This window comes from Lygodium microphyllum, chromosome 13, assembly GCF_053477565.2.
Source record: "Lygodium microphyllum isolate KBCC chromosome 13, Lygodium_microphyllum_v1.1.10, whole genome shotgun sequence".
Taxonomy (NCBI): Eukaryota; Viridiplantae; Streptophyta; class Polypodiopsida; order Schizaeales; family Lygodiaceae; genus Lygodium; species Lygodium microphyllum.
In genome coordinates, this window is record NC_141147.1 from 108,014,646 (window position 1) to 108,158,824 (window position 144,179).

The 144,179-nt window shown below is 40.1% G+C and overlaps 1 protein-coding gene and 2 pseudogenes across 2 annotated transcripts; all 3 read left to right on the top strand.

The window, feature by feature from the left end:
• The first annotated feature begins 39,738 nt into the window (after positions 1–39,738).
• Positions 39,739–46,558, top strand: LOC148027016 (DExH-box ATP-dependent RNA helicase DExH10 pseudogene; annotated as a pseudogene).
• Positions 46,559–46,686: 128 nt separating this feature from the next.
• Positions 46,687–89,555, top strand: LOC148027017 (DExH-box ATP-dependent RNA helicase DExH10-like; annotated as a pseudogene).
• Positions 89,556–134,913: 45,358 nt separating this feature from the next.
• LOC148027018 (uncharacterized) lies at positions 134,914–136,597 on the top strand. 2 transcript variants are annotated; one of them, XM_087690559.1, is made up of 3 exons: positions 134,914–135,521; positions 135,893–136,001; positions 136,111–136,597. In XM_087690559.1, the coding sequence occupies exons 1-3, from the start codon at positions 135,429–135,431 to the stop codon at positions 136,143–136,145; spliced, it is 237 nt and encodes a 78-aa protein (XP_087546685.1). In that variant the 5' UTR covers positions 134,914–135,428; the 3' UTR covers positions 136,146–136,597. The 2 variants fall into 2 exon arrangements, with proteins under 2 accessions (XP_087546685.1, XP_087546684.1); XM_087690558.1 differs by having other exon boundaries at positions 134,941–135,521; positions 135,893–136,570.
• Positions 136,598–144,179: the final 7,582 nt, after the last annotated feature.

Genomic DNA, 144,179 nt, shown 5'->3' on the forward strand with positions numbered 1-144,179 from the left:
AATGGGGGAAGGGGAGAGGGGGGGGGGTTGCTTATATAGTATCTAGGGAAAATTTCACTTTCAAGTAAGGGGATAAGATTTGACCATGTGTCCAAATATTAATCACATTAGGAAGTTTTAACTTTATAAAAAATTTCAATTTTTTAAAAATATAGTTTTAAGCATTGGTTCCTACATAAGGCTTAAACTACACACCCAAAAGATATGTCCACCTTACGTGATTCTAAGAGGAAGTTCACATGGAAAGAATAAAAGCCTATATTGGGATTTGTAAAAGAGATGAAGCAAGAGCAAGAGGCCTTTCTCGAGGAGGTGTAACTTGTTATTGGCATGGTCTAGGTTAGGCATTTCTTGTTGTTCTTCTTGTATAATGGAAAAAGTACATTCCATATTCCTTTTCACCACAACTGTAGAAAATATATTCCCTTGTTGGTATCTTGGAGCTTGATCATTTCCACCATCAGCTACAATTGAAGGATGTTGTTGTGGAACCCCTTGCATCAAATTGATTTAAAGATTAACTAGTTATCCTTTCCAATAGTAGGTAGTAGGTAGTAGTAATGGTTGGACAATCATGGGTTCGAAAAGTATAGGTTGTGATTTCAAGTCCTCCACCTTTGACACTTAGGCTTGGAATATCAATTTTCAATCATTAGTTGTTGCCACTTCCATTGCCTCTTCAAATGTACCATAAATTTTTCTTTTGACCTTCCCTTGGAGAAGAGGGAGAAGACCTACTACTACAAATCTAAAGGAAATCAAGAGCTCTCTCTCGATTAGGTAGGGCACTGGATCATCAGGGACCATCTTGCCCAAATGTTCACATAATAAGATTCAAAATTAGCATAATCTTCAAGAGAATGTTGGTGTAGTTCTAAGAGCTATTTCCACAAACCTTGCAGAGTATCATCTTTGTCATATAGGAGAAAAAATGTATTTTTTTAAGGGCCTCCCATGTGGCTTTAGTTTCATCACCTAGGCACAATACCAAACCCTTTATCTTCTTTAAAAACCAATGGTAGGCTACAAAGATTTGTGATCTCATCATCCCTTCTTGAGACAAGGGAGGCCATTTTCAAGCTATCCATAAAATCCGCAACTTCCTTGGGGGAGCAAAGAAACTTGGAAATGACATAGTTACAGGATTATTATTGTTCAAAGTAGAAAATGATGAAGAATTTAGATAAATATTATATTATCACAAAGTGATCTATTGCAAGATGAGGATCATAACATTTTTTTAAAAAATGGTAGTTGATGATGGGAAGGATAAATGGCTCCATTGAAGCATTAACCTCAACTACTCTTTGTGACTTGAACATAAGAGCTATACATTATTGAAAATTGATTTTCCTACTAAAGACAATGTGAACTAATTGAAAACGAGAAGACACAAATGGCATCTTCTCTCTAAATGATTGATTTCTTATATTACCTCTCAAAAGAGAAACTGAAGGTTTCTTGTAGAATTTCCTTGTTGGGGGAAACCAAGTAATGAGAGAGAGAATGAGCACTTGTTATTTCTATACAAATGGTACCAATCTCTTCATATCAATAGATGTGAAAGGGGCACAACCTAGCCAAATTAGAGGTTGATTAGGACACTTTATGCACATGAGTAGAGAGATGATTATGTAAAAGAGAAAGAGAGTAGAAGGTATGGTGCAATATGAAGCAAATAATTGAAAACACTAATATTTAGGGTTAGAAATAGTGCATTCCAACTCAAAATGGTTGGGCTATTAAAGATAATATGAACTGATTGAAAAAAAGAAGGCACAAATGGCATCTTCTCTCGAAATGGTTGATTTCTTATATCACCTCTCAAAGAGAAACTAAAGGTTTCTTGTAGAATTTCCTTAGTGGAGGGAAGCAATTAATGAGAGATAATGAGTACTTATGACCTCTATACAAATGGGATCAATCTCCTCACATTAAGCAATGTGGAAAGGGTACCACCTAGCCAAATTAGAGGTAGACCAGGACACTTTTTACACACATGAGTAGAGAAATGATGATGTAAAAGAGAAAGAGAGGAGAATGTATGGTGTAATATGAAGTAAATAATTAATAATGCTAATATTTAGGGTTACAACTAGTGCATCCCAACCCAAAATGGTGAGGGGAGGGACAAGCACATATAAGTAGAGGGATAATGGCGATAACAATATAGGAAGAGAAAGAGGAGGAGGATGTGGAGAGAATGATGGTGCGAATGGGGTTGGGGGTAGTGGATGGGGAGGGGGAGGGGGAGGGGGAGGGGGATAATAGAGAGATGGAGAATGAGAGAGGATGAGTGTAAGGGTAGAAGAGGGTTGGGGCATGATGAAATGTGAGACAAGGAGGAGGGTGACGGATTTGGAAGTTCGATTGGGAGAATGAGGGAGGCGGAGATGGTCTGTGTGATGAAGTGAGGATGAAAGGTATTGGAGTGGAGAGAAATGGGAGAATGACAAAGGAGTGGTGGATAATAGAGATAGTAAGAATGGTGGTAGAGTGAAGTATTATCTACTAACCACTTCATAGTCAAGCTTCCTAGAGAAAATAACAAGAAAAAGGGAAGGTAAATTATGAAGATTGCAAAATGTGAGGGAGAGTTGTTCATATATATTACTTGCATAATGTGAGGTTTTATAACATTGGATTTGTAGTTTTACAAGGGTTTTAGTACATAGAATTTGAAAATGTATACACACTTATTACAATACGTTTCATCCTCCAAAAGAAGATGAAGCTTACTTTGGAGAGAGATTCATAGAGAAAAAGACTTTGAATAATAAATGAGAAGAGTCTCAAATCTCCAACATTTTAGATGTGGCCTTTGTTATGAATCCCTTCATGCACCAATATATTATTACATTTTATTCTTTTGGTAGCCAAATTTTTTTCATACATACAACATTTATGAAGCTCCAAACATTAAAATCAAGAACATCATAATTAATAGGCTAAGAAAAGTGAGATACATGAAATGAGAAAAATATAAGTGAGAAGAAAAAGAGAATCACATGTATGCACCACATAGGAGAGTTATATAAGGAGTCTTGATTTGATTGTGTTTCTTGAAAGGAAGATTTTTAATGGAAAAATTGTCCCCAAGTGTGTTGTATTGTAATATGTTAAATAAATAAATGCTGTGTCGTGACGCCGCGAGAGGTACGGGGGATCCATAGGGAATAGGGAGGGGCAGCAAGCTCCTCGCTGGAGCTTGCTCAGGCCCCTCGCCATGCAAACTGACAGGCAAGGGGGGGAGGATTCCCTCCCCTCCCCTATATAAAGAGGAAGGGCCGTAGTTGCAAGACACGAAGAGAGGAGGCGAGGAAATTAATGCTGCTGCCGTTGACGTGCTGTGAGAAGAGGGGGAGGTCCGCCATATCGCCACCGCCGTTGAGGAGGAATCGCCATGCATCCAATCGACAGTCCGCAGTGCTGACTCCATCAACATTCGACGTCATCTCCCCATGCGGCTTCAGAGATTCCAGAGAAGCTCAAGAACCTTCTTGAAGCTTCTAAGGGGGACCACCCTCAAGACCCCTTCCTGTGCTTTTTCATCCCCCCTTCCCCAAGTTTTTTTAAACCCTCAAGCCCCCTTCCCGTGTTTTTTTTCCCTTTCACCCCCATATCCTTTTTTACACTAAAAACCCCCTCCCCGGTTTTCTTAGAACCCTTTTCAACCCCTCCCGATTTTTACCCCTTAAAAATCCTTTCACCCCGCCCAGTCTTAAATCCCTTAACCTTTTTCCATGGGCCATTAATCTTCCACATCCTTTGGCTTTGTACATCAGGGCCAAAAACGCTTCAAAAAATGCACTTTTGTTAATCACGGGATTAAGGAAAGGGCGAAAGAGAGTTCGCCACGTGTGCAAGAATATGGTATTCTTGTCTCCTCTTTTTTAGAGATAGTGGAGTCCATTTCGTGATTCTCTCTTCTTTTTTAGCCAAAACCCCTAAAGTCTGACATGTTTTGGAGTCCCAAAGACGTTATTTACTTACAAATCTGACAAAATACGTGACAGAGATGTGATGAAATTAAGAATGAGTTTTTTGAAAGTAGGGAGATCTTTCAATATTGTTTTTGCCGCCCAATACATACTCATTTGTGTTCTTTGCGCTACTTTTTAGTTCATTCACTCCTCTTTGAGCTTCTTTCTCTGCGCTTTCATTCTTTTCATGGCTTCCTCCAGGCGCCCTTCTTGTTTAATACACTCTTGCACAGTCTATAGCCAGGGAGCAGATGGAAATTTTGAGCCCAAAACCTTTGCTGTAAACGATTGGGTTACCATGCTGCCATCTTGCAAGGGCTCTCATAAGGTGAAAAGAAGAAAACGAGAAGATATAAAACATCACTGGAAGGGGCGTATCATTGCCTTCAAAATTATGCCCGAAGGCTGGTTTGTCAAGGTGCAACATGTTTACATGGCCAAGGATATGCACTTGCCTCCAAACGAACGTGTTCCCCAACAAACACATTGTAAGTTATAAGTTGAATAACGTATATAATTCTTTTCCATTTATGCAAGTTCTAACAAACGGTTCGTCATTGTAGATATCTTTCCATCAACAAGTATTGAATGGCAACCTGTGGAAAGCCTAAGTGGGACTTTGCATGCCATTCATAAGGTATTGGCAGACATTATTTATGCCGATCAAACTGTGTCTTTTTATAGTGAATGCAAGGTTTTTATATATCATGCACAGTATGTGGTTCCCTCTAAAGCGGATAGGTATGGGAATATCGAAGATTTGCCATTGCCAAGTCTTTCATCTCTAAACTGGGAGATTCCTGACAAGGTAACAGTGCAGAGTTTCAAATTCAAAATATCTTAGGATATTAAAAAGTCCATGACAGCTGGAAGGATCTCAAGAAGAATACGTTTATCATGGTTTATACCCCTCCATATCTTCGTGGCTTGCTTCAAAACAACAAATTTACAAAGAACGAAGGTATCCTGGCTAAGTAGAAACTTTTCGGAAGAGGATTTGGACAACGCTATAGGGACCCATTGGAAATCTAGAGAGTGCGATCATAAGGGTGATATCTTGAGGTGCAGTGCATGCCCTCAATCCTTGGCTTTGGCTTACAGTATCCCTCGCCAAACTCTTGCTTTGGGCTTTGATTACAGGAGATACAAACTAAGATTGGGTATTTGGGTTCCCTTGGATTCTGATACAGATTACACACCATATAAACTTGCGGTGCACGTTTTGCCGCATGAAGAAGTAAAGAAGGTGAATGTTACTTCCAATTGGAGTTTGAAAGATATGAGGGATACCTTGGAATTGCTAGACAATACATCCCCTAGATATAAGTTCAAAGTGAATGGTGTAACAATTGGTAAAAGAGCCGAGCTCTCTTTCTTTTGTACGAGTTGTTTGTCTCCCACAATTGTGAGTTTTGAGCCTTGAGAATGAAAACTTAGCAGGAATTTATCTTAATAGACTGTCCTTCAGATATTTTTTAATGGGAACTCATAAGGAAGAAAGATGCCTTTCGAATGTGTATAAATAAAATGTACATTACATTTGATTTACAAGTGAAAATTTTCATTACACAATGAGGTACAAAAATTGCATAAAAATGTACAAAGCCAAAATAATAAGACTCGTGTATGCTTATGTTTGCTATTTTCATTCTTTATCGATTTCTTCAAAGATATTTTTTCTCACAGGGCCTTTCTTTGATTGTTGAAAAAATTTCACCTTTACAGGTAGTCTCTTTTCTTGGGGCTTAAGAGGGGATGGATCAAATTTAAGAGGAGAGAGCATTGGCATTCCTTTTTTCTTAGACTCTGCAACAGTGGTCCCATTGCCTTTGCCCTTGCCTTTACCATTGCCATTGTCCTTACCCTTTCCCTTGACCTTTCCCTTGCTTGTGCCCTTGGCCATTGAAGTTTTGGGAGGAAGAGGGGAGTCAGGATCATACGGTGTGATTGCCCTGTCCAGAATCAGCTCGATGCATCTCTCCCTTATCCACCAAACATATGATTCGGGATAGTCCTTACACTGTAAGAATAAATATTAAAAGTTAGTGAAAAGAAATGATGATAAGGGTTGCACAAACATCAAATGAAATTAACTTACATTCACTCCTATTTGTAACAACTTTGAATCCACTGTTATGCAAATGTTTGAGATAACTCTCCATCCACAAGAATGCGCATCGCTTTGCAATGGAACTTCTTGTAGAAGAAAAGTATAGGGCCTTTGAGGATCAGCAAGATCCTCGTATGTTGTATCCAAAAATGTAGAAACGAGTCTACCAGCACTGCAAAAGGAAGCTTTGTAAGTTCAAAATATTCTTTATAAATAAAATCAAAGTAAGTAATTTTCTTTCAACATACATTCGTGCTTGACCATGAACACCGCTGAGAGAATTCATAAAGAATATTTCCCTTGAAAGACAATTAATGTAGATGAGACTCCAATGCCCTCTGCAAATTCATAAAAGAGGTGAGTAGAAGGGTGAAAGCAAATGAATATAATTTTTCCTCTACAGAAAAAGGAAAATACCTTTCTACATAAGGGAAAAAGATGTGGTAATTTGTCACACTATCGAAGCTACGAAAAAATGGTGAAATATTAGAACCAGATTTTGCAAAAAGTTCCACAGAGAGAAGTGGATCAACAATGTATATGGTTCTTCGGATATCGAGAGTGAGCGAGGAGACCAATGCCCTATAGACAATAACAAAAGCTATTCAATACAAATTTCATCCAAAATATACTTGAACCTAAAAGACTCAACTTACGCAAAAAAAAAAAAAAAAACCTTATCTTATGCAACAAAAAACCATGGAGTCAGATAGTTGGACATCCCTTTTTTCCAACATGGGCTTGTCCTCGGGAGATATACTAAGATATTCCTCCTCAGGTTCCGTAGAGACATTCACAAGAATCTGCCCATACACTTTGCCCATCCTCTCGCTGTTGACGGGAGGAAGTAATACGGCTTTCCTCTTGTAAACATTGTCTTCAGTTTCAAGCACCTCCTGATTTTTTTCACTCAAGAAAGCCTCCTGCTGGGTGGGACCCCTTGTAGGGTAAAGGTGAGTAACATCCTCAACATTTAGCTTTTTCTCTTTCCTAGACAATTTTGGGGGAATGTTAAGGATTTCAAAGGCTTTTTGATCATTGGAAGGCAAGGGCCTCAGCACTTTGTCAAACCTATACCTGACTCTGCTGATGATGTTGAAATCTTTATTCATAAGGGTGATCCTATGAGCATGGGCGGCAGCAATGTAAGCGTCGTTCATGAAATCAATAACAAAATCTTCTGCGGCCTCTTGCAGGGCAAGAATGGCTGAGAGTTGCCACTTCTTATTTAGACCAGAGACAGTTGTCACTTGAGACAATCTATCAGAGATCTCTTTAACGACCCTTATAAAAGCAGCTTTTGGAATGACATGCTGTGTAGCCCTCTGGGCTTTCCTTATCTCACTGAAACATCTCTGCATATAGAAGAACCTGGACTTCCTCTTTCTCTTTTGTGGCTTGGGAGGTTCAGTGGCTTCAGCAGATGTAGCCTCAGGTGCCATTGTAGGGAATGAGTCTTTCACAAGGCAAGAATCACCCTTTGCTTCCTCAACTTCAGGAGAAGAAACATTTATAGAAGATGCAAGGCCAACACCAGGTGTAGGGGGGTTTTCTGTTGTAAAATGCTCTGGGGCCTGTGATGGACCAACTACAGTAAACTTGGCAGAGGGCTCCTCCTCAGATTCATCAAATTTTAACTTTCTTTTTCCCCCACTGTCCTTCCCATCCAGATACACTCTTCTTGTAGTTTGCTTTGTCCTTGCCATCCAGAAATGCAAAAATAACAACCAGAAGGACAATTCCAGAAATAGTAAATCAAACAGGCTAATTGGCGCAAAAAGGGACGAAATGAGCAATTCCGATACGGCGCGATATGAACAAAACGAGCACAACGGAACAGCGCCCTCGCTCCGTATTGGATACCAGAATGCCGATACGGCGCGATATGGAGCAAACCAAGACTGCGTATGGACGCCCTCGCTCCATATTGGCAATGCCACAAGGGTGAGACGGAAATGCTGATACGACGCGATATGGAGCAAACGAACCCAGCGGATGGACGCCCTCGCTTCGTATTGGCCTGGTCCGTATTGGTGAGACGAAAGTGCTGATACAGCGCGATATGCAATAAACGAGAATAGCGTTCGGACGCCCTCGCTCCGTATCGGCACACCTCTTTTTTAAAAGTGAATAAGGAACGGAGCTGAAAGACCACTGATACAACGTGAGAGTTAAGAAACGGAGAAGACGCAAGTCTTGTATCGCACCGTATCGGCAAGCAAGGCGGGAAGAGCTCGAGAAATGAAAAGTGTACACGTAGGAAAGATCACCACTTATATACCCACGTCAATCATGATACGTGTCGGACACGTGTCCGACGCTGATTGTGCCACGTATCTGCATTTATGGTCCGTGTGCTATGTGTCAAGTAACGACTGGTCCACTTCTTTGCCACGTGGTTATCGGCCACGTGTTGGCCAACGGCTACTGCCACGTGTCGGAAACCAATGGATACTGCCAGGTGGCATAATTCCGCGCCTACATAAGGGTGTGTTCCTCATCCGTACGTTTTTTTTCAGTTTTTTGGGAGCTCTGTTTGTGTTGCTAATATGGCGCGATGGCGACTGTTTGCCTTCTTCGCTTTTCTCTCTTCGCGTCGTTTTGGAGGTTCTGCAAAGTCTTCTTTCGGCTCCCCTCTCAAGTTCATTCTGCCCAAGCTTGTGTGACCACCGTTGTGGCGTTCGCGCTTCTTACTGGAATCACCGATACGGCGCGAGGGGGCCTATTTGTCTGATTCGTTTCTCTCTTATCGCACCGTATCGGCAGAAGTTGCAAACATGTCTGAACCCATAGAATTCCTAGGATCCAAGGTTTCTCCAGGAACTGGTAAAAGAAGGAGGCTTTCAAAAGGCTGAAGGGCATCAACATGTGATTCTTTTTCCTCTCCATCCTCTGCCACCAGTGTGAGAAGGCCAAGTACATCTCCAGGGAAGCGAATGTCAGTAGTGAGAGGTCAAGGAGTATCAGAGCTCACTGATATCACTCCATCAGAGAGGCTACTTGATTTTATGCTTCAGAATGGAATGGATCTCTCATTCTATGGAGTTGTGAAAAATGTGTTTAATCCTGATTGGGAACTTGACAAAGTTCTGAAATCTTGTGAAAAATATATTGTGGAGGACTTTTTGGAGTTTGAAAATCTTGCAGGTCCTTCTGTTGAAGTTGGCACAATTGAATATGTCCATGTTCCCATTGGGTCAACAGGAAATGAAAAGTCAGTATTTACTAAAAAGTGCAGTGCCCACTCTCTGGAGAGGTTTTATTCAAGAGACATATTTTGCTGCACTCATCCAAAAACTGCAAGATGATGAGAAAATCTACTGCTTTTATTTTTTTCAGCCTTGTCAAATACCCTGTGAAAGCTGAGGAGCAACACTTCGAAGGAGCAAAATCTGCCAACTTTTGCATGTTAGATGATCTGGTAGATGAAAAGGAAACAGAGGAGGTTGTAGATACAGATTTTGAGGCTTCTATTGCTGAGAATTTGGATGTTGCTCACTTCAAAGCTGAGACTATCATTGAGGAGAGCCAAGGAGATACAAACCCTCAACCTGATGAGAGTTCTCACCATATTGTTCCTTCCCTACCATGTATACCTTTCAAGGACAAGGAGTACATTTTACTGTCAGATATTCAAAAACTTTTTAATCTCAGGGAAGATTATTGTCTTGCAATTATTGCAGAGGCTTTTGAAGCTGCACATGGGATAATTGACACAGAAAATGAATCAAAGGAAGAGATTCTGAAATTTGATAAAGAAACTCTAGATGATAAGTTTATTGATGCTGGTGAGGCCCTCTCTCTTTGTTTTGAAAAGGCCAAAGAAGCTGAGAAAGAGTTGAGTATTACTGATGAGGACTTCGATCGCATTCAAAGCGAACTCAGGATTTCCAATTTTGGAAGAGAGGAGCCTGAATATGTTAAAGAATTGACTAACACCAATGAGACAGCATCATCAATTAATTTATGGAATCCATTTAAATTGTACGATGAAAATCAAGTGGTAAGATAATTTTGAATTTGCTTTTACACATTGGTAGGTTTACATTTCATGCTCATTCAGTATGGGTTTTATTTGCAGTTGGAGATTGCTGATACAAATAACTTCTTGGGGCGTGGCAAAGGATCGAGAGCTGCTAGTAACACCACCAAAGACATTGCACTCGGCCACTACTTGGCTAGGATTGACCCTGATTCCTTTTTTGTACTTCATAGTAGTTTCTCAGAGGATGCAGCATGGCCGATTCTTTGTATTAAAGCTATTACAAGGCTTCTAGGTTTCTCAGGATTACAATATAATGCCCACAAAGTAATGTTTTTGGAAAAGAATGCAGCAATTAGGATTTTTGGCTACAGTCCAGGTTACTCTACTTCTAGAGCAGGATACTTTTTGGCGTTTTCATCCTACGCCTTAGCTGCAGACCGAACTGATGTAAAATCTATAGCTAGCTACAAGAGAAAAAAATTTCTATGATATAGAGGAAAGATTCCTGAGGAGGAAGAGAATGTGAGAGTTTTGGAAAACTAGCTTTGTATATATTCTTTCTTATATATAAAAGTGCGATTGCTCATGTGTCATTGTCGTCTTTTATTTGCATTCTTTGAAGTTGTCGTCGAAAAAACCAATTGAATAGCTCCTCCAAAGCATTGCTTTTTGTAACTCCTCCCCCATGCCTTGTGCTTCGAAAATAACTTGTGCGTGCTTGATAGTGGGATTTTTCCATGCCTTGGTTGCTATAAGTTGCTAAGGGGCCATGCTCCTCCACAAAGAAAGGTCCATGAATATGAAGAATATGCTGCAATACAAAGTAACACAAATTTTATACCAATCGAAAAACCTATCAAAATAAGCCCATATTAAATAATTATTACTTTACCAGATAAAAAGTGATATCTTTTTCTCCCCATGCCTCTTTTATCGCCTGAACAAGCTTTGTGATTGATCTTTTGAACTCTTCCGCATATGTATATGTTGTCTTATGTTGCCTGAGGAGTTTCAGAAAAACATCAAGGTGTATCCAGACCTCCATTCTAAGAAACGCAAGCCTCGGCATGCTTGCAACATTTGTTGTGATCTCACATAGCTCTCTTCAACACTCCCAAGCCGCATTCACCTGCCTTCCTGAATGGTTTCCTAAGAATCGTCTAGCTTTTGAGCCTCCCATAGAGACATTGGCCAAGATATCTCTTGTTTTTCCTAAAAGTATTGGATCCTTTCTCAAGTGAACTTGGCCCCCATGAAATACCATTTTCGATAGCAATGCCTCGCATTTATCAATACACTCATCTGATAAAGATAATGGCTTAATGGAATATGCGTAGTCAAGATGCAACCTGAGAAGCTTATCGATTATTCTAATCTCTGCATGCAAAGTACAAATATGAACATTCTTAAGAGAGATAGAAAGAATGGGATCCCAGATGTCTTCTATGTTTTTAAATTTACTCAAATCTATAGAGTCTCTATTTGGGGCTCTTCTTACTGGTCGCAAACTACTCCAATCTTTGGATCCAATACTTTCCATGCAATAAATGCAAGGATATTTTGCATTTGCACCATTACATATTCCAAGCATACATTTGATAGTTTTCAAATCAACACTCATATGCCATTCCACATTAAATTTACCAACCCCATCAACTACCAACATTTCGCCTTCACTTTGAGACTTAATGATATTTGGAATACCTGTATGGTTGAACAACCATTTCAACGTTTGATGATTTTCAATTAGTACCTGGGCTGCACCAATCCACCAAATCTCCATCTCGGATTGGATCTTATGCAATGGAGCTTTGCCCTCGCCATTGCCATCGTCCAATGGCATGTTCATGAGGCAAATGCTAATTCTTTCCATCTTCTGTCCCTTTTGAATCTGTGCTTCATCCAACTTCAAGGCAAACTTTAGAACACCATAACTTTCTTCTACTGTGATTTTAAACATGTGAACCATTGCAATTTGCACCTTTTTTAGATCAACCCATATATTGTTAAACTCATTGTAATAAAAAATTGCCTGTTTTTTTTGTTTTTCATAGGACATAGACCTTTCGATGTGAATGTAATCTCCAAAAACATGTGGAATCTTGCGATTCATGGAAATTCTTGTAGCCGAAACTGCAAGGGCTCGGGGCAATCCAAATATAGTTACCCTATTGCGTTTAAGATTTTTAAACCATAATCCAGAGATAGCACGATAACCTTTTTGACTTATACCCACAGTATCACATGTCTCTACGATTTCATTTGCTTTCACTGTGCCTTTTAAATCCTTCACTAACTCTCTCAGAGTTGGACCTCTCAAATCCACATTTTCTGGTGACTTAAGAATCCTCAAAATGTCTTTCTTATTCATGGTTTCCTTCAAAAGTTTGATTCTTTCCTCATTCTCTCGGATATTTATGCCTAGTATGTTAGAGACATATTTCTTTGTAAGATTTAGTCTCCTTTTCTTTGCTCTCTCACACAAGTTGGTTATATTTTTTAATGGTCTCTTCCTCTCTCTAAATCCTACTGGAGTTTCTCTCAAGCGTGTTAGCTTATCCTGCAATGAATTGTTAACATTTTTCAAAATATCAATTTGACTTGTCAACTCTAAAATATTTGTTTGTGTAGTTTCTAGTGCTTTTTTCATTTCGTGCACTTGAGCTATATATGTGTAAGATGCAGAGTATAACCTCATACAGTAGCCAAGCATTCCATTGTAACCTTCTCCAGCATATCTTATATAGTCATGGACATTCAAAAAAGGAGGTGGTTTACCTATAGAAGGATCCCTGGGATAGATATTTCCATCCACCCACAAATCTATATGCTTCATTCCTTGTGTTCGCAACCTGTTGGCTTCAATCTCATCTATCAATACTCGATGATGTATACTTCTCCAAGATGTGTAAGTCGGATCTAGCTGAATAGATAGCTTGTATTTACGTGTGCTTGCGCCTGTGTTATTTGAAGTAGTATTGCTAGACATTCTAGCAAATGAACCGAGCAAGAATCTCACAGTGGTAGGAAGCAAGTGCAACAAAAGGAATGGTAAAAGAGAATAGTGTATAGAAAGAAAACGCGGGAGCAAACAAATGCGAAGTTCGTATGAAAATCTCGAAAATACAAAATCTCTCGAGTTCCAAGACAATAAATGGCCGAAAAGGTGACCCCTGACCTGGATTAAAAGATGAGGGCAATTAATAGCCGACCTCTTCAATGAACCAAATATTCTCTCATTAATCACATCTGGACAACCAAATTTAGAGGTTTTATTCTTCCTAAACCTCAACTAATTAGCAACTTAATCACTTTCTTACAAGTGCCATTTTTGAAGCGTTTTTGGCCCTAATGAAACCGCAAATTTCCTTTTCCCCCGTACCTAAATCTATAAGTTCCCTCTTGTGAGCCCGTATTTCACCCAATATTCCTCTTAATACACCCCTAAGCCCTTTCTAACCCCGCGTTCCCTTTTTCCTCTCCTCCCTACTATAAACCTTTCCCTCTCCGAAGATGCTAAGAACCTAAAGGTCTTATTATCCCTTCTCGAGGTCAATCATTTAAATGGCTCCTTGCCTCGAAAGAGAGACGGTGGAAATCCGAAAAGGAGAGTAAAAGCCGCATTCACATCCGAAGGGTAACAATTGCGATGCCGCCTAAGAAAGTCCAAGGAGTAGCTGCGGGAGGGTCGTCTCCCGGTATCCATGTGGATATTTCACCCCAAAACCAGGTTTTTCCTTCTTGGTTTTTTTCGATTTTAAGTCAATCATGCAAAGGTGAATTGTTCAGGATAGGATATATTTTTCCGAGTTATTTACAATGAAGGAGGTTAGTTTAATTGAATAAATGATAATGTATAGGACATAGTTTCCTTCGAATAGCATCATGCATTTATAATGAATTATGAACAAGATTATCTACTTACTATAGTAGTATATTTCAATTTAAATTCTTGAAGGTATAAAAGATGCATCTTGCACCATTAACCCTATTCTTTTTGCAACAAGTCATGATGAAATTCATGAAAGGTTTTTTTTTTATGTTGTTCAAATTACTAGGAAATTATCATTGCTAATTGCATATCTTGGCAAGGAAAAGAATGTTAATTGGCATAAGTTTCGTTTGCAAGGAAAAAGGAAGATTAAATTGAATTTACCTACCATAAAGCAATAAAATTTAGGACTGAAAAAATCAATTGTCACAAGGATAACAAATCGTGCCGAGGTGATCAATATTTCCTTCCAAAAGATAGCCAAATCAATCTAAATTTAGAAATACCATGCTGCAAAATATGCCTTGGGAATGATTTAAAGACCAAAGAAACATTTATACCTTAAGCACTTGACTACCTTCCCTGATTGTAGGGTCAATTAATTTCTAAAGGTAAAAGAACTAGGGTTGTCCCTAAGGTTCTTAAAAAGAGACCCTCGGTCCGACATACGTCAGCTTAAAGAATCTAAAACGGATTATTTCATCGCAGGACTTGCGCAGCAAGTACGAAGTCATTTAGTCTTGTGATTTATTCACAAGGAGAAAGGGTAAATACCCTCAACAAGGATGGCAGATCCTTACGCAAGTTATCTTGCAAAAGGACATATTCTTGGATATCCTTCTAAATAAGGAAAGTTATAAACCGGAAACTAAAGTATCTAATGAACTTTAGGGTTGACCAAGTTGGGTTAATAAGGTACACATTAACCCGGAATATAAAGGATCTCGCAGGTTGATAGGCAGTTATGTAACAGATCCCTGTAACACCCATCCATCTCCATTCCACGTACACAGGTGATGGATTGTAAATGCGATCTAGGATGTTCATTATCTCAACCCTTTGTCGATAATCCGTGGAATGCATCGCGGTCATAAACATGACTCGGAACATTAAGAACCTGTTCCATGCTTCATAATTCTGCAAGACAGTATTCAAAGTAAGGAAATGTTTGGGACACAACATTTGCTTTACTTCTTCTTATTAAAATTCCCTAAAAACAAATCCTTTGTTGGTTCGCTCTGATACCAACTGTAACGTGTCCGCTAGAATCATTCCGGACACGTCTTAGCAGTCCATCGGGAAGGATGTCTAGAAAGCTCCGCCCGGCACTCCCATGGAATGTTACAGGACTTGCGATCTAGGTCTTCCCGCGTCTACCACGTAGCGGAAGTATCCTGGCCGTTCCCACTTAGGATCGACCTGAATTTGGGTTTTCCTGTTTGGTCATTAGCTAGCAACAACTAGCGTCAGACCCGAGCGAACTAGTTTACACAGAAACGCCCGGTCTGAAGCGGATTCATGCCGCACTTGGTTCAAGGAGAATGGGAAACGAGAGGGATGCAAGGCTCAACCTCTCTGCCAAAAGGCATAGTCCCATTCCGTTCCCCTAAAACAGCTTGAATCGGGTAATCGGTAATTCTAAGTCATCGTCCTCGTTACTTGTTTCGGTGATGTTGATCATCCTTCTGTTCGTCGAAGACTTTGAGAAAAGTTCCCGGCTAACCGGGACCACCCATCCATAGGACGGACCCATGGTCCATCCTCCGCACTTTCCTCGGTTTGTTTTAGTTATGTAATTACCTACCACATTAGTTTGACATATACAAACAGCTCCTTTGATTAACCCTGTTATGCACTAGTTCCTTCACGTAATCTTATCACAGGACATAAAGAAAACAGTGCCAAACAACTCCTTTATTATCATTTTATCCCTTTATCTTTGAAATACAAGGAGTTCCCGCCCGTAGGCGTATTCATAATCCGCCCGAAGGCTATCCAGTAATCCACCAGGGATCACTATCCAAGCTTCCGCCCGTAGACTAGTATGCGGGCCTCGAGATCCAATCCCGAGTCACGTTAGCCTCTTGTGCAGGGCCCGGAAGGCGAGGGATTTACAGCCAGAGCCCCCCCTGGCACCCAAGCGTCCTCCTGCTCCAAGCAGAACTCAACGGAGAGACCTCTCACGGCGGGTTCGGTCCACGTTCCCGGCGCGGTTAACAACGCCCTTGGTTAGGGTCAGGCAGGCAGTCGGGGGTAACTGAAGCTGCCTCTCCCTTCAGGCTTCAACCTGAAGTATTTAGATATATTTTCATCCTTTAGTTCATTGAGCAAACAATGCAAACAATCCTTTCTAAACTGTTACAAGCACAATCAATTTCAATGGTCGTTTAACTGGCAAACTGTTAAGGAGTGACTTCCTTTCCTCCGAATGCAACCCGCATTCGATCCGGAATCAATTGCAACTTGGCAAGATTCCTATCATTCTTGGGTTAGGGTCATACCCTACCCATACTTTAGGTTTGTTGTGGTAGGTTCCAGCGACCATGTCGCTTTAGTTTATTGTCTGGTCATTTGCAAATACCTAACTTTCCTTTCCCTTGGCAATTATTTCCTAAGGAAAGTGAGTAACAGGATGATTACTCATCCTCTTGTAAGTTAAATTCCTTCAATAACTTGCCAACCTCATTTCGAGAGATGACAAAAACTCTCTTGTGGACAAATCTCAAGTCTATACAATGTTGCAGCTTTTTGCACATGTATTGCATCTAATTTCACGGGATCATTCCACCCATTGCTTAGCGTTTTCCGGTCACGGAATTTACCTCCAGCCGAGTAGCAGGGTTTAGGGTATCCTCCAACCCATTCCTAATTATGTTGGCCCATGGTCTTATAAATAGGCAACTCCGTCGGGGTTCCATCATTTTGAACGAATGATCCTTAGGTTAAAACCTTAGATCATTTTATGCATAAGCACCCAATTGACTCGACATTCCGAATGTGTGTAAGATCTTAGGGTTTGCGGTTCTAACTTGGCAACAAATGTAAAACTAGGTCAATTCTTGCCGCATCAAACCGTAGTTAGCACTTGGGATACTTATCATATCGACTGAACCATGCCCAAATGAATCCCTTGTGGTTTATGTGATTTAGACAACACAATATACTTGTCATGCGACAAGGATGAGCCTTTTCCAAAGGTAATAAACTAGATCTAATGGAGAACAATAGTTACAACTACACCAATACGTGTAAACATGCGATTCACTGCTTCTACGCATCACATGGTTCACAATAACCCTATCCTTTCTTGGCAAAGTAAAAATGCCTGATAATCTGGACACTAACTTTCCTAGGTCCTACTAGGATTTATGTCAAATAATCATGCCACTTGCAAGTCCATAGATCATTTTCGTGCCTTCTATTCCTTTTCGAATAACATCTTATGGGTGTTAACTTATTACAAGGAAGATTTATCCAAAAACGGGACATGCCATTAATCTTTCCATGCCTATTAAAAAGGTGTACCTCAATAATTTCAACCTTGTAATGAGGCAACAGATGTCCTAGGTTCGTCACTTTTGAATGCACAAAAGGAACTTACTAATAAGGTCCTGCGAATGCATAGACACCTTATGCTCTTTTCATTAACTCCATTGAACGTACCAATGATCAATTTCCATATCTTAGGCTATCTCTAATAAATGTTCAAATAGCCAATTCATTTTCCAATTGCACTTAACTTGACTAGTTGAATTCGAGCATGCATGAGTGCTTCCTAATCCGTGAAGTTATCGTGATTAATTCAATACTTTTGTGTGGAATCCAAATAGATCAAACCTGGACTTGCGGACTCCGGGAAATATCCACGTATGCTCGGGGTGAACCTCCCGCATCGCACCTTGTGATCTTTCTAGAGACCATCGCGAATTTGATCTCCAGTTAGCCTTTGTGGATTTCGACTTTTGGCCTTGGCTTGCAGTCTTATGACCTTGGTCCGTCTCCCTTGTATGCGCAATTCTCTTTGACATATGGCTTCCTTGACCGAAGTTCCGACTTGCGGAATTTGCCTTGGGAAGGCCTTAGGGTTCTTATGAGGTCCCTTTGACAATGGAGATTTGAGAGCTTTAATCCACCTTGAAATTCCGGGTTTAGGAAGGATTTTGTGGGCCTTGCGGAAAAGGGAACTCTGAATCCCAAGCCCAAGGCCTTATGGGTGATTGGTGGGAAGGCCTTTTATGCTTAATTTCTTCAAAATCCCGGCCCAGGAATGACTGGTGAAAAGGGGTTTTGTAGCCCCTCTTCTTTAAGTCTCGAGATGGACTTATTGGTGATTGGTGAGAAGGCTCGTCGCCTCCTTCTCTTCAAAGCTCGGGAGGGTATGAATGGACTAGTGGGATCTCGTGGAAAAGGGGGCTTAAGAAGCCCCCTTAGAAGCTTCCTAGAGAAGCTTCTAAGAAGCTTCTCTCAGCACGTGGACGTTAGGGGGGGGAGTCGAATTCCAGGCGGCGGCGAACTGGGCAGTCAGGCGGGCGGCTGGCGTGGCGCTGGTGGCAAGTCAGGGGCGGCCCTCACGACCCTCCACGGCAGCCTCCTCATAGCCCTTTGTGGCCTCTCCTTCACGAGCCCCCCATCACGGTCGCCCTCCCCTCACGGCAGCCTGGTGACCATCCCCCCATCACGGCAGCCTGTCGCAGCCTCCCCTTACACAGCACGTCGCCCTCCTTCACGTCCGGCACACCCTCCTCAGCAGCCTTCTGCCGCCATGTCCCCCCATTGTCCTTCTTCCCCCCCTTCCTCCACGTCCGGTCTCATGGCGACCCTTCCCTCACACGGCCGGCCTCTGCCTCTCAACAGCCTTCTCCCGCCATGTCCTTCTCTCCACGGCCGTCTGTTTTCCTTTCCCCCCCCCCCCCCCAAGAGGGGGTTCTTATAGTCCAAGGGGGAGAGGGGTTCTGCCCACGTGTCCCTATGCATGGCCTCTCCCCCACGTCCTCATGCTCCCCTAGCCCATCCCTTTCCCCCAGCCACACATCGGCTGGGGAGAATAAAAAAATTTGCACTAAATCCACCTTTATCCCCTTATCCTCCTCCCAAGAGGGAGTTTTCCCGCGGCTATGCCGGTTTGAATCCCCGACCCTATTTTCGCAAGGTGGAGTGTCTCCATTTCCCGCGTATGGCTGCTGGCACTGGTGATAATCTTTGCACGAGTTTACGATGAGAGCGGGAAGTTAATATTTGCGGCACGCAGTGTGCGGAAATATTACATTCTCTCCCCCTTAGAAGAATCGAGATGTCCTCATCTCGAGATAAACTGGGGATATTGAAGATTGAGAGAGCTTTCATCCATCCAGTTGGCATCCTCCTTAGGATAATCTTTCCACTGGACGAGGCATTCTCTCAAAGTTCTGGATCTCAGTTGTCTCACCCTAGCATCTAAAATCTTGTCCGGCCTTAGTTCAAGGACTCCTTGACTAGGCATTGCAATATGTTGGTCATCAAGCACATGATTAGGGCTAGGTGCATACTTTATTCTTCAATAGACTGTTATGGAATACATTATGATCCTTTAGGTTTTCAGGGAATTGCAGTTTATAAACATTAGGTCTTAAGCACTTGAGGATCTTGTATGGTCCACAATACCTTGGACTTAGCTTCCTGCAATCTCCTAAGGATAGAGAATTCTTCCTTGGGCATACGTGAATGAAGACCATGTCTCCTTCCTCAAATATTCTATCTTGACACTTCAAATCCGTGTATGCCTTCTGTCTATCCTTCGCAGCTTTGATGTCCCCTGAAAGTGAAATCATGAGCTTCGCACAATATCTTCTATTTAAATAACTGGCTTGCTCGTATACATACTTTCGTCCTATAGTAGACAAGTCCACTACTGACAGAGAATTCACCATACTTAGCCTCTAGCTTTTGTTCCTGGTCCTTGATAGAGACTTCCCTTAGCATCCTTTGATAGGCTAGATCATGGCATCCTTCCTCTCTAGCTAGCTCAAGTATTAGGTCGTTTGGCATGGACACCTCTGTAGCTAGAGATCTAGCTATTGATAGATTTTGCAAGATTAATGAATTAAGGAATACCTTGCGATTGAATGCATCAACAACTACATTCTTCTTTCCAGGTCGGTACTTGATCTTAAAAATCATATTCCTCCAATACTTCAATCCGTCGACGTTGCCTCATGTTGAGCTCGTTCTGGGTAAAAATCCATTTGAGACTCTTATGATCTGTTACTAGAGTAAACTTGTTACCCAAAAGGTAGTGTCTCCAAAGCTTTAGAGCATGGATGACAACTAATAACTCCAGATCATGCATGGCATAATTCTTTTCGTGACTCTTCAATTTCCTTGAGGAATATGCTACTGGATGATTTTCCTACATGAGCACATATCTTTAAGGCAAGCATGCTAGTATCAGTTACTACCCCTACTCCTTACTGTGGTCTAGAAGTTTTAGGATCAGTGCTGATACCAAACTTTGCTTCAACCTATCGAAGCTAGTTTGTTCGGTAGTTGACCATGCAATGGGCGTTTGCTTCTTCAATAATTTTGTCAAAGGTGCTGCAATCAAGGCATAGTTTTTGATGAAGATCCTATACCATCCTATCAAGCCAAGAAACTACGTATCTCTTTGACAGATACTGGTATTGGCCATTCAAGCACATCTCTGACTTTGGCCGGATCCACTGATATTCCTTCTGATGATACTATGAATCCTAGATATTCAATCTGACGTTTGAAGAATGCACACTTCTTCATTTTTGCATACAGCTTATGAGACCTCATTGTCTCCAACACCATCCGTAGTTGGGCCTCATGATCTTCTTTCTGTTTAGAATAGACTAAAATGTCGTCGAAGAAGACAAGCACGAAATCATCAAGATATGGCCTAAAAATATCTTGCATTAACCTATTGAAAGTGGCAGGTGCATTTGTAAGTCCGAATGACATAACCAAGAATTCAAAGTGCCCATATCTTGTATTGAAGGCCGTTTTTGGAATGTCCTCATCCTTGATCCTGATTTGATAATAGTAGCCTGACCTGAGATCAATTTTGGAGAAGATCTTTGCACCTTGAAGGCGATCAAGAAGCTCATCTATTCTAGGGATAGGATACTTGTTCTTGGCTGTTGATTAATTCAACCCACGGTAATCAATACATAGTCGAAGTGTCCCATCTTTCTTTTTCTGGAATAGGACTGGAGCTCCCCATGGTGAACTGCTAGGCCGGATGTAGCCTTGGTTTAACGGTTGCTTGAGTTGCTCCTTCAACTCAATAGCCTTCAAAATGGACATTCTATAAGGACTCTTTGCAATTGGCGCAGCTCCTATTACTAGCTTGATCTCATGATCTACTTCTCTTTGAAGTGGGAGTTCTGTTAACTCTTCAGAACTACGTCCCCGTATTCCTTTAGCCAAGTGGCCAAATCACTTTATTTTTTTATCAATATTCATAGTCAAGACAATCGGGGAAAAGTTTTATTCCATTCATATCAACATAGCCCTTTCATGGTATAATTATTTCTTGGGCCGATGGAACAAGTTAATACATTAATTCGAGGAGAATAAGATGTTGTTGCATTCAGCTACAGGAACTGAGTAGTAGTACGGATTAGGGTCATCGATTTTCAGGAATCGATAGATCATTGGAAGATTAGGGTATCTTTTCCTTTGATATCCCTTCTTCACATGACGTCCCAAAACCTTAATTCGGTCGGCAGGGATTCTTTGAATCACTTCCCCGTACACATACTTATTCTGGTTAACCCTTCGACCTCCGACCCGTAGGGTCACGTTTGCGTGAGCCTCACTAAAGACGAACAGCTTTACGATCTTCAAATCCTCCATCCACTTGATTCTCTTCAAGTTAATTTGAAGGTACGTAGGTTGATAGGCAGTTATGTAATAGATCCCTGTAACACCCATCCATCTCCATTCCACGTACACAGGTGATGGATTGTAAATGCGATCTAGGATGTTCATTATCTCAACCCTTTGTCGATAATCCGTGGAATGCATCGCGGTCATAAACATGACTCGGAACACTAAGAACCTGTTCCATGCTTCATAATTCTGCAAGACAGTATTCAAAGTAAGGAAATGTTTGGGACACAACATTTGCTTTACTTCTTCTTATTAAAATTCCCTAAAAACAAATCCTTTGTTGGTTCGCTCTGATACCAACTGTAACGTGTCCGCTAGAATCATTCCGGACACGTCTTAGCAGTCCATCGGGAAGGATGTCTAGAAAGCTCCGCCCGGCACTCCCATGGAATGTTACGGGACTTGCGATCTAGGTCTTCCCGCGTCTGCCACGTAGCGGAAGTATCCTGGCCGTTCCCACTTAGGATCGACCTGAATTTGGGTTTTCCTGTTTGGTCATTAGCTAGCAACAACTAGCGTCAGACCCGAGCGAACTACTTTACGCAGAAACGCCCGGTCTGAAGCGGATTCATGCCGCACTTGGTTCAAGGAGAATGGGAAACGAGAGGGATGCAAGGCTCAACCTCTTTGCCAAAAGCCATAGTCCCATTCCGTTCCCCTAAAACAGCTTGAATCGGGTAATCGGTAATTCTAAGTCATCGTCCTCGTTACTTGTTTCGGTGATGTTGATCATCCTTCTCTTCGTCAAAGACTTTGAGAAAAGTTCCCGGCTAACCAGGACCACCCATCCATAGGACGGACCCATGGTCCATCCTCCGCACTTTCCTCGGTTTGTTTTAGTTATGTAATTACCTACCACATTAGTTTGACATATACAAACAGCTCCTTTGATTAACCTTGTTATGCACTGGTTCCTTCACGTAATCTTATCACAGGACATAAAGAAAATAGTGCCAAACAACTCCTTTATTATCATTTTATCCTTTTATCTTTGAAATACAAGGAGTTCCCGCCTGTAGGCGTATTCATAATCCGCCCGAAGGCTATCTAGTAATCCACCAGGGATCACTATCCAAGCTTACGCCCGTAGACTAGTATGCGGGCCTCGAGATCCAATCCCGAGTCACGTTAGCCTCTTGTGCAGGGCCCGAAAGGCGAGGGATTTACAGCCAGAGCCCCCCCTGGCACCCAAGCGTCCTCCTGCTCCAAGCAGAACTCAACGGAGAGACCTCTCACGGTGGGTTCGGTCCACGTTCCCGGCGCGGTTAACAACCCCCTTGGTTAGGGTCAGGCAAGCAGTCGGGGGTAACTGAAGCTGCCTCTCCCTTCAGGCTTCAACCTGAAGTATTTAGATATCTTTTCATCCTTTAGTTCATTGAGCAAACAATGCAAACAGTCCTTTCTAAACTGTTACAAGCACAATCAATTTCAATGGTCGTTTAACTGGCAAACTGTTAAGGAGTGACTTCCTTTCCTCCGAATGCAACCCGCATTCGATCCGAAATCAATTGCAACTTGGCAAGATTCCTATCATTCTTGGGTTAGGGTCATACCCTACCCATACTTTAGGTTTGTTGTTGTAGGTTCCAGCGACCATGTCGCTTTAGTTTATTGTCTAGTCATTTGCAAATACCTAACTTTCCTTTCCCTTGGCAATTATTTCCTAAGGAAAGTGAGTAACAGGATGATTACTCATCCTCTTGTAAGTTAAATTCCTTCAATAACTTGCCAACCTCATTTCGAGAGATGACAAAAACTCTCTTGTGGACAAATCTCAAGTCTATACAATGTTGCAGCTTTTTGCACATGTATTGCATCTAATTTCACGGGATCATTCCACCCATTGCTTAGCGTTTTCCGGTCACGGAATTTACCTCCAGCCGAGTAGCAGGGTTTAGGGTATCCTCCAACCCATTCCTAATTATGTTGGCCCATGGTCTTATAAATAGGCAACTCCGTCGGGGTTCCATCATTTTGAACGAATGATCCTTAGGTTAAAACCTTAGATCATTTTATGCATAAGCACCCAATTGACTCGACATTCCGAATGTGTGTAAGATCTTAGGGTTTGCGGTTCTAACTTGGCAACAAATGTAAAACTAGGTCAATTCTTGCCGCATCAAACCGTAGTTAGCACTTGGGATACTTATCATATCGACTGAACCATGCCCAAATGAATCCCTTGTGGTTTATGTGATTTAGACAACACAATATACTTGTCATGCGACAAGGATGAGCCTTTTCCAAAGGTAATAAACTAGATCTAATGGAGAACAATAGTTACAACTACACCAATACGTGTAAACATGCGATTCACTGCTTCTACGCATCACATGGTTCACAATAACCCTATCCTTTCTTGGCAAAGTAAAAATGCCTGATAATCTGGACACTAACTTTCCTAGGTCCTACTAGGATTTATGTCAAATAATCATGCCACTTGCAAGTCCATAGATCATTTTCGTGCCTTCTATTCCTTTTCGAATAACATCTTATGGGTGTTAACTTATTACAAGGAAGATTTATCCAAAAACGGGACATGCCATTAATCTTTCCATGCCTATTAAAAAGGTGTACCTCAATAATTTCAACCTTGTAATGAGGCAACAGATGTCCTAGGTTCGTCACTTTTGAATGCACAAAAGGAACTTACTAATAAGGTCCTGCGAATGCATAGACACCTTATGCTCTTTTCATTAACTCCATTGAACGTACCAATGATCAATTTCCATATCTTAGGCTATCTCTAATAAATGTTCAAATAGCCAATTCATTTTCCAATTGCACTTAACTTGACTAGTTGAATTCGAGCATGCATGAGTGCTTCCTAATCCGTGAAGTTATCGTGATTAATTCAATACTTTTGTGTGGAATCCAAATAGATCAAACCTGGACTTGCGGACTCCGGGAAATATCCACGTATGCTCGGGGTGAACCTCCCGCATCGCACCTTGTGATCTTTCTAGAGACCATCGCGAATTTGATCTCCAGTTAGCCTTTGTGGATTTCGACTTTTGGCCTTGGCTTGCAGTCTTATGACCTTGGTCCGTCTCCCTTGTATGCGCAATTCTCTTTGACATATGGCTTCCTTGACCGAAGTTCCGACTTGCGGAATTTGCCTTGGGAAGGCCTTAGGGTTCTTATGAGGTCCCTTTGACAATGGAGATTTGAGAGCTTTAATCCACCTTGAAATTCCGGGTTTAGGAAGGATTTTGTGGGCCTTGCGGAAAAGGGAACTCTGAATCCCAAGCCCAAGGCCTTATGGGTGATTGGTGGGAAGGCCTTTTATGCTTAATTTCTTCAAAATCCCGGCCCAGGAATGACTGGTGAAAAGGGGTTTTGTAGCCCCTCTTCTTTAAGTCTCGAGATGGACTTATTGGTGATTGGTGAGAAGGCTCGTCGCCTCCTTCTCTTCAAAGCCCGGGGGGGTATGAATGGACTAGTGGGATCTCGTGGAAAAGGGGGCTTAAGAAGCCCCCTTAGAAGCTTCCTAGAGAAGCTTCTAAGAAGCTTCTCTCAGCACGTGGACGTCAGGGGGGGGAGTCGAATCGAGGCGGCGGCGGACTGGGCAGTCAGGCGGGCGGCTGGCGTGGCGCTGGTGGCAGGTCAGGGGCGGCCCTCACGACCCTCCACGGCAGCCTCCTCACGGCCCTTTGCGGCCTCTCCTTCACGAGCCCCCCATCACGGTCGCCCTCCCCTCACGGCAGCCTGGCGACCATCCCCCCATCACGGCAGCCTGTCGCAGCCTCCCCTTACACAGCACGTCGCCCTCCTTCACGTCCGGCACACCCTCCTCAGCACGTCCGGCACACCCTCCTCAGCAGCCTTCTGCCGCCATGTCCCCCCATTGTCCTTCTTCCCCCCCTTCCTCCACGTCCGGTCTCATGGCGACCCTTCCCTCACACGGCCGGCCTCTGCCTCTCAACAGCCTTCTCCCGCCATGTATTTCTGTCCACGGCCGTCTGTTTTCCTTTCCCCCCCCCCCCCCCCCCAAGAGGGGGTTCTTATAGTCCAAGGGGGAGAGGGGTTCTCCCCACGTGTCCCTATGCATGGCCTCTCCCCCACGTCCTCATGCTCCCCTAGCCCATCCCTTTCCCCCAGCCACACATCGGCTGGGGAGAATAAACAAATTTGCACTAAATCCACCTTTATCCCCTTATCCTCCTCCCAAGAGGGAGTTTTCCCGCGGCTATGCCGGTTTGAATCCCCGACCCTATTTTTGCAAGGTGGAGTGTCTCCATTTCCCGCGTATGGCTGCTGGCACTGGTGATAATCTTTGCACGAGTTTACGATGAGAGCGGGAAGTTAATATTTGCGGCACGCAGTGTGCGGAAATATTACACCTGCACAAGAGGCTAACGTGACTCGGGATTGGATCTCGAGGCCCACATACTAGTCTACGGGCAGAAGCTTGGAATAGTGATCACTGTGGATTACTGGATAGCCTTCGGGCAGATTATGGACAACCTACGGGCGGAACTTCTTGTATTTCAAAGATAAAAATGACGATATGTTAATAAAGAACTTGTTTGATATTGGTTTTCTATGTCACGTGATAAGATTACGTGAAGGACCAATGTTTAATGGATTAATTAAAGAAGCTGGTTGTTACATGTCAAATTAATGTGTTAGATAATTACATAACTAAAACAAACCGAGGAAAGTGCAGAGGATGGGCCATAGGTCCGTCTTGCGGTTGGGTGGTCCCGGTTAGCCGGGAACTTTTCTCAAAGAACAGCGGGATGATCGTCAAAGAAAACGAATAATGAAAGCGATGACCTGGAGTTATGTCTTAACCGATTTACACTGTTTTAGGGGAACGGAATGGGACTATCCCTTATGGCAGAGAGGTTGAGCTTTGCATCCCTCTCGTTTTCCATTCTCCTTGAACCAAGTGCAGCGTGAATCCGCTTCGGACCGGGCATTTCTGCGTAAAGTAGTTCGCTTGGGTCTGACGCTAGTTGCTGTTAGTTAATGGCCAGTAAGGAAAACCCTAATTCCGGTCGGTCCTAAGTGGGAACGGCCAGGATACTTCCGCTACGTGGTAGACGTGGAAAGACCTAGATCGCAAATACCGTAACATTCCATGGGAGTGCCGGGCGGAGCTTTCTAGACATTCTTTCCGATGGACTGCTAAGACGTGTCCTGGATGATATAAAGAGGACACGCTACAGTTGGTATCAGAGCCGACCAACAATGGAATTGTTTTTATGAGATCTCAATAAAATGAAGTAAAGAAATTGTTGATGTCCAAACATTTTCTTACCTTCAATGCTGTCTTGAAGAATTATGAAGCGTGGAACAAGTTTTTGGTATTTCGAGTCTTGTTTATGACTGCAATGCATTCTCCGCTTTACAGACAAAGAATTAGGATGATGAACATCCTGGAGCAGATTTATTATCCATCACCTTTATACATAGAACGAAGATGACGGGGACTTCAAGGATCTACTATATAGCTGCCCACCGGTTTGCTTATCTACAGACCAACCTAAAGAGGATCAAGTGGTTGGAAGACTTGAAAGTCGTGAAGCTGTTCGTTTTTGTGGAAGCTCACGTAAATTCGACTTTACATATTCAAGGTCGGATGGTTGAAATGAACTCATATGTATATGAGGAAGTAACCCATGTAATCCCGGCCGACAGGATTAAAGTTTTGGGCCGCCATGAGAAGTATGGATTCCAACGGAAAGGGTATCCTGAACTTCCAATGACTTATCGAATCCTAAAGATCCATGACCCAAAACCCTACTATTACACAGTTCCTGTAGACAAATGCAATACAACGTTGTTCTCCCCAAACTGAATGTAACGATTGGCTTATCATTATATGAAACGTTGTATTCAAAAGGGCTATGCCCATGTAAATACAAATAAAGACTTATTTTTATCAATATCTGGCTGTGCATAAGAGTTGTTAAAAAGTAAAGTAGCTACATTATTTATGAGATAGCTGAACTAAAAATGAAAGATAAGCTAACGTCGATTATCATATAATAACGTTAAGAAAACCAGGAAAAACCCCAGGTACAGGTTCCAAATTCACCTTCTACATCAAGTACTGTTGTGATCCAGGAGAAGAAGTTCCTCCTCAAGCAGATAAAGCCACCCGAGTTTGACGGGAGAGGCAGTTTGTTCAGGTTGATGCTGAAATTTGGATTGAATCCATGGAAGATTACTTCGAAGCAGCCGGTACTGCACCCGCCAATCAGGCTATGCTCGCCAAGTTAAAGCTCACCGGCAAAGCCAGACTTTGGTGGAAGCAATGGTGTAGGGATCAAGGGATTTCAGAGGGATCCGTTACCTGGGAGACGCTAAAGAAAGCTGTGCAGGGAAGTATGCGCCACAGATCGACGTGACATAGCAGGTGTCCAAATTTTGTGTGGGCTTAAATCCACCAGTACATACCCGTCTCGAATCTATGCGTCCATCAGATCTTCAGGATGCACTCATTCGAGCAGCGTCTATAATTCAGGAGGTGCAAGCTAGACCAAGGGGTAACAAAACTTGGTCTTATAATGACCCGAACAGAGGTGCATTCAGACCTCAAATGAAGAGAGTTCAAGGTCATAATCAGGGATAAAGAAAGAAAGCAAGGACAAATAATGTCAACAACTTTGTTCCTACTCAAAGTAATGGCCGAAACCTCCATTGTTTCCACTGCAACGAACCCGGCCACTTCAAGAGGCAATGTCCCAAGCTCAGCAGAGGACATCGCCAAACGCCTTTCCAAGGAGCAGGCCGTGGTCAAGGAGCCGCTACCCGTGGAAGAGGAAGAACCGCCTGCATTGCCAATAGGCAAAGATGCGAAGAAAAAGAAGAGGAAGATCCGACTATGGAAGTAGAATTCGAAAGAGCGACAGTCCATGCCGCTTTACACAAGAAAGGGCCAAATCGCCAGTTCTCAGTGATTCAGACACCGTCCGACTATCAAGGTAAAGGTTTCAAAACCTTGATTGATTGTGGCAGTACACATTCCTTTATCTCACCAGCATGTGAAAAAAGATTAGGAATAGCCACAGTAGAAGCACCTACCCTGCTTGTGGAATTGGCAAATGGTCATGAGGTAACTTGTACTAGGCAAACTGCTAAGGTGGAATTCTTTCTGGGAGGAAAGAAGACTTCGGTCAAATTCAGAGTCATGAATTTAGGTATCCATGAGTGTCTACTCGGAATGGATTGGCTTAAGCCCAACGATGCCCACATTCACTGTGGAAAGGGTCAAGTTTCCTTTCGAAACTCTGAAAGGGAATTTGTCACAACTCAAGGTGAGGCAGGAGTACCAAGAATCCAATTGGCCAAAGTATCTCGGGTCATAAAAGGAGTCAGAAAAGGATTACCCGTTTACTTGATCAAACTCAACAAGTTAGATTAAAAGCAAGAGTCTCATGAAGGACCTTCTTGGCTAAAGGAATACGCTGATGTATTCCCTGAAGAATTGACTGAACTTCCACCTCAAAGAGAAGTAGATCATGAGATTAGGTTAGTGCCTGGAGCTGCACCAATTGCAAAGAGACCTTATAGAATGTCCATACCAAAAGCAATTGAGTTGAAGGAACAACTCAAGAAACTCTTAGATCAGGGCTACATCCGGCCTAGCAATTCACCATGGGGAGCTCCGGTACTATTTCAGAAAAAGAAAGATGGGACACTTCGACTATGTATTGATTACCGAGGGTTGAACCAATCAACAATCAAAAACAAGTATCCCATTCCTAGAATAGATGAGCTTCTTGATCATCTTCAGGGTGCAAAGATCTTTTCCAAGATTGATCTCAGGTCAGGTTACTATCAGATAAGGATCAAGGAAGAAGATATCCCTAAAACGGCCCTCAATACAAGATATGGGCACTTTGAGTTCCTGGTTATGTCATTCGGGCTTACAAATGCACTTGCCACCTTCAATAGATTAATGCAGGATATCGTTAGACCATATCTTGATGATTTCGTGCTTGTCTTCTTCGATGATACTTTAGTCTATTCTAAACAGGAAGAAGATCATGAACCTCAACTTCGGATTGTCCTTGAGACAATGAGGTCACATAAGCTGTATGCAAAAATGAAGAAGTGTGCATTCTTCAAGCGTCAGATTGAATATATGGGATTCATAGTATCATCAGAAGGAATATCAGTAGACCCAGCCAAGGTCAGAGATGTGCTTGAATGGCCAATACCTGTATCCGTCAAAGAGATACGTAGCTTTCTTGGATTGACAGGATGGTATAGGGTCTTCATCAAAAACTATGCTTTGATTGCAGCACCTCTTACAGACTTAGTAAAGAAGCAGACTTCCATTACATGGTCAACTTCCGAACAAAATAGCTTTGACAGATTGAAGCAAAGTTTGGTATCAGCACCTATTCTAAAACTTCCTGGCCTCAATAAGGAGTTTGAGGTAGTAACTGATGCTAGCATTCTTTCCTTGGGTGTGTACTTATACAGGAAGGTCATCCAGTAGCATACTCTTCAAGGAAATTGAAGAGTCATGAAAAGAATTATGCCACGCATGATCTGGAATTACTAGCTATCATCCATGCTCTAAAGCTTTGGAGACACTACCTGTTGGGTAACAAGTTTACTCTAGTAACCAATCATAAGAGTCTGAAATGGATTTTTACCCAGAACGAGCTCAACATGAGGCAACGTTGGTGGATTGAAGTGTTGGAGGAATATGATTTTGAAATCAAGTACCGACCAGGGAAAGAGAATGTAGTTTCCGATGCACTCAGTCGCAAGGCATTCGTAAATTCCCTAATCTTGCAAAATCCATCAACGGCCAGATCTCTGGCTACAAAAGTATCTATGCCAAACAACCCTATACTTGAACTAGCTAGAGAGGAAGCATGCCATGATTTTGCCTACCAAGCAATGCTAAATGAGATTTCTACCAAGGAGTAGAATCAAAAGTTGCAAGCTAAATATCAGGAATTTTCCATTGATAATGGCATTGTCTACTACAGAACAAGGCTATGTACACCAGCAAGCCAGTCACTTAAGCAGAAGATAATGTGGGAAGCTCATGATTCCCCTTTCGCAGGACATCTTGGCTATGCTAAGACTCTTAATGCAGTTAGGAAGAGCTACCATTGGGAGAGGCTCAAAGGTGACATTCTCAAATATGTCACTGATTGTTTGTCTTGCCAACGTATCAAAGCCGAACATGTCATGATGCCAGGGAAACTGCAACCGCTTGACATTCCCCAAATGAAATGGGAATTCATCAGTATGGATTTTGTTGTAGGCTTACCCCAAGTCCAAGGAGGATACAATTCCATTATGGTTGTGGTTGACATGCTTACCAAGGTTGCACACCTGATTCCAGTAAAGACAAACTATAAAGCCTCCGACATTGCAAGATTTTTTATCAAAGAGATATTCAAGCTACATGGTTTACCCAGAAGAATCATTAGTGATCGAGATTCTCTCTTCACATCACACTTCTGGAGAGCTATCTTTGAAGCTATTGGGACTCAACTTTGTTTTAGCACCACCTACCATCCCCAAACGGATGGCCAAACAGAGCGGGTAAATCAAGTCATCGAGGATATGCTTAGGGCATACTGCTCTCAAGAACCCAAGAAGTGGATTCAATACTTGTCTTTGGTAGAGTTTGCCTACAATGCTTCTTACCAACAAAGCATTCAGATGACCCCTTTCCAGGCATTGTATGGTCATGATTATCGAAGTCCCCTAAACTTTTCTGATCCAACCCTAAGGGTTGAAGCGTCAAGACAGATGTTGGAAGACATGGATGATCAAATAAAGTCAATCAGACAAGACATACAAGCGGCCAAGGATAGACAAAAGGCATACGTAGATTTGAAGCATAAAGAAAGAGTCTTCGAAGAAGGAGACATGGTCTTCATTCACGTACGCTCTAAAAAGATTTCTCTATCCCTAGGAGATTGCAAGAAGATAAGTCCAAGGTATTGTGGGCCGTGCAAAATCCTCAAATGCCTAGGACCCAATGCTTATAGATTGCAACTCCCTGAGAACCTAAAGGTTCACAATGTATTCCATATCAGCCTATTGAAAAAATATGTACCCAACCCTAACCATGTACTTGATGACCAACAAATTGTAATGCCTAGTCAAGGACTCCTTGAACTAAGGTCGGAGAGGATCTTAGATGTTAGGGAGAGACAATTAAGATCTAGAACCTTGAGAGAATGCCTCATCCAGTGGAAAGATTATTCCAAAGAGGATGCCACCTGGGTAGATGAAGGCACTCTCAACCATCAATATCCCCAGTTTATCTCGAGATGATGACATCTCGATTCTTGTAAGGGGGAGAGAATGTATATTAAATAAATAAAAGAAAAAAAAAATTGCACCTTCATGGTGGCGCAGGTGCTGTGTCGTGACGCCACGAGAGGTACGGGGGATCGATAGGGAATAGAGGGGGGGTAGCAAGCTCCTCGCTGGAGCTTGCTCAGGCCCCTCGCCATGCAAACTGACAGGCAAGGGGGGGAGGATTCCCTCCCCTCCCCTATATAAAGAGGAAGGGCCGTAGTTGCAAGACACGAAGAGAGGAGGCGAGGAAATTAATGCTGCTGCCATCGACGTGCTGTGAGAAGAGGGGGAGGTCTGCCATATCGCCACTGCCGCTGAGGAGGAATCGCCCTGCATCCAATCGACAGTCCGTAGCGCCGACTCCATCAACATTCGACGTCATCTCCCCACGTGGCTTTAGAGATTCCAAAGAAGCTCAAGAAGCTTCTTGAAGCTTCTAAGGGGGACCACCCTCAAGCCCTCCTTCCTGTGCTTTTTCATCCCCCCTTCCCCGGGTTTTTTTAAACCCTCAAGCCCCCTTCCCGTGTTTTTTTCCCTTTCACCCCCATATCCTTTTTTACACTAAAAACCCCTCCCGGGTTTTCTTAGAACCCTTTTCAACCCCTCCCGATTTTTACCCCTTCAAAATCCTTTCACCCCGCCCAGTCTTAAATCCCTTAACCTTTTTCCATGGGCCATTAATCTTCCACATCCTTTGGCCTCGTAAACCGCAAATTTCCTTTTCCCCCGTACCTAAATCTATAAGTCCCCTCTTGTGAGCCCGTATTTCACCCTATATTCTTTTTAATACACCCCTAAGCCCTTTCTAACCCCGTGTTCCCTTTTCCCTCTCCTCCCTACTATAAACCTTTCCCTCTCCGAAGAAGCTAAGAACCTAAAGGTCTTATTATCCCTTCTCGAGGTCAATCATTTAAACGGCTCCTTGCCTCGAAAGAGCGACAGTAGAAATCCGAAAAGGAGAGTAAAAGCTACCTTCACATCCGAAGGGTAACAATTGCGATGCCGCCTAAGAAAGTCCAAGGAGTAGGTGCGGGAGGGTCATCTCCTGGTATCCATGTGGATATTTCACCCCAAAACCAGGTTTTTCCTTCTTGGTTTTTTTCGATTTTAAGTCAATCATGCAAAGGTGAATTGTTCGGGATAGGATATATTTTTCCGAGTTATTTACAATGAAGGAGGTTAGTTTAATTGAATAAATGATAATGTATAGGACATAGTTTCCTTCGAATAGCATCATGCATTTATAACAAATTACGAACAATATTATCTACTTACTATAGTAGTATATTTCAATTTAAATTCCTGAAGGTATAAAAGCTGCATCTTGCACCATTAACCCTATTCTTTTTGCAACAAGTCATGATGAAATTCATGAAAGGTTTTTTTTAACGTTGTTCAAATTACTAAGAAATTATCATTGCTAATTGCATATCTTGGCAAGGAAAAGAATGTTAATTGGCATAAGTTTCGTTTGCAAGGAAAAAGGAAGATTAAATTGAATTTACCTACCATAAAGCAATAAAATTTAGGACTAAAAAAATCAATTGTCAAGGATAACAAATCGTGCCGAGGTGATCAATATTTCCTTCCAAAAGATAGCCAAATCAATCTAAATTTAGAAATACCATGCTGCAAAATATGCCTTGGGAATGATTTAAAGACCAAAGAAACGTTTATACCTTAACCACTTGACTACCTTCCCTAATTGTAGGGTCAATTAATTTCGTAAAGGTAAAAGAACTAGGGTTGTCCCTAAGGTTCTTAAAAAGAGACCCTACGTCCGACATACGTCAGCTTAAAGAATCTAAAATGGATTATTTCATCGCAGGACTTGCGCAGCAAGTACGAAGTCATTTAGTCTTGTAATTTATTCACAAGGAGAAAGGGTAAATACCCTCAACAAGGATGGCAGATCCTTACGCAAGTTATCTTGCAAAAGGACGTATTCTTGGATATCCTTCTAAATAAGGGAAGTTATAAACCAGAAACTAAAGTATCTAATGAACTTTAGGGTTGACCAAGTTGGGTTAATAAGGTACGCACTAACTCGGAATATAAACGATCTCGCCAGGTTGCAAGACACCTTGGAACGAGTGCTGATACACTCAAAAGGAAAGAATAATTCCTTAGCAGTTTGCCAAACAACACGGTCGATTAATGGAAATGTTTGTGCTTGCAAGAGATTTTTGAGCACTGTTTGAATTATGAATTACAAATTAAATGAATACCTATACTTCACGTTGAAGGCCTGAAGGGAGAGGCAGTTTTAGTAACCCCCGACTGCCTGCCTGACCCTAACCAAGGGGGTTGTTGACCGCGTCGGGAACGTGGAACGAGCCCACCGTGAGAGGTCTCTCCGTTGAGGTCTACTTGGAGCAGGAGGACGCTTGGGTGCCAGGGGGGCTCTGGCCGTAAATCCCTCGCCTTTCGGGTCCTGCACAAGAGGCTAACGTGACTCGGGATTGGATCTCAAGGCCAGCATACTAGTCTACTGGCAGAAGCTTGGAATAGTGATCACTATGGATTACTGGATAGCCTTCGGGCAGATTATGGACAAGCCTACGGGGGGAACTCCTTGTATTTCAAAGATAAAAATGATGATATGTTAATAAAAAATTTGTTTGATATTGTTTTTCTATGTCACGTGATAAGATTACGTGAAGGAACCAGTATTTAATGGATTAATTAAAGAAGCTGGTTGTTACATGTCAAATTCATGTGTTAGATAATTACATAACTAAAACAAACAGAGGAAAGTGCGGAGGATGGGCCATAGGTTCGTCCTGTGGTTGGGTGGTCCGAGTTAGCCGGGAACTTTTCTCAAAGAACGGGAATGGAATGGGACTATGCCTTATGGCAGAGAGGTTGAGCTTTGCATCCCTCTCATTTCCCATTCTCCTTGCGGTTCTTGCGGTTTTTGCTCTCCCGGTCTTGATTTACCAAAGCGGAGGACCCTATTTCACGCGCGCGGCTTACACATTACGCGGTCAATAATTTCAATGCAAGAGATACCTTTTACACAGGGTTTACACGGTATGCGGAAGGTTAATATTTACGGTACGAATACGCGGAAATATTACATTCAACTACTAAAACCAAGGCTTCTATTGATAAGTTGGTGGAATCTAATGCTCAACTTATGGCACAATTTTCTCAATGGATGCAATTGCAAATGGGATCAAGAGAAGCTAATGTGAAGGCTTGTTCAAACAGTGGCCCTTCAGTCCCACTTCAGCCATCTAACCAAAATGGTCATGGATATGGGATTATTGGAAGAAGAGGCATTCCAAATAGTTAGTATGAAGTAGAAGAGGATTCACAGAGGCATGATGACTATTTGGGCAGTTTGAATGGAGCCAATCCTCAAGCTTTTGGACTAAATACTCAAAATTCTAGGGGTGCTCTACCAACAGGAAGATTGCATAGTAATTCTCAGCCACCTGTTGGAAGATTTCCGTCTCAATTTTGAGGTTTCGTACTTGGTAATCATGATCAGCCAATTTTGGGACATCAACCCTTTCATGAAAGAGAGCTTAAGGACAAAATTGTTTTAGCCAAATTTAATGGTCAGTCATCTTCACCATCGGATTTAGAGGAGTGGACTTCTAAGATGGAGTCCTACTTTGACATATTCCCTAAAACTGATGACATGAAGATTCACTTTGCTTCCTTGCATTTGGAAGGATTTTCCCATACTTGGTGGCGGTATATTAAAAAACAAAACATACTTGTAGAGAATTGGAAAGCTTTCAAGGCAATTATGGTGGCTGAAGTATTTGTTTCTCCTCTTGAGAAAGAGAAATTAGCACAGAGATGGTATGGTTTGGAACAAAGGGGCCTAAGTGTAAGAGATTACACTAACCAATTCCTCAACCTCACCATGTATGTGGAAAGCATCAGTGATGAGGCTAAGCTTCACAAGTTTATGTATGGTTTGGAGCCATCTTTATCAGCTGATGTTATGGCACAAAATCCTACTTCACTCTTTAAGGCAATTGAGCTTGCGAAGCGCTATGAAAAAAGTATAGAAAAGAATCTTCATTTCAGCCTAGTTTTGGATAGCCAAGGAATGTTTTAAAGCAAGGGCAAGTTGGTAACACTTATGGCAGTAATCATGTGCCAAATGGGAGCTTACGGGTACCAACTTATCCTCCATTCAATGCTTCTAGGTCTCAAAGTAATTTCAGGACAGCAAATAGTCCAAGAGTTGATTTCAAATAGGGGGACAACAAGCCTAAGTCTATCTCAGCCAATACAAATCCTAAATCTATTCCTATGGATCTTTATAAAGAAAGGAATGACAAAGGCTTATATTTCAAGTGTGGGGAAAGGTATACACCTGATCGTGCCTCAAAGTATGTATACAAAAATGTCAAACCCAAGCTTCAGAGTATGTTGGTTTTTTAGGATTTTGAAGATGACATAGATGAAGCTAATACAATGGCACTTAATGCTGAAAATGAAGATCTTGAGGAGGAAGTTGGGCAGGAGTATTTTTATGATCCAGCCGACTCTTTTCCTTTTGATCCAGGGGGAAGTGCTCCGTTTAACCCAGGTGGAACTTGTGATGAGTCGCTTGCTGCCACTAATTGTTCTAACTCTATGGATGCTTGGATAGGATCTAAGAGCCCTAATACACTTCGTATGAAGGGAAGCATATGTGGAAAGCCAGTGTTCATCCTGATAGACAGTGGCAGTACTCATACTTTTGTGAATAAGTCCATCATGGACAAGCTAAATTGTGTTCCCACAGATTTACAGCAGCCCATTAGAGTTCAAGTGGGTAATGGTGAAGAGGAAATTAGTACTCAGATTTGCCCACATGTTTCTTTACAGTTGGTTGAAAATTTTGAAGCCAAGGTAAACCTGATCACTCTGGAAATGGGGCCTATAGATATTGTACTCGGTTGTGATTGGTTGATGACACTAGGCAAGATCACTATGGATTTCTCACAGTTGTATATGGAGTTTATCTCCAATGGACAGCCTATCCATTTACAGGGAATTCCTAGTAGATCATATTTTCAGCTTATCACCATTCAACAACTCAAAAGAGAGTACAAGAAGCGCTAACAAATATTTGTTTTGCATTTGAATAAAGAAACACAGGATCAGCCCAATAATTCAGCAAACCATCTAGCCTTGAGAGCTCTTCTTGAGGAGTATAGAGATCTGTTTGAAGTACCTACTTCATTGCCTCCTAAGAGAGCAGTGGATCACCCCATTGATTTGGAGCCCAACTCAAAGACAATCAATAAGACACCTTATAGATTATCAAAGTGTGAACGAGATGAAGTAGCCAAGCAAATCAAGGAACTTTTTGAAATGGGATTCATTGAGCCAAGTTCTTCACCTTATGCATCCCTAGTCTTGTTAGTTAAAAAGAAAGATGGATCTTTTAGAATATGCATGGACTAAAGGAATCTCAATAAGATCACAGTGAAGAACATATATCCTATACCTAGGATTGATGATTTTCTTAATGAGCTTAAGGGGGCTCGATTTTTTACGAAGATTGATTTGAGGTCAGGGTATCATCAGATTTGCATGCGAGAGGGTGATGAAGTCAAGACTGCCTTCAGGACTGATCGTGGGCTCTATGAATTCTTAGTGATGCCATTTGGGCTTACAAATGCTCCAGCTACCTTCCAAAGCTTGATGAATAAGATTTTACAACCTTTCCTCTTTTAGTTTGTCTTGGTGTTCTTTGACAACATCTTGATCTATAGCAAGACTTTACAGGATCACTTGGCACATATGAGGAGGGTTTTTGATTTATTAAGACATCATAGGCTTTTTTCTAAGGAGAAGAAGTGTTCTTTCATGCAGATTGAACTGGAATAATTAGGATATATTGTCAGTGAAAAAGGAATACAGGCTGATCCCAAGAAGATGCCATGCATAAGAGATTGACCAACTCCTACTACTACTACTACCTCTCTTAGAGGATTCCTTGGTTTATCTTCATTCTATCACTGATTTATTAAGCATTATGCGGCAATTGCAGCTCCTTTGACTGACAAGTTGAAGAAGGAGGCTTTCTTTTGGGATGCTCTTGCAGATAGCAGCTTCAACCAGTTAAAGGAACTCCTTACCTCTGCTCCTATCTAAGTATGCCTGGACTTTTCCAAAGAATTTACTATATAGTGTGATGCTAGTGGCCGTGACATTGGGGATGTTTTGCTTCAAGAGCATGGAGTAATTGCATTTGAGAGCCGTAAGCTTACAGATAAAGAAATGGCCATGAATGTTTATGACTAGGAGATGTTGGCTATCTTGCATGCAATAAAGAAGTGGCACCATTACTTATATGGCAGCCGATTCAGAGTACATAGTGATCTCAGGGTACTTAAGTATTTCCTTACTCAATCTATTCTTACTCCAAAGCAACGTTGTTGGGTAGCTACATTACAGAATTATGATTTTGACATCACTCATACAAGGGGCAAAGATAACAAAGTGGCTGATTCTCTTTCTCGTATGTGGGCCTGCAAAGTTTCAGCCATGATAGAATTACATAATGACTGGATTGAAGAATTACAAGAGACCTATCTTCTAGATGAGAAATTTAGCCAAAATTTTCAAAAATTATAGCAAGGTCTTATGGAAGAAAACTCGCATTACCAGCTTAAAAATTGTCTTATTTGGTTGAAAGGCAAGATTGTTATTTCCTCTACTTCTTTTAAGCAGAAAATTATAGAGGAGTTACATTCTTTGCCTCTAGCTAGATATTTATGAGTTTTCAAGACCTATGACAAGATCAGTAAAAGCTTTTATTGGAAAGGACTGTGGAAAGATGTCAAGGACTTTGTTATGAAGTGTATGCCTTGTTAACAAAATAAGGACAGCACCCATAAGCCAGGAGGCTTGTTACAGCCATTGCCTATTCCTACGGGTAAATGGACCCATATTACTATCAAGAAGGGATGGAATAGTATTTATGTGGTGGTAGACAGACTCACCAAGGCAACCCATTTTATTCCAACCAAGTTTTAGTTTACTACTTCTCAAGCAGCCAGCCAGTTTATGGAGCTGATTTTTAGACTACATGGATTACGCAGGTGATTGTCCATGATAGAGACTCAAAGTTTATGAGTAACTTTTGGCAGGCGGTATTTACATCTATGGGTACTAAATTGGCTCCATCTATGGCTTATCATCCTCAAACTAATGGACAAACAGAGAGAGTTAATAAATGGTTGGAGACTTATCTTCGCCATTCTTGCTATGATGTCCAAACCTCATGGGATTCTTGGTTACACTTGGTTGAGTTTGCTTATAACAATTCCACTCATGCGGCATAGGAGTTTCACCCTTTGAGGCTTTGTATGGTTATAAGGTACCCTTACCCACAGTCATCTTTAATGAAAAGATCAATCCTCATGGGAAGGAAGAATTGGAAAAAATGCAGACCCTTCTTCAGCAATGTAAGGTCAATCTAAGGAAGGCTCAAGATCAAATGAAGTTGTATGCTGATGAGAAGAGGAGGCCTTAGAGTTCCAAGAAGGAGAGCTGGTTTTGTTGAAGGTGCCCAAATCCAAGCACTCTACGTTAAAAGATGGATCTAGTAATAAGCTTGCCCACAGCTTTTATGGCACTTATTGGATCCTTAAACGAATTGGAAATTTGGCATACAGACTAGAGCTTCCCTCTTCTACAAAGATTCATAATGTCTTCCATGTTAGTCAGCTCAAGCCCTATTATGGTGATCCAGGATATAGTTGATGATCTGCCACCTATTGATGAAGATATTATTATTCAATACATTCGAGAGGCTGTTATAGGTCAGCGTGAAAAGAATATTCGATCACGTTTTATTGTGGAATATTTGATCAAATGGAGAGGTTTACCACCTGAAGAAGCTTCTTGGAGACCTCATTCTATATTGGATGAGTATCCTTACTTGAGGGATACATTGGTGGCTGAAGCCTATTGCTTATGGTGCTAGTAATGATGCAGACTAGTTCTGGACAGCACGCTGTTTTAGAATAGTTTTTATCGTGCCTAATTTTTAGAATTAAGCTATCTACATGGGCTTAAAGTACTCTTCAAGAGCTTCGTTTTGATATATGGTACGTCCCATTTGGACACTTCTACTAAAAGTTATGGCAGATTTGGTCCAGCAGGGTCTGTTTACACAACAAGCTGTCTACTTTGTTTCGAGATTATTTGTTGAAGACTTTATGGCTCCATATGCTTTTGAAGTATTCCAAATCATGTATATAGCTGGGGCTTACTTCCGTTCTTCAATTTCAGCTCATGTAGTTGGTCATACTTCATTCATTTTCCATTTGTAAAGCTGTAAAAACAGAGTAGTACTCTGTTCTATCCATCTTTTTCTAGTTGTTTCCAGGTTTGTTTTTTAGGACAAAAAACTTTTGGGAAGGGATGGATTGTAAGAAGTTGGGAATAACATATTAGTGTAAATAACATTGATATTATGCCATGTCACATTGACATTGGTATAAAAGGAGAGGAGATGTAAATTTTCACATCTTTTTAACACATTAATACAATTACAGTCTTTCTCTCCCATCTTGCTCGCAGCTTCTATGGCTTCCCCTTCTTTCCTGTCTTTCTCTCTCTAAATCTAGTCTTTCTCTCTCCTCGTCACTCTTCTTCTCTCTCTTCCTGCAGTATTTCTCTCTCTTCTACACTCTTCTCTCTCCTCTTTCTCTCTCCCCAGTTCTCTCTCTGACAAAGGTGCAACTTTTTCCATGCTTCATACTTCTCTAGTTGTTTCACAAGTATATTGCCTTCCTCATCTCAAGGTGGAGAAACAAACTTCCTAGTCTTGGATTTGCCAAAGCATGGTTGGCAAGGGATCTTTCCACTCTTGCCCGGTTTTCTCTACTTTTTTATTTCTACTTGGCCCCTATGGAATCTAACTTCAGAGAGGACTTGTTCTACCTTCCTGCAAGTAGCATCAACTTCTGACACAACCTGCATCTTGTATGCAAAGCATACATATTCATATACTAGCTTCTCAATTATTCTAACGAAACAATGGAATGTGCAAAAGTGAACCCTTGACAATGATATTTCCAAAATAGATCACCAGTCTGGATCCACTTGGACTAGTACTCCATTTGTCATGGCTTTTTGATCACGTGTTGGAATACCTTGTTGTCTTGTCTTGGCAAGCTACTCTTTCTTTCTATCTTTCCCTTTCTTCCTAGTTTGTATACAATATATGCATGGAAAATTTGCATTTGTTGCATTTAATAAACAAAATATATACTTCATTATTTTTAAATCACTTGTAAGTTGCCATTCAACTTGATAATGCTCAAATCCTTAAATGAGTAAAGTTGATCCATTATTTTGATGCTGAATAACAATATTGGGTATATTAGTGAGGTTAAAAAAAACTTTAAGTACTTCATAGTTCTCCTTTGGTACTTCAAATGCTGCGAGCCACCATATTTCATTTTGTGATTGTACAATGAAGTATAAAGGGTGGTTTTCATTGATGTCAGGATCCAATGCTTGATTCATAAGTGTTATATTCACATATTCAAGTTTTTTTCCCATGATAATCTCACTCTCATCAAGTTTGAGGAGAAACTTAATCTTATCTCTATACAAAGGTAACTTCTTTGGAACCATACTTCAGTATATCTGTGTGACCTAGATCTGTAGGCTCACCAATCAGTTATAAAAATATCTCATTTAGTTATTTTGGAGTCTTCTTCATGTGAAATGGTTTTGGTAGAGGCATTACTCGCTTAGTTTTGAAGATCTGCTTAAAACATGTATCCATTTGTTGATAGAGCATACTATATGACTCAGAACTCAATCCCACCTTGTCACATAATTGTTGAGCATTTGCAGCAATAAACAAGTTGCTTCCATCCCTAAGACATTCGCTTGGGATACCATCCAAAATATCCCTAAATTTATGTTTTTTCAATGCAATTTTGACTCTATCCTTGCTAAGGACATTAGCAATAGTGACATTCTCTACATGAGGAAACATATTTCTCATTGTAGTAGGTTGAGCATATATCCATCTATGATATTTTCCACTTTCTCTAGTGAATTCATAAATTAGTTTTACTAATTAGATGCGCTGACATGCTTCTTTGGTTCTTAAAGTGGGCCCAATCTCCAAAGTTTTTATGAGCTTCATCTTTTAATTTTCTATTCTTGTTTCCCAATTCCATCATTTTAGACTATAACTCAATATTATGTATCTTTGTAGCATGCATAGCATCTTCAATGGCAGACATTGCGTGTTGTAGGCTTTGATTCTCCCTATCCTTCTCAGACAACAATCTATCTTTTTCTATCAAAGATTGCACACACCCTTCTAATCTTGTCTGAATATTTGTTAAGGCTTGATGATGGTGCACAAATTGGATACTGTATGCGTATGTAGTGAGCACGGAAGGTCCCCAAGAACAAAAAACTCTACTTTAAGCTTAAAAATCAAGAAAATAAACTTGCACAACATGAGGCAAAAAAGACCAATTGGGTACAATCTCCTCCCATGCCTTGTGTGAGCCCTCCACAAAGCATGTATTTAATAATTTATTCATCTCCAAGCTAAAAAATAGCCCAATTTTACAATTAGCATGCTTTAGTTTTTGTGTTTGCTTTTGTCCAAATAAAGAATAAAGCGGTTGGGCGGCCCAAAAGTCAAGCAGTACCCAAATACAATGTCCAATAATGAATATTTCAAGTGTGCACCCATGGGTATACAAAATAATAGATATATGCCAAGCGCTTCAATAAATAAGTGCGCCTAAATAAATATTAGTGCCACGCCTAAGACGCGCCCATAAAAAATGATAATTTTGTCTAAATAACTTGAATACACGCTATTGCCAAGTGCTTCCCATCACCACTGTCGCCTGCTCTACATATCAATTGAAGCATTCACAATTATTAGAAAATAATAAGATTAAATGGATAAAAGTGAATACCTAACACTCTTCAGCTACAAAATAAATAAATAGGTTGGAACTCTATCCTAATGTTAATTTAATACGAGTGCGCACTCTAAACTCATAAATGTCCATTAATTCAAATATGCATTTTACAGAATCACCCACTTGTATATTAAACTAACATGACACTCAAAAAGGATAGGCATCCCTGTCAACTTTTTGCACAAAGAATCCACCTTGTATATGAGCCCCGGAAAATAAATATAGTTTTACGAAATCCACCACAAAACCTCACCGAATCCACTATGGTCTCACGAAATCCTAATAGCTACACATAACATTTTCTTGTAAAACATAAATTTATCGGCATAAGACAATGAATCAACTGGAATCTAGTTATTTGCAATTAATTTATTTCAATCAGCTTGAAAACTAGAGTCTTGATCATAGGTAGCTTTCATAGGGATAAGGGAACCAAAAGATATCATAGAAATATTATGGATAGTCGGTCTTCTACTCAAGGCATTGGCAACAACAATTTCTACTCAAGGCATCGGCAACAACAGTTTCTTTTCTACTCAAGGAGCTTGGGAAGTGGTCCTCGGCTGTGCATAGACTGGTCCTTTGCGATCCAACAACACAACAGGGGATTCTTCATCGCCAAGAACACGCTGGTATTAACAGATTGTCACGAGACTGACTATAGAGCCTGTTCATTCCAGGAGCTTCGCCTTCGTGCAAGATGGTAAGGGATTGGAAGCCCTTGATCTCAACTTCGCTCTGATACCACTGGTACGCAAATCGGATGTTGTATGCGTACGTAGTGAGCCCGGAAGGTCCCCAAGAACAAAGAACTCTACTTTAAGCTAAAAAATCAATAGAATAGACTTGCACAACATGAGGCAAAAAGACCAATTGGGTACGATCTCTCCCCATGTCTTGTGTGAGTGCTCCACAAAGCATTTATTTAATAATTTATTCATCTCTAAGCTAAAAAATAGCCCAATTTTACAATTAGCATGCTTTAGCTTTTGCGTTTACCTTTGCCCAAATAAAGAATAAAGCAGTTAGGCGGCCCAAAAGTCTAGTATGCCCAAATACAATGTCCAATAATGAATATTTCAACCGTGTGCCCATGCGCATATAAAATAATAGATATATATGAGGCACTTCAATAAATAAGCATACCCAAATAAATATTAGTGCCGTACCTAAGACACACGCCCATCAAAATTGATTATTTCTTCTAAATAACTTGAATATATGCTATCGCCTAGTGCTTCCCATTGCCACTGCCGCCTACTCTACACATAAACTAAAGCATTCACAATTGCTAGAAAATAATAAAACATACAAAAGTGAATACCTCGCAGTCTTCAACTACATAATAAGTAAATAGCTTGGAACTCTGTCCTAACCTTAATTTAATACGAGTGCACACTCTAAACTCATAAACGTCCATTAATTTAAATATATATTTTACTGAATCACCCACTTGCACATTAAATTAACGTAATGCCCGAAAATGACAGGCGTCCCTGTTAACATTTCACACAAAGAATCCACCTTGTGTACAAGCTCCGACAAATAAATATAGTTTTATGAAATCCACTGCAAAATCTCATGGAATCCACTGTGGTCTCACGAAATCCACCGTGGAATATGCCTCAATGCATTAGATGAACCCTTGTTGATCCTTGTGTCATGAGCCTACATGTGTATTCATGCAATCCTTCATTGCCTTTACAAACCAACTTTACAAATGCTGTAAGCCCATGAAATTGTGGTGGCCTTTCAGTTACTAGATTAGGTGGATAAATGCATCCATAAACCCAAAGATCCATATTTTTTTTCCAGTATTTTTCTATTGTTGCATCCTATATCTTATTGCATCATCCTTGTCCACAATTCTTTGAACATAGTGTCGTGACACTACGCATCCACTATTGTGAACTTGAAGGCGGAGACTTTCACCAAGAATATAAACACATTAGTCAGTGTCATTAGGAATTTATTTTCTATTGTGTGTGTCTTTTTGTTTTTATTTTGCATGATGCATGAGCACATGCAGTTAGGCTAGGCACATTCTCTTCAATGCATTCCTAAATTTTCAGTGGAAGCATCATTTGAATGATTGTATTACATGGTTTTTAATTTGCAAACTACATGAATGATTGGGCATAAAATTCTCTTCCAAAGCATATTTTTTGTTAGGGCACAATGCATAGAAAAATAGGTTCATATGAAGGTATCCATTTTGAAGACTCAAGGGTCATAAGTTCTACATCATCACTGATCAGACATTGAAGAACATGGAATTCGCTCTCTGACTCAAGGAGAAGATAAGAGATGTTTCTATAGCCCCAATGCAAGTTGTATTGTCATGACAACAGAAATTCTAAGAGGGATGCTTTACAGAGGCTCTAAAGTTCTTAAGGAGGTTGGTTGGATCATCTTTGATGATTTTCATTACATGAGAGACAGAGTACGAGGTGTTGTGTGGGAAGAAAGTATAATTTTTCTTCCTCCAGCTATAAAAATGGTATTCTTGTAAGCTATAATGTCCAATGCAACTAAGAATGGATATGTTGTTTGCACAAACAATCGTGCCATGTTGTGTGCACTGACTTCAGGTCAACACCACTGCAACATTATGCTTTTTCTATAGGACGTTCAAGATTGTATCTTATTGTTGATAAGAAGTGCCAGTTTAGAGAGGATGGCTTTAACAAATTAGTCACAACATTTTCAAAGGAAGTCGACCAGGAGGAGGACTTGACCTCTCCCAATGGAGGTGGAAGAGGAATGGGAAGGGGCACAAGATACAAGAGTGGAGAAGAGAGCTTGTAGCTGGTCTCATAACAGCCGGTCAATCTGTGTCATCAGAGCTTATGGATTTGGCTACGAAGGATAATCGATTCAGGGCCAGTTGTGAGGGATGTCTTTAATAATGCAATACAATGCCTCAATGAGGAGGACAGGGAGCTACCTCCAATAGTTTCCATCTTACCTCTTTTGGAGAAAGGCGTAATAATGCATCATTCACGTCTACTTCCTATTGTGAAAGAGGTGGTTGAGATTTTGTTCCAAGAAGGCTTGATAAATGCATTGTTTGTTACTGAAACATTTGCGATGGGTTTGAATATGCCTGCAAAGAATGTAGTGTTTACAGCGGTTCAAAAATGGGATGGAGACAATCACTCTTGGATGTTTTCTAGAAAGTTCATACAACTGAGTGGAAGGGCAGCCCGTCCTGGAAAGGATGAGCGAGGCATCTCTATTATAATGATTGATGAGCAGATTGACATAAATACATGCAGATATGGCTTGCTCCTTTAGTGAGTACATTCGGGTTGAGTTACTATACATTGCTGAATTTGACGAGTCAAGTGGAGGGCCAAATTGATGCTGAGTATGTGATCAAGAACTCATTTTCAGCATGACAAGGCTTTACCTAATGAAGAAGAGAAGGTTGCACAATTGATAAAGGAAGCATCAACCATTGATACAGCAGGAGAGGACTCGATCGTAGAGTATCACAGGTTGAGACTTTGTCTTGTATAATTGGAGAAGAAGATGATGTCTGCAATTCGGAGACGTTGGACAACCAAAGCCTTGGAAATTGAATGAATTTGTAGCTTGTTGATGATTTTGGGTGGCAGAAAGAGTACGTCCTTTCCATTGCATGCAGGAAGAAAACTGGTGAAGTCTCTGAAGTTGACAGATCGGACATGTCCTAAAGACAGCTTCTTGCGACAATGGATGTGGATTGTAGTGAAGGCCACCTCATCGACGAGATCCAGTTCTCGCGGATGTACGCCTCCAGTTCTCGCCTCACTGAGTTGAATGGGGCCATCGCGAGGAGTTGGATCTGGCTGAGAAGTTCTATGAAAGGTTGCGGAGTGAAGCGCGATCGCTTCGGCAGAAGCTTCCCTTTGTCAAAGTGGAACAGATCGATGAGGAGATCAGAATAATGGAATACAAGCAGATACACACAACGCTTTCCATAGAAGAGGAGAAGAACCTAGTTGCTCGGATCGCAAACCTGTGGAGATCAAGGTAGTTTGTCAAAGATTTAGACTAACGGATAGAGCAAGATGAGGACTCCAGTGAAACTCGTCGATCTAATAAAGGATGACGATAGGCTACTCAATAGCTTGAAAGTCTAGCAAGAGCAGTAGCATCACATCCCAGAGATCCGTGAGAAAGAAGCTGCAAAGGCCATGGACATACATGCCCTATTACAAGAGAATACTATAGCTTATGAGAATATTAAAGCCTTCAGGGAGGAAATTAAGCAGGCAAGAATAGACTTTGTAGGAAAGTTAGATGAGTTATAGAAGAGAGAGAGAGAGATTGAATGATCAAACGTAGAAGAAGAAAAAGCATTTCGCCTGTATGCTCATTAGAACGCGATTGATGAGTGGGGGCATAAATCAGTGGTGGAAATGCTATTTGATTATGGCTTTTAATGCTTGAGTTTTAACCTTAAGGAAAAACTAAGGCAAAAAAAGTTAAAAGCACAACGTGAGAAGAAGTGAAGAAAAAACTATAAAACCAGGATTAGGAGTGTTTGGATGGGTCATCAAATCAAGGGAGAGAGGGTAGAGGTGGAGCTTGTATCCCTCGCCTTCTTTGAAGTTTGCCAACAAATTCAAGAGTGAAGGCTTGAGGTTGAGCTTTAAGCCCCTCGCCTACATCAAAGTTTCCATCTTGTTTGGTTTGAGTTGAGCTTTAAGCTTCTCGCCTATTTTTAAGGTCGTCATAAAAAACCGCGGAGTAGCTTTTGAGTCGCGAGCTATGAGCTCCTTGCCCTCTTCGAAATTCTCAGCATAAATTCTATGAGAGTGGCTTGAGTTTGAGTTTGATGCTCCTTGCCTTCCTTAAAATTCTTCCCATAAAATCTAACATCCCTGCTTTTTCTCTTCTCTTTCAATTTGAAAATTCAAGTCTTTCCCAAAAATATTTTGATCAAATCTGACAAAAATCTTTTGTTCATATCTAAAAATCTTTTGAACCTATATCTTGTCTATATCTTTATTCAAGAATTTGTTTTCTCATTCAACTTGAAACTAAACTCTTCTAGATAATTATTTTATGTTGAGTTTTCCCATCAACAAGTGTTCCTACAATGAGCAACTTTCCAAATCCCCACGCAAACTTTGTGCGACATTTGGTGAACCCTATGTGAAAGCATTGCTTTTGATCATCGAGATGGGAGACTCTTCGAACAATCCACCTTCATCATCGATTGTTTCCTCCTTTTTGATTGATGAGATGAAGACTTCATTACAAACTCTTTATTTAGCCATTATGATGCAGAATAAACAGATGCAATTATCTATGCAGCACTAGCATTAGCTACATCAACACCAATTGGATCAACAACGACTATTGCATCAAGAACAAAAGCATACACATGGTGCGACCAAGGTGATTGAGGCTACGGTTATTGAGTGCAAATTATTTGATGACTGGAATGTATCAGCCTACATTGCATCTTTTGAAATGCAGATGCATTTCTTTGGAGTTCCTTCCAATTGGAGCAACTATTTCTTACGGCTTGTCACGCTTGCTTTACGATCTAGAGTGACAGATTTGTTTGTGCAAGACTCTAACTAGAATGTTTGTGTAAGACTCTAACTAGAATGTTTTCAAAAAAGTGCTCAAAGATAAATATTTTCAGGAGGATTATGGTGTTGCTACATGGAAGACATTGAGAGAGTGGATCTATCAACCCAACAAAGGACTTGTTGCTTCTGAATTGTTGCAAGAGTTTAAAGAGCGGTATAACCAATTGGATGCACTAGAGCAAAGAGCTCTAAACTCAGAGAAAGTGGAGTTATTCTTGCAGGCGGTTGATCCTACACTTTAGGATGAGTTGGGAGAGCTTCTTGAAGACCGTACGCAACCTATGGGATTGAAGATGGATTGGCAAGATACTATCGATGCAATCTTTACAGTGACAAAGAGACGGAGATGGAAGGATCACTTGCAGAATGGCATGCAATCACTATTAGTGATTTCTTTTCCTACCATGACCTCTTCAACTTCTCTTGTTGCACCATCCACTACTTCTCCTATTTCTCATGATGTGCCTATGCTTATGCCTATTTCTATTGCGGTGGAGGAAATTTCAAAAACCTAAAAGGCCTACCAATTAAGATGACTAGAATGATGCAGCAGCCACTTAGCCTAGCTTCAATTTCAGCCCCACCTTCTTCTCCTATAAATTCTTCCAGGAATGATCATGTTCACCATTGCATGTCGTGTAATAGTCCAAATCATGAGGGGAAGGACTATCAAGATTTTAAAAAGGCAAAAAGGCTGAAATTGGTAGTTTGGAAGGATAAGATGATTTGTTTGAGGGATACAGAGTAGCCAATCAAACCAAATTTTGGTAAGGGTGGTATGTAGAAATTGTTAGATAAGTCTCTTTTGCGCTCTTCTTATATGTAATGCAAGAGGTGGCAAGAGAAGCTCCTGCCTATGGCCTTCAGTTGGAGCAGTTGCCAAAGGATAAATCTCTTTTATTACTACAAGGATAAGGAGACATAGGGAGAGTGCTTTTCTCACGCAAAATAGCGGCATCGCTATTTGCGTTGCCATTAGTGACACAAATAGCAATGATGCTTGGTCGAAAAAAACACAGGCCAAAACCAGAGCGTGTTATTTTGCACGAGTACAAAAGAGAGAGCGAAAGGGAGAGCAAAAGAGAGAGCGAACTCCATCTTGCATTTGAGAGGGAAAGGGAGAGAAAGAGAGAAAGAGAGAGAAGGAAAGCTTCTCACCGTTGCCGCCCGCCATTCGCAAAGAATATTGTTGTGGTAGTCATGGTAGTGGTAGCGGTAGTTCTTGTTTAATTTTTTATTTTCTTATTTGTTGTTTTTGTGGTTGTCATAGTAGTGGTAGTGGTAGTGGTAGTGGTAGTGGTGGTTGTTGTTTAATTTCTTATTTTCATGTTTGTTGTTGTTGTAGTAGTTGTAGTAGTAGTAGTGGTAGTGGTAGTGATAGTCGTTGTTGTTGTTTAATTTCTTCTCTTCTAGTTTGTTGTTGTTGTGGTAGTCGTAGTCGTGGTCGTAGTCATTGTAGTCGTGATTGTAGTAATAGTACTAGTAGTAGTAATAGTAGTTTTCTTGTTTGTTGTAGTAGTAGTAGTTTATTTTCTTTTCTTGTTTATTATTGTTTAGTTTTCTTATTTTTTGTTATTGTTGTTGTTGTTGTAGTAGTAGTAGTTTTTTATTCTTTTATTGTTTGTTGTTATTAAAGTAGCAGTAGTAGTACTTGTTGTTGTTATTGTTTTTGCTTCTTTTCTTGTTTGTTGTTGTAGTAATAGTAGTAGTAGTAGTAGTAGTAGTAGTAGTTTTTTCTTCTTTTCTTGTTTGTTGTTATTGTAGTAGTAGTAGTTATTGTTGTTATTGTTATTGTTTTTTCTTATTTTCTTGTTTGTTATTGTTGTAGTAGTAGTAGTAGTAGTAGTTTTTTCTTATTTTCTTGTTTAGGGTTGTTGTTGTAGTAGTAGTTGTTGTTGTTGTTGGTTTTTCTTCTATTCTATTGTAGTGGTAGTGGTAGAGAGAGAGTTGTTGTGGTGGTCGTAGTCGTATTGTAGTAGTAGTAATAGTAGTTTTCTTATTTGTTGTTGTTGTAGTAGTATTAGTTTTTTTTCTTTTCTTGTTTATTGTTGTTAAGTTTTTTTGTTTTTTGTTGTTTTAGTACTAGTAGCAGTATTTTTTTCTTCTTTTCTTGTTTGTTGTTATTGTAGTAGTAGTTGTTGTTGTTTTTTCTTTTTTTATTGTGTATTATAGTGGTAGTAGTAGTGGTTTGTCGTAGTCGTAGTCGTGGTTGCAGGTGTAGTCGTAGTTATCGTAGTTGTGGTTGTAGGTGTAGTCATAGTTATCGTAGTCGTGGTTGTAGTAGTAGTTGAATTCTTGTTTATTATTGTTGTTGTAATAGTAGTAGTAATAGTTTTTTTTGTTTTCTTGTTTATTGTTGTTTAGTTTTCTTGTTTGTAGTAGTAGTAGTAGTTGTTGTTGTTGTTGTTGTTGCTGCTGTTGTTTTTTCTTTTTTTCTTGTTTAATATAGTGATAGTGGTAGTAGTAGTGGTAGAGAGAGAGAGATGTTTTGTTAAAGGAAATCGGTAGTAGAGAGAGATATATATTTTGTTAAAGGAAATGAGAGAGGGGGAGGAAGAGAAAAAGGAAGAAGGAATGAGAGAGAGGAAATAAACATACATCATAATAAAGAAAGAGAAAAAGAGAGAGAGATGGAAGGAGAGGAGAGAATGAATGGATAAAAAACAAAGAGAGTGTGGTGGCAAGGTCCGATGAGGTCTGATACAATACTACGAGATGAAAAACACTCCAACATACATTAATTTGTGGGTGGGTGGACACTTTACATACGTTAATTTTTGTTGAGTTACAAGAGAAGAAATCCCTTCTCAAACAATTTAAGAAAGAAAAAAAGAATGATAATAAAAACAAATTGTTTGTCGTAACGTAGACAAAATGAAAAATGATGAAAGTCGTGATGTTCAAGATCGTGAGGCGTATCTTAATCAGCGTGTCCCATAACCTTGCTCTCAATGTAAGTTGGCAATTAGACGAAAACGTCGATTGTCTATAGAACACGTATGATGCTTTGGCAAGTTTCAATCTGCGATAATTGATCAAGCGATCTTAGATTTTGAGCAAACAACAAGAAAAGTTTTTATCAATCATGCATTGTCACTACAACAAAAAAGCCTCATAGACGCACATTTAGATGCGATTTTTGAATATAGAGAAATTCTTATGGGCGCGTCTATCCGCCCGTCTATTTGTGCGTCTACCATTTTGCGTCTATAATTGCATGTATCAACGAATTTACACGCACAAATAGACGCGCAATAAACGCACATATACACGTGCATATAGACATATTGGTAGACGTGCTTTTACAAGCACTGGTAGATGCGAACGAAAAACAAAAAATGTCCTTGTTTTTAAAAAGATATTTAATTTCTTTCTTAAAATTGAATTATGAAGCGTGTATATAAGCACGTGTAGTCTGCACTATAGACGCGCGTATAAACGCGAATTATCTGTAATTTAGACGTGCGAATAGATGCGCAAAACAGAACTGGAAAAAAAAAACCAAAGAGCATGTGGTTGCTTTGGTGGTTGCAAAGGAACCACATGCTCTCTGGTTTTTTTTCCCCCTCCCATATATTAGATTGTGCATTTGGAAAAAAGACAATGTATCTTACGGGCACGAGAATTGAAAATAAAAGTCCATGTATTTATCATATATCAAAAGCATTTACAAGGGAGATTTAAGTGCTTGCGACCTAAAGCGTGGCCGCAAGCAGTAGGCTCAAAGAGATATCATACATATACAAGAAAAGAAGGCCTCATGAGGAGGTATGGTGCTCCTCTACGAATCTGAAGATGAAACATCTTCACTAGTACCACCATGGCTACTAGCATCGTTATCCCCCTCCTCACTATGCTCCACATCCAGGTTCGTCTACACACACAAAAGATCAGGGTTGCTTACATAGATGAGTTGGAGAAAAAGTTATAATTAGCTATACTTTTAATAGGAAAGTAAGGAAAACATACCTCCTCTGGCTATCAAATCCTCATGGCTCCCTCAGTGATGAGACCCTCCTCATAGAAGTGAAGCCATATCGCTGTGCGGTTATGGTCTCGATGGTAACCTACCTCTCTAGGAGTAGGTGTCCTACCAACGATGGTAGTCTGCAAAACATTTAGATATATACAAAAAATTATGAGTCACAATATATTAGAATAAAATATATAAAGAATTGAAAGAAATATAAATTTAAAAAAACTAAAAATCAAAATATACTTACAAACTCTGCCTTCCATGACTCTCTGCTGCCCAATCCGTAATGCGACAATCCCATTGTTTCCATTTGGATCCGTCGCGTCTCTGCCTGCTGGCGACTCTTCACTTTCTCTGCTGCTTTCTTCTTGGCTTTCTTCCACTCTATGCGGTGGCACATAGGTGGTTGGCTATATGCTCCATGCCCCTCCTCCAGCCTCCGCAGTGAGTCCCTGGCCCGTGTCATGAGGTGGGATATTTTGTTGTGAAGCATATCCCTCACTTTTGTGTATCCCCAATCATCCGAGAATCGCTGACCCTCAGGATCTGGGTACCTCCTATGGACTGCCCTCAACACCTCCTGCCACAAGCCGCTTTTCTGATTTTTGAAGGCAATGAAACAATCTTTATATGTCGCATGCACGACGCTCCTCATGTACGCCATTACATCCCTTCCCTCATCATCATGTAAGATGCCACCAGCATCTGTAACTCTATAGTACTGGCGTACAACCTCCTCCACGTGATCTACTGGTGAGGGTGATCACTCGCCACCTCTTAGGCAACCCCCACACAAGCCTCGTCCTCCCCCTCGACTCTCCCTCCTCCCTCTCTATCGACTACCCTCTGCCTCGCTGGACGCACGAGCTTCTGCAGATGCACATGCTTCTGCAGATGCTTGTGCTTCAGCCGATGCACGTGGAGCACGTGGAGTACCTGCATATGGAGTATCTGCATGTGGAGTCTGGGAAGTAGTGCCAGGCAAAGACGTCAGAGGCGTCCCAGACATGACACTGAACACCTCGTCTGTTGTGGGAGAGCGGCCAAGGTGTCTAGTCATCTCTCCCATGGAGTCTTCCCTACTAGGAAAACCTCCAAAAAATGCATTGACCCCCTGCCAAAGGAGGCCAATGTATCATTCATGCGATCCAAATCTGGGTCATTGCTAGATGAACCAGGATATGACATCTGCAAAAAAAACATAGGAAAAAGATAAATTTATTTGCATACAAAAAATCATATATTACCTACATTTTCAAAGATCTTTCTTTAGACATTGAGCATAAAACTTAAGTGCTAATGCTTCCCATAAATAAGAAAACTGATAAACACAAACATGGGATTGGTCACATTCATCATTGCAAAAATATATTGTTTACTATCAGAACTAGGAGACCTGGCACGTGTATCCCCGCGTCTAAATTGCAGCTTAGACGCACCCTCAGATGCGGTCCAAAGTGAACCTTCTGTCTAGCACGTCTATCTTCGCATCTAAGATGCAACACAGACGCGCTGTCAGATGCACATTCCAGGTCAATGCACGTGTATAATCGCATGTACACTACAGGTCAACCTTCTGTCCAGCACGTGTATCATCGCGTGTACATTGCAGAGCACACACGCCAGCACACGCGCTCAAAGACGCACTCTCAAACACTATGAGAGGAAACATTTTTCGCGTCTATATCTGCGTCTACACTAAAATGTAGATGCGGTATCAGACGCGCTCGGTCTGTTGATTTTAGGTCGACGATCGCCATTGATGATTTACAAAATGCAATACATAATGGAATCACAAATCCTAAATACACAGACAAAGCAGAGAGAGGAAGAGAGAAACAAAGAGAGAGAGAGAGAGAGAGAGAGAGAGAGAGACTCACCTTGGGTGTTTGGTGTGTCGGGTGGTGGCGCTTCTTCCTTCTCCTTCTTCCTCTCCTTGGTAAGTTACCCTTCCTTGATGCTTGCTTGCTTGCTTGCTGCTTCTTCTTATTCTCCTCTCTCTTGTTCTCTCTTTCTTCCTCTCATTGGCTTTTCTTTTTCCCTTATTGTGTGTTTGAAATGAAAGAAGAGGTGAGTCATGAGGGGGTGAGGCATGAAGAGACTAGGTGAGGCATGAAGAGACTGCATGTTGGCTAAACTCAAGCTTCAGAACTGCAAAAAACACAAGAAAAGAAAAGGTGCAGTTTGAAAAGAAACGATTTAAGCATGGTTTGAATTTTGACGTATGCGTCTATTTTTACGTGTATATGCGCGTCTATTGTTCAGATAGACGTGAATATAGATGCGAACATAGACGTGGAAATAGATGCCAATATAGACGCATAGGTAAACACAGATATAGATGCGCATTTAGGCTTTATCATAATTTTTTGTTTTAAGATAAGTTTTGATAGTGAATTCTTATCATAAGTTTTAATGTATTTATGATGATTTTTGTGTATTTAAAATTGAGATCTTATATAAACATATGAATGACAAATATTTTGATGTTGTCATGAATTAGGTTTAATCATGTCGACGTCATCATCACCTAGTGCGGTGCAAGCTGATGAGTCAATGAGCACATCCTCAAGTGAGGATGAAACATTGCGTCTTCATAATTGAGATGCATGGCTACGACGAAAAATTAAATGCATGTGTGATCGTTGTCGAGGGTATATTTTTCGAGCACGTCGAATTGCAATGTCACACCTCAGCTTGTATGGAGAATGGGACTGAGAAAAATCACCGGTATTCATTGTTTTTTTTTACCACTAAGATTGCATGTCTATATTACGGGAATTATATATCAACGTACATGAAACTCCCTTTTGTGGTTGAGTAGGATGCGGTGCCACATCCTCAGATGCTCCCTCCCGGGCGTCGAGAGGCTGCAAAACGTCGACGAGAGGAGGCAGAGTCTTCAAGAAGAGTAGAGACTGACGGCCATGATAGTAGCCCTCATGAAATGCCCCATCAAGTCGTAGAGGATGAGATTTTGGACAACATGGTACACCATCTATTTTTGCAACCGGTTCAGGGAGAAGGTCACTCTACGAAGCCAGATGATCCACTATATGTAGCATCATCTGCTCCATTGTATAAATGTTGTACGTACTCCGTTCTTCGTGCGTCCCTCGAGATACTTAACTTACAAACAATTTATGGATGGAGTAATGTCAGTTTGGATGCATTATTAAAGTAGGTATCAATTCAGTTTAGCTTATGAATCATAATATTAATTGTTCTATTTTGAAATCAGATAGAAATATATGTTGGTGGTTTTTTAACTCACTTTTTAAAATATATGTAGGTTACTATCACAAATTCTTCCAAAATGAAACAAATTGCCAACTAAGAGAGAGCAAGCAAAAATATATGTTGTCAAAGAACAAGAAAAAAATAGTGAAGGAGCAAATATATAGCTTTTGAACACCCACAGGATGTATGAGATGTCTCAAGGGAGCCTTCATAAAGAAAAAGAAAAGAGGTGTGGAGAAACTATCTAGTTTGAAGTCCCACGATTGGCACAAAATGATTCAAGTAAGGGTATCTCTAACCATGAATATAGTAATTAGTGGAGTAACTATGTGTAAACTTTGGGGTATGATGACTTTTTTCTCAACTTATCATTTGATCTATGAATATTGTTTACATTCAGTTCGTACTTCCTACTAGCATATCCCATTGTGTATCCAAATATGTATGTGCTATCATTTACAAGATGGGAGAGCTTGTGAGGTGTGTATACATTGTAGTTTTTCATTATATATCTTTGAATTTCTACACAAAAATAAACAAGCACATCATACATCTTGACAGATACGTGAGCTCGAAGGAAATTGATCCAAACACATTGCAAGATGCTCGAGTATTATCTGTTGAGATGGTTTGTTTGGTGGAGAAAATTTTTCCTCAATCCATTTTAACTAGTCAATTACATTTACTCGTACATTTGATTGATGAGATCGCACTTTGTGGGGCAGTTCATGTAAGGTGGATGTTTTTTCTCGAGCACTTCATGAAAACCTTGAAAGATTTTGTGAGACAAAAAGCACGGCCTGAGGGAAGCATGGCTGAGGGTTGGTTAGTGCAATCATCCCTTGTTTATATCTCTGAATATCTTACTGAAGTGGATCCCTCTCAACCACGACTATGGAAAGATGATGAAGACTTGAGGATGACCTCTATAGTACCTCAAGGAAAAGGAATGAGTAAAGTGCTAAGAAAAGAAGAACTTCGTAAGTTAAATAGTTTTTGTGTGGTCAATAGTGATGTAATGAGTAAATGGGTGACACTATATAATGAAGCAAGGGCAAGAAGAAAAAGTGAAAGACAATAATTTTGCACTAGATATGGACGTAATGTCTCATTTCCAGATCATCTAAATGCGCTCCCACATCATATTGATATAGATTGGTTACATGAGGAAATGGAGAGAATGGAAAAAGAGGAGGAAATAAATATATCTCAAGAAGAGTGGGAATACGCGCGAGGTTGCTTATCAGAGGTGAGACATACTATCAATTAATTTGTTTCTATAAGTTTTATTTTATATAAATAATTGACATGTTTGATCTTTTATCTTTTACTACTAGTGCACATTATTCAATGCACTTTGGTGTGAGGGTAAATATCTTCGAACTCAACGTATAGATGAAAAGAGAAATACCCAAGATTGTGGTGTCCTTGCTCACTTTGAGGATGCCAATGGTACCATAGAAGGTTATTGTGGCTTGATCCAAGATATTCTGAATCTTAACTTCAAACGATTCTTTATATATGTACTAGATGTGAAGTGGTTTAAAGAAGTGGTAACAAATGGTGAGCATTGCACAATCAGACGTCATCCAAGTGGTTTTGTAATCATTGACTCTACAAAATTTCACCAAAACAAGAATGACACATTAGTACAACCTCAACAATGCAAGTAGGTATATATGCAAAGGCTAATTTTTATATATGTATACATGTGATACATATACACAATATAATAAGTACTTAAGTTTTTTGCTTTTGTTTTTCAAATACAGGTTGTGTATCATCCAATGGTAAACAATAACCGATGGTGATATGTCATCCCTATATCTAATCGTTCAAAACCAATATATGGTAATATTACCGACATGGAGATAGCAGATGACAATCCAACAATTAATGATGATGTGCATGATGACACCATAATGGATGATATGCGTGATATAGTACAAGATGAACCTTGCGAGGATGTTCAAGGAAACGCAGAAGAAGACAATAATGTGATTGTCGATGATATTGATGAAGTTATTGAGCAATATAGCAACACATCTGATAGTGGGATAGACTTATTTGTTTCGTTACCTCTTGGTAACATAGACCTAGAAGTAGATAGTTTAGCAAGGGCTGATCTCATTGAAGATGAGATGGCTCATTCACTGTGACATACTTATTTTGCTTATTGATTCAATGTGTATTCCTAATTCTATGGTTTTTACCATGTGCACACGTGCATACTCAAGAATCAATAGTCAAGTTTAAAGCTAAATTGAATTTTCCATAATAAAAAGGAAGTATCTTTTATCATCTTCAAGTACGTAGAGAAATTACGAGATACATATTGCAATGCTTGCTACTAATTGTAAGGTTTCTGTCGCTTGCCGCTAATTACTTATATCAAGCTTGTCAACTGGAGGAACTGCCATTCATTAGAGAGCAATGAAAAAGTAATTATTAACTCTATTTTTTTAATTCAATGATTCAATGTGTATTCTTAATTGTATGGTTTTTATCATGCGGACATGTGCATGCTCAAGAATCAATTTCAGGTGGTTAAATAATTATTAACTTTGGTTTTTTAATTATGTGAATTGCCAATTTTAGGTAGTTAAATAATTGTGCGTCTGCTGGCACGTCTATATTAGCGTCTATTTGCGTGGATATATAGACGCAAAATTCGCGTCTATTTACACGCATGTTTACACGCACTTATAGACGCTGTGATAGACGCGCCCAACTTTCCGTATCTAACATGCACGTCTATGCCTCATTTCTGTTGTAGTGTGTATTCGCAAGATAATTGAATACCATATACAAAAAGATTGGGTGTGACTGGTAAATTTTCTATCCAGAGAGGTGACGTCTCATCCCAAGGAGGAGTGCACCCTTTGCGGCCAATTAGATCAGTTCGTGGGCATGCAATGGATGGAGTGCCTGAGCCAATCCACCACTTGGAAGGTACTACCTAATCTATACCGTCAATACGAGAGGAGACAGACAGCCTTCGAGACTTACCTACAATCTTGGAGTCTGAGATGGAGGCAATGATCGATGCATTGATGCCCATGGACGTCGAGACTTCTGATCTGCTTAGAGAGGACGCATCCATATCATTATATGATGAGTGCCGAGTATCTCGCCTGAAGACACTGCTTGCACTCCTAAGTATGCAAGCAAAATACGGGTGGAGTGATACGAGTATGACCGAGTGGATTAGGTACCTTCTACGTACGCTTCGTTGATTTCTTTTCAGCACTATCATTAAAAACATTTGTGCTTTTTCAAGGTGTTTTATGATTTTTATCACGTTACTGAAGTATCATATATTACCTATAGTCCTTGTCAACTACAATATCCCTCCATGACTTTCTACGAAGAAAGGATGAGATATCCCTCTATGACTCGTTCCCGACCGCTACAAAGTCAAAAATATAGACGTGTATCTTTGCCCATTAGTCGATGAGCTTAAGATTTTGTGGGAGGAGGGGGTCACCGTGCAAGATATGAGCAAGCGCAATGGTCGACGATCCGTCAATATTCGAGCCATTCTCATGTGAACCATGCATGACTTTCCAAGATTCGGAGAGTGCTTAGATAAGTAGACTTCCGTTCTTGTTAGTAATATCTATCATAGCTCGTTCAAGTTTGTATTCACTGGATAGAGGTGTTGGGACAAGTTTGGTTACCTCAGGTTATCATGCATGTCCATTGTGCGGGCCACAATTAGACTCTCGAAGGTCACAAACCATGAAGAAGATAGTATATCAAGGACATGCAGCCTTCTTGCTAGAGGTTCATGAACTCATGCAAGGTTTTCTTAAATGACCTCCAACACGTATGAATGCCCAAAGCTGGTACGAGCTAAAAATGGTCCACATGGAGTCACATCCAAATAGAATGCGTCGATTCTCAGTTTTTTACAAGTTGCCATTCACTCATCCCTCGACTCATCCTAATGATCTAAATATCCATAAAGGTCACCCGCACAGATAAAAAATAATGTTAGCATAATCAATTTTGAATCATACAAAGCACGATAATATAAGTCTTTAAAAAATGATCTTACTTAAAATGCATATATTGTGTACCCTTATAAGTGATTCCTTAACGAATTGAGTAGGTGGATGGTCCAAGTATAAAGTGTCCTATGGTCCCATGTTAATCTCCTGACACAACTCCGCATACACTAGAAGGTCGATAGACATGTCACCACAAAAGGATGAGTCCACCTCATTCTCAAAGAATTTTTGGACTCCTGTATTTCCATCATTATTACCCGATGCTGGCTCCTCTACATATGCTCTAAGCTTTTAGTGGCCTCCACCCCTTGCAATATCGACCCCTCTATTTGCATATTGTCCTCATCTATGCTTGGAACATCTCTTTGATCATATACTCTCGCACTTCGGGGAGTTGAAGGTATAACATACCACCATCGAGGTTGTGGGGGGGTTTGGATAGAAGATTACCTATTCAAAAGAGAGATTTAACTATTGTGACATGTACCATGTGGTAATACAATTAGAAAACAAATGAGTTCATGTCATAATGGGTCAACAACACAAAGGTGTCACACAAATCCGTCCATTTTTTTTCGGAATCTATTTCGAGAAATCCAAATGGACCTCGTCGAACTATTGCTCTAGCTCCTTCAAGTACCACTTTGAACAATTGCACATCGAATAGGATCATGAAGAAGCTACGATAATTCATCATAACAATACTTTGCAAGTTCCCAAAATACTCCATCTCATCTATAACCGTGTTTGGTTCCATTGCTCGTCCTCGGCTCTCTTACTCGAACCTTGCCATGATACCACAATCTGTCATGGAGCGCATTTTGTCAATACGCTGCACGCAGAAATGTCGTCCGCGTGACCCTGTTGCACTATATATTTTGTATTGTACATTGAAACACTCAATTAGTTGTCGCATATAAAATATGGATACGAAAAACCCTAAATATACCATCACCTTTCGACTACATCCCCTTGAGAATTCCCACTCCTTGATTGAGACCTTTGTCCCTTCGCGAGACGCTGTGGTCAAAGCTCCATACAACCATCACGTTGAGATAAACTGCAGCATCTCCTCCATGTCCTCAAGCTATTGAATCAGTCGATGGCACATACTACGTCAAAATTCAGCTCACGCTTCCTCTCAATCTTTCCTAGCTTGTTGGTACCTAGTGAGCCACGTCTCAATAGAGGCATGGTGCAACATACAAATGAAACATTCATTCTTTTTTCTACCCCATTTTCAACCACCACATCTCTGGTCAGTTTATCATCATCCTTCAGTGACCATAGCATATTGTTGTCTGAATCCACTGTTGGTAGCCATTGTGAAATATACACTAGCACCTCAGACACCAACCAACCTTCAACCATGCTACCTTCTGGCCAAGCTCTCCACTTCATCTACAAGGTGCACAAGAAGGTGGATTTGTATCGTGAGCATGCTGGTAGGCAGATATTTCTCAAAGAGATAGACTGTCTCTCTACTCCCCACCCTGTGCATTCAATAGAGGACGTTTTAATCTCCTTCTATGAGATCCATTGCACTAAAGTCAACAACCTATAAATTGCCTTGCGTATTTCTAGAGTAAGGCATCTTGCGATCGCAATCGGTAGTACAAATTGCCACAAATGAGAAAGCATTATGAACAATGACTACACTCCAAATAGCAAAATACGTAGACCACTTACAATCTATTTGTAGTACAAATCTAACATATCTTATGCCAATCATGGGATTTTAGCCCTAATAATTAGTCATCTTTAGAAAATGTAGACCTGAGAGAATGCATCATACCCATTGGAGTGCGGATAAACTTGACTATTTGCTTCACAATGCGCTCTTCATTAGTGGAAAAAACCCAAGGAGCGTGAGGTAGCTAAAAGAAACCATTAGCACTCGAGTGCGGCCAAAGCGCCTCCATCTTGCCTACCTTCTTCTAATCCATTCGTGCCCCTATAGTGTGTCTCTTTTTTGTGATGTGGTCCCATTGCAAGCTACCCACATTCTTGAAAATATGCATGGGATCCAACAAGTGGTTGATCTATAAGTGGATCAGCTGCAAGAGATCTTCATGCGTATGTCTCCAGATCGGATGGCAAGATTCAGAGACATGGCGGACTAGGAGCTGTCTCGGATACCGTTAGGCCACTCTATTAGATCTACTTCGGCGTGATCTGATGCTTCAGTTTTGAGCAGATGAGGTGGACGCTCCAGTCTTGGACCAAACGGAGGGAGTGGTTTAGGGAGATGCTGCAAAGATCCGGATGCAGTGAGCCCACGATCGGCTCGGGATATAGGTGCTACTCCTCGCTCTCATGGCAGTTCGAGAGAGTGTGGCTCAGGTGGTTGCTATGGATGCACGAATGCGGTGTCTCCGTCTCGTCGTTCTGTTGGAATTGCATCACCTTCGGGATTTGTCACACCTATGGGGATGTCTACTCCACTCACTTCGGATTTTGCTCGCTGTCTGTAGGTGGCACCCCTATGGGTATTACTTCGATAGATACTACCCCGGTCGATACACCAGATGTACAGGGGTCTCTTAGATATGCCAAGGAGCGTGATCATAGGTGGGAGAGGACCCATATTAGGCATACCCTAGAGGGGTATGTCTACCTTGTAGATGATAGGTCATGAGTAATCATCATGAATGATGAGTGGAGGAGAGTGATGGCTCGCATGAGAGAGTTGTGCCAACAAGTTTTTCGGCACAACGTCTTGGATCATTTGAAGAACGTACCAGAGGGGAGCAAGGACTACATAGTAGCATCCTTGCATGAGGAGTTTTCGGTACTAACCGCAACAAATAGGTTTTCTATGGGTTGGATGATGGAGTTTATGCATGCATATATGTCACACAGACGATGGGACTCACGCAAGGCACTCAAGAGTGGGGCTTCAAAGCCCGAGTGCCTAGACGCAGACGAATGGTGCCGACTTAGGGAGAAGGCTATAGATTCTCTTGGATGTTGGAGACAGCAGCACGAGATAGCGAGGGCACGACTAGAGGTAGGAGTGGTCCATCATCTTGGGAGTCATGGCCATAGGACATATCTGGAGGACTTTGTAAGTTTTTCTTTTGTTTTGCATGCTTATTTTTTTGCAATATCCTTTGAACTAACAATCGTGTTTCTAACAGTTGTATTTTTTTTCTTTGCAGCACTCCATTACAAATCGCGATCCCACCGGCCTTGAGACTCAATATGCAGAGAGGCATGGTCTCACTGCATTGATCGACCGATTGTATGGATGCGACGCCCCTGTAAGTCACTCATTTTTCTTGTCCGTAGCTACCATGTTTAATTAGAATGCATCACCAATAAGGACACTGATAACGACTGTTCTATGGCATTGCCAATAATGAAACTTTTTGCAATGGTGGGGGCAAATTTCTTTATGAACAATTTTGCCACTTTTAACGTCGGTATAAGGCCTATAGCTTGTAGTGTATGGTCCTATGCACTGCACACAGAGAAGAAGGGAAAAGCTTTATCATTCAAACTTTCTGCTATAGGATATGCGATTAGAAAAGGGACTAGATGGAATGATCGAGTTGATGTCTTTTCTATCTACGCTTATATGGCGAAATCTCAAGGATCAGAGGTGCTTGTTGAGGAGAAGCAAAAAAGAGATAATGGTCAACTTGAAGGATCAAAGAGAGTGACTAAGAGAAGTGATCTAGTTCTTCAGTCTTTTTCTTCATGCCCAGAGTAGAGTATGGGTGATGTTCAGAAGCCAAAAGTACAAGGTGATTAGAAAGCCCTGAAGACAAAGGATCCGAAGCCAAAAAAGTAACCTAGATTGAAGCTACTTTCTAACATTGAGATGACTATAGACTTGAAAAATGTACTTGAGGATCAAATTCTTAACTAAAAATTTGAATTCACTCTTGGAGAAGCCTTGGGAATTGCCAAAAGAGAATTTCATGATTTAACATTGACATCATTAAAAGAAAACAATCGTGCGATCGATTATTGAAGAGTCGACATAGTATATGATCCATCAAGAGGCTTTGATAGTTGCTGAGGCTATTATCTATGGGTTGCAGATTGAGGATATTGATTTTGATAAGGAGATTATTGAGGAGTCTACAAATGGAGCTTTATGTATGTAGTCCAAGAAGACTCTTCAGCCTTTACTTTAGCCTGTACAGTATGCTGAGAGTGATGATACGCCTAGATTGGTGCCTTGTAGCCATTTTTATCATAGTCATTGGGCTCGTGTGACTACGGAGACTGTAGTCAAGCTTGGTGAGACAAAGACCCCTTACGTTGCTCTTTTGGATCATGGCTCTGAGATTATATGATACTAGTAGGTGGGCAGTTGATGTGGATCATGGTTAGCGCATGCATGTAGCCAACAACACTGTAGGAGATTTGTATGCTGCATGTCTAAACTTGATGATTTCTATTGGAGATCTAGATGAGTCTTATCATTTCTTTGTGTAGAATTCTTATTCCTATCCTATTATTTTGGGGTGGTCATTTATTGTTGAGTCTCAGATGGAAGCTAAGGTTTTGGATGATGGGTCTATCTATCCACAGATTTGAAGCAAAGATGGAAAGAAGGCTATCTAGTTTATGATTGTTTGTATCAACCATTAGCGAAATAAGGATTCCTTGAGGGATTTACCTATTCCAAAAGGAGAGCCAAAAATTTTTAAGGTACCATTGTCTTACGAGAGGATGGTGGCACGAGACAAGGAAAGCTCTGGCCTTCTAGCAGCAATACTTTTTCCTCATGTGTTTTTGGTGTATCTACTAAAAGTACTTTGTGTTTTCAACGTATTTCATATATGCATAGAGTTGCGAGGCAGTATGTGAAGAGAAAAGAGAAAGAATTTAAGCTTGTAAGAGTTTTGCAGGAAGAAGATGAGGTAGATGGTCTCTATGATGAACTTTCATGCTTAGATAGTATGGAAGATCTTTTAGCATTGTTGAAAACTGACAATCAAGAGTTGTCATATGTCTTATAGGTCCTTTTCTAGCGAGGTATTGAGAAATAAGTAATTTTATGCTTCAAGAAAATTTAGGTGTTGAGAATTATTTGCAAAAAATATTCTTTGCTTAAATATTTCAGTAAAAAGAGTTGGATGATGCTGTTTATACACAACAAAGTTTGTGTTTACCAGGGTATTTACAACAAGGGCAGAAATTTGTAGGTTGTAGCAAAGAAGCCAAAGTGCGAAAAATATATAAGACAATCGACAAGAAGGTTAGACCAATTGTAGGACCACTACCTTTGGATAGTGATAAGATGATTAGGAGAGTTGCTACGCAACCTCCTTTACAAGATCCTCTAGGAATTGGACACAAGTTTTCAACCGAGTCACTGAAAGAGATGAAGATTGAGATTGAAGATTTTTTGCTTCCAACAAAGGTGAGATGTTTTGAAGAGAGGTTGGGCAGACATAGGAAATATTTTTATTTTTTCCCACATGAGATTGAATCCATTGATCATAGGGTTGTGACACCTATGATTATTTTTACCATTCTACATGACAGTTGGAATATACGGCCTATTCTTGTGCCTAGGGCTCACTTGCCTAATTTGGTAGAGCTTTTGAATGAGTAGATTAGGATGGAAATTGTAGAAACATCTTTAGCTCCATATTTTAATAGATGGTTCACAAGTCCTAAGAAGAATGGGACACTCCGATTCATATAGCACTTATAGCTAGTGAATAGGGTCACTATTCGAAATATTGGTGCAAGACCTATTGTGGATGAGTTTGCAAAGGCTTTTTCTAGATATGGTATCTATTCACTTGGTGATGTTTATTCTGATTATGACTAGTTATAGCTTGCTCTTGAGAGTAAATATTTGACTACGATAAGGGCACCTTTAGGCCTTGTCGGAATGTGTACACTTTCGCAAGGAGCTACTAATTCGATTCTTGATATGATGAATGGGATGAGCAAGGTCTTATGGGATTTTAGTCTAGAGCTTACCATGCCTTTCCTTAATGATTTTCCTATTAAAGGTTGTTTAGAGAAATAGAAGGATGATACTTTAGGTGATAATGGATGCAGGTTCTTTGTGGCCACACATATTAGAGATGTTGAGAGGATTCTTTGCAGGCTAGAGGAAGTGAATTTGACCTTGTCAGGGTTGAAGTCTATTTTTGGTTCCTGAGAGGTTTTGATTGTTGGACATATATGTGGATATTATGGCAAGAAGCCTTCTCCTGCGAAGGTTGATGCCATAGAGAAAATTAGAAGACTTTCTCTTCTACTTCGGAGGTTCGCAAGTTTCTTAGAGCTTGTGTGTTTTATCTTATTTGGAATCCTCATTTTTCTCATATTGCAGATGATCTCTACAAGCTCAAGAGGAAAGGGCAATGTTTTTCTTAGGAGATGAGATATACTAGAGCTATGCAAAACTAAAGACATTGTTGAGAGCTACTCCATCGACTCTTTAGAAAGTAGATTATGAGTGTAGGAGACTTATTGTTCTTACTATTGATACAAGTCCTTTTGTCATTGGATGGGTTGTTGGTCAAGATGATGGAAATGGGAACATGTATGCTATTTAGCTTGGGGTGAAAGTCCTAAACAAGCGATAGCGCAGGTATCCAAAGATTAAGAGGGAGTTCTTAGGAGTTGTCATGGCTCTCAAGAATAATAAAGAGTACTTTATTGGTGCTACTATGTTGGTCAACAAAATGATTGCTTGCCTCTTCTAAGTATGATCACGAGTTGTTCTACTCCATATATTTCCATGCATAGGTGGATTGGGTACATAAAATCCATGAATCCTTAGTTTAGGCACATAGTAGGTAAACACAACCTAGTAGCCAATATGCTTTCATGAGCAAGGTATGATGATATGGATTTTTCTTGCATTAATGATGTTGATGATGGGGTTGATATTGCAACCATGTATGCTAATCATATTTGTCATGTATCTACTTTGGAAAGCTTTGATGAGTCTTTGTATACAAGAGAGCATTTAGAGATTGGTCGTTATTTAAATACCATATCTAGATAGGATGGGTGGACTGATATGGACATCAAGAAGATTAGGAGAAAAGCTTCTGGTTTCTTCTTGCCAAGTAGGCTACATTGGAAGTATCCATAGAAGCGAGGAGGATAACCATTGTGAGTTGTATGTGACAACTTCATAGGTGTGAATCATAAAAGAGTTTTATGAAAGTCTTTGAGCTCGACATCAAGCTCTTTGGGTAATCTATGAGAATATTAAAGAATGCTACTAGTGGAGAGACATGTATTGAGATATCTCATAGCTTGTTGAGACATGCACTAATTGACAATTTTTTTTTTCCAGTGAGGCATGGAGATGAGCTTTATCCAACCTATCGGCTATGTATTCACTATAAGTGGGTTCTTGATTTGATTACTATGCCTGTTCAATTATGGCTAATGCATTACATTGTTTTGGCACAAGAAGATCTCACAAATCAAGTGGAAGGAATGGCATTGACGATGAAGTCTACTTCAGTGGTTTTGAAGTTTCGATTAGAGGATGTTATTACAGGTATGGATGCATTGGTAAAATTACTACAGATAGAGGTGAGTTGGATGTTCATGCGGCTAGGGAGTTTTTCTCTTGCCTTGGCATTAAACTTGTGTTGAATTCTACATATAATCTAGAAGGCATTGGAAAGAGCAAAAGAGGCCATCCACCGATTGTGAAAGCATTGGCTAAAGCATGCAGTGGATGGGTCAGAGAGTGGCCTAGGTTGTTTACTTACGTCTTATGGGCTGATTGCACTACTCATAGTGTCATTATAGGATATATGCTAGTCGAGTTGATGTATGGGCAGAAGTTAATCATGCCTATAGAGATTTCCACACTTAGTTGTAGTGATCTACCATGGCAGCAAGATGAGATGACTAGAGAGGATCTTTTGGCTCTTCGTATTCGTCAGTTGGAGAGGAGAACTAAAGATATTGAGAGAGATATACAGAAGCTCAAAGAGGCCAGAATTCATAGCAAAGACCAATTTGATAGCAGACAAAGATTGAGACCTAGAGAGATTGAGGAGGGAGATTGGGTGTTGGTCTATGACATCATCTAGATAACTAGTATAGTACTATCTGCAAGGTTTCAAGATCATGGTTTGGGCCTTATTTGCTGCAACATTTCCATGGAAATGCTATGTATTCCTTTGCAGATCTTGATGCATGGCCTTGTGGATTCCCATTGCAAGGAAGAGAATCAAATTATTCAAGAGAAGAGATAATATAGCTTACGTAGTTGAGGAGTTGGATGATGAGATTTATGATGGACTTGAGCCAAGAGATGATGTTGATGAGGATATGAATTTTACAGATGATTTTGCAAAAGATGAGGAGATTGCATTGACCATCAAGCTTGGCAGTGATCAAGATGGGTAGCTATGGCCCATCTGGAGGATGTGCAGGTTTGGAGGGGGCAGATGTCGTGATACTGTGCGTCCACCACTACGAACCTAAGGGTAGATTTTTTCATCAAGAATTTGAACACATTAGTCAAGGTCATTAGGAATTGATTTTTCATTGTGTGTCTTTTTTTTTGCATTTTGCATGATGCACGAGCATATGTAGTCAGGCTAGGCTCATTCTTTTCAATTCATTCACAAATTTTGTGTGGAAGCATCGTTTGAATGATTGCATTACATGGATTTTAATTTGTAAACCACATGAATGATTGGGCATGAAATTCTCTTTCAAATAATATTTTTTGTTAGGGTACAATGCATCTAAAAATTGGTTCATATGAAGGTATCCATTTTGGAGACTCAAGGGTCGTATGTTTTACATCATCACCTATCAGACATTGAGGAACATGGAATTTTCCCTCTAACTCAAAGAGAAGATAGGTGATATTTTTATAGCCTCAATGTAAGTTGTATTGTGATGATGATAGAAATTCTAAGAGGGATGCTTTATTGAGGCTATGAAGTTCTTAAGAAGGTTGCTTGGATCATCTTTGATGATTTTCATTACATGAGAGATAGAGTACGAGGTTTTGTGTGGGAAGAAAGTATAATTTTTCTGATTACAACTATAAAAATGGTATTCTTGTTAGCTACAATATCCAATGCAACTAAATTTGCAAAATGGATATGCCATTTGCACAAACAGTTGTGCCATGTTGTGTACACTAACTTTCAGGACAACACCACTACAACATTATGCTTTTACTGTAGGATGTTTACGATTGTATTTTATTGTTGATAAGAAGGGCCAGTCTAGAGAGGATAGCTTAAACAAATTAGTCACAATATTTTCAAAGGAAGCTGACGAGGAGGATGGCTTGACCTCTCCCAATGGAGGTGCAAGAGGAATGGGAAGGGGCACAAGAAACGAGAGGGGAGGAGAGAGCTTGTAACCAATCTCATAAGAGCTTATCAATCCATGCCACGAGAGCTAATGGATTTGGCTATGAAGGATAATCGATTCAGGGCTAGACGTGAGGGATGTCTTTAATAATGCAATACAATGCCTCAATGAGGAGGACATAGAGCTACCTCCAATAGTTTCCATCTTACATATTTTGAAGAAAGGCATAGTAATCCATCATTTAGGTCTACTTCCTATTGTGAAAGAGGTGGTTGAGATTTTGTTCCAAGAAGGCTTGATAAAAACATTGTTTGCTACTGAAACATTTGCAATGGGTTTGAATATGCCTGCAAAGAATGTAGTGTTTATAGCGGTTTAAAAATGGGATGGAGACACTCACCACTGGATTATTTCTGGAGAGTTCATAAAACTGAGTTGAAGGGCCGGCCGTCGTGGAAAGGATGAGCAAGGCATCTCTATTATAATGATTGCTGAGCAAATTGACTATAGAGATGGCTTGCTCCTTTAGTGAGTGCATTCACGTTGAGTTACTATACATTACTGAATTTGACGAGTCGAGTGGAGGGCCAATTTCATGCTGAGTATATGATCAAGAACTCATTTTCAACATGAGAAGGCTTTACTTGATGAAGAAGAGAAGGTTGCACAATTGGAAAAGGAAGCGTCAACCCTTGATACAGTAGGAGAGGAATCAATCACTGAGTATCACGGGCTGAGACTTCATCTTGTATAATTGGAGAAGTAGATGATGTTTGCAATTTTGAGACATTGGAAAACCCAAACCTTGGAAATTGAATGGATGTAGAGCTTCTTGATGATTTTGAGCAGCAAAAAGAGTAGGCTGAGGATAAATATCAGTATGGGCGCCCCTCTTTGATCGACGTGGAAGGGGGGGGCCATGCTGATCAGTGCCCGCTCAGGAAAGATGAAAAATTGTTTCCATCTTTCCTCTGTGCCCCCACGGCCCCACCCCTCGCGTTTCCAGCACATACATGTCAGTAGTTAATACCCATAGGGCCCTCTTCTTCTCCCTCGTACTCCGCATCCCCTTATTCTTCCAGTATGCCTTTTTCCTCCTTCAGATCCACTCAACCCATGTCCTTCGTTCCTGTTGGCTCCGCATCTCACCAGTGCCTGCAGTGGTTTGATCCCTATCATACTTTCCCCTTGCCTCATTGAGTTCACATTCACTTCATTTGTTTGCTTGCTATGGACGACCTCCAATGATGATCACATGTTCATCGATCGGTGTTTGCTACAGGCTGGTTTGGTGTCATTCTCCCCATCTGTCCTGAGTACCGCCCCCACATGCTAGTGCGTCGCGTTGTCAGGGACGATATGATTGCATTGCCCAAGGGCACTGTCTATTGGTGGTACAATGATGGCAACCATTGCCATCGTGTGCTCTACTCCTCAGAGACAACCTTCGACTCGAAACCAGGATAGACGTAGGTGATGTAATGCCTAATGCGAAATGTATATACATCCACGCCCTCGTAGCTCCATTGGTATAGACTAAATTACAATTTTTTCAGAGGCATGCTCTCTAGAAAAGCACAGTCTTCAAAAATAGCTTCACCACATCCTCCTCCCTCAGCAACTCTAGCTCCTAATGCAGGTAGCCCCACACATCTGCTCCAACTATCTCACTACATCCTGAGAGTGAGAAGTGGTCACAATACAACTCCCACTCAAAAGCACATTGGCGAGCTTCTTTGGCAACAGCTCCTCCAGATGCTTACGCTCTTAGACACTATCTAGGAAGCTGCAAACTGGCTTCTTGTCTAATTGTTGTTTTACAAAGAGGTCTTTTAATCTAGATTGTTATTCAAACTGGTCAATTATTGGAAAATGAATTTATAATTTATGTACAATTTTTTAAAAAAGGGATTGATATTAACTCTAATGTGTTTTGCAATACATTTTCCTTCCATTTCAGTTGAGCATTCAAAGTACCTCTAAATATGGATGTACCTTTTAAAGTACACTGTCCAACTTTGCGGCCTTTTAATGCATCGGCTCTAACATGGATGATCAAACTAGATCCAAGAGACAATACCATGTTCAAGCATATGCACACATTTACCAGGATCGGGTGGCGGATTTCATTTCTAGGGAGAGTAGTTCATAAGGCACACCCACAAACTTCAAGAGACAAATTTCTCGGAGGCAGGAACAAGGAACCTTAGCACAACCCACTGAATTCTCATGGATAGAGAAAATCTGGTATGTATACAAATGCCATGTTCTTGTTGACTTCTAGAGGCTTGATTATTCATATGTTCAAACTGATTCTCATAGATATCATTTTCTTCATATGCCTAGCTTTTGGTGTGCTTTTGGACCAAAAGACTTGCGTAGTAAACCACAAGTGACCGCTCATGAAAAGCGACCAGATGCTAAAGGTGGAAAACATTTATTGGGTTGTAGATGTCATTTCTATGTGTATAGACTCTATGTATGGCCAAATATAGCTCGAATAAATTATGTGGAGCATAATCATGTGGTTTGGGAAGGCCATATTTTCCATGGGATACATTGTGAAGGTTTGTCTGATTCAAGGTTGCTTGTTGCACCTTGGTTATCTAAAGAGAAAAGAACATGGGTCAAAAACTTGCTTCATAGTGGGTTTACCCCACTACAAGTGTTCCAACAACATATTGTATTGGTGGAGAGACATGCAATGCAAGAATTGAATATAAAGTTAGGAAGGGACGCATTTATGACAATGCAGGATATTTTGAATATATAATCAAAGATGGAATCAATCCTTACCTTCAAGTCCAATAAGGATGATGCATGCAGTGTGCATAATTGGGTGCTAGAGAACAATTGTAGAACTTTCATCTACCAACAGTATAATGCTTCTATTGGTCAACCTTTCATCTTGGGTATCCAAACAGAGTGGCAGCTACATATGCTTAATAAGTATTGAAAGGATGGTATACTTGCTATGGATGCTACATTCGGTACCAATAAATACAAGGTAATAAGTTTATATATTTTTCACTTGTGTATTTGCAAATACAAGGTAATTTTTAGAGAGTTTTTTTAAATGCATCTTTGTTTTCACCCTCCTATTTTATGTTTGATTTGGTGCATGTTTGAATGCAGTTCTCTCTATATTCTATACTTGTATTAGAAATGGGGTGCCAATAGCATGGATCATTGCCTCCTCAATGGACACTACCTGCTTGATCACTTGGCTAAAAGAATTTCAAAATCGTATATTGGATTTTAATTCTTCTTGGGAGGCAAGTGCGTGGATGGTAGACGATGCACAAGCGAAAATTAATGCCATACAGTATATATGCTTCTCACTATATTAACTAAAAATTGAATGGAAATATTTTTAACGCTTCTTTTCAATGTACAATTGAATCTCAATCAATGAATCATTGGTTAAATTGTAGGGATATTTTTGCATCTCCTATAAATCTTTGTATATGGCATGTTAGAAGATGTTGGTTAAAGAATTTGATAAAGAAAGTTCCAGATCATCAAGTACGGGCTAATATGTTTCGAGACCTTGGTCACATTATGAACATGAAGTGTAGAGGATTGAGTAGCAAGGCCAAAAGAAAGGAGGATGCTACATCTCTTATTGATCAGTTCTTCGAAACTTATGCTAGCGAGAAAAACTTCCTCACATACTTCAAGGAAAATTGAGTTCCCAAACTAAGTAAGGCTTTCTAATTTATAAATTCATATATTCTTGAATTCACATGAATCTTGATCTTGTAAGTTATTTTATATTATAGGAATGTGGGTTAGAGCCACGCGAATACTTCCACATGCCAACCAAGATAAAAATGGATCGATTGAATCTTACCATGGATTGCTGAAGTCTCGATTCTTGATTGGAAGGCGCACAATTCATGGCCGTAGAGCAGATTGGCTAATCCACAAGCTCCTCACATTTTTCGATCCATACTATTAGTATCTAGAGGCTATGAAAGAGGTAGGCTTTAGACAAAACTTCAATGTTCAAAAGATTGTATTGTCATCTCTTATGCGTGCAAGAGGCATTCTAGATCAATTTGTCAAATTTATTGGAGATGATCATAGTCTTGCAAAGGTTAAGAGCATGAGCAATGCAAAGCTCTGGTATACAATACACAATGCACATTGTGAGTGGGCATGTTGCAACTATGATTGGGCCATGCGAGGAAATATATGCAAACATCAAATGAAGATCTTAATATTGTCAGGTTTTGATATTGACACCATTGTGTTGAAGAGCATGGATAAATATTACAAGAATTTTGAAGGTACATGGACTTATTTTTGTGAGCCATCTTTTGTGAATACATTTATTCGATGCTAATATCAATTCTTATCAAATAGGATCTTCTCTAAGTATGAATATGGAACAACCTACCAACATTGTTGAGAGTAGTCTTAAACCTATACAAAATGATGCACGTACGCTAGACAACACTTATAGTGACATACAAGATCATGGTAAGTCAATCAAACCTTTAGTATATATGGTATTTGCTATTTTCTAGATATATATGTATATCATATCTATCTCAATTTGCAGGCCAAGCCTTGCAAGGTTCCAAAGAAAAGTTTTGTGAAGCGATGGCTTTAGCAGGTAAAATATAGTTACAATAGAATACACCTTGATTTCTTATATTTGAAGTATCAAAACATATACTAAAGATGTTCTCTTTATGATAGAGAAAGATCCTGAATTAGAAATGCATCTTGAGTGCTTGAGTAGTCATTTGCTTGCCTCCTTGAAACAAATCAAGTCTAGCTTGCAAGGACAAAGACCCTATCCCTTAGCTCCCTTACAAAGGATCAATGATGGATTTAGTAATTCTATCCAACATGCCAAGCCATTCACTGAGAGATAGCTCTCCAAAAGACCACGACAACCACAAGCCAAAGATGTCAGACCATTTCCAATTCCTCCAAAGCATAAGAGGGTATCTATGCAAGCACGCCTTGATTCAGATGCAACTTTTGAAGCAAATGTTGTGCTTGATACAAATTGAAAAGAGCCTCACTAACACTACCCATTTCGTGATTAATTTTGGATTGTTTTTCTCTATTTTTTTTCATTGTGATAGCAAATTATATGAAGTACATGGAACAATAGTTGTGAGATGGAGGGTTTGATACAACACTCTAAACTATCTTCTTGGAAATGGTACAACATTTTGTGATTGATGGTGCATTCTGCTTTTCAATAGTGTTTTCATTGTAAAATTAACTTATATGAAATACTTAAAAGGGCCACTTTTAACTTAGTACTTAGATGGGCCACTTGTGAGATGGAGGATTTGATATAGTATTGCAAACTATCTTCTTGGCAATGCATTTTCAACTCCTTGTTTTTAGAAAGGGTATTTGTTGCATTGACTGGTATATGCCCACATAAAGTCTAGCTTGCAAGGAAAATGCCATGTCCCTCAACTCCCTTGCAAAGGATCAATGATGGATTCAATAATTCTATCCGACGAGCCAAGCTATTCATTGAGAGAGAAATCTCTATAAAACCACAACAACCACAACCAAAAGATGTGACACCATTTTCCACATTGGCAAGAAGATTATTAACGCTTTACTATTTTGCACACTTAGATGCTTGATTGTTGCTCATAATTAATTGAGAGAAGGTTTGTTCAAAAAGAGTGGGAGATAACATTGTGATTGCATGATAATTGTTTTTCACCACTTTTTACATCGTACATAGCTTTCTTTCTAGTTAGAGTATATACTAAGATGACTTTCAAATAACATTCTACATCCACATCAAAAGTGAATTTATGGAATAAGTTCTTAAAGACTCACTTGTATGTTTTTTTCTCTCAAACATACCAATTCCAAATGGACATCATGCCTCATCAAAAGCATAATCAGTGAAAGGCATAATGCCATAAAATAGTTGCTAACGCCATTTCCATTTATTCAAAAAACTTTCCACATAATGCCAGTTGATCTCTACTTTCCACATAGCATTGTGGTTCTAGAGTAGGGATATACCTCTTCTTCTGCCAAGTTTGCACCTTATCTCTCCTGGCTATACCTAGATCTCTACTTTCCATGTGCCAGAGTCAAACTAGTTTCCTTTATGATATAGATAGAAGAGCAATGTTGCCCATAGCTAATTAAGGGTATTTCAAAATATGCAATTAACACAGCAAAAGCATCTTGCCCATAGTCTCATGCCCCAAGCCTCCATTTTGCAGAGTTATTTGCATCCACACTACATTTTGCAAAGTAACCTCCATTTTGCATCCACATCCTAGGATAGAAGAGTCCTACTTATCTTGAAGTGGGTACCCACACCACAAGTAGATTATTGCTTAACTTAATGCTAATGCATCCAATCATTTTGGGACTAGTTAAGTATCGTCTCCCCAACTACACATTCCAACCAAACTAGTAGCTACAACATCCTTCCAAACATTGGGCAATGTATGTCCTCGTTTCTGCACCTAGAAAGCTCACTCCATGAAACTTTTCATGGGCAATGTATGTCCAACTTTCTACTACTATTGTTGTAGTTTTAGTAGGCATTATGAGCCATGATAGCATGAGGTACATTTGTGTCTATTTTCCTTCTCCTTGTATATTCTGCAAAGAACACATATTTGAGCTAAATTTCTCCAAAGTCATTGACAAGTTATGTGATGACTAACTTGTAGATTAAACAAGTATAATGTATATTGTAGCAGAATGACATCATAAGTGTATTAAAATCTCCAAGTATACACAAAAAATTATCTATTTTTTGTGGAATATCAAACATCAACCAACATGGAGTAGCATTCAATAAAATGAAACCCAAAGAGGCAACCTTCCATGGGGAAAAAGGGAGAATGAGAAACATTTGTGACAATGAAGACAATATGATTAACATCTTGGCAAGCAAGATCAAAATTGAACTACCATCCATGGTTAAGATAGTGTAGAAAATAAGGTGAACATATTCTTTATCTACCATCAATGGTGTAAACACGAAGAGGGATGACAAAATGTTGCCACATAAGAACATGGTTGCATGTGCAAGTGGCCATAAACATTTCCATAACTCAATCTTGGGAAGTTTTGTTTTTCAACTCTACAAATTTTATCATGTATACTTCATTAACCAGTGGAAATTTTCCAATGTAGATATACTTACTAACATATTAACATTTTCATATTAACAATTCCATGTAGATATCCCATATTAATAAATCCATGATGTACATAATTTAGGTAACTCATAGAACTCCTAATGTGAAAAAAAGATTCATTTTAGTGAAGGGCATTTATGAATATGATTTTGTTTCTTAGAATTTAACCAACCTCTCCATATGAAAATCCATATAAAGGCATCCCCTATGCAGTTCTAGATCACACTAGCTATTTTACAAATGTCATCTATTCACCTATGTGACATAATATAGTTGAAAATGTCTTTGCCCTAGGAAGAAAAGACAAATCATTTGAGGTGGATTTATTTTTAGGGTTGACTATTCTACATAACAATATAGTTATGCCACCCAGAGGGCCAAGCTTATGACTCCTTCACAATATGTGGTACATAGCCCTAGGGCCAAGCATGAGCTCTTTAAAAATAACATTCACGAAGGACATGGGTTGAGCGGGTTTGAAGGAGGAAAAAGGCGCTGACATGTATGTGCTGGAAATGCGAGGGGTGGGGCTGTGGGGACAACGAGGAAAGATGAAAACAGTTTTTAATCTTTCCTGAGCGGAGCGCTGATTAGCAAGCCCCCCCCTTCCACATCAATCAAGGAGAGGGGCCCATACTGATATTTATCCTCAGCCGAAGCTAGTTGCTTGGATCGCAAACTTGCGGAGATCAAGGGAGCTTGCCAAAGATTTAGACCAACAGATAGAGCAAGATGAGGATTCCAGAACGACACTCGTCAATTGAATAAAGGAGGATCATAGGCTACTCAACAACTTGAAATTCCAACAGGAGCAACAGCGTGACATCCTCGCAGAGATTTGTGAGAAAGAAGCTGCAAAAGCCATGGACATACCTGCCCTGTTACAAGAGAAAACTACAGCTTATGAGAAGATTAAAGCCTTCAGGGAGAAAATTGAGGTAAGAATAAACTTTGTAGGAAAGTTAGATGAGTTCTGGAATAGAGAGAGAGAGAGAGGAGAGGAGAGGGAGGGATTGAATGATTGAATGAAGAAGAAGAAGGAAAAGCAGTTAGCATGTATGATCATCAAAACGCTATTGATGAGTGGCAGCATAAATCACGGGTGGAAAAGCTATTTGATTATGGCTTTTAACACTTGAGTTTTAGCCTTAAGAAAAAGATAAGGCTTTAAAGCCTTAGGCTTTTATAAAAAAAAACCTAAAAGCACAACATGAGAAGAAGTGGAGAAAAAACTATAAAAGGAGGATTAGGAGAGCTTGGACGTGCCATCAAATCAAGGGAGAGAGGCTAGAGGTGGAGCTTGTATCCATCGCCTTCTTCGAAGTTTGCCAATGAATTCAAAAGTGAAGGCTTGAGGTTGAGCTTTAAGGCCCTCGCCTACATTGAAGTTTCTATCTCATTTGGTTTGAGTGGAGCTTTAAGCTTCTCGCCTATTTTGAAGGTTGTCATAAAACACTGCAGAGTCGCTTTCAAGTCGAACTATGAGCTCCTTTTCCTCTTCAAAATTCTCAGCATAAATTCTACGAGAGTAGCTTGAGTTGGACTTGGATGTTCTTTGCCTTCTAATTCTTCCCATAAAATATAACATCCCACCTTTTTCTCTTCTCCCACAGTTTGAGAATTCAACCTTGTCTTTCTCAAACAATCTTTTGTTCAAATCTGAAAAGTCTTTTGAACCTATATCTTGCTTATATCTTTATTCAAGAATTTGTTTTCTCATTCAACTTGAAACTAAACTCTTATGGATAATTATTTTATGTTGAGTTCTCCCATCTTAAAGCGTCCCTGCCGTGAGTAACTTTCATGAACCATGTGCAAGTTCCGTGTGACATTGGTGCATATTCCTCCTCTAATTGGAAGTGGATATCTCTCTTTCTCTTAGTACACCTCCATTCTAAAAGGAAAATATATGAAAATTTTAGCTTGGATTAGTATTCAAATCACATAATTATACCCCTTTGATTCAATATATCACTGTTCTTTTTTATTCAATTCGATATTGACTGTTTCACTTGATTTCAGTCTTGATAAACCCTAATCAACCCCTAGTTAGTCTCTAATCTTATGTTGGAATCAACTTCTAAGTAGGCTATAATCTTATCTTATGTTCTATCCAAAATATTCTCTCTCTCTCTCTCTTTGTGTGTGTCTCTCTCTCTCCAAGAATTGGTCAAAGATTATCAAAAACATTTATACAAAAGCTTGGATAGTGAAGAACAATAACATCATCTTATCTTCTACCCAAATATACTATTTGTCTGTAACGTGTCCTCTTAGTATCATCCAAGACACGTCTTAGCAGTCCATCGAAAAGGATGTCTAGAAAGCTCCGCCCGGCACTCCCATGGAATGTTACGGGATTTGCGATCTAGGTCTTCCCGCGTTGTCGAAGGGTTTTTGAAAGCAAAGTCGCGACCACAGAGGACCTTGACGAATTTCAAGATAGAAGATCAATCAAGCGAATAAGCAAGATGAGAAAATGATCCCAAGTAACAATTGTATTACTGCCAAGATGTTTACAAAATACAAGATGACTTCAAATCTGATCAGTCCACTGGTTTTAGGCCACCCAATTTAATTCTGCTACATTTGTAGATCCTATATCAAACTATCCATGGTCAGACTAAATACTTTGTTGACTGCAATCCACTTCCGTGCTTTCTGGAAAGGCGGCTTCTTGTAAGCATTTTTTTAGCCAAAACAATAAACTCAAGCATTAATACCTTGACCTCAAACACTGTGTATAGAAATCAGGAATTCAAAGATACAACACTATCGTGAACTTCTTGGATTCAGGCTGTCTAGTGAGACCATAAAAGGCTTCTTGTACAGGAAGCGAGAAATACAAAGGCAAAAGCTTTCTCCTAAGCTGCCTTGTGATGATGGAGGCTCCTGTGAGAAACAAGCCAGAGCTGGCTACTGACTCCTTGGCTATATTGAATGGGGAAGAAACATTGGCAATCCACTAGTATGCTACATCTACTGCCTGTTTTTCAGTGGATTGTGTCTGTTCAGCAAAAATAGTCACTTTGTCCTAACCATTGGGAGGTAGGCTTTGATAACCTCCACCTGTTGTTCAGAACACTTCCTTGTCTCCTTTGCTTGTCTCTTTTAGTAGCTGAGTCCCAACAATGAAGTGCTACCATTTGTATACAACAACAGTATAAGCTGTTAGACCTCCAATGAAGTTTTTTACCACCTTATGATTGGTAACGATCACTGCTATCTCATGATTTACAGTCCCATACTGTTTTAACAGACCCTTCACTTTTCCTACTCAATAAGCAATAGATTACTTATGTTCTGCTGCTTGCAATCCAAAGTCAACTTCTTAAATATTCTCTCTCTGTACTGGTATCCCAGGAAACATCCTTAAATCTATCCACTGCCATCATTCACCATATCACGACCAATAAAGACATGCACAAATCTGAGATCCAGTCTACAAAGCCCCTAAGTAACTGTACTCACTATCTCCAGATGACCTTGCACCTGACCTGCAATTTGAGGTCTCCATGTGGTTGAGGAAGGTGATTACTTCGTGAAGAAAACAACCATATCCAACAATGGCATAAATTTAGACAGAAATGTTAAACAAGGTTTTCTAGAGCTGAATCACATGAGATCGGCAGAAGCACAGAATCAGACGAGTTGCGATGACGTACTAAAGGTCTGCTCTCGCACAGTCGATGACGCACTAAAGGTCTGCTTTGCCGCGCAGATAGATGGCCTTTTCGATGAACAGAGAAAGAGGAAGAGAAATTGAAGATGCACGATTCCTTCCCTTGATGATTTATTAGCTGTGTAATTTGTACTTTTCCATTGGCACAGTCGAAGCCCCCAAACTCACCTTGCTCATCATCATACTGCTTAGCATCGCTCTCGGTGTTTTCAAGAGGCAGCTGGACCTCGGATACTATAATCAAAGATATAAACTTCTGCACTGACAATCTTAGTTGCAATGAGAAAAGGATTCTGTGGCATGTAGCAAGCCCAATTCACCTCCCACCTTGCTCCTATCAAGGAGTCCGATGAAGATCATCAATGAAGATCAATCGGCTCATGTTGCTTCTCTACTTGATCTTTAGACAACTTGTCTGCAATACCAGCCTTGCCTTTCTCTGTTTCACGTTCAGACAACCCCCCTTATCAGCAGCTTGCTTTTTCTGCACCAATTTCTGTCATCGAATCTGCTCTTCTTCAGCCAATTTCTGCCTGTCCTCTTATTTTCCGCTTTTTCCTTCTGCTCCCGTAGTCGTCTCCTTTTTAGCCTTCCTCTCTTTTCAAGTCCTAGCATACTCCTCCAATCAAGTCGCCCTCTTGAACTGCAGAGTACCCACCATTTTCCTCTTCATCCAGCGCAGGTATCCTCTCTATTTTCCTTCCTTCCAATTGAAAAAGCTCTCCCCCCCCCTATTTCTTCCTCATACGTCTATTTTCTTCTTCATTCCGTCGCAGAATACCATATTTCCCCCCTTTCTGATTCTGTGTTCAAAAATAGTATTCTTTTTCCCCCCCACAAAGGCTCTTTCAAAATAGTTCTTGTTTTGCTTTTGCTTTTTCATGCCCCCTTTGTCCATCATATTCTTGATTTTGCTCCAATCAATTCCCAATCCTTTGAGTCCCCATCACTGCAGAAATGGCAGGGATTCCATGCTCAAGGGCAAGCTGCACATGAGCCTCATGTTCATCTGAAAATTCACTGGTCTTCTTAAACTCCCTTGTCGATACCATTTGTATCTTCAGCATAAGCAAACAACTTGGGAAGCTCGGAAAAACCATACTCATTGCAAATCTAGAACCCATTCTCCTTCTAATTTGTTTATACCAAATATCAGATTCAATCCCAAACAGCACTTGTCTCTTTTGTGAAATTGAACATGAACCAATTGAAAGCAAAATGTTCAAGCAAAGCAAAGCACAACATCTACGTCTAAGTATGTACAAAGTAACAAATCTCACGCACAACTTTTGGGTGGTTTTCACACCTCGAATGCGCAGCAATACGACATCCACCCCCTCTAATCCTGCGCATCCTCCGGATGGGCCAACTACCCATGATCATTATCATCTAGATCCACAAACAGATCAATCTCTTCATTATGCATTTCTGGTAGATCAACAAGATTATCTGTCATATCATCTGTTTCTTCCATTGGAGTTTCTTCTCGTTGCTCTTCTCTTGCAAATTCTTCCAATGCATAGTCCTCATCATCCCTTTTCTTGAAAATCTTGATTCTTTTTCCAGCAATAGGCACTCTAAGCACTGTCCCATCCAATTCAGTCAGCTCATATGTTGCATTATCAAAGACATGTCTAACTATGTACGGCCCAAACCATCTTTTCACCATCTTCCGAAGTGCAGTATGCTGATTTTCAAGGCTACTATCAAAGACTAATACCCAATCTCCCTCTTCTATTGCTCTAGGCCGCAAGCGATGCCTGCTGTCAAACCTGTCCTTATTCCTTAGTCTAGCAACCTTCAACCTGTCAATAGCTAGCTGAATATCCTCTGGTCTCCTCTCCAACTGTCGAATCCGAAGAGCTAAGAGCTCCTATCTCGTCGAATCCTCCTGCCAAGGTAAAACTAACCAAGTCAAAGCACAAGTCTCAGTCAGCATAACCGGTTTCTGACCATACATCAACTCTGCAGGCATATATCCTGTGGTAACACTATGAGTCGTACGATCACCCCACAAAGCAAATGGTAGAAGTCTCAGCCATTCTCCAATCCGTCCTCTGCATGCTTTGGCTAATGCTTTCACTATCGGCGGATGCCCTCTTTCACTCTTTCCATTTCCCTCTGGATTGTATACTGTTGTTAGAGCCAACTTAATTCCTAGCTGAGAGAAAAACTCCCTAGCTTCATCTGCATCCAATTCACCACGATCCGCAGTGATCTTACCCACACAACCATACCTGTAGAAAATTTCCTCCAATAAGAATTTACACACTGCACTAGTGGTCTTCGTTCTCAAAGATCTGCCCTCAACATGATTGGTAAGATCCTCTCTAGCCAAAACAATGTACCTCATCTGCCATAGACCCATAGGCATGGTAACCAAATCAACTACCTACTTATAATGAATGCATAGTGGATAGGTTGGATGAAGCTCATCTCGATGAAGCACTACTGAATACATCTGGCAGTCTCTGCAAGTCTCAACAAAGTGAGAAACATCTCTATACATGCCTTTCCACCAATATTTCTCCTTGATTTTCTCATAAGTAGCCCATACTCCTCTATGACCAGCCCAAGGACTCTCATGAAACTCCCTCATCACCTGTAATTGTGTCTCTCTATCGCAGACAACCCGCAAAGGTAATCCGCCTCTTTTCTTCGGATGCTTCCAAAGAAATCCGTCCTTGAGAAAATAACCTTAGGCTTTCCTTCTGATCTTCTTGAACTCTTCATCTGTCCATTCATCTCTTTTGCTTACTGTACTAAGGTACCTGCCAATCTGCAACCAATCTCCAACATAGAGTTCTTCTGTGAAAGCCACAATATCATAGACATGACAAACATGATCAACCATAGTGGCTGAAATTTCTGCATCATCCTCTTCTGCAAGTAGAGTCTCCTCATCATCATATCTGGCTCTAGACAACATATCTGCCACTGGATTATCCTTCCCTGCTATGTGTTTAAATTCCGGATTTAATGACTTGATGTATGCAATCCATCTCAACATGGCTATATCCGGAGTAGAGCAACTCGTGATCATACCAATCAATGGCAAGCAATCTGTCTCTACCACAACTGAAGCTCCAATAAAGTACTCCTTGTCACATTTAAGAGCCGTGACAATCCCCAATAACTCCCTCTTGATTTGCGGATATCTCCTCTGTCTCTCATTTAGGACTTTTGCCCCAAACCGAATAGCATACCTATTTCCATCTGCATCATCTTGACCCACAGCCCAACCTATGCCGATTGGACTAGTGTCAACTGTCAATACAGTAGGCCTTCCGCAATTATAATCCACTTTCCTGAGAGTAGGAGCATTCTGCAATAACTTCTTCAATTTCCGCATGGCTCTAGTGTGGCTCTCATCCCAATAGAATTTCTGCCCCTTTCGAAGCAAGTGATACAAACAATCTGCTATGTGTGCAAAATGAGGTATCCAAATCATATAAAACACACAAGCACCAATGAATCTCCGTACCTCCGAAGTGGTAGAACAATACTCTGCAATCTTGCCTATAGCATTCACCTTATCAGGTGAGGGTTTCCTGCCATAATATCCACACATATGCCCAACAATAACAACCTCATTCACTCCAAAAATAGATTTTTGCCCTGAAAGTGTCAAGTTCACTTCTTCTAACCTGGCCAAAATCTTCTCACATGCTGAAATATGATTAGCCACAAAGTATCTGCATCCCTACTCATTTAGACTCTCATTCTTCTCTTCTTCTGCACACCCCTTAATGGGCACATCATCCAAGAAAGGCATAGTAAGCTGAGGTATGTAATCACGAAGGACCTTATGCATGGCATTCATCATATGTGCAATAGAATTAGTGGCACCTTGAGGCAAGGTACACATCCTGACAAGCCCAATAGGAGTTCTCATGGTGGTTATGTCCCTGCTTTCCAAAGCCAGCTGAAACTGATCATATCCTGAATACAAATCACCCAAAGAATAGATGGCGCGTCCAGCAAATGCCTCTGCAAACTCATCCACAACTGGACCTATACCAACATTCCTAATAGTAACTCTGTTCACTGGCTGCATGTCCTGTATAAATCGGAGAGTACCATTCTTCTTTGGAACTGTAAACCACCTGTTTGAGTATGGTGCAGATGAAGGCTCAAGGATTCCCATCCTGATTTTCTCATTCAATAAATCAATCAGCTTTGACAAGTGTGCTTTAGGCACCAGAATAGGTCGGAGATTCCATGGGATATGAGGAATAGTAAAAATGACCATAGGAGCAACAATATCAGGATTCACACATCCAATCTCATGCGGGAAAAAAGCAAATCCCCTTCCATGTCGCTCAAGCATATCCTGAAAGCATTGCTTCTCTATGGGTAGCAAGAAATCACCATTTCCAATTTTCAATTCAGCAAGTATCTCTGCTAAAAATGTATGACCAATATGCTCCGGATTCCTCAAAATTTGCTGTTTAGCAGCCCTCTCTATTTGTTGATCACTGTCAGGTGGAAGCGGTACAGCAACCGGCTTCACCTTCTTATCCACAGTTTTGTATTTCGTGTCAACCCTGGCTTCATTATGCTCTTCTGCATTACATAAACCTTGTTGTAAATCAGCAATTCTGCACTCCAATGGCTGAATATTCTCAGCCCTCTGCTCTATGGACTGCATAGAAACAGCCCCAAACTCTGAATGCTGAAATATTTCAGCAGTAAACTCTGTTGGCTGAAAGTTTTCAGCCCTCTGTCTCTCTGAAACCTGATCATAACCAGCTGGAAACTCTGTTTGCTGAATTTCTTCAGCACTCAACACTCTTTGCTGAGTTACCTCAGCCTCTAACTCAATCTGTGACATAAAATCTGCAATTTCATGAAACATGTCCAGGGACTGCACTAAAACATTACTGTGACAATTCAGCATATCAGTTTTCAGTATATCTCCCATCTCTGTCATCGTATCTGCACAAATCACACTGTCATACATCCCATCTATGTGCTCATCATCCTCCAAAATTCCTGCATTTCTCAATTTTTTCTCTTCCTGCATATATACTGCCTGGCAGCTCTAGGCAACCTAGAAGTCTTCTGATAACTCATCGAACTGTTTGTTGAAATCCCAACAAAACCGGAGGAGAAAACACTACTGCCAGGAGGCAAGAACTCCAATCTCCTCTCCTCTGTACCACCGTCGTCTAGCGAAAAGGCGGTACCTAATGAAAACCCGAATCCCTCACAGTGGGCAAAGGTGTATCTCTCAGAGTATCTCTGTTTCTAACATGGTTCACACATACACTCATAAACTGAACTGCTCTCATACCATCTTTACTGCGAATCCGTGCATAAGCAGATCCATCATCTATGACCTTTGTTTCCATGCGCATCTTTGTAATGAATGGCTGTCCAATAATTATAGGATAAGAGCATGAATCCTGCACAAAGAAATGAAAATCCTCTTCTACATCACCAATAGAAACCCTGACACTAGGACATGCAGCATATAAATCACCTGCAGTGTTATTGGCAGCTCTCATATGCCACCCATGCTCTACATCCATAGGCCATCTATTACTCTCATAAACTCCACGAACTATGAGATTAATCTCTGAACCATGATCAACCAATGCAACATAAGGCACCTGTTTCTCTCCAATCTTTACCATCATCTCTATAGTTGCCCTAGCCCAATGGCTCCGCGAAAAATGACTACGCGGTATCATGACAGGCTCATCAATTTTAGCATAATGCATAGGCTGAACCCTCTTCTCTACCTGCGGGAAAACAGAAGCATTATCAATCATAACCTCATCCTCGTCCTCATCCAACTCCCCAATCAAAACTCCCTGTGTATCAGTGGTAGACAATGCATGCCTTTTCCTCTTCAGGACCTCCTGAAACTGATCCTGAAACTCTCTTTTTGAGATGCCCAAAATCTCAGAAATAGTGAAAGTCACCTCACGCCAAGTATCTTATCATTAAAGATTTTCTTCATGTCTGTAGATGTCTCAATATCGGACATCAATCTGAATCCTAGCTGCTTTCTCTCTCTAGGCTCTTGCCTCTTTTCTCTCTTTTGAGCATCCTCCATCTGTCGATCTGGCCCTGGTCTTGAAGACGGTCCTGCAGTAGGTGGGGTAACAAACTCACCCCCTCTAGTCTTCTTAGCTCCACTTGGATTTTCTTCATCCCTCTTACGCTTCTCCTCAACAAGTACATCTGCCCCATGAGACTTAGCCAAATAAGCATAAATAGAGTACCTGCCAACAGGCGAGTCCCAACCTGTCTCTGATCTGATGCTAGAGCCTGCACTAGTCAAAACAGTTTGCTGAATTTTTCCCTTGTTTGCAGTCTCCATAGCATAAGTCCATACCGCGGACTGAGTCTCTGATCCCTTCTCAATCTGTACTCCATATACAGAAGCATCACCTCTAGCTGTCACATAAGAAGTATGCGCAGCCATGTCCTCCACTAACTTCTTCATTTCACCTTTACCAAAGTTGGTAGCAAGTGGAGCTCCTGTCTCAGTCAACCAAATCTTACCATCTTGCCCCCAATATACCAAATTCTGCCTCCTTGCATCCTGGAAAGAGTCACAATCCCTCCAATGCTGATGGTCCGTACTATCACACCAAATACATCTCCGATCTCTCCTAGGTGCACTAGGAGCACTCCTAGGTGCAGTAGGAGCACTAGAAGAAGCAGTAGGCGCAGTCGAAGCAAACTGCTCCTTCAACTTTCCCACCAACTCCGCTTTGACTGACTCGAGTCTCAAATCTGTGATGCCTTTGATTATGTTATCAAGAGAGGTAGGCACCGATGGAGCGGATGGTTTTGGAGCAGAAGGTGTAGGCATCGGTCATGGAACAGGAGGAATAGGTGGAGTGGAAACAGTAGGCACTGGCATAGACCAAGAAGCTGGCTGATGAGGAGAAGAAATAACAGGGATAGAAGTAGGCAAGTCTTCCATATCCTCCTCTTGGTCAAAGTCGAGACTGCATCCTGAGCATCCTGCCAATCCATTTTAAGACCCATAGGCTTCGTGCGATCTTCAAGAAGCTCACCCAATTCTTCTTGAAGAGCAGGATCTGCAGCTTGCAAGAAAAGCTCAACTTTTTCAACATCCAATGCTCTTTGTTCAATGGCATCAAGCTAACTATACCTCTCTTCGAATTCTCGAATCAACTCCGAAGCAGCGAGTCCTTTGCTTGGCATGTAGACGCACTCTCGGAATGATCGCCGAGTAGCCATACCAAAGTCCTCAAGGAAGTATTCTTCTTTCAAGGCCTTCTTAAAATCTTGCCAATGTGTATTTTGAATAAAAAGATCAGTCACTTTTGTCCTCAAAGCAGGTGTGACAAGACGAAGGAAGTACTTACTCATAAGTCCAGCATGAACTCCAAAAAACCCCATCTTGATCTCATATGTCTTCAAATATGCTGAAACATTATGCCCGTCAAATAGCTTCTTCTCATTCTCAACTGCTTCAATAGCCTTAGTCACGTTGTTTGCATTTTCCTGCTCCGAATAGAGTTGCCTTTGCTGAGACAACTGCTGTTGATGCAATTCTTGTTGCTGCTGCATATACATTTGTGTTTGCTGATTTTGGAGCTGCATATACATGGACATATTCTGTAAAATCTGCTTTAGATCCTCTGTTGAAGTACTTGACGCTGCAGCCATTGATGGAGCTGAAGTAGATGCAGCTCGAATTGTAGAAGAAGCTGAAATAGAGGCTGAAGTGTCTCCCATCCTGAAATTTCTGCGACGCTTTCACGTCGGGTTCACCAAAGATGTCGAAGGGTTTTTGAAAGCAAAGTCGCGATCACAGAGGACCTTGATGAATTTCAAGATAGAAGATCAATCAAGTGAATAAGCAAGATGAGAAAATGATCCCAAGTAACAATTGTATTACTGCCAAGATGTTTACAAAATACAAGATGACTTCAAATCTGATCAGTCCACTAGTTTTAGGCCACCCAATTTAATTCTGCTACATTTGTAGATCCTATATCAAACTGTCCATGGTCAGACTAAATACTTTGTTGACTGTAATCCACTTCCGTGCTTTCTGGAAAGGCGGCTTCTTGTAAGCATTTTTTTAGCCAAAACAATAAACTCAAGCATTAATACCTTGACCTCAAACACTGTGTATAGAAATCAGGAATTCAAAGATACAACACTATCGTGAACTTCTTGGATTCAGGATGTCTAGTGAGACCATAAAAGGCTTCTTGTACAGGAAGCGAGAAATACAAAGGCAAAAGCTTTCTCCTAAGCTGCCCTGTGATGATGGAGGCTCCTGTGAGAAACAAGCCAGAGTTGGCTACTGACTCCTTGGCTATATTGAATGGGGAAGAAACACTGGCAATCCACTAGTATGCTGCATCTACTGCCTGTTTTTCAGTGGATTGTGTCTGTTCAGCAAAAACAGTCACTTTGTCCTAACCATTGGGAGGTAGGCTTTGATAACCTCCACCTGTCGTTCAAAACACTTCCTTGTCTCCTTTGCTTGTCTCTTTTAGTAGCTGAGTCCCAACAATGAAGTGCTACCATTTGTATACAACAACAGTATAAGCTGTTAGACCTCCAATGAAGTTTTTTACCACCTTATGATTGGTAGCGATCATTGCTATCTCATGATTTACAGTCCCATACTGTTTTAACAGACTCTTCACTTTTCCTACTCAATAAGCAATAGATTACTTATGTTCTGCTGCTTGCAATCCAAAGTCAACTTCTTAAATATTCTCTCTCTGTACTAGTATCCCAGAAAACATCCTTAAATCTGTCCACTGCCATCATTCACCATATCACGACCAATAAAGACATGCACAAATGTGAGATCTAGTCTACAAATCCCCTAAGTAACTGTACTCACTATCTCCAGATGACCTTGCACCTGACCTGCAATTTGAGGTCTCCATGTGGTTGAGGAAGGTGATTACTTCGTGAAGAGAACAACCATACCCAACAATGGCATAAATTTAGACAGAAATGTTAAACAAGGTTTTCTAGAGTTGAATCACATGAGATCGGCAGAAGCACAGAATCGGACGAGTTGCGATGACGCACTAAAGGTCTGCTCTCGCACGGTCGATGACGCACTAAAGGTCTGCTCTGCCGTGCAGATAGATGGCCTTTTCGATGAACAGAGAAAGAGGAAGAGAAATTGAAGATGCATGATTCCTTCCCTTGATGATTTATTAGCTGTGTAATTTGTACTTTTCCATTGGCACAGTCGAAGCCCCCAAACTCACCTCGCTCATCATCATACTGCTTAGCATCGCTCTCGGTGTTTTCAAGAGGCAGCTGGACCTCGGGTACTATAATCAAAGATATAAACTTCTGCACTGACAATCTTAGTTGCAATGAGAAAAGGATTCTGTGGCATGTAGCAAGCCCAATTCACCTCCCACCTTGCTCCTATCCAGGAGTCCGATGAAGATCATCGATGAAGATCAATCGGCTCATGTTGCTTCTCTACTTGATCTTCAGACAACTTGTCTGCAATACCAGCCTTGCCTTTCTCTGTTTCACGTTCAGACAACCCCCCTTATCAGCAGCTTGCTTTTTCTGCACCAATTTCTGTCATCGAATCTGCTCTTCTTCAGCCAATTTCTGCCTGTCCTCTTATTTTCCGCTTTTTCCTTCTCCTCCTGTAGTCGTCTCCTTTTTAGCCTTCCTCTCTTTTCAAGTCCTAGCATACTCCTCCAATCAAGTCGCCCTCTTGAGCTGCAAAGTATCCACCATTTTCCTCTTCATCCAGCGCAAGTATCCTCTCTATTTTCCTTCCTTCCAATTGAAAAAGCTCTCCCCCCTATTTCTTCCTCATACGTCTATTTTCTTCTTCATTCCGTCGCAGAATACCAGATTTCCCCCCTTTCTGATTCTCTGTTCAAAAATAGTATTCTTTTTCCCCCCACAAAGGCTCTTTCAAAATAGTTCTTGTTTTGCTTTTGCTTTTTCACGCCCCCTTTGTCCATCATATTCTTGATTTTCTTCCAATCAATTCCCAATCCTTTGAGTCCCCATCACTGCAGAAATGGTAGGGATTCCATGCTCAAGGGCAAGCTGCACATGAGCCTCATGTTCATCTGAAAATTCACTGGTCTTCTTAAACTCCCTTGTCGATACCATTTGTATCTTCAGCATAAGCAAACAACTTGGGAAGCTCGGAAAAACCATACTCATTGCAAATCTAGAACCCATTCTCCTTCTAATTTGTTTATACCAAATATCAGATTCAATCCCAAACAGCGCTTGTCTCTTCTGTAAAATTGAACATGAACCAACTGAAAGCAAAATGTTCAAGCAAAGCAAAGCACAACGTCTACGTCTAAGTATGTACAAAGTAACAAATCTCACGCACAACTTTTGGGTGGTTTTCACACCTCGAATGCGCAGCAATACGACATCCACCCCCTCTAATCCTGCGCATCCTCCGGATGGGCCAACTACCCATGATCATTATCATCTAGATCCACAAAGAGATCAATCTCTTCATTATGCATTTCTGGTAGATCAACAAGATTATCTGTCATATCATCTGTCTCTTCCATTGGAGTTTCTTCTCATTGCTCTTCTCTTGCAAATTCTTCCAATGCATAGTCCTCATCATCCCTTTTCTTGAAAATCTTGATTCTTTTTCCAGCAATAGGCACTCTAAGCACTGTCCCATCCAATTCAGTCAGCTCATATGTTGCATTATCAAAGACATGTCAAGGAGAATGGGAAACGAGAGGGATGCAAAGCTCAACCTCTCTGCCATAAGGCATAGTCCCATTCCGTTCCTCTAAAACAGCATAAATCGGGTAAGACATAACTCTAGGTCATCGCTTTCGTTATTCGTTTTGATGATCATCCCGCTGTTCTTCGAGATTTTTGAGAAAAGTTCCCGACTAACCGGGACCACCCAACCGTAGGACGGACCCATGGCCCATCCTCCGCACTTTCCTCAGGTTGTTTTAGTTATGTAATTATCTAACACATTAATTTGACATATAATAATCAGCTTCTTTAATTAATCCTGTTAAGCACTGGTTCCTTCACGTAATCTTATCACATGACATAGAAAAACAATATCAAGCAAGTTCTTTTTTAACATTTCATCATTTTATCTTTGAAATACAAGGAGTTCCGCCCGTAGTCTTGTCCATAATCCGCCCGAAGGCTATCCAGTAATCCGCAGGGATCACTATTCCAAGCTTCCGCCCGTAAACTAGTATGCGGGCCTCGAGATCCAATCCCGAGTCACGTTAGCCTCTTGTGCAGGACCCGGAAGGCGAGGGATTTACGGCCAGAGCCCCCTAGCACCCAAGCGTCCTCCTACTCCAAGTAGAGCTCAACGGAAAGACCTCTCACGGCGGGTTCGGTCCACATTCCCGGTGCGGTCAACAACCCCCTTGGTTAGGGTTAGGCAACAAGTCGGGGGTAACTGATACTGCCACTCCCTTCAGGCCTTCATCCTGAAGTATAGGTATTCATTTAATTTGTAATTCATAAATCAAACAGTGCTTTAAAATCTCTAGCAAGCACAAACATTTCCATTAATCGACCTTGTTGTTTGGCAAACTGCTAAGGAATTATTCTTTCCTTTTGAATGTATCAACACTCGTTCCAAGGTGTCTTGCAACTTGGCAAGATCCTTTATATTCCGGGCTAGGGCGCACCTTATTAACCTAACTTGGTCAACCCTAAAGTTCATTGGATACTTTAGTAACTTTCCTTATTTAGAAGGAAATCCAAGAATACATCCTTTTGCAAGCTAACTTGCGTAAGGATCTGCCATCCTTGTTGAGGTTGTTTACCCTTTCTTCTTGTGAATCAATCACAAGACTACATGACTTCGTACTTGTTGCGCAAGTCCAGCAATAAAATAATCCATTTTAGTTTCTTTAAGCTGACGTTTGTCGGACCTAGGGTCTCTTTTTAAGAACCTCAGGGCCAAATCCTAGTTCTTTTACATTTTCGAATTTATTGACCCTAGAATCAAGGAAGGTATTCAAGTGCTTAAGGTATAAACGTTTCTTTGGTTTTTAGATCATTTCCAAGGCATATTTTTGCACCATGGTATTTCCAAGTTTAGATTGGTTTGGTTATCTTTTGGAAGGTAGTATTGATCACCTTGTCACGGTTTTGTTATCCTTGTAACAATTGATTTTTCAGTCGGTACAATTCAATTTAATCTTCCTTTTTCCTTGCAGACAAAACTCATGCCAAATAACAATCATTTCCTTGCTAAGATATGCAATTAGCAATGATAACTTCCTAGTAATTTGAGCAACGAAAGAAACCTTTCATGAATTTAATCTTCTACAATGATTTGTTGCAAAAAGGATAAGGTTAATGGTGCAAGATGCAATTTTTATACCTTCAGGATTTATCTGAAATATACTGCTATAGTAAGTAGATAATCTTGTTCGTAATTTGTTATAATGCATGATACTATTCGAAGGAAACTATGCTCTATACATTATTTGTTCAATTAAACTAAACTCCTTCATCGTAAATAACCTCGAAAAAATACATCTTATCCCTAACAATTCATCTTTGCATGATTGACTTAAAACCGATATAAAACCAAGAAGGAAAAACCTGGTTTTGGGGTGAGATATCCACATGGATACCGGGAGATGACCCTCCCGCAGCTACTCCTTGGACTTTCTTAGGCGGCATCGCTGTTCAAACGTGAAGGTAGCTTTTACTCTTTTTTTCGGATTTCCACCATCTCTCTTTCGAGGCAAGGTGCCGTTTAAATGGTTGATCACAAGAAGGGATAATAAGATCTCAAAAATCTTAGCTTCTTCGAAGAGAGGAAAGATTTATAAAACCTAAGAAGGAACTATAGGGTATATACTTGGCAAAAAGGTTATGGGTGAGTGTGGCTTTGCAACCACATGAACCTTTGGAGAACTTTGGGCTTGGGGCAAAAGGTATGGAAAGGGAATTATTTTCTTTTCTTGCACTTCTTCTATCTTTTTCATTCTTCTTTCCTACTCTTCCTCCTTCACCCCTCTTCTTTTATTCTCTTTTTACTCTTCTACCTCCTTCTATCTCTTCTCTCTTACCTCCTTTATCTTCTCCCACCCTATTCCTTCTTTCACTCTACTCTTCCTCCTTCACTCCTCTCTTTCTCTTCTTTATCTTTTCCCACCCTATTTCACTCTACTCTTTCTCCTTCACTCCTCTCTTTCTCTTATCTATTCTTCCTCCTTCACTCCTCTCTTTCTCTTCTTTATCTTTTCCTACCCTCTACTTCTTTCCTACTCCTTCTCTTCTTCTCCTTCTCTCCCTCTACTTCCCCTCTTCTTACTCTTCCTCACGGGGCCCCATGCAAGGGGGGGTGTGTGGTTACGATCGTAGTAGTCCAAGGCCATTTCAGTGCATGGCAAATAATCAGACGGGGGGTGGTTAAGATCGTGGCCCAGGGCCCGTTCAGTAGGACGGGGGGGAGGTAGGCTGAGACGTCCGCCTGGGTGGCAGCACAGTATGTCATCCCATGGCTATCATTGCAGCAGAACGTAGGGGGACAGCGCCGTTCGGAGGGCCCAGGCAGTGTCTGCAACTATGGACGAAGGCCCAGGGGAGGGGTGTGCAGCGTCATCGAGCGAGGAGGGGGAGCTTCCAGTCAGCGGCCTCAAGGGCCCTGCAGCAGCTAACGGGGGGGCGGTGACGTGCATAGAAGGGGGGGCGTAGTCTCTTATCTCCTCGCCCTTACCTCCACGGCACAGCAATTCGTCCTCCACACGGCGACAGTTGTCGCAGTCGTCTCCCTCACAAACTATGAGTATCACCCTCTTTCTCTCCTCCCCATTGTCATTAGAAGATGAGTATTTATGGGAAGAGGGGGGTAGGGCCTCCCTCTCCACGTGGATCCTGCATGTGATCCCTCCCCTCCACCTCTACACTATCCCATTTTAGCACCATCCCCTTCCCTCAGCCACACTTCAGCTGAGGGAAAAGGTAAAAAAATTTGCATTAAATCCCATATTTATCCCTTATCCTCCTCCCAAGAGGAGGTTCCTATGAGAAATACGCGGTTTCATAAAGCTGTGTCTCGTTTGGGCTCAGTGGAGAGTGTATTAGTTTAGACTATCCCGTCCCAAACCTCAATGCAACCTTATTATTTTCCCAAGACTTCACATGGCCTGAAATATTACATTGTCACTCTATCATTTATTCTCTTAGTTTATCTCACATAGTCGGATACTCTCTCTCTCTCTCTCTCTCTCTCTCTCTCTCTCTCTCTCTACATGAATTGTTGCTTAAGTATTAAATAAAAATTATGAATAATAATAACCTCACTGAGGTAAAAAAGTAAAGATACCTACATTATCACTTGATTACTTGTAGTATAGCTTGTTGAGGAGGGAGATTACTTGTAGTAGTGTAGAGAGTGTTATAGATGGATATTATTTGATTTCAGCAAATGGCATCAAAACCACTTCTCAATGCTGCTTCACAAGATTTTGTATTCAAGAAACCATATTCTGAAGTGAAAGAGAAGAGTACATAAAATTTGGGATAAAACTAGCACCTTTAGAGGAAATGAAAAAACACCAAAAAATAATCATATACTTGTCCAAAAGAGATAAAAATTTACAAGGGAACTATCAAGTTAAAAAGGTGTCTTTGGGTAAAAAATAATCTTAAAATATGATGTGTACATCGACTTATACTAGTTTTTAAATTTTGTCCTTTTAAGAAGCAAGAATGAGAATGATTCTAATATATTTTAGTGTTGAAAAGTCATGAGGATATGAAAGGGTTATCTATCAATGATTGGCTCCATTTTTAGAGAAAATACAGTTGTATTTTTTTAGTTATGAGGATTTTGACAAAAAGTGACCTTATCATATTGTTTGCGGATAAAATAATAGGTGAATTTTGTTTTTTTTTTAATACGATATTTACTTGATTGTAGATCTCTTATTTTAATATTATTTTGAAATATCTTTTTAGAGAGAGAGAGAGAGAGAGAGAGGTGAGACAAAACCCCTTAATGGGCAAAAAAGAGAGTCCATATTTCTCTTAATGAGAGAAAGGGAGAAGACAAAATGTGGACAACAAAAAGGTATGGGGGACTACTCTAAATCAAGAGCATAGATAAGCAAAGTAGGAGCGAGATTGATTAAGGGAAGGCATGCATATTGCTATCTATAACTATTGTTAAAATTTGAACCAAACTGAAGCTTTTAGATACCCACTATTGTCCATAACTATTGCTATTTCACAAGGTTTGTTAAAGAAGACAGAGACAAGTAATTAACTGATGCTAGGAGGCATATTCCACAGTGGATTCCGTAAAACTTTATTACCGAGGCTTATACACAAAGTGGATTCTTTGTGCGAGAAGTCGATGGGGACACCTATCCTTTTCGGGCGTTTTGTTAATTTTATGTGTACATGGGTGATTCCATAGCGGGTGATTCCGCAAAATACATATTTAAATTAATAAATGTTTATGAGTTTAGAGTGTGCACTCGTGATAAACTAAGGTTAGGATTAATTTCTAACCAATTCTGGTGCACAGATCGGTCGTCGTATGCGCGCGTAGTGAGCATCAGAAGGTCCCCAAGAACAAAAGAACTCTACTTTTTGTACACAAATCAATGAAGAAAGCTTCCACGACATGAGCAAGAGACCAATTGGGTACAATCTCCCCCCATGCCTTGTGTGAGCACTCCACGAAGCATGTATTTCATATATTATTCATCTTTAAGCTCAAATAATAGCCCAATTTACAAAATCGCACGCTTTATCTTTTGAGTTTGCTTTTGTGCCAATAAAGAATTAAAGCTAATGGGCGCCCAAAAATTCAAGCGGTACCCAAATACAATGTCCAATACAAATATTTAAATCGTGTGTCCATGCACATACAAAAATAATAAATAAATATCAAGCGCTTTAATAAATAAGCGCGACAAAATATAGGCACCATGCCTAAGATACGCGCCCATCAAAATGTTGATGATAACTTGAATATATGCTATCCTCCAATGCTTTCCATTGCCACTGCTGCTTGCTCTACACATCAACTGAAGCATTCACAATTGTTAGAAAAATAATACAATTAAACCGACAAAAGTGAATACCTAGCAGTCTTTAGCTACATAAATAAATTGGTTAGAAATAAATCCTAACCTTAATTTATCACGAGTGCGCACTCTAAACTCATAAACGTTTATTAATTTAAATATGTATTTTGTGGAATCACCCGCTATGGAATCACCCATGTACACATAAAATTAACAAAATGCCCGAAAAGGATAGGCGTCCCCATTGACTTCTCGCACAAAGAATCCACTTTGTATATGAGCCCCGGTAATAAAGTTTTACGGAATCCACCGCAAAACCTCATGGAATCCATCGTGGCACGGAATCCACTATGGAATATGACTCCTAGCATCATACCCCCGGGGTGGGATAGCAATTGTCCTCAATTGCTATTAGCTCAATGTGGAGCTAACAGAGTGGGGAAAGCATTTAAGTCTCTAGTGTGTATCCATTGGGCCTCTTCAACAGAATGGTTTTTAAACTTGACCAAATATCTAGAATATCTACAACTAGTTCTAGTGGTCATAAAGTCAGTATCTATAATAGTTTCAGGCTCAAGGATTTCAGTTTCATCATCTAGTAAAGGAGGGTTTTCATAGACAAGGTGTATAGGTAATTGGCCTCTAAAGGGTCGTAATAAAATGATATGGAAGGTGTTTTGGATTTTCCAATGTTGTGGTAGTTCTAGTTTAAATGCATTGTCATTGATTTTGTGTATGATCTTGAATGGTCCATAAAATCTAGGTGCTAATTTCACAACTGGGTGTTTATCTACACTTCGTAATCTACGTTTTTCTATGCATAACCAAACATAATCATCAACTTTAAAATTCATAGCCTGTCTTTTCTTATTTGCTTGTTTTGTGTATGATTGCTGGGCTTTGGCAATCATATCTTTAACTTCATAAAAAATAGTGGTATGCATGTTAGCAATATCATCAGCAGTCTAAATTTTGTTGGATAATGATGCAACAGGCGTAGGCAATCAATATCCATAAATAACTTCAAATGGTGCTTTCTTTGTAGCTGTATGTGGTGTATTATTATATGCAAACTGAAGTAAATGTAGATATGTATCCCATGAGTATGGTTTTGAAATGGTGTAAGCACACAAAAGATCTAAAATAGTACTGTTAGTAGCTTCTGTTTGACCGTTTGTTTCAAGATGAAATGCAGATGAAAAATCAATCTTTGTTCCTAAGTTAGCAAACAAAGTAATCCAAAAATTATTACAAAATTTGGAATCACAATCAGAAATAATAACTTTTGGTAAACCATGGTTAGTGAAAACAGTTTTTAAAAACAATTGAGAAGCTTGAGATGCAGTTAAAGTTTTCTTGCAGGGAATAAAATATGCTTGTTTGCTAAACCTGTCTATAACAATCCAAATCATATCATGGTTAGCTTTAGTGTTAGGTAAACCAGTGATAAAATCCATTGAAATCTGTTCCCATGGTCGTGATGGAATAGATAATGGCATTAGTAAACCATATTGTTTACCATGGTGTCTTTTAACTCGTTGACAAACTAAACATTCAGATACAAAGCTAGATACATTAGTGTCCATATGTGGCCAATAAAAATCTTCAGTCAATGTACGCAAAGTAGATATAATTCCTCTATGACCTTGATATGGAGGACAATGAATTTCATGCAAAACAAATGATCGAAATGGAGCAGTCACACATAATCTTTTTTCATAAAACATGAATCCACTATTGTAAGACAATGAATCAATAGGAATCCAATTATTTGCAACTAATTTATTCCAATCAGCTTGAAAAGTAAGATCCTGATGATAAGTATCTTTCATAGGAATAAGGGAATCTAATGATATCACAGAAATATTATGAATTGTCAGTCTTCTACTCAAAGCATTAGCTACAACATTCTCTTTTCCTGGTTGATATTGTATAAGAGGATGAAAACTTTGAATGAAAGCGGCCCATTTAATGTGTCAGTCAGATATTTGTGGTTGACTAAGGAGGTGTCTAATGCTTTGTTGGTCAATTTTGATCATAAATTCAGATCCTATTAAATAATATTTCCATTGACGTAAGGCTTGTACTACAGCTAGTAATTCTTCATCATATGTAGAATATTTAAGTTCAGATGGTTTGAGTTTACAACTAGAGTAGGCTATGGGATGATTATCTTGCATAAGGACGGCTCCTATTCCAGATCCACTAGCATCAATAACTACTAAGAAGAATGGTCTATTGAAACCAGGTAGTTGTAATACAAGAGCATGGGTTAAAGCATGTTTCAATAAATCAAAAGATTTTTGTTGATTGTCAGACCAGTTATACACAATACCCTTCTTTAAAAGTTTTGTCAAAGGTAAGGCAAGTAATGAAAAATTCCTCACAAACTTTCTGTAAAAACTAGCAAGACCTAGAAAAGAACGTAATTCATGAATATTTTTGGGTATGGGCCAATTTAAAATTGCTTCTATCTTCTGAAGGTCCACTTTAATACCTTCTGATGAAATAATATGACCTAGATATTCAATTTCTGTTTGAAAGAATTCACTCTTTTCTAGATTAGCATATAGTTGATTGTCTTTTAAAAACTTAAAAACTAAAGAAAAATGTTCATAATGCTCATTCTCATTTTTACTGAATACCAATATATCATCAAAGAATACTATGACACAATGCTGATGTTTCAGAAATATGCGATTTATCATATGACTAAATGTGGCTGGTGCACAGATCGGTCGCCATATGTGCGCGTAGTGAACGTCAGAAGGTCCCCAAGAACAAAAGAACTCTACTTTTTGCACACAAATCAATGAAGAAAGCTTACACAACATGAGCAAGAGATGAATTGGATGCAATCTCCCCCCATGCCTTGTGTAAGCGCTCCACAAAGCATGTATTTCATATATTATTCATCTTCAAGCTCAAATAATAGCCCAAATTACAAAATTGTACGCTTTAGCTTTTGAGTTTGCTTTTGTGCCAATAAAGAATTAAAGCTAATGGGCGCCCAAGAAGTCAGGTGGTACCCAAATACAATGTCTAATACAAATATTTAAATCGTATGCCCATGCGCATATAAAAATAATAAATAAATATCAAGCGCTTTAATAAATAAGCGCGACAAAATATAGGCGCCATGCCTAAGATACACTGTCGAAGGGTTTTCGAAAGCAAAGTTGCGACCACAGAGGACTTTGAATAATTTCAGGATAGAAGGTCAATAGTGGCGGCCTCCACAAAGAATCATATTTATATTTTAACAACTCTTCAGAAGACTGATGAGACAAACATCTTATTAGCTTAGCAACTCTCTCTTTTACATCAGAGAAGCTGAACTCTGTTATAACAACTTATTCTTTTGATTCAGACAGGTAATTATTGTCTATATTCACATCCACAGCCTTTGAGAATCCTTTGAACAATTTTGAACCCTATAGAAAATTTTCCTTGTGACAGAGAGAACTCCAGTGCTATATGAAATAAACTGTTACAAGCAAAATGTGAAGATTTACGCAGGTCATAATTTCTGAATATCAAGCTGAACTCTCCTTGCTTTAAACATGATTTGAATAAGAATTTCAAGTGGAAAAATTGAGCATGACTTCCATTGTAAACTGTTGGCACAGAGCCCCTGTTCAGTCACAGATTCCAGGTCCAGAATGTTGTCCCTATTTTCCTTTTATGTACAGATGTAGGGTGTCAATTCTCTGCTATAGACATTCACCTCAGAAAACAAAGGACTTTCAGGTCAATAAAGTTCCAGTCTTTATAAAATTTCTCAAGAGCAGCATCACGAGTAGCATCACTTCATGGAATCCAAAACTCATCTGATGCCTATTTTGCCTTTAAGATGGAACAGCTTCTCGGTAAAGAACTGTCGATCAAATGCATAGTGTATTCAGAACTCTCCTCCAGAGTACTGCCATGAGTAGCAACGAAACCACACTGAAGGAGATGAGGCTTTATTTACTCAAGGTGTAAGAACCGTTGTCATCACAGTCGGTCCTTTTTCAATCATAGAAACATGGTAGAGAAGAAGATCTTTACAGAAAATAAGAATACGTAAGTTGCATAAAATGCAATTAGATTTCCTTCTTCAGCTATCATCATGGGTGTTAATTTCCAGAAGGTGTCTGAACGACAGCAAGGCTTCTTCCATGAGGTGAAGACGTTGCGAAGGTTTATCAATTAATCAATCAAACTTCAGTCTTAGTTCAGATCTCCTGCGCCGTTCTCCTTGAAGTCCAAACTCGAGGCTGACACAACAACAAACTCAATTCCTTGATACAGAATTGCTGCCATAGAGGATCACAATCGTAGACTATTCTGAAGACCATAAGGATCCAATAATTCTGTGATCTGTCGACTTCTTCAGCTTTTCTCTCCCCAGAGCATTGCATTTCCACACATGATTAATTGATTGATGCGAGAAACGTAGAGAGAGAGAGATCCAAGTTGCATGTGTTAGAGTATTTTACTTTGAAGAATCCTCATGATCCTCCTCCGTCTGTCTCTGCAGATTCTTCTTTGTTGCATCTTCATCTAAATATCTCAGCCACTCGATCACCAGAGATGGGATTCGGATCCACACCTGTGATTTTCATGAAAGTATCAAAGATCTTCCTCCAATAGCCCTCGCCTCTGCGCACCTTAATTTCTCACATGAAAGTATCAAAGATCTTCCTCCAATAGCCCTCGCCTCTGCGCACCTTCGTCACATTTCTTCTTCGGCTTCGTCTTCAGAGCACATCCTCCCCAGTCCACCGTCTTTGTTGATGATCCCTGTGATCATTTCTCTTGGCTTCTCCTTCAACTACATCATCCTCTGCCTTCAATCGGTCTTCAGCTTCATCTTCATATTCCACTGTCGTCTCGTTCATGTCGTCTTTTTCTTCACCTTCTGGCTCTTTGTCTTCACCTTCTGGCTCGTCTGCTGCTTTTTCTTCCTTTCCTCTTCGTCCATAACTATTGTTTCTTCTTCGTCGTCCTTTTGCCTCCAAAACTCCCCTTTCAAAAATAGTCCTCCTTGCTTTTTCTTTCTCATGCCCAAAAATATCTAAGATAACCAAATCGTGTTTCAAACTGGGAGTTAACCCATAATCCCTGCTGGTTGCATTTCCTCAAATACTTGCAGGCATGCTGCAATATTTCCTTCCTGTCCATAACCAGAAAGGAGTGCATTACATGAAACAAGATCACACTGAGGAATCATACAAAACACCGCCAGTACATCTTCCATGCTTCCACAACTCCCATATGCATGTATCAGAGTGTTTTCCAAGAGTAAATTATGATCATATCCTGCACATATTATTTGAAAATGACACTCCATACATGTCTCCAACCTACTTGTTTCACAGCAATCCTGTAAGACACAGTTTGTTAAAATATCATCAAGAGGTACCTGTTCATCTTGCATTTTAGAAAAAAGCTGCAGAGCCTTGTCTAATAGCCCAATAAACATATTCTCTACTTCTGCGAGGCCTCCACACTTGCCATACACATGTATGAGAGCATTGCCAACAAAAGTATCTGAAGTGAAACCCTGCCTCTTGGCATTAGCATGAAGTGATTTTCCTATTTCCAAACACACCGCCTTTGCTGAGCCTTTTCTTCTTGCATTTGTCTATACAATCGCAAGGCATTCTCCAATCTGCCCTGCTCAACTTAGCCTGAAAGCATCCCTTCATGCCCACCATTATTGAAGGAGGACCTATCAGGTGCAACCCCAGTTGAAAGAAAAGGCAGTAAAAGACCCCTCTTTACTATATTACCACGCAGAATAAAGATGCAAATATGACAACTAAGTATGTACAAAATATCAACTCCCACACACAACTTTTGGGTGGATTTCACACCTCGAATGCGCAGCAATACGACATCGACCCCCTCTAATCCTGCGCATCCTCCAGATGGGCCAACTACCCATGATCGTTATCATCAAGATGCACAAACAGATCAATCTCTTCATTGTGTATTTCCGGTATATCAGCAAGATTATCTGTCATATCATCTGTCTCTTCCATTGGAGTTTCTTCTCATTGCTCTTCTCTTGCAAATTCTTCTAATGCATAATCTTCATTATCTCTTTTCTTGAAAATCTTGATTCTTTTTCCAGCAATAGGCACTCTAAGCACTGTCCCATCCAATTCTGTCAACTCATATGTTGCATTATCAAAGACATGTCTGACTATGTACGGCCCAAACCATCTTTTCACCATCTTCCGAAGTCTCCCTCTTCTATTGCTCTAGGCCGCAAGCGATGCCTGCTGTCAAACCTGTCCTTATTTCTTAGTCTAGTAACCTTCAACCTCTCAATAGCTAGTTGAATATCCTCTAGTCTTCTCTCCAACTGCTGAATCCGAAGAGCTAAGAGCTCCTCTCTCGTCAAATCCTCCTGCCAAGGTAAAACTGACCAAGTCAAAGCACAAGTCTCAGTCGACATAACCGGTTTCTAACCATACATCAACTCTGCAGGCATATATCCTGTGGTAACACTGTGAGTCGTACGATCAACCCACAAAGCAAATGGTAGAAGTCTCAGCCATTCTCCAATCCGTCCTCTACATGCTTTAGCTAATGCTTTCACTATCGGCGGATGCCCTCTTTCACTCTTCCCATTTCCCTCTGGATTGTATGATGTGGTTAGAGCCAACTTGATTCCTAGTTGAGAGAAAAACTCCTAGCTTCATCTACATCCAATTCACCGCGATCCGTAGTGATCTTACCCACACAGCCATACCTATAGAAAATTTCTTTCAATAAGAACTTACACACTGCACTAGTGGTCTTCATTCTCAAAGATCTGCCCTCAACATGATTGGTAAGATCCTCTCTAGCCAAAACAATATATCTCATCTGCCATAGACCCATAGGCATAGTAACCAAGTCAACTACCCACTTATAATGAATGCATAGCGGATAGGTCGGATGAAGCTCATCTGGATGACGCACTACCGAATACATCTGGGAATCTATGCAAGTCTCTAGAAAGTGAGAAACATCTCTATACATGCCTTTCCACCAATATTTCTCCTTGATTTTCTCATAAGTAGCCCACACTCCTCTATGACCAGCCCAAGGACTCTCATGAAACTCCCTCATCACCTGTAACTGTGTCTCTCTATCGCAGACAACCCGCAAAGGTAATCCACCTCTTTTCTTCGGATGCTTCTAAAGAAATCCGTCCTTGAGAAAATAACCATAGGCTTTTCTTCAGATCTTCTTGAACTTTTCATCTGTCCATTCATCTCTTTTTCTTAGTGTACTAAGGTACTTGCCAATCTTCAACCAATCTCGAAGATAGAGTTCTTCTATGAAAGCCGCAATATCATAGACATGGCAAACATGATCAACCATAGTGGCTGAAATTTCTGCATCATCCTCTTCTGCAAGTAGTGTCTCCTCATCATCATATCTGGCTCTAGACAGCATATCTGCCACTGGATTATCCTTTCTTGCTATGTGTTTAAATTCTGGATTTAATGACTTGATGTATGCAATCCATCTCAGCATAGCTATATCCGAAGTAGAGCAACTCGTAATCATACCTATCAATGGCAAGCAATATGTCTCTACCACAACAACTGAAGCTCCAATAAAGTACTCCTTGTCACATTTGAGAGCCGTAATAATCCCCAGTAACTCCCTCTTGATTTACAGATATCTCCTATGTCTCTCATTTAGGACTTTCACCCCAAACCGAATAGCATACCTATTTCCATCTGCATCATCTTGACCCACAGCCCAACCTATGCCAATTGGACTAGTGTCAACTGTCAATACAATAGGCCTTCCGCAATTATAATCCGCTTTTCTGAGAGTAGGAGCAATCTGCAATAGCTTCTTCAATTTCCGCATGGCTCTAGTGTGGCTCTCATCCCAATAGAATTTCTGCCCCTTTCGAAGCAGCTGATATAAACAATCTGCTATGTGTGCAAAATGAGGTATCCAAATCATATAAAACACACAAGCTCCAATGAATCTCCGTACCTCTGAAGTGGTAGAATAATACTCCGTAATCTTGCCTATAGCATCCATCTTATCAGGTGAGGGTTTCCTGCCATAATATCCACACATATGTCCAACAATGACAACCTCATTCACTCCAAAAACAGATTTTTGCCCTGATAGTGTCAAGTTCACTTCTTCTAACCTGGCCAAAATCTTTTCACAAGCTGAAATATGATCAGCCACAAAGTATCTGCATCCCTGCTCATTTAGACTCTCATTCTTCTCTTCTTCTGCACACCCCTTAATGGGCACATCATCCAAGAAAGGCATGGTAAGCTGAGGTATATAATCACGAAGGACCTTATGCATGGCATTCATCATATGTGCAACTGAATTAGTGGCACCTTGAGGCAAGGTACACATCCTGACAAGCCCAATAGGAGTTCTCATGGTGGTTATGTCCCTGCTTTCCAAAGCCAGCTAAAAATGATCATATCCCGAATACAAATCACCTAAAGAATAGATGGCACATCCAGCAAATGCTTCTGCAAACTCATCCACAACTGGACCTATACCAACATTCCTGATAGTAACTCTGTTTACTGGCTGCATGTCCTGTATAAATCGGAGAGTACCATTCTTCTTTGGAACCGTAAACCACCTATTTGAGTATGGTGCAAATGAAGGCTCTAGGATTCCCATCCTGATTTTCTCATTCAACAAATCAATCAGCTTTGGCAGGTGTGCCTTAGGTAATGGAATAGGTCGGAGGTTCCATGGAATATGAGGAATAGTAAAGATCACCATAGGAGCAACAATATCTGGATTCACACATCCAATCTCATGCGGGAAAAAAGCAAACCCCCTTCCATATCGCTCAAGCATCTCCTGAAAGCATTGCTTCTCTGTGGGTAGCAAAAAATCACCATTTCCAATTTTCAATTCAGCAAGAGACTCTGCTGAAAATTTATGGCCTATATGCTCCGGATTCCTCAAAATTGGATGTTTGGTAGCCCTCTCTATTTGCTGATCACTGTCAGGTGGAAGCGGTATAACTACCGGCTCCACCTTTTTATCCACAGTCTTGTATTTCGTGTCAACCCTGGCTTCATTATGATCCTCTACATTACTCAAATCTTTCTATAAATCAGCAATTCTGCACTCCAATGGCTAAATATCCTCAGCCCTCTGCTCTATGGACTGCATAGAAACAGCCCCAAACTCTGAATGCTGAAATATTTCAGCAGTAAACTCTGTTGGCTGAAAGTTTTCAGCCCTCTGTCTCTCTGAAACCTGATCATAACCAGCTGGAAACTCTGTTTGCTGAATTTCTTCAGCACTCAACACTCTTTGCTGAGTTACCTCAGCCTCTGACTCAATCTGTGACATAAAATCTGCAATTTCATGAAACATGTCCAGGGACTGCACTAATACATTATTGTGACAACTCTGCATATCAGTTTTCAGCATATTTTCCATCTCTATCATCATATTTGCACAAATCATACAGTCATACATCCCATCTATATGCTCATCATCCTCTAAAATTCCTGCATTTTTCAAATTTTTCTCCTTCCTGCATATGTACTGCCTGGCAGCTCTAGGCAACTTAGAAGTCTTCTGATAACTCATCGAACTGTTTGTTGAAATTCCAACAAAACTGGAGGAGAAAACACTGCTGCCAGGAGGTGAGAACTCCTATCTCCTCTGCTTTGTACCACCGTTGTCTTGCGAAACGGCGGTACCTAATGAAAACCCGAATCCCTCACAGTGGGCAAAGGTGCATCTTTGAGAGTATCCTTGTTTCTAACATGATTCACACACACAGTCATAAACTGAACTGCTCTCATGCCATCTTTACTGCGAATCCGTGCACAAGTAGATCCATCATCCATTACCTTTGTTTCCATGCGCATCTCTGTGATGAATGGCTGTCCAAGAATTATGGGATAAGAGCATGAATCCTGCACAAAGAAATGGAAATCCTCCTCTACATATCCAATAGAAACCCAGACACTGGGACAGGCAACATACAAATCACCTGCAGTGTTGTTGGCGGCTCTCATACGCCACCCATGCTCTACATCCATAGGCCATTTGTTACTCTCATAAACTCCACGAACTATGAGATTAATCTCTGAACCATGATCCACCAAAGCAACATAAGGCACCTATTTCTCTCCAATTTTTACCATCGTCTCTCTAGTTGCCCTAGCCCAATGACTCCGCGAAAAGTGACTACGCGGTATCAAGACAAGCTCATCAGTTTCAGCATAGTGCATAGGCTGAACCCTCTTCTCTATCTGTGGAAAAATAGAAGCATTCTCAACCATAACCTCGTCCTCATCCTCATCCAACTCCCCAATCAAAACTCCATGTGTATCAATAGTAGGCAATGCATGTCTTTTCCTCTTCAGGACCTCTTAAAACTGATCTTGAAACTCTCTTTTCGAGATGCCCAAAACCTCAGAAATAGTAAAAGTCACCTCATGCCAAGTATCTTATCATTAAAGATTTTCTTCATGTCTGTAGATGTCTCAATATCAGACATCAATCTAAACCCTGGCTGCTTTCTCTCTCTAGGCTCTTACCTCTTTTCTCTCTTTTGAGCATCTTCCATCTGTCGTTCTGGCCGTGGTCTCAAAGACGGTCTTGCAGTAGGTGGAGCAACAAACTCACCTCCTCTAGTCTTTTTAGCTGCACTTGGATTTTCTTCATCCCTCTTACGCTTGTCCTCAACAAGTACATCTGCTCCTTGAGACTTAGCCAAGTAGGCATAAATAGAGTACCTGTCAACAGACGAATCCCAACCTGTCTCAGATCTGATGCTAGAGCCTGCACTAGTCAAAATAGTTTGCTGAATTTTTCCCTTGTTTGCAGTCTCCATATCATAAGTCCATAATGCTGATTGATTCTCTGATCCCTTCTCAATCTAAACTCCATATGCAGAAGCATCTCCTCTACGTGCCACATAAGAAGTATGCGCAGCCATGTCATCCACTAACTTCTTCATTCCGCCTTTCCCAAAATTGGTAGCAAGCGGAGCTCCAGTTTCAGTCAACAAAATCTTACCATCTTGTCCCCAAAATACCAAATTCTTCCTCTTTGCATCCTGAAAAGATTCACAATCCCTGCAATGCTGATGGTCTGTACTATCACACCAAATACATCTTCAATCTCTCCTAGGTGCACTAGGAGCACTCCTAGGTGCAGTAAGAGCACTAGAAGAAATAGTAGGCGCAGTCGAAGCAAACTGCTCTTTCAATTTTCCCACCAACTCTGCTTTAACTGACTCCAGTGTCAAATCCGTTATGCCTTTGATTATGTCATCAAGAGAGGTAGGCATTGATGGAGCGGATGGTTTTGGAGCAGAAGGTGCTGGCATCGGTCATGGAACAAGAGGAATAGGAGGAGTGGAAACAGTAGGCACTGGCATAGGCCAAGAAACTGGCTGAGGAGGAGAAGAAATAACAAGGATAGAAGCAGGCATAGGAGCAGATGACGGTGTCAGTGCCATAGAACCATTCTGTAGGCGGGTCTTCCATATCCTCCTCTTGGTCAAAGTGGAGACTGCATCCTGGGCATCTTGCCAATTTGTTTTAAGACCCATAGGCTTTGTGCGATCCTCAAGAAGCTCTCCTAATTCTTCCTGAAGAGTAGGATCTGCAGCTTGCAAGAAAATCTCAACTTTCTCAACATCCAATGCTCTTTGTTCAATGGCATCAAGTTGACTATACCTCTTTTCGAATTCTCGTATCAACTCTGAAGCAGCTAAACCTTTGTTTGGCATGTAGACCCACTCTCGGAATGACCGCCGTGTAGCCATCCCAAAGTCCTCAAGGAAATACTCTTCTTTCAGGGCCTTCTTAAAATCTTGTCAATGCGAATTTTGAATAAAAAGATCAGTCACTTTTGCCCTCAAGGCAGGTGTGACAAGACGAAGGAAATACTTACTTATAAGTCCAGCTGGAACTCCAAAAAACCCCATCTTGATCTCATATGTCTTCAAATATGCTGAAACATTATGGCCATCAAATAGCTTCTTCTCATTCTCAATTGCTTCAATCGCCTTAGTCACGCTGATTGCATTCTCCTGCTCCGAATATAGTTGCCTTTGCTGAGACAACTGTTGTTGATGCAATTGCTGCTGCTGCTGCATATACAATTGTGTCTGCTGATTTTGAAGCTGCATATACATGGACATATTCTGCAAAATCTGCTTTAGATCATCTGTTGAAGTACTTGATGCAGCAGTCATTGATGGAGCTGAAGTAGAGGGCGCAGCTGGAATTCTAGAAGAGGCTGAAATGGATGCTGAAGTATCTCCCATCCTGAAATTTCTGTGACGCTTTCACGTCGGGTTCAACAAAGATGTCGAAGGGTTTTCGAAAGTAAAGTCGCGACCACAGAGGACTTTGAATAATTTTAGGATAGAAGGTCAATAGTGGCAGCCTCCACAAAGAATCATATTTATATTTCAACAACTCTTCAGAAGACTGATGAGACCAATAGCTTATTAGCTTAGCAACTCTCTCTTTTACATCAGAGAAGCTGAACTCTGCTATAACAGCTTATTCTTTTGATTCAAACAGGTAATTATTGTCTATATTCACATCCACAGCCTTTGAGAATCCTTTGAACAGTTTTGAACCCTATAGAAAATTTTCCTTGTGATAGAGAGAACTCCAGTGCTATATGAAATACACTGTTACAAGCAAAATGTGAAGTTTTACGCAGGTCATAATTTCTGAATATCAAGTTGAACTCTCCTTGCTTTTAACATGATTTGAATAAGAATTTCAAGTGGAGAAATTGAGCATGACTTCCATTGTAAACTGTTGGCACAGAGCCCCTGTTCAGTCACAGATTCCAGGTCTAGAATGTTGTCCCTATTTCCCTTTGATGTACAGATGTAGGGTGTCAATTCTCTATTACAGACATTCACCTCAGAAAACAGAGGAATTTCAGGTCAATAAAGTTCCAGTCTTTATAAAATTTCTCAAGAGCAGCATCACGAGTAGCATCACTTCATGGAATCCAAAACTCATCTGATGCCTATTTTGCCTTTAAGATGGAACAGCTTCTCGGTAAAGAACTGTCGATCAAATGCATAGTGTATTCAGAACTCTCCTCCAGAGTACTGCCATAAGTAGCAATGAAACCACACTAAAGGAGATGAGGCTTTATTTACTCAAGGTGTAAGAACCTTTGTCATCACAGTCGGTCCTTTTTCAATCGTAGAAACATGGTAGAGAAGAAGATCTTTACAGAAAATAAGAATACGTAAGTTGCATAAAATGCAATTAGATTTCCTTCTTCAGCTATCATCATGGGTGTTAATTTCCAGAAGGTGTCTGAACTACGGCAAGGGGTTCGTCCATGAGGTGAAGACATTGCGAAGGTTTATCAATTAATCAATCAAACTTCAGTCTTAGTTCAGATCTCCTGCACCGTTCTCCTTGAAGTCCAAACTCGAGGCTGACACAACAACAAACTCAATTCCTTGATACAGAATTGCTGCCATAGAGGACCACAATCGTAGACTATTCTGAAGACTAGAAGGATCCAATAATTCTGTGATTTGTCAACTTCTTCAGCTTTTCTCTCCCCAGAGCATTGCATTTCCACACATGATTAATTGATTGATGCGAGAAACGTAGAGAGAGAGAGATCCAAGTTGTATGTGTTAGAGTATTTTAGTTAGAAGAATCCTCACGATCCTCCTCTGTCCGTCTCTGCAGATTCTTCTTTGTTGCATCTTCATCTAAATATCTCAACCACTCGATCACCAGAGATGGGATTCGGATCCACACCTGTGATTTTCATGAAAGTATCAAAGATCTTCCTCCAATAGCCCTCGCCTCTGCGCACCTTAATTTCTCACACGAAAGTATCAAAGATCTTCCTCCAATAGCCCTCGCCTCTGCGCACCTTCATCACATTCCTTCTTCAGCTTTGTCTTCAGAGCACATCCTCCCTAGTCCACCATCTTTGCTGATGATCCCCGTGATTGTTTCTCTTGGCTTCTCCTTCAACTACATCATCCTCTGCCTTCAATCGGTCTTCAGCTTCATCTTCATATTCCACTATCGTCTCGTTCATGTCGTCTTTTTCTTCACCTTCTGGCTCGTCTGCTGCTTTTTCTTCCTTTCCTCTTCGTCCATAGCTATTGTTTCTTCTTCTTCGTCCTTTTGCCTCCAAAACTCCCCTTTCAAAAATAGTCCTCCTTGCTTTTTCTTTCTCACGCCCAAAAATATCTAAGATAACCAAATCATGTTTCAAACTGGGAGTTAACCCATAATCCCTGCTGGTTGCATTTCCTCAAATACTTGCAGGCATGCTGCAATATTTCCTTCCTGTCCATAACCAGAAAGGAGTGCATTACATGAAACAAGATCATACTGAGGAATCATACAAAACACCGCCAGTACATCTTCCATGCTTCCACAACTCCCATATGCATGTATGAGAGTGTTTTCCAAGAGTAAATTATGATCATATCCTACACATATTATTTGAAAAAGGAACTCCATACATGTCTCCAACCTACTTGTTTCACAGCAAGCCTGTAAGACACAGTTTGTTAAAATATCATCAAGAGGTACCTGTTCATCTTGAATTTTAGAAAAAAGCTGTAGAGCCTTGTCTAATAGCCCAATAAACATATTCTCTGCTTCTGCGAGGCCTCCACACTTGCCATACACATGCATGAGAGCATTCCCAACAAAAGTATCTGAAGTGAAACCCTGCCTCTTGGCATCAGCATGAAGTGATTTTCCTATTACCAAACACACCGCCTTTGCTGAGCCTTTTCTTCTTGCATTTGTCTATACAATCACAAGGCATTCTCCAATCTGCCCTGCTCAACTTAGGCTGAAAGCATCCCTTCATGCCCACCATTATTGAAGGAGGACCTATCAGGTGCAACCCCAGTTGAAAGAAAAGGTAGTAAAAGACCCCTCTTTACTATATTACCACGCAGAATAAAGATGCAAATATGACAACTAAGTATGTACAAAATATCAACTCCCACACACAACTTTTGGGTGGATTTCACACCCTGAATGCGCAGCAATACGACAACGCGCCCATCAAAATATTGACGATAACTTGAATACACGCTATCCTCCAATGCTTTCCACTGCCACTGCTGCTTGCTCTACACATCAACTGAAGCATTCACAATTGTTAGTAAAATAATACAATTAAACCGACAAAAGTGAATACGTAGCAATCTTCAGCTACATAAATAAATTGGTTAGAAATCAATCCTAACCTTAATTTATCACGAGTGCGCACTCTAAACTCATAAACGTTTATTAATTTAAATATGTATTTTGCGGAATCACCCGCTATGGAATCACCCATGTACACATAAAATTAACAAAATGCCTGAAAAGGATAGATGTCCCCATCGACTTCTCGCACAAAGAATCCACTTTGTGTATGAGCCCCGGCAATAAAATTTTACGGAATCCACCGCAAAACGTCACAGAATCCACCGTGGCACGGAATCCACCGTGGAATATGCCTCCTGGCATCATTGACATGATATCTATAGCATGCATGAAGGTAAATTTTAAAAGATAGTTTAGGGCTACTTTGAATAAGATTAGGATTCACCTATGAATGCTAAGAACAAATACTTTGTTAGTTGATCTTACATTGAATGCTCCTCACTCCCTATTGAATGCCATGTGTACATAGTAATGATGATATTTATGATAACAATGGGCTACTTTAAAGCCCATATTTGCATCAATCTTTTATAGAAAATTTCAGCACATAATAGTTTCCTTGCTCCAAGGTTTCATGCCCTTCTTCTCATCTAGCATCCATTTGTAATTGCTCCCATTTGAACATAGGTCAAAAAACACTAGTTTTCCTCTACTATTATTTGACATTGAAGACCCTTTAGTGTGATGATTAGATATTTAGCTCACATGATTGGTTTTGAAGACAATCTTCATTGAAATCACTATCTCTAAACTATCCTAGCCCTATTCATGATCATTCACTATAATCAATATCTTAGAGTAACTGTGACCCTAGCTATGCTGAAAATTTGATCCATACCCCAAAATTTTTTATTGATGCCTATATCCAAATTAAATCATGAGAAATTGCTCATATGTTTATTAAATCATGGGTATACGTGTCTTCATTTCATCTATTTTTCATGTATACATTCATATCAATAGGATTTTGTGTGTCATACATAAAAAACATGGCAAGTCTCTCATGGAAGAGCACTAGCAACATCTATTTCCACCATGTATAGATTTTCTTGTGTCTTTTCTCATGTATAGTAGCAGGTATATATGCATTTTAGATATTCCTATTCCTATCATAATCATAAAAAACCCTATATATTTCAATTAAAGAAGACAAAACTTGTGTTAGACTATGGACAACCTTGTAGGTAAGCCCAAAATAGCCCTTTTATGCTTTAGGATAGTAGTGAACCCTTGTTGATTCAAAGTAGCCCATTATGTTTCATTATTCAATTTACAAAAGCACTTATAATGCTCTTTCTTCTCTAAGAACAACTCCTTTCCTTTCATAAGCATGAAAGCTCTTTCAAGTTTTACCTCCTCTTGAAGATGAACAATAGTGAAGAGATTGTCTTCCAATCAATCATTCTTCCCTTTTGATAATGTAAAGCTATGAGTACCTCCTCTATCATAGTTAGTCATATTATGATTTAGCCCTTGTTTTGCCTTGTTTAAATCTTCAATCTTCCTCTATTTAGCCCCTAAAAGATCAACCATGCATAACCAAAAGCAATTTCCTTAGTTTATGCATATTCTCCATTGTTTATGCCATATATTCTCCTTGTGTTCAAGCCTCTTTCTCTCATCATAGCTCAATGCTATTCTATTCTTGCCTCAAATTAGACTTGTATATTCTTGTTTATGAAGCTCTTATTTATGAAAGGAGCAACCATCGAACTAGCCCTGTAAACCCCTTTATGAAGATTCTTGTTGCACGTCTTATTCTCACCATTCTTTCCCTTACTTTTTCTCTTCTCCTTCACATATATCATAGTGTCTTATATACTTTCATGCTATGCATGAGATGCATACACCTATTTAGGCCCTGAATTCATACTCCTAATCTCTATGCCCTTAAACTTGTAGGAATTGTCCAAACCTCTACATGACTTAGGATAAACTTCATGAGGCCCCGATACTAGTTAGGGGCAGAAATCTTGGAAAAGTAAAGGCAATCCTACCGTTCTTCCATATGGATGGAAGATGAATACTTGTATAATAATCTCTATTAAATAAATAAGATATTTTTTTAAAATGATTATTTTTATTATTTATTTTTTTGTTGTAACCTAAATTACGTGCATGAACATTGTGATTAAAAGGTTTCATTAAGTAAGTTAATTTTATGTGTAAAAAATAAATGTGTTAGGTATGTAGACAATAAAAACCACCAAATCAATGGAAGTGCAAGAAATAACCTTATTTTTCCATCAAATTTAGAAAATTAGAAAGGCTTACGACTTATTTTCTGGTCGTTCTTGATTTACTATGCATTGAAAACACCCTTTAGAATTCGAGCAATATGATCATTTTTGTCTTGAGATGTAGAATTTTGTTAATTTCATGCTCGTGAAGCTCTCTCATGAGTGTTCAAATTATATTGAAGAAGATCGATTGCTATTGCAAAATAATTTTCAAAGAGGTGATTCCATATTCTCTATATTAACTTCATTAATGTTGCAAGCTTCCAAAAGGGTAGAAAAAATTGGGTATGTAAGAAATAAGCTTTCATAAACTTTAGTGTGTTGTTGATCATTGAGAAAACCTAGAGGGATTAAATTCATTGTATATGAATAAGGGGTATGGATGGATAGAATTGATGCTTCTCTATATGTGAACGAAATATAGTTCTAAACCTTCCTGCATTGAAATAGAGGCTTGTGGTGATAAAATAAGTTGATGAAGATCTGCATAGGAACAATTCTTTATGGGGGCAATTCAATAGGGTCAATGGGAAAGGGTCTCATATAATGGTCCTTCCCCCCCTCAAAAAGTAAGACAGTCATTGAGCAAGAAGCTTTCTTAGTAAGATTTATTACATCCAAAGCTTTTAAGCATTAGATTTTAAAGCTTATAAAGCTATTATCTTAGCATCATTCTAGTTGTCATTTGCTAAGATGGCATAGGTCATTGGATTCTTGATAGGCCAAAATGATGGAGTTTACCCGTGTTGTTAAATGTTTTGAAGTTACTAATTGCTCCTTTTCAAATCAGTATGAACTTATGCATCTCATGTACCAAATTTGGAAAAAATGCAAGGCCAGCCTCTCCTATCAAGCCAAATCTTCCACTTTGTTCCTTTTTTCTCCCACCTCCCTTAACATTTAGCCTAATTTCATACAATCATTCTATGACACCTTTTTGTCATACTAATGTATGGCAAACAAAAGAATATATTTATTTTTCATCATAGGTATGACAATTTTCTCAAAAACCATCCTGATACGGTTCTCTCATATAGCTTGGAATCGTTATCGAATAACTGAGGAGAGTTAGGTGAGAAGTGAGGGGAGTGAGCCTGAACTAGAAGTACGTGAGCGGAAGTAAGAGCTATGGTGAAAGGAGCAAGAGCAAGAGAGAGACACACAATATGTGGAAACTCCAATAGTCACAATGCGTGACTAGTCTTCCCTTTATTAAAATGTCACTAAAAGAATTAAGAATGAAGTGACAATGATGAGCACCCACCACTTACAGTGTATAGGTGTGTGGGTATTGCTAGTGTAGTAATATGTGGGTGGTGTACAAGACTACAAGTATTGTGAGTGTAGTAATACAGAGGTGGCTAGGCACAAGTGCCTTTACCCCCAATCTTGATAGACATAAGTACTATATCCAAGCCAAGAGATCAAATCAACCCATGATGGGGTAACGACATCCAATAAATATCCAAAGAGCATGTACATGTCACAATGAGTCCCTATCTCATTGTGATAATCTTAAGCTGAAATGCATAAACCAAATGCTTTGTAGTGCATCCAAGTGCCAATGTGGCTTAGTACATAAAGTCGAGTACTCCCATTGAAGAAAAATTCAAATGCAAAATGACTAAGCAAAGCTCAAAACATCATGTGAATGACATCGAGATATCCAAGATCCGTAGAGCATACATTTGGAAGCATAAAACCTATAATATTCTTCAAGCTCGTAATGCATAAGACACTAAAGCAATGAATGCATGTAAGCACAGCCAATATTGATGTAACAGAGCACAAATATCAGCTCAAAATCATAACATATCATATTGGAAAGCATAGTACACAACAATCAAAGTAGTAGTACATACATCCACTGAGTATCCCGCAAAGCATCAATGAGCATTAGGCGTAAGATTTTCATTGATAAATGATGTTCAATCTAGTTATATACACAACAATGAAATCTCTAAGAAAATTGAGCCAAATATATGCTCAAATCAGCCCAAAATCATAATCATATCATTTGGGCATCAAAATAATATCATTGAAGTATCAAACATGTATTATGGAGTTTATTGTTTTTTGTTTAGATCAGAACTATTATGTTCTATGTGAAACACACAAAAAATACATAAAATTAACTCTTTGAGTACCCCAATTTTTTGGATCTCATTGCGCTCTTCGTTTCTAGCTATAGAGTTCCTAAATCTGATACCGTATGCAGAACTTATGGCCAAAATACAAGAGTGCCGTCAAGCTGCCATAGTTGTCCATGACTTCTATAGCATGTTCTGTATCTACTCAAAAATGGATTAAATGGTTTCTTATAGTCTCAATAAGCACTCAACAAGGCTCAACTAATACTTGGAAAGCTCCTCAACAAGTAGAACAAGCCGGAAGAAGAAAAGACTCAGTGTATATCCTGAGAGAAAGAAACAATGGCTGCCATGAAGTTGACTCTGATATTAGTTGAAGAGAGTGAGCTTGGACTAGAAACACATGAGCAAAAGCAAGAGCTATGGTGAAAGGACCAAGAGCAAGAGAGAGAGACACACACAAGATGTGGAAACTCCAACACTCACAATGTGTGATTGGCCTTCCCTAAATTATTCAAATATCATATATCATTGAAAGAAAAAAAAAAGTGATGGTGATGGGCAACCAACACTTGTAGAGTGTATAGGTATGCAGGTACTATCAGTGTAGTAATAGATGGGCAACTAGGCACAAGCGCCTTTCCCCCCAACAAAAATAACATATTAAGCTCTTATACATATCCTATCATCTTTATAGGACACTCAACAACCATAGAGCAATACATCACACCATCTTAATGTAGTCATAAACTTGATTGAGAATGCCTCAAGATATCATTGAGCAACTCAAATCCAAGGATACCATGACTTTTTCCCTCCTCCTCAAGCAGTAAAGGATCTTCCATGCATACCAAAAGTGAGAGGTAAAAGTATGTGTGAAGTAGTTTGCAGATTCGTTTTGTTCTTTATGGATACAATGTACAAGAAGAGCTCCATATAGCCATTTTCATACTATATCAATTTTAATAATTTGTCTATGTGGATTTTTGTGCTTATTTAGGGTAGATTTTTCTTAGGCTAGAAAATACATGACATATTTAACCCACTCTCCCTAGTGCATAAGTATTCATGCATGGCCATCCTATACACATAGATCAATGACTAAAAAAGTACCAGACTCATCATGGCAATTTATGACAACATTTTTATGAGTACCTTGATCATATACAAAGATAATAACTTTAGCATCCCATGCAAGGCATAACAGTAAAGTTAAAGAAGATTGTAATGTATCCCCCTGTTATCTTCGGGACACGTCTTAGCAGTCCATCGGAAAGGATGTCTAGGAAGCTTCGCCCGACACTCCCATGGAATATTATGGGGTTTGCGATCTAGGACTTTCCGCGTCTGCCACATAGCCGAAGTATTCCGGCCGTTCCCACTTAGGACAGACCTGAATTAGGGTTTTGCTTATTGGTCATTTCCTAATGACAACTAGCATCGAACCCGAGCGAACTATTTTACGTAGAAACGCCAGGTTCGAAGCTGATTCACGCTGCACTTGGTTCAAGGAGAATGGGAAACGAGAGGGATGCCAAGCTCAACCTATCTGCCATAAGGCATAGTCCCATTCCATTCCCCTAAAATAGCGTAAATCGGGATCAATTATAACTCTAGGTCAACGCTTTTGTTGTTCATATTCTTTTGACGATCTTCTGGCTGTCCATCATGATTTGAGAAAAGTTCCCGGCCAACCACCACCACCGATCTGTAGGACGGACCTATGGCCACATCCGCCGCACTTTCCTCAGGTTGTTTTAATTATTTAATTACCTACCACATTTAGTTGGGCATGTATCAATCAGCTTTCTTAATTAGCCTATTAGGCACTTGTTCCTTCACGTAATCATATCACTTGACATAGAAAATAAATGTCAAACAAGTTCCTTTTTAACAGGTTATCATGTTTATCTTTGAAATACATAAAGTCCAGCCCGTAGGCTTATCCACAATCCGCGCGAAGGCTATCCAACAATCCACAGGGATCACTAATCTAAGATTCCACTCGTAGACTAGTATGCGGGCCTCGAGATCCAATCCCGAGTCACATTAACCTCTTGTGCAGGGCCCGAAAGGCGAGGGATTTACGGCCACAGCCCCCCTGGCACCCAAGTGTCCTCCTGCTCCAAGTAGCGCTCAATGGAGAGACCTCTTGCGATGCGTTCCGTCCACCTTCCGGGCGTGGTTAACAACCCCCTTGGTTAGGGTCAGGCAGGCAGGGGTAACTGAAGCTGCCTCTCCCTTCAGGCCTTCAACCTGAAGTATTAGATATCCATTTATCCTTCAATTCATTGATCAAACAAAGCAAAATAGTGCTCCTAAATCTGTAACAAGCACAATCATTTCCATTGGTCGCTATTGTTGGCCAACTACTAAGGAGTGAATCCTCTTTTTTTTTTTTCAAATGCATCCAGCACTCGATCCGGTTTTACTTCCAACTTGGTAAGATTCCCAATATCCTGGGTTAGGGCGTACCCTATTAACCCATCTTGATCAATACCTTAAGTTCATATGTTATTCCAATTTATTGGCTTGTCCCTTGCTTCCAAGCAATTATCTTTACCCCAGAAAGATACTATATTAGGACGATTATTCATCCTCTTACAAGATAACTTGCCTAAGAATCTGCCAACCTAACTCCAAGGAATTGGCCATTCCCGTGTGATCAAATCACAAGATCATGCGATTCTACAACTTGTTGCACAAGTGTCGCATCAATTATGGGACTATTTACCCATCAAATGGAGTCACAAAATAATCTGTTCCTGATGGCATTAGGTCGACTTGTCAGTCCCAGGTTTTTGAGTTTTATCTTTTTAGCGAGAGGTTCTTAGGAAAACCCTAGATCACTTTTTGCAAGTAGGTCCTACTGTCCCTACATTCCGTAAATGTGGGCAAGTATTTAAGGTTTAGGAGTTTCAGTTTTTGGCAATATGTGCGACTAGATGAATGTCTCCACCGGCCTAATCCTAGTCAGTTCCTTGGGATACGTCGCATTGAATTAACCCATTTCTAAATGAGTACTCCGCGGGTTTAGGTATTTAGGTTTATGCCAATTTAACCTATCTATTTTTGAAGATAATTACGCTATCATTTCCATAATCACATGACTCATTGTCTACGCATAAGTTGATTTTCAAATTCTAACTTTTTGGTTTAAGATCAAGCATAGTTTAGGTTATAGCCTATTTCAATTAATCATTAAACAAGATTCATGCTAAAACCTGCAACCTTTTACTAATAAATATGCAGTTGAAAAACGATGTTTATACCAATTTACTAGAGTTATGCAACTTAAGAATCATTTCATGCCTTGCAATTTCCTATGGATTATTAGCACTTTCCATAATGACTCATTGCGAAGAAGATATGTCCTAATAATGCGACATGCAATTTATACTTCCATACCTAAACGGAGTGCACTATCTTAGTTCCGTTTTGTAAATATGGACATTAATCTAAGTTTAGTTCATTGAAATGCACAAAAACTTCTTGCTAGAAATGTATATCAATTTTTTGCTCACTTTATTTTGTTCATTTTATTGAAAATACTAATGACGGAACTCTTCTATCTCCTGAGCTAATTCTTTCTAAATTAACTAAAGTATTTAAGATGAGCAATGCATCCTATCTCCAAAAATTATCCACGCACGATTGAATTATAACAACGTAAAATAAAAATTAGGAAGGAAAAACCTGGACTTGTGGTGAGATGTCCACGTGGATGCTAGGAGATGATCCTCCTACGGTTGCGCCTTGTGCTTTCTTAAGAGCCATTGCGAATGTAGCCTTTCTGTCTTCGATGTGGCTTTGCGGACTCCTTTTTGAAATTCCACCGTCCTTTATGAGTTTTTATTTCCTTCCTTTCATAGAAGCTCTTTGAAGGGATACTTCTGCGGAGGAGGGGAAAAACCACTGAAAGGGTTCAAAACCCGGGAAGGGGGTGTTTCAAAATCTTCCGCGAATAAGGCCCATTAAAGCCACGGGAAAGGGCTTAATGGCCTTTTAAAGACTCACAAGAAAAGGGGAAAATAAAAGGTGTAAAAGACCCCTTTCGATATAGGGGATTGTGTATGGGGAAAAAAGGGCTTAAGGAGCCCTTAGGAGGGGATCTCGCGTGTCGGGGGGGGGGGGGGGGGGGGGGGAAGAAGGGTTTAAAAGAGGCACATGAAGACCCTTCAAGTCGAATTTGAGGGGAAAAGGTCTTTACCGTGCCCACATGAACAAGGGCCTACAAGGGTAATTTATGAAGGGGGAAAGGTGTAACATAAAGGCTTATGAAGGCCCTTCAAGTCAAATGTCGGGGGGGAAAGGGGGCTTATGGAGCCCTTATGAGGGAATCTCGTGTATGGGGAGGTGTTATATGAAGAGCACATGAAAGGGCTTTGGATTTCCGAGGGCAAGGGGTGTTTTAACAAGCCCACATGAACCGGGGCTTGATGGGAGACCACAAGAGCAATGGGTGTAGTGTGGAAGGGGGCTTAGGAAGACCCCTTGGAAGCTTCCAGAAGCTTCGAAGAGCTTCTGCACGTGGAAGCCTTACGTGGAGGAGAGAAGCAAGAAATGGTTTTTGGGCGGCAGCTGGCATGATTCCATGTGGCAACCGTAGTAGCGCGGAGTCCCCACGGTGGCGTCGACAATCTCTCCTTCCTTCACGACTGCCCAGCAATCACAACTCCTTCCGCAGTGGCAACGATCCACCTCTCTCCACATCCACACTTTCCCTCACAGCTATTGTTTCTCCTCCGTAGTGTGACAGTCTTTTCTCTCCCTCTCTCACCACTATGGCAGCATCAATCTACTCTTCCTCCCTCCTCGAGCTTTCTGACAGCCGCCATCCCCAATCCACCCACCATCCTTAAATAGGTGAGGGGAGGGGATCCTCCCTTCCCTGTGTGGCATCTCGCATGCCTTCTTCCCCCTTGAAGCTCCAGCAAGGAGCTTACTCATGCATGCTATTCCCTTCTCCTCCAGGACGACAGTCGGCTGGAGGAGAGAGGGATAATCAATTTTTTTTTGGCCATAATTCAATTTATTATCCTCACCACTTATCCTTTTCGCCTCGCCTTTTAGAGGCCGTTCATGCGTATTTCTAGAAAAGTCGAAATATTACATTCTCTCGCCCTTGGAGGAATTGAGATGTCCTCATCTCGAGATAAACTGGGGATATTGATGGTTGAGAGTGCTTTCATCTATCCAAGTGGCATCCTCTTTAGGATAATCTTTCCATTGGACGAGGCATTCTCTCAAGGTTCTGGATCTCAGTTGTCTCTCCCTAACATCTAAGATCCTGTTAGGCCTTAGTTCAAGGACTCCTTGACTAGGCATTACAACTTGTTGGTCATCAAGTACATGGTTAGGACTAGGTACATACTTCTTCAATAGGTTGATATGGAATACGTTATGAACCCTTAGGTTCTCAAGGAGTTGCAATCTATAAGCATTAGGTCCTAGGCACTTGAGGATCTTGTATGGTCCACAATACCTTGGACTTAGCTTTTTGCAATCTCCTAAGGATAGGAAACTCTTCTTTGGACGTATGCAAATGAAGACCATATCTCCTTCCTCGAAGATTCTATCTTGATGCTTCAAGTCCGCGTATGCCTTCTGTCTATCCTTGGTGGCTTCGATGTCATGTCTTATTGACTTTATTTGGTCATCCATTTCTTCCAACATCTGCCTTGAAGCTTCAACCCTGAGGGTTGGATCTGAGAAGTTTAGGGGACTTCGACAGTCATGACCATACAATGCTTGGAAAAGGGTCATCTGAATGCTTTGTTGGTAAGAAGCATTCTAGGAAAATTCAACCAAAGGCAAGTATTGAATCCACCTTTTTGGCTCACGACAGCAGTGTGCCTTAAGCATATCCTCGATGACTTGATTGACTCGCTTTGTTTGACCATCAGTTTGGGGATGGTAAGCTGTGCTAAAACAAAGTTGAGTGCCAATGGCTTCAAAGAAAACTCTCCAGAAGTGCGATGTGAAGAGAGAATCACGATCACTAATGATTCTTCTGGGTAGCCCATGTAGCTTGAATATCTCCTTAATAAACAATCTTGCAATGTCTGATGCTCTATAGTTTGTCTTTACTGGAATAAGGTGTGCAACCTTAGTCAGCATGTCAACCACAACCATGATGGAGTTGTGTCCTCCCTGAACTTGGGGTAAGCCAACAGCAAAGTCCATATTGATGAATTCCCATTTCATTTGGGGAATGTCAAGCGGTTGCAACTTCCCAGGCATTTTGACATGTTCGGTTTTGATATGTTGATAAGACAAGCACTTGGTGACATATTTGAGAACATCACCTTTAAGCCTCTCCCAATGGTAGCTCTTCCTAACTGCATTGAGAGTCTTGGCATAGCCAGGATGTCGTGAGAAAGGGGAATCATGAACTTCCCACAATATCTTCTGCTTAAGTGACTGACTTGCCGGTATACACAGCCTCGTTCTATAGTAGACAAGTCCACTATTGATAAAGAATTCATGATACTTAGCCTGCAGCTTTTGGTTCTGATCCTTGATAGAGATCTCCCTTAGCATCATTTGGTAGGCTAGATCATGGCACGCATCCTCTCTAGCTAACTCAAGTATTGGATTGTTTGGCATAGATACTTTTGTAGTTAGAGGTCTAGCTGAGTATATCTTTGATGTCTTGAGTTATTTTGTCCTATGGTAAAAGTGGTGTTTGACAAGCTATGTACACAATATTTCTTCCTTATTTGCTAGTATAATGAGTGGGGCCAAGCTCAAGAAATGTATCTTGATTGCACATTTTCTAAAATCTATTATGCCTTATTTTTTTAGTATCCAATGTAGTCTTAAAATCACTCTAAAGACTTGTATGAAAAGTACATAAAATGTGTCTCCATCTTTAACATGTTCTACTTCTATATTAAGTTTCTTAAATTTTCTGTGTAGTATAAGTTGTGTTTTTTTTTTTCCAAAAGGTAGAGTGATTCGATATGTCTACATCATTGGTACAGTCAATACTTTAGGTAAGTTGTGACTTATAGAGATGATACATTACTACTCCATGTAGTTATGAGTGCTTTGCTCTACTAGTTTTGAATCTTTATAAATATTTTTGCATACTTTGCATGTAAAAGGATATTATTATATTCGACTTATAAATGTGTGTGCTTCATCACCCATTCACTCATTTGTTTTTCTATATTGCTCCATATTCTATCGGCTCCATTCTCACCACTTTTAAGTTTTGTATTGGTGCTCTTTGAAGCTTATGGCAATGTTTCCATATGTGGTCATAGTTATTACACTAAAAGCATTTAGGGCATCCTTGATTGTCATTTGCTAGAAGAATTCTTCTCTTAATCCCTTCTATTTACATATTATTCATGTGTGGTTGACATCTTTATGTCAATTGGGAATTTTGAACATCTACTTTCATAGGTGTTGACTTATCAAATCGTGTCATTGTTATGTTGTATTAATGTGATCTAGTTTTTTAATAGAATAATGTTATACCTTAGTTAAGAACTTTATGAAAGATATTGTGTAGTAGATATGGCCATAGGAATAATAGATTCAAATCTTCTAGCATTGTGGGATCAATAGTAAAAGTAATTGATTCTATTTTAGGATGAATTGTACTAGAGGTACATTTAATATTTGCATGAGATTGTTTAATTATTGAAAAGTTTTTTATGTGATGGTCTATGTAATTTGCAACGCCAATAGCGACAGTTAAAGAGAAAAAATCATTGTGGCAAGCTGGCCTGTCACATGTGGCACTATGTGCTGTATTTATATTCTACAAATGGATTACATATAAAGTGTACAATGGTTGTCAAAAGGAGTGCAAAATGTACTTGAACCCATATGACTAATACATAAAATAAATACAAGATTAGTGAATGAAAGCTCATGGAATCACGGCAAGATACAAAGGATGATAATAACATAGTGCATAGAAAATGCTTGCATAATTCACAAGACCAAAAAGGAAGAGGATGTGTACTCCATGAATCCAAGCGCGAGCTATAGATCCTCGCCATCTGAAAGCTCATCCTGACACAAAGGAGCATCGAATGGACTCTGTAAAAAAAGAAAAAACAACTACACATCAGTCCACCATACATTATGAATTTTAATAAAAATAGTAACTATGGATAAGAATGATGAATGACTTACTAGGTCGCTGCATGCATACAATCTATCGATTGATGCACAGAGATAGTCTCTTTGCATGTCTCTAGGCTAGTGAGATGGTGAACTATAATGGAGGGCTACAAAGAAAATAAAATACAAATGTTAGAAACACGATTGTCAGTACAAGCGATATTGCAAAAAAATAAGCAAGAAGAACAAAAGAAAAATTACAAAGTCCTCCCGATAAGTCCTATGGTTGACACTTCCAAGATGATGCACCACCCCTACCTCCACTTGTACCCTCATTGCCTCGTGCTACTGTATTCAACATCCTAGAGAATATGTAGTCTCCTCCTTGTGTGTGCGCCAATCATTCGTATCTAGCCACTTGAGCTTTAAGGCCCTACTCTTGAGTGCCTTGCGTGTGTCTGATTGTCTTTGTGACATGTATGCACACATGCACTCCATCATCCAATGTATAGAAAACCTATTTGCCATGGTGGATACCGAAAACTCCTCATGCAAGGATGCTACTATGTAGTCCTTACTCCCCTCGGTTATGTTTTTCCAATGGTCCAAGACGATGTGCCAAAAAACTTATTGGTACAACTCTCTCATACGATCCATCACCCTCTTCCCCTCATCATTCATGATCACGGCTTCTGTCCTATCATCTACAAGGTATCCATACCCCTATGGGGTTAGTCTAAGATGTGTCCTCTCCTACGTGCGACTATGCTTCTGGGAACATCCAAGAGACCCCTATACATCTGGTATACCCATGGGGGTGGTATCTCTTGAAGTAGCATCCATAGGGGTGCCACTTGTGGACAGTTGAAAGAGTCACTACAATAAATTCCTATAGGTGACGCAACTCCACCAGAATGACGAGATGGAGACATTTCGTAGGTACCTCCACAACAACCACCTAAGCCAACATCTCTCAAACCTGTAGCGGAGCAAGGAGTAGTACATGTATCTTGAGCTGAGCGTGGGCTCACTGCATCCACATCTCCATAGCATCCCTAGAACCACTCCCTCCATCCAGCCCAAGTCTGGAGTATCGACCTCGTCTACTGGAAACCAAAGCATCAAAGCGTGCTAAAGTAGATCTAATGGAACCGTGTGATGATGTTTGAGAAAGCTCGTGGTTCGCCATATCTCTGAATCGATCCATCTGATCTAGAGACATATGTGTGAATATCTATTGTAGCTCCTCGTCACTCATCCCTTGAATCATCGTGCTCTCCAAATATTGCCAAAGGTTACCTCCAAAGATAAAAATTGATGTTAGTATAATCAATATAAACATTCAAGCATAGCATGGTAATATAACTCTTTAAAAAATGATATTACTTAAAATGCATATTCTAGAATACCCTTATAAGTGATTCATCAATGAATTGAGTAGGTGGATACTGTAAGTATGATATAGCCTATGGTCCCATGTCAATATCGTGAAACAACTCCACATACACTAGAAGATTGATAGAAAGGTCACCACAAAAGGATGAGTCCACCTCGTTCTCAAAGAATTCTTGGCCTCTTGTCTTTCTGTCATCGTTACCTGATTATGTCTCCTCTACATACTCCAAGCCATCTTCAACCTCCACCCCTTGCAATATGGACCCCTCCATCTGCATATTATTCTCATCTATGCTAGAAACATTATCTTCATCATATACTCTCATACTTTAGGGAGCTGAAGGCACAACATACTACCATCGAGGTTGTCGAGGGTTTGGATAGAAAATTACATGTTTAAAATCACATATACAATATCATAATAAAATTTAAAAAATTAGTTCATACACGTGCTCATAATGGGCCAACAAGACAAACTTTTCGTGCAAATCTATCCATCTTTTTACGGAATCTATTTCAAGAAAGCTAGATAGACCTCATTGAACGATTGCTTCGGTCTCGTCCCCAATACCACTTTGAACCATTGCACATTGAATATGATAATGGAGAAGCTACAATAATCCATTCTGATAATATTTTGCAAGTTTCCAAAATAATCTATCTCATCTATAATGTTGTTCGGATACATGGCTTGCCATCAACTCTCTTACTCGAACTTTGCCATGACACCACAATTCGTTGTGGAGTGTATTTTGTTGATATGCTCCACACAGAAATGTTGCGCACATGACCATGCCACATTGTATATTTTGTATTATACATTGAAACTGTTATATTAGTTGTCACATAGAAAATCTAGATATAGCAACTTATAAAACATGTGGTCATCTTTGGACTACATCCCCTCGAGAATTCCCACTCCTCAGTAGAGACCTCCACTCCTTCACCGGAGGCTGCGATCAAAGATCCATGTAATCATCGCATAGACATAACTTGTGGCATCTCGTCCATGCCTAAGATATTGAATCGATTGATGGTGTGTAGTATGTTGAAATTCGGATCGTACTTCTTTCTTATCTTTCCTATCTTGCTTATGCCTAGCGAGCCACGTCCCCATGGATGCATGGTACAACATACAAAAATGATTCACTTTTTTCTCCATTGCAGCATCCATTCATTTTTCTACCCCATTTCCAACCACCACATCTCCGGTCAATCTATCATTGTCGTTGAGCGACCATAGTATACTGTTGTTTGAATCTACCATTGGTAGCCACCATTGTGAAGTATACACTAACTCCTCAGATACCAACCAACCTTCAGGTCGTGCTACCTTTTGGTTGAGCTCGTTGTCACATAAAGCCTTTTAGGGTTTTCATGAAGCACTCCAAGAAGAACATCCATCGCGTATGGACAAGCCCAACAATCTCCACTTCATCTACAAGATGTACCAAGAGGTGGGCTTGTATCATGAGCATGTTGATATGCAGGTACTTCTCAAAGAGATAGACCGTCTCCACTACTCCCCACCTTGCAGATTCAATAGAGAATGTCTTGATCTCCTTCAGTGATATCCATTGTACTAATTTTGACAACCTATAGATCGCAATCTCAATACAAACTATCACAAATGAAGAAGCATTATGAACATATCTTATACCAACCATTGGATTTTAGCGTGATAATTTGTCGTCTTTAGAACCATAGTAAGTTGCCCACATTCTTGAAAATATACATGGGATCCAATAAGTGGTTGATCTGTAAGTGGGTCCAATACGGCAACTTGTAGAAAATTGAGAATCATCACATTCCATTTAGATGCAACTCCCTGTGAACTATTTTCAACTTGTACTAGCTTTGGGTATTCATTTGTGCTGAAGGTCATCCAAGAAAACCTTCCCTCAATTCATGACCCTTCGGCAAGAAAGCAATATGTCCTTGATATACAATCTTCTTCATGGTTCTTGACCTTTGGGAGTCTAAGTATGGCCCACACAATGGATGTGCATAAGAACCTGAGATAACCAGACCTCCCCCAAGACCTCTATGATGTGAACACAAACTTAAACGAGCTATGATAGACATGACTAACGAGAACGAAAGCCTATTTACTTGAGCACTCCTCAAATCCTAGAAAGTCATGCATAGTCCACATGAGAATGGCTCATATATTGGTGGTGTTGGGGTAAAAGGCCTCTAGCCCTGCCAGAGTACGCCCATTCTTTATTTATATATAATATGATAGTGCAATAAGGTTGTTATTTCAGTTGGAGAGCACCTACATTGTGTGTGCTCTTCTCTCTCGCATCTTCTTATTCTCCTTCTCCACTGCCATTGCATCCCCTTCAACTGGTATAAGATTTTTGGATCAGAGCTTGATTATGGAGCTTGGCTCGGCATTATTTCACAGCCCGGATTGAAGACCTAGAGCTTGGAGCTTCAATGCAAGGCACGGCTTCTTCCCCCCAAGGTAAGATTTCATCTCGTGCCTCTCCCTAGCTCTCATAGGCTCTTTGCAGGTGTTTCTTGGCTACATTAGGCACCTTGTATATTCCCTATTTTCCCCCTTATCCTCAGCATAACTAGCATGCCCCATAGTAGCAGCTCACATTTTTTTGAGTCTATTTCAAAATATGGCTCAAAAATCCCATTTTTCTCATATCTCAGGCATCTGGAACCCCATTTAAGCAAGGTAAGGATCTAACCTTGGGATTTTGGTATGCTTCGAATGCAATGGTGATGTTAGATTTACTAAATTATAATCCAAAAATGTTTTGCAATAGATCTGAGTTGATTTACAACAAGAAAATGCCATGCTCTTAGCTTATGTGATGCTCTTGAGGCTTGGTATTTGATGCCTAGATACTTTGGGAATGTTTGCCCAATGTTTTAAGATGCTTTGGGACTTGGTTTGAGCTTTCATAGCTCAATTTATGCAAGAATTTAGTATTGTACATTGTTTGGACAGCAAGGTTTTATTAGGGATGACTTATGTATAATGCTCTTTTGTTGACATTTGGGTGTCCTGTTGGATGTATAGATGCTTGCCATCATGGTTTATGCCCGGATATGCTATTTGAGAGCTATTGAGCCTTGATTTGGATGCGGACAATTCATTGTTGCTTGGGATTGATGCTACCTTGATTGACAGGATATTTTACCCCTAGTCTGGTTATGCTTCTGGTCTATGGGTGCTCTCGACTACTCGAGATGATATATTGATGTATTTGGATGATGCCACTTTGATGTTTATGCTCCGAGATGCTTCTTGATCAAAGAGTAGAGCTCAATTCTTCGTTCACTATAATTTTCTTTGCACCTGGCATTTCACTTGACAAGGTTTATGCCCCGTGCTACCCATTATGGGACTGATATCTGATGTGGATGCTTTTGGGTTTGCTACACTATGGCAGATGTTTAGGCTTGAATCGAATTGCATTTGAAATTTTGTGGAGTAGTTTGCATTTGGTCAGCTCATCACTTATGCAGCTTGGATGCTATTTGGCCCTTAATGCCCTGATTATGGATCTTGGATTTACTTGGATGCAGATATATATTTGAGCACTGCTTGCTCCATTGTCTTGGTAGTTGGTTATTGAACTTTCATTTCTCGTTGATACTTGGTTCTCTGTGGGTTACTCCTCGATCAGTGGACTTCTTGATAGTGCTTGGGTTTAGCAGTTATGACTTTGTTGCTTTTGTGGTGCCTAGCTTCTATGCTAGTTGGGTTGCTTTTGCCCATACAGGTCAGAGAGCAATTGCTCTTGATGCTTACCCGGCTAGGCACTTTGTCTAATATCATGTACTTTACACAGCCACTTATTTGGATCTTGTTCTACAGATGTTTGGGTTTCTGCTGGAGCTCGACTCTTGCAAGATGCTTTGCCACTTGTCGGTCTTTACTTGACTTGGATGTTCCCAGGTGGCATGATGTACTGTAGAGCTATGCGTATGCGTATGGTTATGGGTGATTTCATGGTTGAATATTGTATGCTCTTATGATATATGTCTTATGCTTTACCATACTGTGGTTGGTTATGTCATTCAGTTGGCTATGACTCTTCTTGATGTGGGAGCTTTTGCATCCTTGGTTGATGCCTTTATGTCCTCCCATCCATTGAGGTTTCATGAGCCTTTGCAGCATGCTTCTACCACTGATGCACTTGCAAATTATTGTCTTTATGAGTAGGTTCCCTTTGTTGGGATAGCCCTCGACTCCTGGGATGCTATGGATAGCCCTATTCAAGATGACTTGGATTCCTTTTTATCTTATTCTACAGGTTCTTCAGTTACAGATGTTGTATGCTTCCATTGTGGAAAGCTTGGACATGTTAAAAGAAAATGGTTTAGACAAATTAGAGAGCAGCAGACACAGAGATGGACTCGACATGAGCAAAGAGTCAGAGGTACAGGAGATGCAATGGATGTTACCACTGTTACTAGTGGTGAGGTACATGTTGTCACCCATGATGATGCAATTGAGTATGTACTCTTGCCATCTAGTTTCCCCACAACTTTCTTGCTCAATGATACGACTTACACCTCAAATTCGCTATTGGATTCCATGGCATCTTGTCATGTTACTCCACATAGAGCATGGTTATCTACTTACAAGGAGTTTCATGGATGCATTTCTTTATGCCTTGAGCAGACTTATGCTATTCTTGGTATAGAGGACATACACCTAGCTTTACCTAATGGGACTTCTCTTATGCTTAGGGATGTTTTATATGTTCCCACGCTCAGTAAGAGCTTGAGTTTTGTATGTCAGTTGTATGATGCAATCTACTCTGTCTCTCTTCAGGATGATAGGTCATGGAAGATCTGTCGTGGTTGCTTGATTTTGGCCAGAGGTTCTAGAGTTAGTTGTCATTACCTAGTACATGTCTCTCATGTGGGAGATTCTATGGTTGCAATTATCCAGATACTATATGCATTGTTATGGCATTATCTCCTAGGCCATATGCACCACAGAGAGATGGAGATCTTGTCTCGTTCAGACTCATGATTGCTATCTCCTATGTCACTTACAGATCTTGATGCTTGCCTTGATTGTACTCTTGGTCCTTGTAGATCCCCCTTGGCTTATGGCAATCATACGAGGCATGCTCCTCTAGATCTTGTCCATTGTGCAGTATATGGACCTATGCCTTCCGAATCACTTGGTGGAGCATCTTACTTTCTGACCTTTGTTGATCATGCTGCCCACCGTGTTTGGGATTTTCCATTGGTGCAGATTGAGGATGCTGAAGTTATGCTTGACAGGTTTATGGATTCTGCTGGTAGTAGGCCTATGTGCTTGCAGATTGATTATGAGATTCATGCTCTCTCTCCGAGCTTTTTGACCTCTTGTCAGTAGTATGGCATTGATTTCTTGTGCCCATGGTATTATGGGATTGCTCATGGCATGTGCCTAACCTTACAGGCAAAGGTTGCTTCTATGCTTATCACAATTGGGTTGTCTTATGGCTTTTGGGCTGAGGCCCTTATGATGGCAATCTGTTTGGTTAACATGACGCCATGCTTGACCTTGGATCATATTATACCATATGAGACATGGAGTGGTATGCAATCCTCCTATGATTACTTGAGGATGTTTGGCTGCTAGGCATTTGTACGTATGCCACATGAGCCTATGTCACATAGATGTATCCTTCTTGGTTATAGAGATGGTGACTTTAAGGCCTACAAATTATGGGATTTGGATGCCCAACATGTCATATGCAGCTGTCATGCTGTCTTCTATGAGATGCAGACATCTCTCAGGCCTCTTGATGAGTGTTCAATAAGCTTTATGGCTGATTTTACAGCAGCTACAATGCCATTACAACAAGTTTTTAATGCTAAAAATGAGGCACTTATTGGCCCACATGACATAGCTATGCATAGTAGTTAGGGTCAGGATGTTGATAGTTAGTTGCTAGACCCCTTGCAAGCTCATGAGAGCCATTTTCTTGTAGTTTTGCAAGCTTGACAGCTAGCCATATGTCACTCTTCTGCTTCGCTGAGGCCACATGTAGTCCTGGGACCCCGTTGAACGAGTATCCAAGATGTTGGCTCTCTTTCAATGTGATTGACTTTGGAGAGTTCGACTACTCTCCGCTGTCTTGTATACGCCACACATGCTATGCACGACTCTTAGACTTTATAGTCGTACACTAATGAGTTATGGTTGCTTCATGAGAAGCATTCTTGGATTGCTCTGTGGTATGGAGCTGTGGGATCACTTATCTCCTAGATGTTATGGACTCGGGGATGCTTGACTCTTCTTCTACAAAGGTTCTTGACACTTCTTGCACAGCTCGCTTTCTGATTGGGCATTGGGTGAGATGTCATGATTCTTCACCTTATCTTTCTTTTCTTTTCTTCGTTTTCACTCCCCAGGCACATTCGCCTTTTAGTGGGAGGTTGTTGGGGTAAAAGGCCTCTTTGCCTGCCCGTGTACACTATGACCGCCCATTATTTATTCATATATAATATGATAGTGCAATAAGGCTGTCAGTTTAGTTGGACAACACCTACATTTTGTGTGCTCTTCTCTCCTGCATCTTCCTCTTCTCCTTCTCCACTGCCATTGCATCCCCTTCAGGTGGATCGTGGACCATCGCACTTGCTTATATCTTCCATGACGATCCCCTCCTCCCACAAAATCTTAAGCTCATTGACAAATGGATAGAGATAGACATCCATATTCTTCACTTCGTAATAGCGGGGAATGAGCAAGCTAAGGATTAGGTTTCCTTTCTTCGTAGAAAGCCATGGTGGGATGTTGTAGTTAACAAGGACTACATGCCACACACTATAACAAGTTGAGCAAAGACCGAATGGATTGACACCATCCATAGTAAGACTAAGCCGAATATTCCTTGGCTCTCGTACAAATCTAGGAAAGGTAGAGTCAATGTGGCTCCATACTCATGAATCCACTGATATTTGTTGGACTCCATCTGTGAATCTATTGTGTGCTTGCCACATTGTCAAGCTCCACATGTGTGTTGTATAAAACATGTGATGTATATGGGGGATAAGTGAAAAGTTTCTAAGAGGGATGGTTTGCCTTTGCAAGTCCTATCGATACCTACGAGTACCACACTTTGGACATATCTCCATAATCACATACTCTCCTCGAAACAACATGCAATCATTGACACATACATGGATGCTGTTGTAATCCATGCCAAGCTTTCGTAAAACATGTTGCACATCATCACGAGACTTAGACATGGTATTTGCAAGTGGTAATATATGATACTTTAGCAACCTAAAAAGAAATCATAAAATACCTTGAAAAAACACAATTGTTTTTTATAATGGTACCGAAAAAAAATCAATGAAGTGTACGTAGAAGGTACCTGAACAACTCAATCATACTCGCATCACTCCATCCGTATTTTGCTTGCACACTAAGGAGTGCAAGTAGCATCTTTAGGCGAGACACTCAGCATCCATTATACAATGGTATAGACACTTTCTCTTTGAGCGGATTAATGTCTCAATATCCATGGTATCAATGCATTAATCGTTGCCTCTATCTCAAGCTCCAAGATTGTAGGAAAGTCTGAAAGGCTGCATGTCTCCTCTAATATTGATAGTATAGACTTGGTAGTGCCTTTCAAGTGGTGGATTGGCTTAGGTACTCCATCCATCACATGCCCACGAGCTCTTCGAAATGGCCATAATATGTGCATTCCTCCTTGGAATGAGACGTCACTTCCTTGTATAAATTTTACAACCACATTTAATGTTTTCGTATATGATATTCAATTAGTTTGCAAATATAATGCATGATTGATACACACTTTTCTTACCATTTTCTCAAAGTCTGAGATTGCCTAATTAATGATCTTCGATTGAAACTCGCCGAAGCGTCGTAGGTGTTTTATAGACAAGCAACACTTTCGTCTGATTGCCAACTTACATTAAGAGAAAGCACACAAGACATGCTGATTAAGATACATCTCATGATCTTGAACATCACAACCGTCATCATTTTCTATTTTCTGTACATTATAACTAACAATTGGTTTTTGTTCTCATTCTCTTTTTCTTTCTTAATTTACTTGAGAAGGGATCTCTTCTCTTGTTATCTTTCTCTCGTTCTTTGTTATCTTTCATGTTTATTCTTTCTCTCTTTTTCATTCTCTCTTCCTTTTCCTTTCTTTTTCTCCCTCTCTCATTTTCTCTCTTTCTCCCTCGATGCACATCATCCTCAAGAAAAACAAACAAAAAAGAATAAGAAAAAACCAGAATAAACCCTCTCTTTGTGTCCCTCCACCCCCTCGTGTTTTCTCATTCATTCTCCTCTCTCTCTCTTTCTCTTTCTCTCTTTCTTTATTATGTTTCATGTTTATTTCCTCTTTCTCTTGTTCTCTCTTCCTTTTTCTTTCTTCTTCTCCCTCTCTCATTTCGTCTCTTTCTCCCTCAATGCACCTTATTCTCAACAAAAACAAACAAAAGAAAAGAAAAAAGAACAAGAACAAACCAAGAGGGAGCAATGTACTCACCGCAAAGGTCCAAGGATGGATTCTTTGTCTCATCTTCGCGACAACCCCTCTTCTTCCTTCGTGCTCTTCCTTCTCTTCTTCGTAAATACCGACGGTGGCAACGATGGCAATGAGAAGCTCTCATTATCTCTCTTCCTCTCCCAAAGGTACAATCTCTTTCGCTCTCTCTCAAACTCTTTGTAGCAAAATGTTGTGCTCAGGTTTCGCCTGCCTTTTTTTTCTCTAGGTACTATCGCTATTTGCGTCGCAATAATGACGCTGCTGATATGCATCACAATTGCCCGTCTCTATGCCCTATATCCTTGTAGTAATGTCCACCAATGTAGTGTACACAAATACACAGCTTAGAGAGCAACCCAAAATAGACTTAGGGCTAGCCCCGTCTTCATTAGTTTCAAGAAGGTTCATGATGAATTGAATATTAGGTAACTACAATCACTCAATTGTTGTGTGTGAGTAGATGTATGCTACATGGTGATCAATTGGATGCCACATTAGTTGGTCCGCAACTATATATATATATATGTATATATATATACAACCCAAAATTGACTTAGACCTAACCCCGTCTTCGTCACTTTCAAGAAGGTTCATGATGAATTGAATGTTAAGTAATTACAACCACTCGGTTGTTGTGTGTGAGTAGATGTACGCTACATGGTGATCCATTGGACGCCACATCAGTTGGTCCACAACTATATATATATATATATATATATATATAGAGAGAGAGAGAGAGAGAGAGAGAGAGAGAGAGAACAATTGAGGAGAATTTAAACGCGGAAAAAACAAAGGATTTAGACATGTGGAAGGAAGAATCGAAGAAGTGAAAGAAAGTTTGCGTGAAGATGAATCCATGAGTGTCAAAGCGGGTCACCGACGGGCGGCCCACTCAGAGCAGCTCGATATCTATCCTATCCTGATGACACGGTGTTGAGAGGCCGTGCAGAATGGCATAACACAAAAAGCGTATTCGATTCTAATCCATATTTATCCACCTCCGCCTTTATAATTACAAGCAGAATTACCGCTTTGCAGCTGAATATCATATACATATATGTGTACATAACACAATGATCAATCATCATATTCATATTTACAGAAGAAAACAGAGGGCTGGATCTTCGGGAATCAGTGTTCACAGAAAAAAACAGAGGTTCAATGTAAACAGTCTCATTGTACATAACACAATGATCAATCATCATATTCATATTTACAGAAGAAAACAGAGGGCTGGATCTTCGGGAATCAGTGTTCACAGAAAAAAACAGAGGTTCAATGTAAACAGTCTTATTGTAAAGTGAATTGCAAACAAATGCAATTTGATCTTCAAATTTTGTTATTCGTGAACAGTGGTACTATAACAACCATGAAAGCTGCAAGAGGGCGCTTCGATAAGGATAACTTTACCCTTTCTTTTCTTCTTTATGGCTTTTTTCCCGGAAGGTGGAGTTTGGGTCACAGTGAACCTCTTCCACCTCGGGGCAGAACTTTCTCTGAAGAGGTAACTTCGACCAAAGGCCACCAACAGGCTGCAGCTTTCACTCTAACGCTTTTTTGACATTGGCAAGTTCAAGCAATGCGAACGTCGAGAGCAGCTACCACCTACGTCTTTCTGACATTTTATGGAGAGCTTTGGAGAGGCGTGGCTAATTGTGGAGAGCTTTGAAAGGACCTCTTTAACTCTGCGATTGGCGCCTATCTTCTCCGATCCACCAATCGATACCCTTAACCCTGTTGCAGCACGGCGATAGCACCCAGTAATTTGCAAGGGTTAACGGTTTTTAAACAGTTTAAAAAGAGTGCTACCCCTACTCCACAGAGTGCGGCACTGTGGGAGTGGGGCAGGGGGGTTTCCCTCCCCCCACTACACTTCGAAAATGAGCGCTCATCTTGCCACGGTCTATCATAAAAGCAAGGATATATTGCCTTCGGCGGTGGATATTCTCCATTGCATTGTTGTTGTTGTTGTCGTACTCGCAGCTTTGCGCCCATGTCTGCCTTCAAGTGCATTACTCATGCTAACTTCGGTCAGCTCCTGCTGCTTGTGCTCCTCTGCGGCCTGGCTGCAGGCGCGCGTGACTCCGTGAGTCTTTCTTCTGTAACTGTTAAAGCTAATTACATTGGCTGCATTACACTCTACTGCCAAGATTGTGCGTGTACTTATAGGAACCACAAACCCCTCTAGCTGCGAGATTATTCGAAAACTAGAAACAATTTGTGTGTAGTATGCATTTACAGTCCCTTTGACGGGCTGCATATATCCTGGCAGATCATGATTGCTTAATCATCTCGCAGCATAGTACTCTATGCCCGCCAGTAAACTACTTATTACAGTGCACGGAAAAGAAAGTAAGAGCATATGTTTTTCATATATAGCTAGAAATGAAGAGCATACGTTTTTCATATGTAGCTGGTAACTTTTCACTGACGTTTCCCTTCCCAACCTTCTTGCAGTGTAACTACGTTGCATCCTGCTCCAATGAAGGCGTGACAGGGACCACGCTCAGAGCCATTTGTGTGGCCGGGAATGGGGACGTGGTGAGAACGTTAATCGATCTAAACGGTAAAGTAGGCAATATTAATGGCCGACTTGCATGCCCCGGCTCCAACTTTGCAGCAAGCTGCTCGAATATTGGCCTAAATGGCGAAAGCACTCTATTTGCCAACTGCAGGAGCACCAGCGGTACGCTCCTCCAAACAAGGGTAGACCTTAACGACTGCATCGCCAACATTGACGGAATCCTCCGATGGTGTGTTTAACTCCCGTATGTATATTTCAGACACTGACATCGTGAGCACGATCTCATGCGTATGTTTGTTTTGCACAAAAAGGATATCATGATACTTACAAGCATGGTCTCCAATCACCGATATCAATAAATAAGCTCTTATCATCCTTGCAAAGTCGTTCACAAGAGTAAAGAGTAGTAAAAAAAGGCGACGGATCATATGCTCCGCGTGACCTTGCAAAGTTGTTGACAAGAATAAAGAGTAGTAAAAAAGGCAACGCATCTTTTGAGTGGTTTTTATGTAACTCCTTAGAGGATTCTCTCTATTCGGAATAATCAAACTTGTGTGAATACTCTATGAACATGTTAGGATGACAATCCTGCTATATATTATTAAGTATGAGAGAGCTTCAAGCGCATGACATCGACAAAATTCAATGGCTCAAGACAGAAGATGATCATATTGCTCAAATTATTCTAAAGGGTGTATTCAATGCATAATAAATCAAGGACCAAAAATAAGCTGCGAGTCTTTTCGGTTTTCCAAATTAGATGGAGAATTACTTCAACAATGAAATTTTCCTTGAGAAGGATAAAATCAATTGGATAACCAATTATTTGATGCATAAAGGTTTGTTTTAGTGAAACATCTTACGCCATAGCACCAACCGCTTGAAGATGTGGACAAAATTTTAAGAAAAACTTAATGAATACTTTCTTTTGTCCTAGTTTCATCCTCAACCAAGGCATAATTGGTCTAATCCATCTTGGAAAGAAGGTGATAATGTGTCTATCTACACGAAAAGATTTTGAGAAACGCTTTTACTGTTGTGCATGCTTGAGGAAGTTCTTGAGACCATACTATAATTCAAGTACGAAGATGGTCTTCACTCTAGAATTCAATCTAAATTGAGTTCTCTTAACTATGCTTCTCTTCATGAAGTTATCTCTTATGCCCATGATGCTAAGAAAGAATTTCAATCCATTGCCCAAATATTTCATGATCAACAATCCAATCTAGCTCATTCCTTTAACAACCACTACAACAAAAAGGCCTCTTAGACGTACTTTTAGACACGATTTTTGAATATAGAGAAAATCTTACGGGCCCGTCTATCCATCCGTCTATTTGTACGTCTATAGCTTCGCGTCTATAATCGCATGTATAAAGGAATTTACACGAAAAAATAGATACGCAACAGACGCACATATACACTCGTGAATACAAGTGCATAAAAAAACTAAAATTTTTATTTATTTAATTTATTTTGTGTGTCTACCAGCACGTCTATCTGGAAAATTAGACGGGCATATAGACACGCCCGTAGACGTGCTTTTACAAGCACTCATAGACGCGAACGGAAAATAAAAAATCTCTTTTTTTAAAAAAAATATTTAATTTCGTTTTTAAATTTGAATTATCTAGCGCGTGTATGAGCGCGTATACTCTACATTTTAGACGCGCCTATAAACGCGAGTTTACTGCAATTTAGACGCGCGGATAGACGCGCAAAACAGAACTGGGGAAAAAAAGCCAGAGAGCATACTCTGGTTTTTTTTTTCCCCTCCCATACATCAGATTGTGCATTTGGGAAAAAGACAATGGATCTAAAAGCACGAGAATTGAAAATAAAAGTCCATGTATTCATTATAGATCAAAAGCATTTACATGGGGAGTTTAAGTGCTTGCGACCTAAAGCGTGGCCGCAAGTAGTAGGCTCAAAGATGGATAATACATATACAAGAAAATAGGGCCATAGAAGAGGTATGATGCTCCTCTACGAATCTGAAGAAGAAACATCTTCGCTAGCACCACCATGGCTACTAGCATCGCTATCCCCCTCCTCGCTATGCTCCACATCCGGGTTCGCCTACACACATAGAAGATCAAGGTTGCTTACATAGACATGGTGGAGAAAAAGTTATAATTAGCTATACTTTTAATACGAAAGTGAAAAAAACATACCTCCTATGGCTGTCGATTCGTCATAGCCCGGTTGTATTGGTCCTCAGTGAGATGAGACCCTCCTCATAGAAGTGAAGCCATGTGGCTGCTCGGTTATGGCCTCGATAGTAACCTACCTCTCTAGGAGTAGGTATTCTACGAACGATAGTAGTCTGTAAAACAATCATGATATATACAAACAATTATGAGACACAATGTGTTAGAACAAATTATATAAAGAATTGAAATAAATATAAATTTAAAAAACTAGAAATCAAAATATACGTACAAACTCTGCCTCCCACGACTCTCTGCCGCCCGATCCGTAATGTGACGATCCCATGTTTCCATTTGGATCCGTTGCGCCTCCGCGTGCTGGCGACTCTTCACTTTCTCTGCTGCTTTCTTCTCGGCTTTCTTCCACTCTATGCGGTGGCACATAGGTGGTTGGCTATAGGCTCCACGCCCCTCCTCCTACCTCCCCAGTGAGTCCCTGGCACATGTCATGAGGTGGGATCTTTTGTTGTGAAGAAAATCCCTCACTTTTGTGTGTCCCCAATCATCTGAGAATCACTAACCCTCAGGATTTGGGTACCTCCTATGGATTGCCCTCAACACCTGCTGCCACAAGTCGCCTTTCTGATTTTTGAAGTAGACGAAATAATCTTTATATGTCGCATGCACGACGCTCCTTATGTACGCCATTATATCTCTTCCTTCATCATCATGGAAGATGCCACAAGTATCTGTAACTCTATAGTACTGGCGTACTGGCTCCTCTATGTGATCTATTGGTGAGGGTGATCGCTTGGCACCTCCTAGGCAACCCCCAGACAAGCCTCGTCCTCCCCCTCGACTCTCCCTCCTCCCTCTCTGTCGACTACCCTCTACCTCGCTAGATGCACGTGCTTTTGCAGATGCATGGGCGTCGACTGAAGCTTGTGCTTCAGCCAATGCATGTACAGATGCTGCACGTGGAGTACCTGCAATTAGAGTTTGGGAAGTAGTGCCAGGCAAAGACATCAGAGGCGTTCCAAACATGACGTTGAACACCTCGTCTGTTGTGGGAGAGCGGCCAAGGTGTCTGGTCATCTCTCCCATGAAGTCTTCCCTACTAGGAAAACCTCCAAAAAATGCATTGAACCCCCTGTCGAACAAGGCCAATGTATCATTCATGCGATCCAAATCCGGGTCATTACTAGATGAACCAGGATACGACATCTGCAAAAAAAACACAGGAAAAAGACAAATTTATTTGCATACAAAAAATCATATATTACCTTCATCTACACCTAAACATTTTCAAAGAGCGATAATCCTTGATCCAATCCAACATTAATTATGAAAAATCATTCAGTGAGCCTAGAATCATTATGTAAGAGAAGGCTTTTGATACTCACACATAGAAGAAATACATGGATGCTCATGGCACTTGAAAGTGTTAATAATCTAGCTTTCTTTAGACATTGAGCATAAAACTTAAGTACTAATGCTTCTCATTTACAAAAAAACTAATAAACACAAACATGGGATTGGTCACATTCATCATTGCAAAAATATATTATTTAGGCAATGAAAATTGTTTTTTATTAGAGCTGGCGCTGGTGCGTGTATAACCGCATCTAAATTACAGGATAGACGCGCTCTTAGACGCGTCCCTAAAGTCAACCCTCTGTCTAGAGCGCGTCTATATCCGCATCTGAGATGCAGTATAGACACGTTCTTAGACGCGCTTTCTAGGTCAATGCTTCTGGCGCGCGCGTGTTTCATCGCGTGTAGACTGCAGAGTACATGCGCCTAGAGACGCGACTCTAAAGTCAAAGCCTCTATGCAGAGCGCGTGTATTCTCGCGTCTCCGATGCAAAATACACGTGCTCTGAGACGTGTCCTCAGACGCAATGAGAGAAAACATTTCTTCGCGTCTATCCCTGCATCTGCACTGAAATGTAGACGCGCTTGCAGATGCGCTCAGTCGGTTGATTTCAGTCCAACACCGCCATTCATGATTTACAAATTGCAATACATAATGCAATCAGAAATCCTAATACATAGAGAGAGAGAGAGAGAGAGAGAGAGAGAGAGAGAGAGAGAGAGAGAGAAGAGGACTCACCTTGGGTGTTTGGTGTCGCGGATGGTGGCGCTTATTCCTTCTCCTTCTTCCTCTCCTTGGTAAGTTACTCTCCCTTGATGCTTGCTTGCTGCTTCTTCTTCCTCTTGTTCTCCTCTATCTTGTTCTCTCTTTCTTCCTCTCCTTGGCTTTCCTTTTTCCCTTCTTATGTGTTTGAAATGAAAGAAGAGGTGAGTCATGAGGAGGTGAGGCATGAAGAGACTACATGTCGGCTAAACTCGAGCTTTAAAACCACACAAAAAGCAAGAAAGGAAAGGCGCATCCACGTATAAAACTTATGTTCAAGTGTAAGTCTATTGGAAAGCTCATGTCATGGTATTCTAGTCATCGTTCAAGTGATGGAAAAGAGAAATACCCAAGATTGTGGTGTCCTTGCTCACTTCGAGGATGCAAATGGTACCATGGAAGGTTATTGTGGCTTGATCCAAGATATTCTGAAGCTTGACTTCAGACGATTCTTTATATATGTACTAGATGTGAAGTGGTAACAAATGGTGAGCATTACACAATCAGACGTCATCCAAGTGGTTTTGTAATCATTGACTCTACAAAATTTCACTAAAAGAAGAATGACACATTAGTACTACCTCAACAATGCGAGCAGGTATATATGCAAAAGCTAATTTTTTAATATATATACATGTGATACATATACACAATATAATAAGTATTTAAGTTTCTTGCTTTTGTTTTTCAAATACAGGTTGTGTATCATCCAATGGTAAACAATAACCGATGGTGGTATGTCATCCCTATATCTAATCATTCAAAACCAATATATGGTAGTATTACCGACATGGAGATAGCAAATGACAATCCAACAATTAATGATGATGTACATGATGACACCATAATGGATGATATGCGTCATAAAGCACAAGATGAACCTCGCGAGGATGTTCAAGGAAACACAGAAGAAGACAATAATGTGATTGTCGATGATGTTTATGAAGTTATTGAGCAATATAGCAACACATCTGATAGTAGGATAAACTTATTTGTTTCGTTACCTCTTGGTAACATAGACCTAGAAGTAGATAGTTTAGCAAGGGCTGATCTCATTGAAGATGAGATGGATCATTCACTGTAACATACTTAATTTGCTTAATGATTCAATGTGTATTCTTAATTCTATGGTTTTTATCATGCGCACACGTGCATACTCAAGAATCAATAGTCAAGTTTAAAGCTAAATTGAATTTTCCATAATAAAAAGGAAGTATTTTTTATCATCTTCAAGTAGAGAAATTACGAGATACATATTGCAATGCTTGCTACTAATTGTATAATAAGGTTTATGTCACTTGTCGCTAATTACTTATATCAGGCTTGTCAACTGGAGGAACTGCCATTCATTAGAGAGCAATGCAAAAATAATTATTAACTCTGGTTTTTTTATTCAATGATTCAATGTGTATTCTTAATTCTATGGTTTTTATCATGCGCACACGAGCATACTCAAGAATCAATTTCAGGTGGTTAAATAATTATTAACTCTGGTTTTTTATTATATTAAGTCCAATTTCAGGTGGTTAAATAATTGTGCGTCTGGAGGTGCGTCTATATTGGCGTCTATTTATGTGGATATATAGATGCAAAATTCGCGTCTATTTACACGCTCTTTTACATGCACATATAGACGTAATGATAGACGTACCTGACTTTGCGCATCTAACATGCGCGTCTATGCCTCGTTTCTATTGTAGTGAACAAATACAACTCAAAGAAACCTTTGGTACTATATGACCCTAACTCTTTTCCATCCAACAAGTCATCTAATTTTTAACCAAGGACCAACAATGTGCAAAGCTGTCCAACCAAATTATCAACTCTAGGAATCAAATACCAATTTAAAGCTCAATAATCGATGCACATAATATACATTCTATTTTTGTTTTCAACCAATAAGACAAATGCACCAAAGGAAGAAGAATTAGAATGAATCAAACCCTTATCTAATAATTTATCCACTTATCATTGAATTTCTTTTCTATGCAAAGGACTGTGTCTATAGGAAGCCTTGTGTAGTGGAATAACAGTAAGAAAAAGTTCACTTTTTATTATCTATTTCTTCTCCTGATGGTGGTAATTCAAGTAGATAATCATCCATTAAAAAATGTTTATATGAATCTAAAAACTTTCTATATAGATGACCATGCAAAAGTTACAAACTTTTCAACTTCAATCATAAAAATCATGCATGCCTTGTGTGGGTAACAATGTAGAAGGTACAGACTGTCAGGAGGTGAATTAGATTATAAAATTAAGCTTTTTTCTAGTGTTATTCCACCACATAAGGCTTCATATAGACACAATCCTTTGCATTAAAAAAAATCAATGAAAAGTGGCTAAATCATTAAATAAGGATTCAATTTTTCCTAATTCTTCTTCTTTTGGTGCACATGTTTTGTTCATTGAAAAGAAATATAAAACATACATGATGTGCATTGATTATTAAGCTATAAAGAAAATGGTTGTTAAAAATCGGTATCCGATTCCTATAGTTGATAATCTTCTTATAAGCTTAAATGAGCTAAATTTTTTAGCAAGATGGATTTCAAATCGGGATATCATCAAATTCACATGGATTCAATTGATGCATTTAGGATTACATTTATGAAATAGCTTGGTCATTATGGACTTATTGTTCTGTCTTTTGGTCTTATTAATACATTAACTACATTTGCATGTACCATAAACATAAATTTTCTAGATTATCAAGATTTTATAATTGTTTTCTACGATGATGTACTTTTGTTTAGTAAATCAAAAGAGTATCATAAGAAATATCTTCGCATTGTGTCTAATTTATTGCATAAAAAAAATTTGTAAGAAAATCTTGATAAGAGTTTATTATTCATAAATCAAATTGAATATTTGGGTCAAATTGTTTCTACTAAAGGTATTATAGTCGATCCTAAGAAAATTCAGACCATAAAAGATTAGCCTAATCCTAAGAGTATGCATGAAGTTCAATATTTTTTAGGATTAGTTGGGTTTTACAAAAGAATTCTTAAAAAATTCTCATTGATTGCTTTGCCTTTGACTATGTTGTGGTGAAAGAATATTGTTTTCCATTGGGGCCCTAGTCAACAAAAATCTTTTGATTCTTTGAAATATCTTTTGGCCAATGCATTTATTCTTCAATTGCTCGATTTTTCCTAGTCTTTGTTTCTTGTTGTCACCGATGTGATTGAATAAAGCATAGGTACCACTTTAATGCAAAATGATCATCTAATTGCTTATGTGAGTCGTAAATTGAAACCTTTTGAACAAAACTATGGTTCTTATGATGTGGTTCATACTTCACATACTTGAAAATTTTACCTGATAAGTTTGAGGTTCTTATAAAAACTAATTAACATGCACTAAAATATTTATTGAATAAATTATTAATTTTTCACTAACACATTAAATGGGATCCTTTTATTCAAAAATTTCATTCCATAATCCAAGACATGTTAATATCATTGCAGATATATTAAGTCATTCGCCAATGGAAAAATTGCATCCCATTATTTTCTTGCATTTGGTAGAATAAAATATATATATTTAAATCATATTCTCACTATCAAAATTCAAACATTTGATAATATGATTCTTACGTATGTTTTGGATCTTGATTTCTCTTTTATTTGGCAAAGATTTCACAATACTAAATATCACTATTTTTTATAATTATTCTTATATGAATAGATCTTTATATTATCAAAGAAAGATGTATATTACCATATCTTTTAGAATTACTACTAAAATTGAAATGCATCAATGTACATATATGAGACACAAGGGTATTCAATCTATGATAATTGTGTGCAAAGACTATGTTTATTGGCCTACCATGAAACATAATATAGTAAAATTGATGTCTGCATGCATTGTGCATCAATGTATCGAAGGACTTGAACATAAAGGCTAGAGAAAGGAGCCTATAATACC

Coding starts and splice junctions, on each gene's coding strand:
- LOC148027018 (XM_087690558.1), top strand. CDS start 135,429: ATGTCTGCCTTCAAGTGCATTACTCATGCTAACTTCGGTCAGCTCCTG. Junction 135,522..135,892: donor CTGCAGGCGCGCGTGACTCC/GTGAGTCTTTCT, acceptor ACCTTCTTGCAG/TGTAACTACGTTGCATCCTG.